Raw genomic sequence first — 144,179 nt, 5'->3', positions numbered from 1 at the left:
TGTTCCCTATATCTTGCAGGTAGAAGGTCAAATTAATCAAAACAAATCCGGTTGTTATCTTTTTAAGTGGCTACTTGCCAGCATGAGGAGTAACAAGAGTTGTGATTTACTGCCCTAACAAACAGCATACCCAGCGTGGTGTAGTGGATAGAGTGATGGACTCAGGAGATCTGGGTTCGAATCCTCACTCAGCCACGGAAATTAACTGGGGGAGTGGAACTTGTCAAACCACTCCTTAAATATCTCACTTTGCTTGAAAGCCTGTTAGGGTCACTACAAGTCGGTTCTGACTTAACAGCATGGAACAACAGCACCCTTGCAAAACAAATAGAAATTTCTGTAAGAAAATATTGAAAGCAGATACAAAGCTTAAGTAATTTAGTAGAGCAGTAAAATTGGTTGATAGTTGATGAGTTGATAAGAACTGGTAAAAAAGAATATAAATAGTCTGAGAGTATTAGCAGAGGGAGTACATGTACTGGGGAAAGAATCTGCTGGGGAGTAAGAATTTATTTTGTAAAACCTGTGCTAATGGCTCAGTTGTTTATATTTATGGAGCTGGAGGTTGGGAGTTTGATTCCCCACTGGGCCTCCTGCGAGTAGAGCTAGCCTGTGTAGCCTTGGGCAAGCTGCACAGTCCCAGGATGCCTCCAAAAGAAGGGAATGGGATGGCGCCTTCAGGAACAATAGAAAAATGATGTGTGTGCATTTAGGTGTGTGCAAGAGATGTGTGACAGATAACGTAGAGATGCAATGATGGATTTAAAGACCAGTTTATGTATTTCAGTAGCAGCTGCAGTTGTGTATACCATAGCAGGCAATAATAATAATAATAATAATAATAATAATAATAATAATAATAATAATAATAATAATAATAATAATAATAATAATAATAATAATAATAATAGTAATAATAGTAATAACAGTAACAGTAACAGTAACAGTAACAGTAACAGTAATAGTAATAGTAATAATAATAAAGAGATACAAATATAACAAAGACAAGTGTGCTTCTGAGCACTTCTAAATTGTGAATCTTGAAGCCAGGAGAACAGAATTGACCCCAAAACTGGAGTTTCAGAGTCAAAGCCTTCAACCTGTCAACCTTATTTATGTATTCAGATTGGCAACCTACATGCCTAGGCAAACAGAGCTTTGGTCACTGAACCTCTCAAAGGATAAAATATATTTTAACATCTTGTGACAGCACTCAACATTCCAAAGTATACCAGCTAAGCAAACGCTTACCTGTTACTAAACAGGGGTTGGGTTAGCGAGCCTTACTATTTGTCTCTTTTATTTTCAAGCCACTGCTGGCTCAAGAGGGGCCTGAGATAGAAAATTCCAAATAATATTTGCCCTTATTCTGCCATCTGTAATGGAATGTGAAGCAGGCTAGGTAGCTCTGTGAGTTGGGCGCCCGGCTGCGGAACCAAAGGTTGAGAATATGACTTCCCAATGTGTCTCGGGCAGAAAAAGCCAGCCTGTGTACCCTTGGGCAAGCTGCAGAGTCCCAGAAGTGCCCTTAGAAGAAAATGGGAAACCCGCTTTTGAGTACTCTCTACCTAGAAAATCCTAGAAAGCTTTGCCATGAGTCAGAGTGGACTTGACAGCACATTATTGTTATTAATTGCACATGCAACCTGCTTTCCTCACCACTAACTCATACCAGAGCTTGTTGATTAAGGCGAGTCCCTTCAGATATGTTACTCCAAGCAGTATTAATATCCAGAGGTACAGTGGAGCTGTAGATAGCAGAAAGTCTACACACTGTTCCAGTAACTGCCTTCTGCCTGCAATTAGTTTGGCTGCCAATTCTGGACTTCTTTGTTCAACGCGTATCAGATGAGAACAAACATCTCTTATGCTTGCTTCTGTGTTGGAGAATGCAGATTATGTGTGGGAAACATAGGGCCTTCCAGCTTGTGACCAGATGCCCTAGCCAAAACACAACCAAAGGTGAGAGATGATTAGAATTAGAGTCCAGCAGCATCTGGAGGACCACCTCTTCCCCATCCCTGTTCTAGATTAGGATATAGATTTTTTGACAGGGATCCATGATGAAGTTTCACCTCTGATGCACTGTGGCTGTCTGAATATCTGATATTTAGTATGTGCACCCATATGTGTCATATAGTCAGCCTGGTGTCTGTAAAGATTCCTTGGGTTAGAGCGGATCCGCTTTGCAGGAGTCACTTCCTTTGCATGGGAGATGCTGGGCCTCCTGTGCTATATTGGGCTGGCGCATGCAACTGGCAGTTCCTTCCTCACTCTATAAGCTGTCTAAGGAAATGTCCTTGATCTTTTTCTTTCCAGACTCCTCTTCCAGACAGCGAATCAGTCTTGGTGTCTGACCACAGCCTCAAGCAGGTAATAAATACCGCCTTGTGTCCCTCATTTAGACAAATAACGGTGCAAAAATAAAGATCATCACTACTTCCTTTAATATATATATGGATCTGATTTATTGCAACATCAGTTTTGTCTGTATTATTTGTGTCTCTGAACAAGCCTGGAATTTGATACAGGGCAGAAAAGCATCAGCATCTTAAGAATTGCTGCTTCTTAAAGTGGTTTGCCCCCCCAACCCCTTTTCAAACCTCTCTAAGGAAGGATGGATTTATAGGGGAGGAAAGAGGGAAGTGAGATTTAAGCCTCCTCTCTTGCATGGAGGAACCAATCCACCTTGAGCCCCACACAATTATTCTAGAATAAAAACTAAATAAACCTTCAGCTGGATGCAGTGCTTTCAGTAGTGTATAGTTTAACTCTTAGAGATGATGTAGGGCATACTGCGTGCCAGAGGGAGGTACATAGATCTCAGATCTGATTTCTTCCTCACTTCTTTGCAAGGGAAGGCCTCTCCTTTAAGCTTCCACATCCTCCTCCTTCAGTTCACAGCAGGGAGGATGATCATACCTTTCTTAAAGGAAGCCAAATTGCTCACAGTGAGATCCCGTATAGGCAGTGAATGATTGAAAATGCCACATACTTGCTGGGTATTTATTATGAATGAAAAGGTAAATGGTGCTGGGGGGGAAGCATTGGGCTATTCCCTAATGAATTCCATTGACCACAAGAATGGAGCAGAATTACTGTACTTTGGAGTACACATTGTTGGATGGTGAGTGATCCATCGGCTCTGAGTGCACTGTCATCCTGGCAAAGGAGAAGAAAGTCAAGTCATTAAAAAGAAATTAAATTGGTGTGGTTTTCGATTGGATGGTTTTCTTTAAAAATCTACTTTCATATGAATCACTGCTTTATAAATATCTGACATAAAATTAAAACGGATCTGATTGCAAACAGGCTTGTTAACCTTCATGTACCCCAGCATGGGACATTTTGGTCTCCCAGAGTTAGGATTTGATGAAGAATCCACACAGAATGACACCCTGCAATGTTGGCATTCTGTGACACTATCATCTATATATGCTCAAGCTTCAGCCAGTTGCTAGGGTCAATTGTTTGTTATTGTAACAAACAAACAAAACCCAGGACAAAAATTGTCATAAGAAATCTATTTGCATTTTGTTTCCGGGATACTTAATTTTTTTTAAAAAAATCCCAACCAATACAGTGTGTTAGGACACATTCTGACACGTACACACACAGCCCATGCTATTTTTTGAACAGTGATGTTGAGAAGCAGAAGTGATATATTCGGATTGTCAGAAAATTGGCCCCATTTTGGGTAATAGGGGGCACCGGATATCTCAGTGGGTTTAGGAAATAAGAGATTTATAACTTTACCCTTCTGCTAACCCTAACCCCAGGGCTAACCCTACAGCTAAATTCAATACACTGGAATTTTCATGGGGCAGAAAATATCCCACAATTTACTCAACACAAATATTTGGTTTTTATAACAATTTTGGTGCATGAGAGTTAAGGTTGCCAGGCTTATCATCTGATGGCTATATATCTTCTCTAGGATTGAGACACAATATTTTGCCTCAGTATAACAGCTGCTAGGAAGTCAGAACTGAGAGGGTCCTTTTGCATTTATGTCCAGCTTCCTTTCACATCTTGATAGTCAGAGTGGAATCGAGATGCTAGTCTAGGTAGTCCTTGGGACTGATCCAACTGGGCTTTTTTTCCAAACCTTCCCTGATTTTCTGTCAAACACTATAAAACTTAATATTTCTAACAGTTTTATCCTTGTACAGATGGTGATTTGTTGAACGAGGCATATCATCTTCTTCCCCTCTTCTCCTGCCCTGTGCAATGCAAAAATTAGTTTCGTGGGGAGCAGCTGCGGAGCAGTTGTGAAGTTCTCCTCATCCGATCCAGTAGCTCTTGAATGCTTCTTTCGCAGGCTTCCTCAAACAAAATCCAGAGAGCAGGGAGGCTCCTTGGTGTGCACTTAATCATCACTTACCCAGACCTAATCCGAGATCACAAGCACCATCTTCGGCTTTATAGGTGCGTATATGCCTGGCATCATGTAGTAAGAAAGCAACACATGTCTGCAGTTTATTTCTTGTCATCAGTGAGAATGGGTGTGTTGACATGTCAAGGAACATCACCAAAACAAAAATCCTGTCAACTGCTGCCTCTGCGTTAATGAGAAATGTTCTATTTTGTAGTTGAAAAACCAAACCAAAGCAACAACAGCAAAACATATAGACTCTCCCTTCCTAAAAGCCCTTGTATTTTTCATGGCTAACCTATATCATAAGTAACATGGGGCACTTTTTGTGCAAGGTACATACTCCTTACATTTCTGCCAGTGAATTTAAAAATCTGAACCGATGGGTGCAAGCTCTTGCAGTCTTGCCAAGTAGGGTGCCGGTTTTTAACATGGTGGGTTCCTATTTGCAGGAATGAAATAAGCAAAGCTTTAGATCCATAGGCTGTAGCAAGAAGTTAGGGACAGCATGTAAGCCGCAGAGTCTCGATGTGTGCTGTCTGTCCCTGGGCCGGGCTTGCCAATGAATTCAACTCAAAGTGAATTAGTTCAAAGTGCTCTGTACAGTGTCTTCAACAAGGAATGACTCGAGTGGCTGGGTGGGAGGCATTGCATCGCTCCACCTGGTGCCATAACTCCTACTGTGGCTGCCCTCATGCCGTCAAATTTCAGTGGGACAGTGATTGTGAGAAAAGCTGCAATTGGCCTTTGAAATGATCTATCTTTGGAGCTTCCCCAAGCCCTAATTAGTTTGTAAATGAGGCGCTCACACCCTTCTGGTCCCCTGTTATGAAGGCAATGTGTGGGTTCCTCCCACAGCTCAGGAACAATGCCTTTCAGCCCACAACTCCTCAAAGCCTCCATTTAATCCTCCTCCCTTCTCTTGTCACGTGGATATTGAGGAGCGTTCAGGAGTGCTTATCTTAAGAGTAAGGTGTGTGCCTGCCTTTCCTCAAACACAAGTTGTGGCTATGGTTTTATTCAACCTTGCTACTACTTCTGTGCTGCTGAATTTTGCCAGTGGCGTGGGGTGCATTGGGGGGCAGCAAACATAGAAAACCTCTTTGTAGTTCACACACCGTGAGTTACCCACTGAAATATAGAGGCCTGGGCTCAAAAATATAAATTCATCTTCTACTAGGGTATCAGGCTTCTACGAAGAACTGTCTCAGGGGCCATTTTCAGGTGGCTACAGTTTTATTAAAAGAGGTATAGTCATCTGTATTTCTTGGCCCATAGTCACACTGATGTGTCATTTGTTTATTTGAAAGATCGCCTTAAGCATGTTTTCTGCGTATTAGGCTCACAAAGCGGCTTGCAAAATTACCTAGTGAGAAAAATACAATGGTGATGAAAATGCTCTCACCCAGAGAGTGGTTAAAGAGTTTTAGTACCAAAGGCACAGTGGGATAAATATGTAGGTGTTCAGCATTCTTTTCAAGGCTAGAAATAGTGGGGTGATGTGTACCTCTCTCTCATCAGGCGGAAGTTCCAGAGGTGTGGGAGTGACATTGAAATAGCCGGATTCCTTGCACTTGCCAGCCTAGTAGGTTTTGCTCTTCATGCAGTGGTTCAACTGCAGTATTGCAGTCAAAAACTCTGCCCATGACTTCAGTTCAATCCTGATGGGCTCAGATAGCCAGCTCAGAGTTGACTCGGCCTTCCATCCTTCCGAGGTCGGTAAATTGAGTATCCAGCTTGCTGGGTGAGGGGAGAAATATGTAGCCTGTATAATTAAGCTGTAACCCGCCCAGAGAATGCTTTAAGTGCTATGGGGTGGTATATAAGCAACACATTTTGCTTTTGCTGGCAAGTCAGAGAGCAAGGCCATTGATGCTGATCTTAACGCTTGGCTTGTTCATAAAGATCTAAATAACCTTTCAGATGACATAGGTTGAAATCCTGCTGTTGTAAGCTGATGCCATGAAAGGCTGATGAAGTCAATGGCCACTACCGGTTTCTTTTTCTTTCTTTTTCTTCTTAAGCATTTCTCTGTCGAATCCTTTTCATTGTTAGGAAGCTGTTTGGGGCCTTGGGGCAAGAGGAGGTAGTCTTTGATTACGGAAAAATCACTGCCCCCAATAAAGTCATCCCAGCATTAGCGATCTTAGATAATTAAAGACTATCCCCAAACCTTGTGATTCCAAATGGCTTCAGCATTGTGAAAGGAGTCTCAAGACTTTCAAGAGGAGGGGTCTGAAATGATTTATTTCCAAAAAAGCCCACCAGCTGATGATTCTGCAGTATAATGCAACAGCCACTGTCTCAAACCCTATTGGGTGTAGACACCAAAAACCAGTCATTTGAACTGGGGGTGTAAAAAAGTATGTAGCCAGTAAAGAAGTATGTAACCCTATTGGGTGTAGACACCAAAAACCAGTCATTTGAACTGGGGGTGTAAAGAAGTATGCAGAATAGGTGTCTGTAATTGTTTGCTTTTCATTAGAATAACTAATTTGCAGAGCCTGAACACAGCATCTTGAAGCATATAGATTAAAAAACCACTTTTATAAAGAATAAAATTTGGTCTTCTCCCTTTTGTGTGCTTTGTGCCAGTAATTGATACTAAAATAATCACTTGTGCCTTTGGCTAAAACACTAAATAACTGTTACTGCTTATGAATATTTGTAAAATATAACTCATAATGCTTGGATATTTGGTATGACTGGCATATTTTCTCTGGTAAATAACTAACTCTCTCACTGTTATAGTATTATATTTGTGAGCCTTATCTGGTCCTTTTAGATCCTTTCAGTTAGATCTTTAACCCTGTCACTGAGACCTAGTAGTCCTATCTGTGACTGACCTATTACATGTTTGTACGTGCCCCTATCTTAATCTATGTCACTGTCTTAGTCTATGACATGGTTGTCCCTAACTGACAGACTTCTGACATCCGCCTTATATAGCAGCCAACTGACTCCAGTCACATTCCAATTGGTTAGAATTCTATGCTATGCAAATACAACATTCTGGTCTTTCATAGCAAACACAATTAAACAGACAGGTTCATATATACATTCTGTGTTGCATAACTATATATACTAACAACGAGTAGGTAGCCAGAGTAATCTATGCAGAATAGGTGTCTGCAGTGTGACCCTTGTACAGTCTTGCCCCGCATTACGATGAATCCACTTTACGACAATGGTCTAAATGGGGGAATTTTGCTTAGCGATGATCAGTTCCCTGCTTCGGGAACCAATTTCCGATTTATGACGATCAAAAACAGCTAATTGTTGGGTTTTCAAAATGGCCGCCAGGTGCTTAAAATGGCTCCCCGCTGTGCTTAGGGATGGATTCCTCGCCATACAGGCACCGAAAATGGCCGCCGTATGGAGGATCTTCGCTGGACAGTGAGTTTTCAGCCCATCGGAACGCACTGAACAGTTTTCAGTGCGTTTCAATGGGCTTTTTAATTTCGCTTTACGATGTTTTCGCTTAACAGCAATTTTCCTGGAATGGATTATCATCGTTAAGTGAGGCACCACTGTACCTAAGCTCCTGGAACCATTCTGGTATTCCCATTCTGTACCAGAACCCTACTGGTATTCACTTAAGGTTTATATAGCTTGCCACAGCTAATTGATGAGGTGCTGGGGCACTTCTCAGTCATGTGCCAGGTCACGTGCCCAGCCATGCCATTCTTCTCCTTTGTTCATGTCAGATGCAACCAAATGTTTCTTCCAGAGTGGAAGGATCAACTGACAGGGTGCTGCTGTTGTCCATGGGGTGTCCTCACATCTTTGAAGAGGCTCCTTCCATGTCCCACAATGTGCCCTTATTCTAGGATTCTGGCCATAGTTTCTGTACTACATTTGAGGCCAGCCCCATGTACAATGAATTATGGTAATCTAATTTGGATGTAATTAAGGCACCTGTCACTGTGACGGTGTCAGCCGTCTCTAGACTAAGGTCAGAGCTGCTAGTTTCAGCTTGTAGAAAACTACTCCTGGTAGCCAGCACCTTCAAGAACTGTCTATCCAGCCCTTGAGATTTTGGAGGTCAAACTCTCCATAAGGATTAGTGGATTTCCCCACTAAACCCACAGTACTGCTTCTGCTTTATCCAGATTACATTTCAGTTTGTTGGCCCTTGGCCAGGCCAACACTGCTTGCAGGTACTTATCCAGAGTTTCCAGTGCTCTCTCAGGTTGAGATGGTGGAAAGGGGAAGTAGAGCTGCGCAGGCTTGCTTGGTGCCTACCTTGTGATATTTTCAACATCAAAGCCTTTCCTGTTCTCCTGCATACTTTCAAAACTATTTTAGAACTTCGACACCTTTGGATTTTTTACTCTATTGCTATTTTTAATTTGGGTTTATCTTCTGCTCTCTTGGATTTCTATATTTGGATTTTTCAAAGATAATACATAGTTCAGAGAACTCTGGATAGTGGGCAGTCTGAAAGGTGCGATCCATGGATGGATGGATGGATGGATGGATGGATGGATGGATGGATGGATGGATGGATGGATGGATGGATGGATGGATGGATGGATGGATGGATGGATGGATGGATGGATGGATGGATGGATGGATGGATGGATGGATGGATGGATGGATGGATGGATGGATGGATGGATGGATGGATGTTGTGCGCATATTGATTATATCTGAGCCCAGATCTCCAAGTTACTTCTCCTTGATATGGATGTTTAGAAGAATAGGGAACCAGGGAGAACCCTGAGGAATCTTAATAATAGTATAGGATCACATATTATTCTCAAATAATTGAATTTTTTTGTTTTTGTTTTTGTTTTTTTTGCTGTATGTAGTTAGTTGGATTGGAGCTGCTGTTCTCTCCTGGTCACTGGCTGATGCCCCACAAATGGCCCAAATATAAAGAGGAAAAGGCTTCATATTCTGTTTACTTCTCTCCCCGCGCCCCCCCCAAAAACTTTCACTCTTGTGGTTGCTACCATCTCACCTGCCAGCCCACTGTCTAACTGGCAGAGGATGGGTGGGTCCCTCTGCACCAACATTTTTGTGATATATTATGCCATCTTCTGAAAATCTCCCCTGGTTTTAACTTAGCTGACAGCAGGCTTTCCCCTTTCAAGATGTAGCCAGGGTTTCTGGTGAAGGTGCCAAAGGTCCCAGCAACTCAAAATGTATTGCAGGATATTACTGCTTGAGGCAAAAGGACAGGTTCATCATCATCATCATCATCATCATTGGGACTGTGGGAACAATATCAAGAAATTTCACACAGTATTATAAGCAGTCGCAAATTCCAGAAATAACTTCGTCAGAGCTACACAATATGGCAATATTAGGGACAGCATACATCCTGCACTGATATTTAACAAATAGGTTATTGGTTAAAACTTAGGACTGTTAGATAAAACCAGTCAATGTTTTTATTATTTTGATTGATTGTGCCTAGTATTGTTGAATAATAATTATAATAATCAGATAACATCCTGCACACAAAAGTTAGAGATCTGTCAGAAAGCTCTATATAAGAAACGACCATTTGAAAATAAACAGTTGGAAAAGTAAACCACTACATGGACAACATCTGAGAAATATTGATGGAAGACATGACAGTAATTCAAAATAGACATGACTAAAACTGCGGACTATTAAGAAAGAAACCAAAGGCTTGATTTTTGCTGCACAAGAACAAGCACTCCAAACCAATGTGATGAAAGCTAAGATCCAAGGAATGAGTGCTAACTGCAAATGTTGATTGTGCCAAGAAATAGATGAAAATGTGTAGGAACACTTCATCTGTGTAGGTCTAAAGATTGCACAGATTACAAACTTCGACATGATAAGAGTGCCAAAATTAGTGCACTGGTCATTATGCAAAAACTATAATTTGCCAGCCTCCAGAAACCCATGGGAACATCAGGTAAAAAAGGTGTCAGAAAATGACAAAGTCAAGATCTTGTGGGATTTCCAGGTCCAAACTGATGTCTTGAACATTAGATTAGGCATCCTTCAATTTTGAGAGATTATGGTAACGTGCTCTGAACAGAGGACTTGGAACAGCATCTAGTGTGGCTGAGACGGCCAATTCAAGAGTGATAATCCCTTCCACACTGAAGACAAATACAATCTGTCCCCTGTGCAGCTCCCTGATTTTGCTGGTTTCGGGACTGCCTCTTTGCCTCGGCCTGCTGGACAAGGGTCTCTTCAATTTGGGAGAGGCCATGATACACCACCTGCCTCCAGGCTGAACACTCAGATGTCAGGGTTTCCCATCTGTTGAGATACATTCCTAAGGCCTTCAGATCCCGCTTGCAGATATCCTTGTATTGCAGCTGTGGTCTCCCTCTGGGGTGCTTTCCCTGCACTAATTCTCCATACAGGAGATTACAACTCTGTCACAACTATATCTGGTGTGCCTTGAACATAGCAGATATAGTTGTAATATAATGAAGAAATGCCTGGATAATTAACATTGCAATTCCAGGAGATGCCAGAGTAGAAGATAAAGAATTGGAAAAAATAACAAAATGCAGAGATCTGGCAATCGAAATATCTTGCTTGTAGTGGTCCCCATGGTCACTAGAGCTTTAGGCACAGTATCAAATAATTTCGCACAGTATTGTAAGTGGTTGCAGATTTGTATCTGTTATATAAAACCAGCCAATGTTTTCATAATTGTGATTGTGGCTGATATTTTTGAATAATAATATAACTGCAGAGCTGTAAGAAACACTGTGGATCATGGAGTCCAGCCCCTGTCAAGGAGGCACAAACTCTCAACCTCTGGCTATGCTGTGAGAGACCTAAGCCACAGAGCTATTCAGCACCAAGATAGCACCTTCTTGACAGTGCTAAGATGGCACCTTCCTTCTTCAGAAGCCTGTGTAGACTATTATTTGAATCTTATTTCATAACCAGAAAATGGGCAGGATTCTCTGCCGGAATGCAAAATCTGGTTGAGGGCAGGCCATGTGACACAAACATACCTTTGTCCTCAAACATGACACCACCACCACCTGTCCCCCAGCATCAGTTGTCTAGGCATCTGCCTAGCCACCACCATGGACTTGTTCTTTCTCTGTTACTAAGTCTGCTCACCTTAGATTCATTCCATCCAGGTAAGAGTTCTGATGTCTGGGCAACTGCGTGACTAGAGGGCTAGAAGATGGGGCAGAGCTTGATGATTATATTGCATCACCTCACTCTGGATCCCATGAACCTTCAGGGTGTATTGACGTGACTTCTACACCTACATATATTGATGGATTTTGCAGAGCCTGGAATGTCAGTACAAGAGTTTTACAATTAGTTAAGATTTTAGTTAGAGGCCCCCAAACCTGCTATACTTGGGATTTACATTCATGGGAAAGTTTTTTCATTCACTAAGCTACACATGAAGTTGTCAGTTAATTCTAAATGACACCACAGGAGAAAAACAGTGGTTAACACCATTCCTGCTGTTGACATTCTGTCATTTACTCCTTCCGATTGGGTTTTCACAGCTTACATCAACTTTCCTAACCCACTTTTTAGATGCCCTGAAATAAATATCAAAATTCTGTCTGAGGAGATCAGTCAGAGATGACAGGACTTATAGTCTGTCATAACTAGAAAATATGAGGTTGGGAAATGCTGTCTAAAGCAGAGGTCCCCAACCCCGGTCCGTGGCCCTGTGCTGGTCCATGGCCTGAGCCTAACCGGGCCGTGGAGAAAGACTTCCCGCCCCCCGTGCACGCACTCACCCCCGCACAGCTGATTTGTGCATGCTGCATGCTCCTGTGTGAGCGCCGTGCCATCATTTGTGCATGCGCACGAGTGAGCGAGCCTGCATAATCGCCACACCACTGTTTGTGCACGCACACACGCTCATTCGCACTCAATCATTCACACATGCCGACAATCTTGGGTGCCCCACCTTCCCTAGCCAGTCTGCGGGGTGAAAAAGGTTGGGGACCCCTAGTCTAAAGCATGGATTAGTCTATCCTGTTCATTTAAGCTTTGTCACTGTCTCCCCTTCTTTCTTCTTGACAAACATGAGCATACTTCTGTTCTTCACTTGCCCTTTGGACATTATGATCTGTCCGGATTTTAAAACAACTCCCTCCCGCATGAGGCCAGGCTGGCCCCATCATTGCTGTCCTTCCTCAAGCAGGCAAATACCTTTCTCTTCAAGGCAAGCTTTCCCTTTATGACTCGCTCCCTGGAGGGGATTTGTTTTAAAAAAAGAAATGGTTGTGCCTTACTGCTTTGAATGTGTCTGGTGTTGCTTTTGTTTACTCTCTTTTAGTGCGGCATTTGTTTGAACCTACTTTAGTATTTGTATACTTACTGTTTTTAGCCTTCAATATTGTCTTTTAACAATGTAAGCTGTTTTGGGTCCTCTTTAAGGAGAAAGACAGGTAAAAAATGGATGGATGGATGGATGGATGGATGGATGGATGGATGGATGGATGGATGGATGGATGGATGGATGGATGGATGGATGGATGGATGGATGGATGACTTTATTCTGGCTGAAGGACATTGATCCATGATTCTGCCAAGTGCAGCAGTAAATGGTTAGGAAAAAAAACAGTAAGTCAAGAGGGGAGAATTTTTAGTAAGAAACATTTTTGATGCTTCTTGAGCTGTGTCCTCTGCCTTCTCAGCCATTTAGAATCAATGTAACCAATGCATGGTTAAAAATGCGGTTCCAGTGTCACTAAAGAGGAAAAAAGAAAGAGAGAGGGAAGGAGGGGAAGTTTTGTATCCCTTACAGTCCTTCATGTAAAGTTTAGGGGTGAAAACTTCAGCTCACTATCGTTTTAGCTATTTTTTTTCTGTTTCCGATTCCTTTTCACTCCCCCAACACTTCTGTAGATGAGGCTTTGATGTTCTCTCCCTGTCTCCTGTTCTCTCACATATGAATTGCATTCTGGGCCTACCATACTCTCTTCCTGGATACTTCTATGCAGTAGTACCAATTTCCTATTGCAGCCAGGGAATTTGAAAGAAAAGATTCCTTGCAGATCCTGCTTTTGTTACCGTGATCAGCTTCCCTTCTCCTTTTCCTGGCTGTGGCTCAGATTCTTTCCGTACCTTTATTGCTTCTTGCAACTCAAACAAAACAGATCAACTAAAATTATTAAAGCTGGTAACTGTTGTGGGTGAGTGTTAAACTTAGTAAATCACTATATTAATTGCGTTTGGTGTTCATTGGATTAGAAGTTATTAGTAAGTAAATCACTATATTAATTGCATTTGGTGTTCATTGGGTTAGAAGCTATTAGATTGCCTTAAATTAATTAAAACAATTGCTTTATTTCATTTGTTGGGCTTCTGTTCTTCATGGCCATGTGAAGGTCTTTGGTTCTAATACGGGAAACCACCATGAATTAGGTTAATTTTTTTCCTTTGGCTGGCAGGCCTGCGTGCTGATTGACAAGATCACTTTTCTTGAGGTTATTCTCAACCTGCCCCATATAATTAGGCCATCGTGGTTCCAGTCTCTCTCTCTCTCTCAATCTCTCTGCCCTACTCCTGAAATAGGTGATTCTTTGTTTAATAGTCTACTTTTCGGGCCAACAAGAGCACATGAATTAACTCTGAATTCAGAAGAAGTACACTATACGCTGCGAATGTCAGACAGCTGAGACAGAGAGATAGTGTTTGTGAGATAAACAATGAGGCTCTTCTTCATGCAGACAAAGGCTATTGTAGATTCAGCACAATATATTGGAATAAGAAATCTCTAAATTCTTTGAAGTATCCTTTGCTAGATAAAAAATCACAGGGGACAGTCCACCCAAGCAAAGATTTGTTCATAGGGCCTCAACATACTTGTTATTACAAAAAGCCAACCCTACTATTAGGCAGAGTGTACCAGTCCTCTTAGGGGGCAGCTGTGGTTGTTAAGAGTCAACAGTGAGAACCCTTGCTATGGTCCTCTGTTAGAAGGTCAGTGAGTGCCCAATCAAGGTGTTGACTAACAGGGGTCATCTTAACCTATGAGTGGAAGGAAAAGGCTTTTCCTGCCCTCATCTGTCCTAGCTCTGGTACATGGAGAGCTAACCTGGAAGATGAAAGTAGTTTCTAACCATGGGGGGCTCTCTGTTTGTTCAGACAACCTGAACCTCACTCAGATACTCTATGCCAGTGGTTCCCGAACTTGGGGTCTCAGATGTTCTTGGACTACCATTCCTAGAAGTCCAGCTGACATAGCCAGCAGGCAGGGCTTCTGCGCCCTTTAATCCAATAACATCTGAGACTCTGGGATTTCTTTCTCTCTTGTAATTTGCCTCACCTAGCAAAATGTCTTTACCGTGTCTGTGATGTGTCACTGAAACTATGTATGTTTTAGGTTACAGCACAGACTATGTGTGAAGGGATTTTTTTTTCTTTTCTTGACTAGTGCTGAATAACAATCAGATTTTTTAATACCTTTTTAGTGTTGATTGAGGACGTTTGCCTCATGAAGATCATTTTATCTGCTGTGTTAGTATTTCAAAATACCTGAGTAAATCACCTGGTCAAATTCATAACCTGTTTCTCTTGATTTCCAATCAGGAAAATTAAATGTCCCTGCTTTCCTGAAATACTTGCTGGTTTACAAGTACAGAAATATGATACTTGAATTTCTGAAGTAAAAGCTGAAACAAAAATCTCTCTGATGGAAGTGGAACAATGAGGTTGCAGATGCAGTTGCCCATTGCGAGGGAGTCATGGCCTTCACAACTGTGTGGAGGACAAAAAAGAGAGATGGGACTGAGAAGAAATATTAGGAATACTATCAAAGCTGGAAAAAAAAATCTATTTTAAGGTTGTTAACACTTCAGTATTCTCAACTACAGTACGTGTTTTCCTCATAGGTGTGGAGAACAGAATGAGGAGAACTAAAAGGAGGGAAGGGAGTCCTTAAGTCTTGTCATCTGATTCTCTTCCGCAATTATCTTCCTTTTTAAAGATTAATGTTGCCCCCGCTAGGAAGGGGGGGGTACTGGAAATAAGTCCTATTGAAGGGAAAATACTCAAAAGAAAGACATTTTTGAGTGGGATTGAATGGTTTCAGGAGTGGTTAAACTCCCTCTTTTTGATCCACCTTCTCTTTTCTGCATCTGCACATTCCTGTACTCATGTTGCCTCAATAAGCGATAGTGTTGCTGAGATAACAAAGTCGTTTATTGCCTTTGTTGCAACAGACTTGATAGGACTCTCCTCCCTCCCTGTCTGGAAATTACTGCTGAATTGAGACTAATAGATGTGCTCTGTGGGATCTGTTAGGGTGTTGTCTACATTAACAAATAATGTGGAAACACTGTACCATTGGAATGGTCTGATTCTTATTTTCCATCGACTACATGACATGAAAGTCCATGTGAATCAGCCTGGTGTACCTCTCCCCCTGCCCAACCCCATTGTAGTATTTTCTTCCTTCGCTGTGGTTTCTGTTTTTTTCAGAATCAAGTGCCTTCACATCAGTTCAGGCAATGTGATCGCTTGAGCTGCGTCATTGAGAGTGACAGGGCAGCAGAGAAACTGGCTGCCATTAGAATCCTCTCCTCATGCTTGTTGCCTGGGTCTGCTTTCATTTGCCTTTCTTTCTTTCTTTTAAAAAATTTACGGGTGTGCTAATATAGTGCTGGGGAATCAGGGTGACCAAAGGGGGAAAAAAGAGGAGCAGATGTCTTAAGGCAGCACTGCTCTAACTTTTGCCTCCTGTAAATCTGGAGAGGCAGAGCTATCTTAAGAAGCTGGAAACAAACCTTTCTCCTGTTTCTCTGCTGATTTCTCACTCCCCCCTCCTTTTGGTGACCTAGGTGGTCTAGTGCTAGAAACTAAGTCTGGTACCAGTAAGCCTTTAAAATGGAAGGAAAAAAAAGACATGGGAAGGGAACAGAAGGGAAGGGAAAAGAAGGGGAAAAAGCAGATCCAGGCACTTGGTTTAGGGAAGAGAGGATTCAGAGGGTTAACAATCTGCAAACAAGGTTGATTTCCTGTCCTCTGTCTGATAACCTCTGTATGATTGGCTGAAGCAAATTAACCCAGGGAAATCGAACTTCCTGGGCATGACTTCACAGCATATCCATTCATATTTTTCCTGCTGTGTAGTTGCACCTTGAGTCCCTTAGGGCAGGGGTCCCCAACCTTTTTCACTCTGCATACTGGCTGGGGAAGGTGGGGCACCCCCCTGCTCATGCGCATGTGCGAACGAGTACGCCTGCACTTGTGCGCATGTGCATGCATGAATGGCAGTGCAGCACTTGTGTGGGCACGCTTGTGCGCATGCGCAAATGGCGCCATTGCCATTTGTGCATGCGCATCAGCACGTTCGTGCCCGCACAAAGTGCCATGCCACAGTTTGCACATGCGCACAAGTGCGCGTGCAGGAACAAACAGCCTTTGCAGGGTGAGTGCGTGCGGTGGGTGGGGCAGGAGGTCTGTCTTTGCGGCCCGAACCGGCTCAGGCCATGGACTGGCACCAGGCCGCGGACTGGGGGTTTGAGACCTCTGCCTTAGGGAAATGGGCAGAGCTCAGTGACAGAATACATTCTTTTTGTGACAGAGGCTAACACTAGAGAACACTGTGCTATTTATTTAACTCTTTATTTGAATGATGTCATGCCTTTCTCTCAGACTGGGACCCAAGGCTGCACACAACAAAATTAAAACCAATAGAGATAATGACCAAGTACAAATAAAAACATAGAGAAGATTATTACGTTCTACTGCAAATAAATTATTTATAGCAACAAAACACCACTGAATTAAGAACAACTGGAAAACATCAATTTAAAAAATGAACAATCGCACAGCAGAAGTCTATGAAAACCTCTTTCCTTAAACTCAACAGTTGCTGAAAGTATGCCAGGTTGAAAACTACTTTGTCTGCCGTCTCAAGAACTATCCGGATGGGGCCAGCGTAGCCTCATTTGGAAAGGAATCCCAGCGTCTGGAAGTCGATGCTGAGGAGTCTCATTTTCATGTCCCTGTCTGTATGCCTTCTTGATGGACAAGGAAGTGGTGCGGTTTGGTATCAGGCAGCTTTCCATGATCTTATGATACCCAGTTGGTTCAGAGACCATATTAGTCTAGCTTGTGGGCAGCAAAGTATGATCTGTGTGCCACATGTGGCCTCCAGGGGCTCAGTTGTGACTATCAGTGCCCCCAGGGCCCAGGAGTCAAATCCATGACTTAATTTAAAAATAAAACCTAAAAAGTCGTCTTATATACTCTCAAGGAGGCATAGGAAGCAATTATGCCTTGCTTTGGGTCCCTAGCAATCCCCCCTCAAATATCCCTTTCACGTTGTTGTGCTTTTTAAAGAAAATATTTTTGGCCACTTGAGGGCATGATAGAGACTTCTTAAAAAGGGTGTATTTTTTTAAAAAGGTACAGTATTCTGAAACAGGTCGTGTGTGGAAGTGGCCCTCCCAGCTCAAGGAGTCAGTTTGGGTGGTCCACTGAGGTCTGGAGGTTGTTCACCCCTTGGTGTCAGATGTGGGTCTAACAATAGAGTTTGAAGGCGCTATCCCCCCTCACCCCCATAACTCCTGAACTGCTCATATTTAACGGCAAGCTGCTTCTGATCATCCACCACTGGGAATGGAAGTCTCTGACTTTCTCTTCTTGAATGCATCTACTCCTCTTTTAAAACCATAAACATTGGTAAGCATCAGCCTATTTTATAGTATCATAATCCAATGATTTATCAATTTATATGTAAGGTATTGCTTTTTGGAGATCTCCCCAAAAGCACTGCTCCACTTTCACCTCATTCTGGGCTTCGGAATGTACTTACTTGATTCCCCAGATCTTGGGGGCTTCCGTGTGAATTCTGTGCTGTTCTTTCATGCCTCACTTGCAGGCAGTGCTGTTCTGGGAAGGAGCTGGTGGATGCGCTGCTTAATGCAGGACTTTCTGTGCAGACCCGCAGCCAGGCCCTTGGGCTTTGTCAAGTGCTAATGGATGAAGGGGTCCTCGTTCATGGTAAGATGACAACATATATGGCAGGATGCAAGAGGTGGTGCAGCCTAGTAGCGAGGGTGTTGGACTGGGACTTGGGGAAACCCAGGATGTAGCCTCCGCTGAGCTGTGAAACTCATTGGATAACCTCAGGCCAGTCCTCTCTGTCTGTCTCAGCCTGGCTTGCCTCCCTGGGTTGTTGTGGGGAGAAACTGTGGAGGGTCAAATTCACATATGTACCTCTGAGCTCATTGGAGGAAAGTGCATGGCACAGATGCCTATCTTCAGGTGCATTTGCATGTGTATGCACACATATATTGTACATCTTAGCAGGCATGCTACAGCTATCTGGCTGATATTAAGTATATCTGGGTCCAAACAGTACCTGGATAGGAGCTCACCTGAGGCTTCATCAACATGCCAGCTTGTTTCCCATGGAAGAAATGCAGGATTTATCATGAATGGACATGAAATAGAAACGGGAAATGGGGGGGGGGCTTGGGACTTGCCTTGTTTAGGAGGACATCCATGGCTTGCTAAGTGTCCCAGCTGCAGGTCACAAAGGAATGCTTACCCTGCAGCTGATGTCATAAACAGTGTCTGCCAGTGGAGGCTGAGACACAAATGCTGGCCACCAGTCTTGCTGACTCTGCCTAGAGTGATCTCGCATGGGTCCCAATAGGTAGGTTATGTCTGTTTATGTTTTTACAAGCAAGGAACTGAACCATCTGAGCAGCTTGTGTTCAGTCCATTCTATCTGCACTCTTTCTCCCCCTCTTCATGTATTAAGTTTGTTTTGGATCTGTAGCCATGGGCCCTTCAGTACCAGTGTGAAGAACATGGGCTTTTTGAGCAGACACATCACTCGATACCTGCATCCCTTTCTAGATTTCTTCCATTCTTTTTCCAAATGGAGTCTTTTCTCTGCTGGAAGACATTTTAAGTGCCTCCTGTGTTTGGCTAGGCAGTCATTATCCTGGTTTGTCATACTTAACAACCATGCTATTGAGATAGCTTTCTCCTTCCTGGACTAGGCAGCCATCTTGATAGCAAAGGGCTAGGCCATAGGACTGTTGTTGCTAGCCAACGGCAGGAGGAGCCCAAAATGCCTTGCAGGGATACAAGAGGAATGTAACACAACTGGAGAAGCACTGTCATGGTGAGGACAAAAAATGTCGAATAAAGTTTTCCACTTTGCCCTCTTAATCACATCTTGGGATTCCCTCCTCCACGCAGCTCGGCAAGAGACCTATTTCCAAGATCGAGAGGCCCAGTTCTTCCGCTTCGTTGCCCTGGATCCTCAGACAGAAGACCGAGATGGTGAGGAGCTGCTGGAGGCCCTGGCGTTGCTCACCCAGCTGGGCCCTATGGCCTTGCTCACCACCATCCTGCGCAAACCGTGAGTGTGGCAGATGAGGAAGGAATAGAGAAGTTTCAGGGCTTTGCCGTGGATCGGTTGGAGCTGAACCGGCAGCTCTCCAGCGGTGGTTGGATTATAGGTTCCGGAATAATTAATGCCGGATATGCTGGCTAGAGCTAGTGGGAGCTGATGGCCAACCACCTCTGGAAAGGCCGCACATCCCTCCTGAGAGAGGCAGAACAGTGAGATATACAGGTAGATGTATCTTTGTTTTGTTGATCATTTGACTGAGCCATTCCTTCCGCTTTTCTTTCTTTCCTGTCTACGATCAGTTGGAAGAAGCTTGGAAATTGATATATGGCTGATATGTTAAATGTAAATGTTAAAACTGCAGGGGAGGGGGAACAGTGAAAGCAAACCTCGAGTAGCAGCACCAATTTACGGTAGCACCACAGAAGTTAAAAACCTGCCAGAATAGGGAGGGAGGGGTTCATTACTGGCTTTAGTGAATTAGAGAAGGAATGGGGCAGATCTCCCCAGGAAGATTATTCCATAGTCTAGGCACCCCCACAGTAAAGAGTGCAATAATCCCTGCTGTCTCAACATCTGTTAAAAAGTAATTCTAATTATTCATGCTTATGGAGCTGAACTTCACAGTACCTGGCTGTGTTGTTGCTTAGTTGTCAAGTCATTTCCGACTCTCCGTGAACCCATGGACCAGAGCACGCCAGGCCCTCCTGTCTTCCACTTCCTCCTGGAGTTTGGTCAAATTCATGTGGGTAGCTTCGATGACACTCTCCAACCATCTCATCCTCTGTCATCCCCTTCTCCTCTTGCCTTCACACTTTCCCAACATCAGAGTCTTTTCCAGGGAGTCTTCTCTTCTCATGAGATGACCAAAGTATTGGAGCCTCAGCTTCACGATCTGTCCTTCCAGTGAGCACTTAGGGTTCATTTCCTTCAAAATGGATAGGTTTGTTCTCCTTGCAGTCCAAGGGACTCTCAAGAGCCTCTTCCAACACCACAATTCAAAAGCATCAATTCTTTGGCGGTCAGCTTTCTTTATGGTCCAGCTCTCACTTCCATACATCACTACTGGAAAAACCATAGCTTTGACTATGCGGACCTTCGTTGCCAAGGTGATGTCTCTGCTTTTTAAGATGCTGTCGAGGTTTGTCATTGCTTTCCTGCCAAGAAGCAGACATCTTTTAATTTCGTGGCTGCTGTCACCATCTGCAGTGATCATGGAGCCCAAGAAAGCAAAATCTGTCACTGCCTCCATATCGTCCCCTTCTATTTGCCAGGGGTTGATGGGACCCGTGGTCATGATCTTCATTTTTTTATGTTGAGCTTCAGACCATTTTTTGCACTCTCCTCTTTCACCCTCATTAAGAGGTTCTTTAATTCCTCCTCACTTTCTGCATCAGAGTGGTATCATCTGCATATCCGAGGTTGTTGATATTTCTTCCAGCAATCTTAATTCCAGTTTGGGATTCATCCAGTCCAGCCTTTCGCACAACGTATTCTGTATAGAAGTTAAATAAGTAGGGGGACAATATACAGCCTTGTCATACTCCTTTCCCAATTTTGAACCAATCAATTGTTCTATATCCAGTTCTAACTATTGCCTTCTGTCCCACACATAGATTTCTCAGGAGACAGACAAGGTGGTCAGGCACTCCCATTTTTTAAAGACTTGCCATAGTTTGCTGTGGTCCACACAAAGGCTTTTTTATTGTCAATGGAGCAAAAGTAGATGTTTTTCTGGAACTCTCTGGCTTTCTCCGTAATCCAGTTAGCAATTTGGTCTCTAGTTCCTCTGCCCCTTCGAAATCCAGCTTGTACTTCTGGGAGTTCTCGGTCCACATACTGCTGAAGTCTACCTTGGAGGATTTTGAGCATAACCTTGCTAGCGTGTGAAATGAGTGCAATTGTACGGTAGTTGGAGCATTCTTTGGCACTGCTCTTCTTTGGGATTGGGATGTAGACTGATCTTTTCCAATCCTCTGGCCACTGCTGAGTTTTCCAAACTTGTTGGCATATTGAGTTTAGCACCTTAACAGCATCACCTTTTAAGATTTTAAAGAGTTCGACTGGGATGCCATGACCTCCACTGGTCTTGTTGTTAGCCATGCTTTCTAGGGCCCACCCTGGCTGTACTCCCTGGTATTAGTAAAAGTGCTAGCTGCATTAGATAATTATTAACATGCATTGTTTGCTGTGTTCCTCATCGCCTCCCCATGGCTTGGAGAATAAAGAAAAGGTGTCCAGTTAGTTTATGTGATGTATTACAACTTAACAGGATTTGAGGGGAACATCCACATGCTGAGAATGGAAAGGGGAGTCTGTGGAATGAGAGGGAAACCTGGCATGCACTATAGAGACATCACATCACATACTTTGAACTTTCTTCTCCAGCCCTGGCCAGCGGACGGAGGAGGAGCTAGCTCTGATCTTTGAGGAGCTGCTGCACATCAAAGCGGTCGCCCATCTCTCCAGTTCGGTGAGTGACAAGGAGGCCCTGACTAGAGATGGGCATGAACTGGAAAACCAGTGGTTCGTGCTGGTTCCCAGTTCGTAGTTAACCACAAACCACCATGAACCTCCAGAAAAGCAAACTGGTTTGCAGTTTGTTTTTCCAGTTCATGCCTGGGGTGGGTGGGGGTTGGAACCTACCACCTCCTGCCCTCCCACCCCTCCTCCTGCTGCTGCTGCTGCTGCCACCTCTTCCTGCAGCCCTGCCTCTACCTGCACTGCCATCCGCAGAGGCAGCGGATCTGGCTTCCCTTCCCGGAGTCAGCCACTGCCTCTAAACATCTGTCCACCACCTACTGGATAAGTGGGCATGTGCGCAGAGCCGGCGGCTGGCCTGCTTCCTCTTGAGGATGGTGAGTCTTGCGAGGCACACCCACTGACTCTCTCCTCTGTATTGCAGGTGAAAAGAGAGCTGGCTGCTGTCCTGCTGTTTGAGTCCCATGCAAAGGCTGGAACCGTGTGTGAGTATTTGTCTGGGCAGTGCTTAGACACTTTTGGCTGCTCTCTCCTCTCTCATTTCTTACTAGAGTTGTGTGTATTTTTATTTTTGGACCACAGTTCCCAGAATTCCCCAGACAACATGGCCACAAATCCCTACATCCCCTGGTTATGCCCAGAGAAGAACTACAAATGCTCTTCCCATGTTATATGTTCCAGTTTTGCTCATTTCTTATGTTTATGTCTCACGATTTCTCTAAGGCAGTAGTCCCCGGCTTTGGGTAACTCAAGTGTTCTGGGACTGCAGTTCCCAGAAGCCTTCGCCATTTGCTGTGCTGGCCAAGGTTTCTGGGAGTTGCAGTTCAAGAGCAGCTGGGCTACCCAAGGTTGGGAACCACTGCTCTAAAGGCTTCAAAGCGCACACAAGGTTTTCCTCCCCATGTTTCTCCTGTTAGCAACCCTGTAGGTAGGTCAGGATGAGAGATAATGACTGGCCAGAGATTGCCAGTGAGCTTCAAGGGCTAAGTGGGGATTTGAACTTGCACTTCCTGAGTCCTATTCCAGGTCACTGGTGATTATGCATGCAGCAGATCAGAGATATGTAACTGGTGTGAATTGGCTTCTTTGGGATAATGATGGATTTTGTGTTCAGTGTCATCCCAGAGATCTGTGCAGGATAATAAGCTTCACACAGCACAGGCCTCAGTTCTGTAAAACCTGGAAGGAAAGTATCTTATTTTTTTTTAGCACCTTCTTACCCTCTCGTCTCTATCTTCCAATGGTAGTTGTGCCCATTGAACTGTCTGGCTCCACTGAAAAACTGTTCATCCAAGCCACTCCGACTTTCTCCTAAGTGCTTGTCTCTATGGCAGTGGTTTCCAACCTTGGATCCCTGGATGTTTTGGGGCTAAAACTCCCAGAAGCCTTCACCACTAGCTGTGCTGGCTAGGATTCCTGGGAGTTGTAGTCCAGGAGCACCTGGGTTACCCAAGATTGAGAACCATTGCTCTGTAACATTGCCTATTTTGGCCATTTTGTATTTGTTTTGTACTGTGCCTGACCCACAAGTTCGTGGCACCAATGTATAGAATTTATTCTTTGCAGTGTTCAGCCAAGGAGACAAGGCCACCTCTTGGTACATCATCTGGAAAGGATCAGTCAATGTTGTCACACATGACAAGGTGGGTACATTTCAGCTTTGTAGAGGGTTAGCTGAGGGGTTAGTCCAATTGTAAAGGTTTCTAAGAGTTTTTATAGTCTGAGGGAAATGTATTTCTTTACACATTTCTTGCCTTGTATGTCAGCTGTTGGGTAGGTTGTTTTGGTACACAATTCAGTGTACAAATGTGTCCCAAGATCTCAAATCTTGAAAACTCTTTGCTTATCACACGCCCCTTTTTCTTTTTTTATATAATATAAACAAACTGGCTGTCCTAACCATTCCTAACCCTATCATTTCCATTATTTTCTTTCCAATTCAACTGATTCATAGACAATCCAGGAAGAAATCAGGAGAAAGCCGTATGGTCCTCAAAACAATACAAATGCAGGAACAGGTGATCCCCTTATTGGACCATTAAGAAAATAAAGCAAAAAAAAAAAAAAGATCGTGCTTCAATGATAATTCATCTTCCTCAGGCTGTGCACCATCTTCTTGTGGGTGGTTCCATTATTATAGGCTCTTATTACAGTCCCGTAGTCTCGTGGCCAATGTAGAGGCCAGCTTTAGCTACTTGGGTGGAAATAGTTGCATTCTTCAAGGGGCCAGTGGGGTGAGGGTGGGGCTCCAGCCCCCTCCTGAAACAGTATTTTGAAATTTATCACTCACTTCTTAAACAAAAGGAAATCAAGCACTCTGAACCCCCATCATTCCAAATAGTGCTAAGTTGTCCTATAAACAATTATTTTATTCTTTGTACTCATAAACCTCCACCTTGGTGCAGATTTGATTCTGTACATCATGCCATAAATATGTTATCTGATGCTCATGATGTTGCCCACCAGCATCTGCTGCATAAGGCAACTACTTCACCCTGTCTAATGGCAGGGCTGGCCTTTCTCGTCACGGATATGGATCTCAGTGGATGCAGCATGGATACAGATGCACAGACACTCTTAGTAATACAGGAATAGGTTGGGTGGGCAAAATGGTCAGCCTTCTTTTCTGGCATGTGCACATCTTTTGTACGTTATTGTGGCTTATTTTGTTACAGCAGCAAAATCAAGAAGACCTAAGAGGAAATTAATATGTTCTATGATAATAAACCAACATGAATTTGACCAAACTCCAGGAGGCAGTGAAAGACAGGAGGGCCTGGCATGCTCTGGTCCATGGGGTCACGAAGAGTCAGACATGACTTAACGACTAAACAACAACAACAATGATAATAAAATAAGAGCAAGGTGGACTGTTCATTTTACTTCGTGCCTTTTTACCATACTCTTAAAGAACTCTAGCATCATTTGATTCAAACTGTGCACATTTTATTTTGGAATGGCACATTTTATGTTTGAGAAAAGCTTTGATATTTTTAGAGAACTGGTCTCCTCTAGCTGGAAATCCTGGACATCAAACAATCAAAATAAGTAGGTTCCTTTCTGAAAATCTGCGTCAGATTTGTACAGAGCTTGGAAATCATGTATTAGATTTAATGGGTTAACTTCCAAGAAGAACACATCTAATTATTTTAAAAATGAAATTTTGAAAGTGACAAAATATAGAAGACGTTGCTTTCAGATTATTATCCTTTAGATGTATCAGTTGTAACAATTTTAGTATTAATGCATTACGTTTAAGATATGATTTCCAAGCTCTAGATTTATGTTCTCAGTGAGTAGCTTTGATGAAATATCTCTCCCCATCTGCAGCAGATAATGCAGTTATCCCCCTGGTTCCCTTTGCCTCCTGTCCATTAATAAAGCATAATGCTACCACAATCCCCTTCGCAGCCCTACCCCTAGATTTCGTTACAAAGTCGTTGCAGAAGGAATATGTCAGAACAGCAACTGATCAGCACTGTATGGTTGACACAGAATGTTCTTATCTCCCTGTAACAAAATGGATATAACTGCAATACTAGCATATAAAGAAAGAAAGAAAGAAAGAAAGAAAGAAAGAAAGAAAGAAAGAAAGAAAGAAAGAAAGAAAGAAAGAAAGAAATGTGGTGGCTCCTTAAACATGGTTATATCTTAATGTGATCTTTTCTGGACAAGTCCTCTTTCTCAGACCATGAAAGCTCACATTAAAATAGAGAGGTTAATCTTTAAGATGCCACAACATTGTTGCCTTTTTTATTTTATCTTTTTCTTTTCTTTTTGGCCTGATATGCTGGCGCAGACTAACACGAATGCCTCTTCAGAATCTACAGCTCTAATTTTCAGGGCTGACGTAACTCACAGTCTTGTAATCAGCCATGTCCTCCTACAATATGGATATGAAAGTGATTAATTACCCAGGTAATCTATAAATGTTTACAATCTCAGGGAGGGCCACAATTTTAATAATTCTAAATATGACCTTGCATTAGGAGGAACACAAACCGCTGGATTTGCTGCTACTGTTTAGAGAGAATGGCAGGGAGAGAAAGTCTACTACCTAACCACAGCTACAGCTATTATTTTAAAATTAAGGTAGGGGTCATTTCCTATTTGAGGAATCTGGAACAATAGACTTGAAATGAGCCAGGAATTTCCTTCTCCAGAGAGAGGGTGTGTCATTCATTTCTGTGACTCAATTTTCTGGCTGAAAAACAAACGCGACACACTGCAGGAGCAGGTTGGTTGTTTAAAAAGGGATTGGATAGTGGCTCCATATTTTCTCCTAGTATCTCAACTTCTACAAGAGCTTGGAGCTGACCTTTTAAAAAACAAGCAAGCTGGGCATCTGAGCATTGTGGCTACTGAGGAGGTTGTTGCCTTGCTTTGCTTCCTGTGGACCCCAATGCCTGTTTTTATAAGTACAATAATGATTGTGGCTTGCACACTACAACCTATGTTCCGCTGCTTAAAGATTGCCGAAAGAAAGAAAAATATACTACTATCTAGAAGCTGTTGGAAGCAAGTGTTATAAAATCCATACCAAATCCAGTATTTAAATTGTGCAAATTTAAGAACAGGTTTGTAGAACGATGGCCATTATTTGTAAGTCATTGAGACAGCAAGATTAGTGATATAGTTTAGCCACCTAAGTTACTTACTGAATCATAATGAACATCTCCCTCCTCCCATTATAATGGGATAGGTAGGAAAAGCTTTGCCAAACGAATTTAATAGGGTGGATGGGATTGTAGTAAACTGCTGGGTAGCTCAGTGATTTAGGTATTTGGCTGCGGAGTCAGAGGTTGGAGGTTTGATTCCTCATTGTACCTCCCTGACCGGGTCTGGACTTGATGACCCGTAGGATCCCTTCCAGCTCTGCAGTTCTAAGATGATGACCATGGTCATATAGAATAACAATATAAAATTAAATTAAAGCATTGCTGAGACTGTATTATCATAGAGTCAGAGAAAAATGAAATTGGAAGGGGCCTAGAAGGCCATCAGGTCCAATCCCCTGCTCAATGCAGGAATACAATCAAAGCATATCTGCCAGGTGATTATCCAAGTTTTTTTTTAATGCCTCCAGTGTGGGAGCACTCACCAACTCCTGAGGTAACTGGTTCCACTGTCGTACTGCTCTAACAGTTAGGAAGTTTTTTTTCTGATATTCAGCCAAAATCTTACTTCCTGTAACCTTTGAGCCCATTATTATGTGTCTGGGATGATTGAGAACAGATCCTGCCCCTCCTCTGTAATGACAGCCTTTCAAATATTTGAAAAGTGCCATCATATCACCCCTCAGTCTTCTTTTCTCAAGGCTAAACATGGCCAGTTATCACGTATATGATGACAATACAATATTCTTTGAGCTTTACAAATTTATACACCCCACTCGTCTTATATTATAACTCTGAGAGGTCTGCTGACTTAGCAAGGCTGCCATCCAGAACATTGCCAAGTCCGAGACTGGCAGCTGGACACTCGAGAACAGTGCTTCCTGAGATCAATGTAAATCTGTTTTGCTGACTGGCTGAATGTGTGTCTGTATCTGTGCATGTTAAAATGAAAACAAATACACTAATGACACAACACTGTAGCAGACATCTAGAATCCCAGTGAGATCTGTTTGCTGACTAATGGTCGCAGGTGAAGTATGGTTCTTGGACAAAATCAAAGGGATGACGTGCTAGTCTTCTTCCTCATCTTGTGATTTTCCCCACCAGCTTTCCAGGTTGTAATTTGCTTGTTTTTTCCCCCGACATATGCTTTCCCCCACAACCAGATTCTAGAACTCAAAATAAGTCTATTGGTATGAGTCTCTGATGGGAGGCCAACATTGTAAGGAGAAGGAATGGCTGAGAGGCCTTAGCTTTCAAGTGACAATACTGAGCAACTCCCACATGTGGAATGTGCGGCCTCTCTTACAGAACAATAACAGCTTAATATTGTTGCTCTCTTTTCCAGGGCTTGGTGGCCACCCTTCATGAGGGCGATGACTTTGGGCAGCTGGCGCTGGTGAACGATGCCCCCCGGGCAGCCACCATCATCCTCCGTGAAGACCACTGCCACTTTCTACGGGTGGACAAACGGGACTTCAACCGTATCTTAAAGGTGGGCTTCGAGGGAAAGCATTCAGGCTTCTGTGGGCAGACCAGATTAAAGAATCAAGAAGCCAACTTAGAATGAAACACAAGTTCCAGTTTATAAGAGGAACTCGGCTGTGGATAAAGATGGCTACTAAGGTTGCTACCCTAGCTTGCTACGTGCTAAGGAGAGAGCTGGGAGAAGAGATGTAAGCAGAGGAGGAGGAAGGAAATGGGTTTCTAAGAACATCAGTCTTTGCCACAGGGAAGTAGGGTAGACAAATAGGAAGCTCAGATTACTGCTACCATTCAACCTTCTCTGTTATATCCCCTCTAGACACAAAGAGGTTCTGTGCAAACCATTCTTGAGCCTGTTCTTGAAGTCTTTCACAGCTGGGATCCAATGGTTGTTGTGGGTTTTTCGGGCTGTTTGGCCGTGTTCTGGAGGTTCCAAAAAAAAACCCCACAACAACCTATATTCTTGAGCCATTCATCACTTCTAACAGGCCTGGGAATCAGTTGTGTTGCAGACTGGCAAGATGGTGTGAATGTTCAAGAAGATTTTGATATGGCACAGAAGGCATATCTCAGATTTCAGTGGCCTTGAGGACGCTGAAGGATGGAAAGCCAGATAGAACAACACATGAAGTTCCGAATCTCATCTCCAGATTTCTGGAGCCACGTGCCTGGGCATTTTCCTTTTTTCTCTTTCCCAGGCTTGTTGCTCCTGTCTCCCTCCTTCAGCTATGCTGTTCCTTCTCAAATTCTTTGAAGAACCAGCTTAAACTTTCCTTAGGAGTTGTTCTCTGGCCCTTAATGACGCTGTCCCATTTGCTCATGTCTGGCTGCGATTTATATATCAACTGATGGGCAGCAGGCAGCAGGTATTACCATTTGTAATCGATCACTGCAGGTTAACAACAGGAACCACAACACATTACTTTCCCACTTTCTAAGTGAAATTATTGAGATAGTAGCCTGTTTTGACACTGAAAAGAAGTTCCTGAGCCGAGCATACACTCAAAGGCAGCATTGGTCCTTAATTCGATGCACTTGTACTCCCAGACATTTCAAGCTTTCAATTTTCACCATCTAGTCGTCTTTTAAAAAGGAGATTCTGTAAGCTTGACATCTGCCCACTCGTTTTCTACAACACCCATTTCAATTTTCTATCTGCTGCCCTTTGTAAGTAACCTAGGGAGCCCTTGCAGCAGGTCCCAGTTGGGACAGCCTCTAGCAGCTGACCCCTTGACTGCATTCACGCACCTCGATTGGGCCCCAAATTCCACCTCGCAATATGTAGTTGTACAGCATGCCGCTCCCCACCAAGCTTCCCCTCTTTAACCTTCTAAAATGAGTCTTATGGAGTGCCTCAGCTAATCCTGGGACCTGCACTGCCAAGAGACAGCTAAAGAAGCTGTATGAGATGAGCTTCTTGATGCCAAAAGGAGATGATGCTATGACCAAGCTTGAGAACGTGTGTGTGTGTGTGTGAGCAGCTGTTGTTCAGTCTGCACAGGTTCCCCTTGACATTTAGTCCAGTCGTGTCCGACTCTAGGGTGTGATGCTCATCCCCGTTTCCAAGCCGTCGAACCAGCGTTTGTCCATAGACGGTTCCCGTGATCACGTGGCCACCACGACTAGACATGGAACGCCATTACCTTCCCACCGAGGTCGTACCTATTAATCTACTTGCATTTTTACATGCTTTTGAACTGCTAGGTTGGCAGGAGCTGGAACAAGCTACGGGAGCTCACTCCGTCGTGTGGCTTCGATCTTATGACTGCTGGTCTTCTGACCTTGAAGCACAGAGGCTTCTGCAGTTTAATCCACAGTGCCACCATGTCCCTTAAAGTCTGCACAGCGTAGACTGATATTGCCTACTTCACCAGCTTTTGCTTTCTCTCTTAGGATGTTGAAGCCAATACCCTGCGACTGAAGGAGCACGGGAAGGTGGTGCTTGTTTTGGAGAAGAATTTGCAAGGCAGTAGCTCCAGTCACCTTCCTGGAACTCCAGGGAGCAGTAGGTACAGCGGTCTATCAACTGCCTATCCCTGCTCCCTCTTAGAGACTAGCCTAGCTTCCCTCCCTGGCCTCCACAAGCCCTTCCTTCTCATTGTTTTGTGTCTTTCATGTGAGGGAGAAAAGAGCACTGAGGATTTGTGTTTCTTTGCAGAAGTCCTCCTGAAAGGGGCTTGTTAACACCGCATTGCAACAGTGATCATGTGTTTTTTTTAGAAGGTGTGTGAAATAGAATCCAAGCAAAAATGTCTCATTTGTCTTCTACAGTTTCAAGAAGATAATGGCAATAAGTTTCAGTGAGGTTGCCTGTGGAAACAAGCTTGGCTTAAAATAATAGAGTTGTTCTTCTGTATACAGTGGTGCCTCGCAAGACGAATTTAATTCGTTCCGCGGTTAATGTTGTCTTGTGAAAAATTCATCTTGCGAAACGCGTTTTCCCATAGGAATGCATTGAAATCTAATTAATGTGTTCCTATGGGCAAAAGAAGTCAGAACAAAGTCAAATTTGGTTTACAAAGGGTTTATTAAGTGCTCTTGAAAGCCATACATATAGTGCAGATGATTTCAAACGTTTCAATCAAAAAACTTTAACTTTTAAATCATCATAGAAAAACATTTAAAAATCAGCAAACATGAGGCAGGAACAAAAAAACAGAAAACATTCATCTTGCGAAGCACAGCCATAAGAACATTCGTCTTGTGAGTCATCAACCCCATCGCCAAAACCATTCATCTTCCAAGCTTTTCGTCCTGCGAGGCATTTGTCTTGCGAGGCATCATTGTACTTATTTGACTCACATATACACTCCATTATGTGCAATGTATTAAGACTAGAACAGCTATGATGCAATGCAGCCGTCAGCACAGAATGCTTCTGTAAGATCTTCTGTAGCTGCTTGGGTGGCAACGGCAAACTTCAGCCCTATTATTATAGAGTGATTGTGATCAGTGTAATATGGGAATTGGTCAGAGTGGCTGTCGAAATCAGCTGATGTTTCAAGGGAGGGCTTCGGAACTTGCTCAGTCAAGTTGAATGCTGTGGTGGATGATTAGGCACATCTGGTGGGTGTGTCTTACATTTGTCAGTCATTCAGTGTGACGCCATGCCTCCTTCTCTCCTTTAGGTACTCAGTAATGGCTGGGACACCTGAAAAAATACTGGATTATCTGCTGGAAGTCATGCGTCCAGATTCCACACTGCATGATCCAATAGGTAAGTTTGAGGTCCACTTATTAACACAGAGGAAAACAAGCGCATAACTTTCTGGCATGAAGAGAAAAACTCCAAGGCCATTTTCAACTCAAGGAAGTCATTTGGAGCTGAGAAGCTGGAGCAGCAATAGAACTGGAACAAGCGTGGTCAGAAGTAATGGCGTTACAGTGGATAACCTTGTTGAGTAACAAGAGATACCGTTTTTAGTATTCAATATTCTTGTGAGAGCAGTGTAGTCATAAAAACATTTGTTTTATGAATACTCATTATTATATAAAAGTTTTGGGGAAATTTGGGGGTGTGGTCATTTTAATTGATTTCATGATAAACAATAAAAATTACAGTAGTTTATTGATAACAGGTTACTTTATTCATTGCTGGTGAAGAATGAATAATATCTTCCTTATTAAAACTAGTATGAAAAAGTAATACTGTACATAGGTGTTTCCCCCCTCCCTTTTAAAGGAATATTCCCCCTCTTCAGAGCAGGGATATGTCTCGGGACAGGCCAGTGCCCTATTCAAGCTGTGTGTCCCTGGGATGCCAAGGATCTCCAGGCCGTTAAGTGCCTTGCCCAACTTTTTTTTTTAATGGAAGAGGCCATTTTATGTTCCTCTCCCTTGGTGCTGGTGTTGCTTCCTACTCCCATGAAAGGAACAGGGGGATAACCTCTAGCACCTGCGACCAATGTATCTGTGGGATTTAGAATCATGTCCAAGAGTGTGACTGCAGACATTCTCTGCTTTTCCTTCCTGGTTTTAGGTCAGGATGTCATCTCATGTCTTGTGCCTCACAATGACTTCTCTGCTCTCTCTGCAGACACCTTCCTTGGAGATTTCCTCCTGACACACGATTTGTTCATGCCAACACCACAGCTCTGCAGAACTCTCCTTCAACAATATCCTTCATTGGATGTATCTTCCCTGAACTCCACATTAAGGGGAAAAAGTGTGTGTGTGTGGGGGGGGTTTATTGCACGGCCAATATAGCAGGCAAGGGATGCTTCAAGTCCATGGTGCCTCTGGACTGTTGAACATCAAAGGGTGAAGTTGGGGGGGGGGGACAATGTACAGGGCCTGGTTTGGCCCCAGAACATCTTTGAGCTAGGGAGACGTCAGATCTTTGTTCCCAGCGTTCATCTGCAGTTACTTTAGTTTTGAAAAGTTCAATCTGGCCTTGTCACGGCTATCTAGATACACATTTTAACTAAGGCTTAGTTACTTATTTAGCAGGTTTAATCAATTTTCAGTTGGCTGGATAGCTCAGTGGTTTGAACATCTGGCTACAGAGCCAGAATTTGGGACTTCCATTCCCCCAGTTGTGCCTCCTGAGAGTAGAGCCAGACTGTGTGTCCTTGGGCAAGCTGCACAGTCCCAGGACGCCCCCCCAAGAAGAAGGGAATGGGACACCACTTCAGAGTATTCTCTACCTGGAAAACCCTGAAAAGGCTCGCCGTCAGTCAAAATTAACTTGATTCCAGGATTATTTATTATAATCAAAACATGCCCGCGATTAAACAAGCAGAAGATGCTTTTAAAAGAAAAATTTATTCATCATCATCATCATCACCTTTGTCTTAGAACGGCAGAGCAGGAGGGGATCATCGAGTCCAGCCCCTGTCAAGAAGGCACAGTGAGGAATCGAACTCTCAACCTCAGGCTCCATAGCCAGAGAGACCTAAAGCGCTTTACAATAACAGCACATTTGTTTCAGAGACAGTGCACTCCAAGTCACATCCTCATCCGAGTTGGTATTTATGCCCGTAATTAAAAGCACAAGATTTTTTGGCAGACGAATGTCCAGTACAAGTGCTTACAAAAGCAGGAGGTGGCAAGTATTCGATTGAAGAGAGATGTTGCCCCTGTTCTTATACAACAGTGGAAAGGAAGACCTCTTTTTCCTAATGTGATGCTTTGCAAGAACACACATGTGCGTAATAGCGGGTAGAACTCTGCTCAGTTAGTTTCTAGCTGCCTTGCCCATGGGCAGGAGCTGGCATCCCCATTGTGTCCCCTTTGTGAGGGACCCGCTGAGTCCACCTGGAGCATAAAGGCTGGCTGGGCTGCCCATTCTGCTGGTCATAGGGTCTTGGACAAGCTGCACAATCCCAGAGCATCACCAGAAGGAGGTACAAGTAAACCCCTTCTAGGTACTCTGTGCCTAAAAAACCCTGGCAGGGTTGCCATAAATCAAAATCTTACTTCTCTACCAGGTACAGTGGTGCCTCACTAGACAGTTACCCCACATGACAGTTTTTTCGCTAGACACTGACTTTTTGCGATCGCTATAGTGATTCGCAAAACAGTGATTCCTATGGGGGAATTTCGCTGGACAATGTTTGGTCGCTGCTTCGCAAACGTATTTTTGCTAGACGACAATTTTGGCAGCTCCCTCTGCGCTTGCAAAACAGGTGTTTACGGGACTTAAGCTTCGCAAGACAGCGATTTAAACAGCTGATCGGCGGTTCGCAAAGCGGCTTTCCTATGGCCGATCTTCACTAGACAACGACGATTGTTCCCCATTGGAATGCATTAAATAAATTTCAATGCATTCCAATGGGGAAATGCTTTTCGCTAGACAATGATTTCGCTAAGCAGTGATTTCAGTGGAACGGATTATCATCGTTTAGCGAGGCACCACTGTACTTGGATGTAGCATTGCCACCTCAATGAACTAATCCACTCCTCGCCGTTCTTTCCTAGTTGCATGTACCAAATAGTGTCTGGTGACTGGAGCTACAATCTGAATTTCCCATAAAGCTCCTGATATAATAGCTGGCTGGGCAATGTTGGAAATGAATCCTTGCCTGTATATGCACATGGAGCCTGTGTCTGAAGGGCCGCTTTGCCCACAGCTTGGTCTCGTTGTCTCCTTGACTCCCACTCACTTTCCATTCAGAGCCTTCAGAAGGCACCGAACAGGACAAGGCTGCTTACATCCTGGGCAAGAGGCAGAAGATTCTGTGGCTGGTGAACCAATGGGTGCTGCTCTGTGGGCGCCTGTTGCAAGCAGAACCCAGCGTGATGACCTTCTTGCAGGTAATAGCATTTGGGGTAGTAAGCAAACCATATAGAAGCAGCAGCCAAGGTGCAACAGAATCCACCCCCACCGAGAGTCCAAAAATGTAAGCAGCTGGGTCAGTTTGCCTGAAGAAATGAGGAGCAGATCTTTTGTAAATGTCATGGCTCTTAATTGCACCTGAAAGACTAAACCACTTTCAAATCCTTGGCATTTCAATAGGGACAGATGGCAATGATATACTAGTCTTAGCAAAATCCATTTCTCTCCCAGGTGCTGTGAACTACTGAATAGGTCATTTATAAAGGGCTTTTGAAGTTAACCCAAGGGCCATGTGAAATCAGGCCAAAGACTATACATTGTTCTAGGAATTGCAAGCTCCCTACTCCTTCTCTTAAGGGCTCAGCTCCAACACTGACAACATGGCAGCAGGGGACGGAATGACAGCTATTGTCCGTATCTACAGAGGTATTAAGCCATACTGTGGGGTTACAACAGGGGGGGCACTCTTTATTGATGTTGCTTGTGGTGCTGACAGCAGTTTGGTACCTCTAGATTCACAAAGGATGAAGCATTCAGTTGCTGCCTGCCTGCAAAGCCTGTGGGCTGTAAGGTCGAAAGATCAGCAGTTCGAATCCATGCGACGGAGTGAGCGCCCGTCGCTTCTATCAGCTCCTGCCAACCTAGCAGTTCGAAAGCATGTAAAAATGCGAGTAGATAAATAGGTACCACCTCGGTGGGAAGGTAACAGCATTCCGTGTCTAGTCACACTGGCCATGTGACCACGGAAACTCTTCGGACAAACGCTGGCTCTATGGCTTGGAAACAGGGATGAGCACTGCCCCCTAGACTGGACACGACTGGACTAAATGTCAAGGGGAACCTTTACTTCTTCTTCGTGGTCTTCTGTGAATGCACACATAAAGGGTTAAGTCAGCGCCAGCGTCGGTTCCTTCGGAATTTTCTAGAGCTCTGTAAATGAAACATAGTTTAACATTAGTCATACTGCGCATGCTCCGCCCGCCCAAGCCCCAGTTCCATTTCTCCGCCGTGTGAAATGGTTCCTCTCGGCTTAGCTCTGCTAAAGTTTTCGCCTTTTGAACTGTTTTTTCTCGTTTATTGTCTTTCTGGCTTGATTCGGATCGTCTACGGACATTGCTTTCTCTCTACGGACTCAGTTTGGTATTTTTCCCCCCATTCCCCCTCACCATTCTTCCCGCCCTTTTTACCGGCCGTTTTTCCCGGTCCCTGTGGTCCTTGCCTATGCCCCCTCCACCATCCGGACCTTTTCGCCGGTGCGTTGTGTGCTCGGGGAAAATCCCCTTTCAAGACGGGCACGACACGTGTCTTTTTTGTCTGGGTGAATCACACTCTCCCCAGACTTGTAGACACTGCCAAGCTTTTACTAAGGCCGCCCTGAAAGCCAGGCAGCAGCGGCTAAAGCTTCACCTGTGGGACTCCACCTTATCAGCTTCCAAGCCATCGGCCATGGAGCTCCCATCTACCGCTTCGGCGCCTGAACCCCAGCCTGTTTCTATCCAACCTGAGGCGGAGGTTTCGGGAGCAGCTCCTGCTAAACCGCCGAAGAAAGTGCCGAAGAAATCGTCGACTTCTAAACCTGGGTCTGTCAAGCCTGCAAAGAAGGCTAAACAGCCCTCCAAGAATAAGTTTTCCACTGACTACTTGGACGCTGTCGGGACTTCTCTTCCTTCGCCCATCTTGGAGGATACGTCCCGCGATGTCGAGTCGGTGTCGGAGGCAGCGGCTTCGCTCCCTCCACGACAGCCGGAGCCAGTGTTACCCCTTGGCGTTCAGTCTCCGACGCCAAGTCAGCTTGTTCTCGCAACTGCAAGCTTGGGGTTAGCCCATTACAGCCCTGTTTCCACCGGGCGGGCTTCTGTGGCTCATTCCATCTCTCTGTCGCCGTCGAGAGCAGGCTTGCCGCCGAAGAAGAGAACGGAGAAAATGAAGCATATTTCTAAAGATCGACATCGAGCCGCTCATAAGGAGCACGGGGCTCGTCATCAGAAGTCTCGTCGCCGACGTCGGTCTCCCTCGGAGGACTCCTCATCCTCCAGTTCCCCAAGTAGGAAGCATAAGCGACGTCGAAGGCGCGACTCCTCCTCGTCCTCTTCCTCGACGTCCTCCGATCGACGTCACAGACGTCGGCGCGTTAAGTACATCTACCTGTCTTCTTCTGATTCGACTCCTCCCCGTCGTCGTCGACACCGACATAAGCACGACGTCGACGCTATTCCTCAACCGGTACCCTTACCACCCAAACCGGTTGCTCCACCGGTTTTGACTCAGCCTACTGCTCCAAAGAATTTACCGACACCATCTGCTCCTGCTCCCGCGGTCGAGGTCGAACCTCGACCTCGTAAGAGGTTACGTGAGCCATCTTCCGATGACGATCAACCTTTCTCGTCTCAACAATCAGGGTCTGATGATGAGCTCCCTCAGCACCCTCAACCTGTTCCATTGCCTGTTGGGGAGACTGTAGAGTCGGATACTGGTGATCCCCATGATCCCTCCCCTTCTGAGGATTTTTCCTCTTATTCTCAGATGTTATCCAGGCTGGCAAAAACCCTTAAACTGCGGGTGGATGAACCTCCACCCCCAAAGGAAGATCTCATATTTGGGGATATTGTTAAGGAACGCACTCCCCCGCCTAGCCTTTCCTACTTACCTTCCTTGCTCAAAGTTATCAAGGAGCTATGGGATCACCCTTCATCCTCCATCCCTCTACCGAGGCGTACCGAGAATATGTACAAAATTGTTGGGGATGACACCAAGTTTCTCTTAAAACATCCCATCCCTAACTCTCTCATCGTTGAAACTAGTTGCTCCAAACCTACCGGACGTTCTCATGTCATCCCTACTAATAAGGAGGGTAAAAAGCTGGAGATGATTGGAAGACACATCTACTCTCTAGTCTCCTTCCTATTGCGAGTCGCTAATTATCAAATGGTTCTTGGTGCTTACCAAAAACAACTATGGCTTAAACTTCTCCCAGGACTCCAGTTACTGCCTGATGACGTGAGACAGGGCTGTCTTAACACCTTTGAAGAGGCCCAAACGGTGTCGAAGCATCAGAGGATCGCTACTCGCCATTCCGTGGAGGCCGCAGCTCGTATCCTTGTCTCCTCTGTTACCTTGCGCAGGCATGCCTGGCTTCGCTCAGCCTCCATCCTTGAGGATGTCAAGGCTAAGATTGAGGACTTGCCATTTGACGCCTCTGGCCTGTTTAGTGAAAAGACGGACAGTCACCTTGAGGAGTTGCACAAAGCGAAAAAGACTGCTAAGTCATACTTTATTCAGTCTCAACCTAGGTTTACCAAATATCACTGGAAAAGATCTCCCAGTCAGTTTGGCCAGTCCCACCAGTTCCGGCAGTACAAGACTCAGTCTCAACCTACCTCATCACAAAGCAATACCTCCGCTTCCACCTACCGTGCCCAGTCTTCCCGCCGTCGCCAATCCTACAAACCACCTGCTAAGAAACATAAGCAGTACCTTTGACTGTCCACAGTTGCCTCTGATGCCCTCTTTCTACACAAGACTTCATCCATACCTTCCCAATTGGTCCACAGTTACAACCGACTCCTGGGTCCTTGGTATCGTTCATTTCGGTTACCGTCTGGAGTTTACCGAATATCCACCTTTAGGTCACCTAAAATACACGTCCTTCGACCCTACCTTGCAAGCAGAAGTTCGATCCTTGCTAAAGAAACATGCCATCCAAAAAGTTCCAAAAAAGGACGTTTTCAACGGTTTTTACTCAAGGTATTTCGCCGTGCCCAAAAAAGGCGGCGGATTACGACCTATCATGGACCTCAGAACCCTGAACACTTACCTCCATCCTCGCAGATTTCGCATGGTCACCTTGGAATCCATCATTCACCTCCTAAAACAAAACGATTGGTTCACGGTCATAGACTTGAAGGATGCGTATTTTCACATTTCCATCCATCCCAGCCATCGCAAATTCCTCTGGTTCATCTTCATGGACACCGCTTACCAGTACCAGGCCCTTCCATTCGGCCTAGCCACGGCCCCCAGGACATTTACGAAGTGTATGGCCCCGGTGGCAGCTTACCTACGACTTCACGGGGTCCATGTCTTCCCATACATCGACGACTGGCTGGTTGTCTCCCCATCCAAGAGCAAGGCCCTACGAGACACAAGATTCACCCTTCATGTACTTCGCAATTTGGGGCTCCAAATAAACTACAAGAAATCTCACCTTGTTCCCTCTCAGACTGTAGACTACATAGGGGCGACCTTGGATGCCTTAAAGGGCCGCATATTTCTTCCTCAAGATCGCATATTGAAGATCCTAAAAGCAGTACGGAAATTCAAACCAGGTGCCAAAGTAACAGCCTTGCATGCCCAGCATCTTCTGGGTCTAATGTCTTCCACAACACCGGCCCTTGCACATGCCCGGCTCAAGCTCAGATCCTTGCAGTCATGGCTCCTGGCTCTTTTCGATCCTCTCGCCCATCATCAGTTACGCCGGTTGACTGTTACCCCAGAGTTAGCCCGTCAACTACGGTGGTGGACATTTCAACCGCATCTACAAGTGGGACGCCCATTTCGTCCTCTACAACTATCTGTTCAAGTCACCACAGATGCCAGCCCCTCAGGCTGGGGGGCACATTGCGGTCCTCATCGGGTTCACGCTCTTTGGTCCCCACGAGAACGCAACCTTCACATCAATCACTTGGAGATGATAGCCGTTATCAAAGCTCTCAAATCATTTTTCCCGCTGGTCCATGGTCGTGCTGTACAGGTAGTGACAGACAACACCACGACCATGTACTACCTCAACAAACAAGGCGGCACGCACTCTCAGTCACTCCTGTATCTAACAGTGACATTATGGGAATGGTGTTACCGTCACCACATATTCCTAGTGGCGGTCCATGTGTCAACGCAAAACAATGCCCTTGCGGACGAGCTCAGCCGTCGCACTGTTCAGATGCACGAATGGGAACTCAATCCGCAGATATTTCACAGCCTCTGTCGCCGTTGGGACATGCCGGTGATCGATCTGTTTGCCACCCATATCAATGCAAAATGCCCTCTTTTTGCCTCCAGGGCAGGACACGGCCCTCACTCACTAGGGGACGCCTTCATGATCCCTTGGACCGGGGGTCTTCTGTATCTCTTCCCTCCGTTCCCCCTGCTACAAAGAACTCTAGTGAAACTTCGGCAAGACGGCGCCGAGGCGATTCTCGTGGCACCTCATTGGCCCCGACAGCCGTGGTTTCCCACCTTGACGTCGATGGCAGTGGATTCAGTGAAACTCCCAATTTTTCCAGCCCTGCTCACTCAGGACCAAGGCAACATATTCCATCCCGAGTTGCAGACGCTCCATCTCACAGCGTGGAGGATATCCCCGAGATAAAAGAGGTCCTTGACAAGTCTAGGAAGGATTCCACTTCCTTGCTTTATAAATATAAATGGAACAACTTCCTCAAGTTCACACAGTGTCGAGGTCTCCCGTCTTCTCCAGTGGATCTATCCACCTTGTTGCTATTTCTACGTTACTTATTTGACTTCAAGTTGACTATTTCTACATTAAAAGTGTATATAGCTGCCATTGTTTCTTTTCAGCCTAGGGGCTCGCCGGCCTCTCGTTTGTTTTCACATCCTACAGTTAAAGCATTCCTTAAAGGACTTACGCATCTGCGCCCCCCTGTGAAACCTCCACTCCCTCAGTGGTCTCTCCATTTGGTGTTACAGTCCCTTATGAGACCCCCCTTTGAACCTCTAGCAACTTGCAACTTGAAACTGTTGTCTCTCAAAGTTTTATTTCTTGTTGCGATCACTTCTGCCCGTAGGGCCAGTGAGTTGGCCGCCCTCCGGGCTGATCAACCTTTTCTGCAATTTTTTTCCTGACAAGGTTGTGTTGCACACCGACATTTCCTTTTTACCTAAAGTCGTCTCTGATTTCCACTTGAGCCAGCCACTCGTACTACCTACGCTATTTGCTTCTCCAACTTCTGATTTAGAGCGCATGCTCCACACTCTAGATGTCAAAAGGGCACTCGCTTTTTATGTTTCAAGGACTAAGGACTTCCGCTCCTCCCCTAAGCTTTTTCTTTGCTATTTTGGACACAAGAAAGGACTCCCGGCCTCTCCATCGTCGCTTTCTCGGTGGCTTGTATCCACAATTTCCTTGGCATATCAACTCCACCATTTGGCTCCTCCTGAGCACTTACGTGCTCACTCCACGAGGGCTGTAGCCTCTTCTACTGGTCTTCTCCATGGCATTGATCTTCCTGATATCTGCCGGACTGCTACGTGGTCGCAGCCGTCTACCTTCATTACTCATTATCGGCTGGACTTGAGAGCAAAGAAAGAGACCAGATTTGGAAGAGCTGTGCTGGCGTCCGCCCTACAGTGACGTCCCTCCTTCCGGTGAGTTAGCTTGCTAGTCACCCTTTATGTGTGCATTCACAGAAGACCACGAAGAAGAAAGTGGGGTTACTTACCTGTAACCAGGGTTCTTCAAGTGGTCATTCTGTGAATTCACACATGCCCGCCCGGCCTCCCCACTTCCGTCACTGTCTCTTAGTAACTCACTCTGCTATAGTGGCGGAAAATGGAACTGGGGCTTGGGCGGGCGGAGCATGCGCAGTATGACTAATGTTAAACTATGTTTCATTTACAGAGCTCTAGAAAATTCCGAAGGAACCGACGCTGGCGCTGACTTAACCCTTTATGTGTGAATTCACAGAATGACCACTTGAAGAACCCTGGTTACAGGTAAGTAACCCCACTCTTTCATCAAACTACTTGGGTTATCCTGCATGTGGGTCGACCGCTAAAGTATTTTCATGAATCCCCAGCAAGTCCTTGCTTCTATCTTTTCCCATGTAAAAGGAGAAATGGTTAGCCAAGGGGGAAAATGTGGAAGAAGTGGTAGAGGAATAACAGGTTACGGTTAGAGATGGTTCTTATCTGAAGACTCCCATAAAATATAGAGAATGAGGGCCTGTCCAGACAAGAATATAGATTGCTGTTGGGTCACTGTCGGTGTGGTTTGGTGTAAACCAAATTAAAGCATCCACACATGTTTCTACTTAGTTTGATCCATCCTGCCCTTGGTCTGCATCCAAATGGAGCTGTGGGCAGCGTTGACAGCCCTGTGGCTGATGAGGTGGGTTGTGACGTTAAAAGGGAGGATGAAGAAACCCCCTTTTCATCTATTTTCATCATCTTTTAAAAAATATATTTCCATAAAAAAGGCAGCACAATTCTAATCCTGTGCTAGGTTGATGCAGTCCTTTTTTTTTTTGAGATGCCACTTGATTTAACAAGGAAAAGAAAAGAAAAGCCACTCTGACCCACTGAATGATTGCTGTGAGGAAAGGCCGGGGAGGGGGCTGTGAGGACTCCACGGGCTCCATCCCCCCCCCCCAACAAGGCAGTGCAGCCCAAGCAGAGCTCGGACTGAGGAGAAAGGTGGAGAAACATCTACGCAGCCTTTCCCCCTTGTGCTGCTGCTGTCCTCTGCTGCAGTTGCTTACTCTTGAGTAAACTGGGTAAACCTGCCTGCAAGCTAACAGGTGATCCAAAGGCCTGTGTGGACCTTTCTCATGGGAGAATAAATGTCTCCAGGGTGAACAAAAGGATCGCTCAGGTGAGAAATAGAAAGAGATCCCACTGAACCTTTTAAGCAGGATCCAGACTGCTCCAAATTCCCCTGTCCTGAGCCAAAGGCTCGGTGCAAGAAAAGCCTACTATGGAACCCCCTCTTCCTCCAGTTTCACGTGCCTGTAGCAACCGACAGAATAGCCTATTCTTCCCAGTCAGTTTTGGCTCTCTGCCAACATGTGAAAAACCATAATCTGGATTTCTTCCCTTTTAATTTCTCTTTTAGCCAGGAGGGCTAACGCTCGGCTCTTACAAGGACCCAGCCCAAACCAAAGCCTGATGTTTTTTGCTGATCAGTATTGGTTCTTCTCTTGCAGGGACTTTCTGAGTACGCCGCCCAGGATACCCGTTTGGCCCCCGTGCTCAGGGAACAGATGCAGGATCGGCGGAAGAACCGAGTGTGAGTTTTTGTACCCTGTTCCAAAGCCTGCGGGTGTATTGTTCGAGGACGATCTGGCTGCAACAGGGAAGACTGGGCAGGGTTACTTGTAGAAGGCTGAATTTCCTTACATTATTATTTTTATTTGCCACCAAATCACATCCAAACCTATTAGAGATTCTGGTGTATGTGAGATATTTAAGAAGTGATTTTACCAGTTTCCATGGCTGAGCAGAGATTTGAACCCATGTCTCATGAATCAATGTCCAACACTCTTATCTATGACACCAGACTGGCACTCTTTTATTTCCTTATTCATGTGTATAGTTTAGAGAGGCATGGGAAAAGCTGGGCTTATAGAATCATTTTTTTCCAAATGAGATCATCAAGATTCATCCACTGGAGTGGATCTTTCAAACTTGCATCTTGTTCCTCATCCACACCGTCCAGATTTTCTTTGCTTGGACAGAAGCAGCAGCAGCAGCAGAGAGAGAATTTCAGTTGTTGCTGTTGTCAAAGAGTTGGGAAACAACCTTTTAAAAGTCCCTGAGAAGCCGCCCAACTTCGCAAAGTGCTGCCCGAAGGTCCTAATCAGCCTCTTGCCTATTTCTAGTGTAATGTGCTGCAACAGCAAAGGCCCGAGTCCTTTGGAGATTGCATCATGGTAGCCAGGCATTGCGTGTGCACACAATGCTTCTCTCTTTTTTGCACGTGCTCATACATGCACAGGTTGGGGCCTTGATTATATGCTCCTTTGCCCAAGGGTGTGACAGATAGCTGGAAATCTGTAAAAAAAAAAAAAAAAAACACCACTAGCACAATTCCCTTTAGGCATATGGTATTTTGCAATGTCATAAGGACGTGGTAGCGCTGCGGGTTAAACTCCAGAAGCCTCTGTGCTGCAAGGTCAGAAGACCAGCAGTCGTAAGATCGAATCCATGCGATGGAGTGAGCTCCCGTCGCTTGTCCCAGCTCCCGACAACCTAACAGTTCAAAAGCATGTAAAAATGTGAGTAGATAAATAGGTACCACCTTGGTGGGAAGGTAACGGCGTTCCGTGTCTAGTCACGCTGGCCACGTGACCACGGAAACTGTCTTCGGACAAACGCTGGCTCTATGGCTTGCAAACAGGGGTGAGCACTACCCCCTACATAGAGTTGGACACAACTGGACTAAATGTCAAGGGGAACCTTTACCTTTACCCTATTTTGCAACAGGATTTTGCTCCCCCTCCAAAATCTTGTATTATGCTATAATAAATATTTATTATAGCATAAACTTGCATAGACAATAGTATATCTTGGTTGGAAACCATTCTTTGGTTTTGCTGCTATGGACTCGCAAGCGGTCTCTTTAGGAACCATAGATTATGTGTGTTTGGGGTAGTGAAACATTTTCCTTCCAGATACTTTGGTCTTAAACTGCCAGCCGCCCCAGCTGCTAAGGCAAATGCAAAGAGACAGAGAGCTGTAGTCCAACATATCTAGGGATACAAAGGTTCCCACCCTGATCTGTGCAGTGGGAAGTTGGGACTGGCTGCGTTTTCCCATGATGCTTTCACCATGCATCTTCCTAATAATCTATGCATGCAGAACATGCCACCCCAGTGGATACTCAGTAGTTTAGATATCCAGCTGCAGAGCCAGAGGTTGGGAGTTCCGTTCCCTGCTGTGCATCCCGGAAGAGTCAGCCTGTGTGACCTTGGGCAAACTGCACAGTCCCAGGGCGCCTCAGAAGAAGGGAATAGGAGACCACTTTGGAGGACTCTTTCCCTGGAAAGCCCTGAAGAGGTTCATCAGAATTGACTTGACAGCACATTGTGGTGGTGGTGATTATGATTATAGGGGATAATTACATTGCATTTTTTCTGACTTCTGCACATTAAATTGGAAAACAATGTGAAGTTAGTGAACCAGACCCAGATCAGTGTAGATTCTTTTTTAAAAAAAAAAAATCTGATGAGCACCAACCTTGTTGGGACATGAATCCCTGGAAGTTTCTGTCAAGGTATGGATTTGTGAGACCATTTATTTTTTGAAGAGTGAACTGGATCCCGATGTAAGGAGTGGAAAGGGTCTTCTGGAGAAGATCTGAACAAAAATTAGGCATAATGTGTGGGTAATCTCTTGGCCATTCATAGTCTGGATTATCTGGGTTATATTGTGGGGCTGTGATGTTTGGAAGATCCTGGGGTTATTCCTGATGTTTTCCTCTCTCCTTCCTTTTTGTAATCGGATAATCGTTACTCTGCTTCAGACCTGCATCCCATGGACGTTTGAGGTGTTCCCTGGAAAAGCAGAGTGAGCCCAAGTCAATATTATTATTGGAAGCTGATGGATCTTTCATTCCCTCCCTTGATAGGTTAGAAAATGGCAACAGCGGTGGATCACCAAAACTTCAGGTAAAAATAATTAATTGTAACTGGAGGTTCTGCAACACTTCACTCCCTTTCTGCCTGAGACGCTAAGTTGTTCAGTTTATGAGTCAAAGTTTTCTGTGTAGCAGTTTCTTGACTCTAGAACTCCACACTAAAGGAAGTCTTGCTGTTTACTGAATAATCAAGATGGTTTAGTGGTCCAGAATGGGGGAAACCTGTGGAACATCCAACAAGTGATAGACCGTTATATCCTCAAGGCTGTGTGTACTATTTGATTTTCACTCACACATGCACAATGGTGCTCCAAGGCATCCCAAATGATGTCTCTCTCTCTCTCTCTCTCTCTCTCTCTCTCTCTCTCTCTCTCTCTCTCTCTCTCACACACACACACACACACACACACACACACACACACACACACACACACACACACACACTTACACACTTGAAAGAGTGTCCATTTTTTCTCATTAATGGGAAGGGACAGTGAAAAACTCCCCCAGTAATTAGAAATCTTAATTTATAGACCATCGTATTAACTTACAGTATTTTCTCAGGCATTATTTGTATCTTTGCATGCCAACCTTTGAAAGTTGAGCAACTGAGAACTTGCATTGCCCTATTAAAAATTCGTTATTTTTTTTTTAAAAAAGCATCTCCTTCTTTCTTTCTCATTCCCAGGCACGCAGTGTGGTGGATTGGTTTGCCATCCAAGAGGAACCATTTCTGAACAGCAGCTACACCATCCGAGCCAAGGACAAGAGTAAATTTATAATTTTTTCCTAGCTCATGTACAAATTTGATCTGCCATCCCTTGGCTTTACATCAGTGGCTCATAACGTTGGGTCCTCAGATGTTCTTGGACTAAAACTCCCAGAAACCTTCAACACTAGCTGTGCTGGCCAGGATTGCTGGGATTTGTAGTACAAGAACATCTGAGGACGCAAGGTTGGGAAACACTGCTTTACATTCTTTAGTGAGGATGAATCTCAGAACACCAGGATATCATGACCAGCAATAGGAAGTTTAAGCCCTTTGGGCTAAGTCAGGTGGTCAGGAAAGCTCATCCTTCCAGATGTTCTTGAACTACAGCTCCCAGCATTCCTCACTATTTAATATGCCCGGGCATGGGCTGATGGCAGTTGTGACCAACCAAGATCTAGATGGATGTGCTTTTCCATCCCTTGTCTGGACTGCTGTAGACCCACTGAATCAACGGGACTTAAAATAGGTGTTGATTGAACAAGTCCCATTCATTCTGTGGGTCTGTTGGAGGGAGAACTAACAACTGGAGTTAGTTCCTTGACTGGTTATAACACAAAGCTGGGGAACCATGATTGGTTTGTTGGGTCATAAATTGCACAACTCTGCTTTAATTATTCCAAATGGTTTATTTAAAGCAGATTCTTCTGCTGCTCCTCAACAACAACAAAGGCTCCCCGAACAACGTGTATATAATTAGCTAAAGACAGTCCTTGCTTGCAGGCTTGTAGTCAGGACACAGAAGGAAAAGGGGAAATGGAAGGGGAGGACCAAGGAACTTTTCAAGGAACCATTGGTAATATAAGGGGACTAAGCGAGAGACTTTATATATTTATGCCAACTAACATGCTCTGCTCTCTTGCTCATATTCTTCCCTTTGCTTCTCTTCTTCCCCTTTCCTTCTCCAGTCCCCTATGACATCTATCGGCCTGACCATTCTTGCCTCACCACCTTGCTACCAGTGAATGCGACGGTGCAAAAAATTCTCGCCTCTTTGGCGGAGAGTCATGGCTGGAACAAAGACTGGCTCCTGATCAAGATCAATTCGTCAGGGGGTGAGTGCAGTGTGCCCCCTCCGTCCTTTCACCCGGGGAAGAGCAGGAGATGCAGGAGGCATGACAGCTCATGCAGTCCCTCCAAGGGCCATGGCAGAAGGGCACACATGGCCAGATAGTAGATTGAGTGATTTGTTTTAGTCCCAGTGGCCATAGAAGGATTCTTCCTGTGTTTGATCAGGGCAGCCTGTTGTGCTGGGATGGGCAGACGGATAACCACAGAATTTCCAGAGCCAGAGGGGCCCTTCTCTTTCTTCCTTCTCCTTCAAACAAGCACCCAGTGGTGCCTCACTTAACGACGATAATCCATTCCAGGAAAATCACTGTTAAGCAAAAACGTCGTAAAGTGAAATTTAAAAACCCATTAATGGGCTAAAAACTCACCGTCCAGCGAAGATCCTCCATACAGCAGCCATTTTTGGTGCCTGTATAGTGAGGAATCCGTCCCTAAGCACAGCGGGGAGCCATTTTAAGCACCCGGCGGCCATTTTGAAAACCCAACGATCAGCTGTTTTTGATAGTCGTAAAGCGAAAATCGGTTCCTGAAGCAGGGAACCGATCATCGCTAAGTGAAATTCCCCCATTTAGACCATCGTTTTGCAATTGCAATTGCGATCGCAAAAAGATCATCGTAAAGTGGATTCGTTGTAATGTGGGGTAATCGTTAAGCAGGGCACGACTGTACTCTGTGGGTGCCAACAGAATTGGGGGAGAATCAAAATGGTGAGTGCAAATAGCAGCAGCAGCATTTGCTGCCAGATGTGCCAGGTTTTGTTTTTACTTCTGTGGCTACGGGTTCTTTAGAGCAGTGTTCCTCAACCTTGGGCCTCCAGATGTTCTTGGACTACAACTCCCAGAAGCCTTCAACACCACCTCTGCTGGCCAGGGTTTCTGGGAGTTGAAGTCCAAGAACATCTGGAGGCCCAAGGTTGGGGACCACTGCTTTAGAGTGAATGGACTTGCCTTCACTACCTGGGAGCAAAGTGGCTGTCTTTGCTGCCCGAGGGAGGGGGTACGGTGGGGATGTTGCTACCACCTGTGCTACCAGCCCCAAGGGTGCCACCAAACACAGTGCTAGCCCTGAACCCGTAGCCTCTGTTTGGTTCTAGTGCCTGTCAGTATCAAACAGGTACTGCTAGTTTGTGGCAGAAGCGTGTGGCCCAGTGTGGGCACATAGTAATCAATAAAAAGCAATTTGAATTTATCTGCTTTAATAAGAAAAGCAAATTCCACAGTATTTGACTGTAGTCACAGTTTTAGCAAGCGGCTGATGTTGGCACTGTGGGACACATGCTGCTGCCCCCTTGTGGTCAAATGAGGACAAAATGATATCTCTTATTGATTTTTCTTTCTCTCTGGTAGATAAAGAGGTATTGCCTATGGAGGCCTTTGGTGTGTTTACATCACTGGGGGTGAATGAGAGACTCTTTGCTGTCAGTGTCCAGGAACTTCATATCTTGGTAAGTGTGTGTTCCTTGTAGATAAGTAGAAGACTTTTGAGGAACCTCTCATCCCTCAGTCTGTAGTCATAACTTGTGAAGTATCTCCTGCACAGACCTGAGAGTCTGTGCAGGAGATACTTCGGCTAACCAAGGGGTGGGTGGGGGGAGATGGGAGGAAGTTTTAAGGCAGTTCTGCTCCAACTGTGCTTCCTGCACATCTGGAGCAGAACTACCTTAAGAAAAAGGCTGAAGTGAAAACTTCCTCATCTCTCAGTGTTAATCTTTTTCCCCTCTTTAGTTGACTAACTGGCTTAGTGGTAGCCCAGTAATCTTTTAAAAGAAAAGAAATGGGGAAAAAAAACCAAACAGGAAGTTGAGTGGCAAACAAGCAGACCCAGGTAGAAGGTAGGGGGAGGAGAGGATTCAGATGGTTAACAAGCTGTGAACAAGACTTATTTCATTCCCCCCCCCCCCCCCCGCTGAATTCTGTGTAGTCTGCTGAAGGCAAATTTGTCCTGGGAAACCTGACTTCCTAGGTGCAACTTCACAATGGATCCATTTGCTTTTTTTTCCTGCTGTGTAGTCCCACCCTTATTTTTTTATTGGAAACTAACATTGGATTAGTCAATAAAAGATGGGGTTCCATACATTTGTTTGTCTGTCGGTTTGCCTGATTCTTAAAACAACAACAACTCTTGGAGTGCTCTTCCTCTCCTAGAATGGCTGGTGGTGACGGCTGAGGAAGGAGCCTTCTGGGAGAAGGTCTTTCCACAGGGCTGTCGTGTTGGCCCTGCTTGGCCAAAGAGGAGCCAAAGGGTTTTGGGAATCTGAGTTCTGTGATAAGGAAGATAGAGCTGTGGCTAATGGAAAACCTTTAGCTCTCTTTAGAAGCTGAAGCTTTCCAAAGTTCTTGGAAGTAGGGAGTGCACAACTAAAAAGTGGTGTAAACATGTGGCTCATGTATGGTTAGGACGATAGCACCTTTTGCCAATGATGAGCTGGGCTAACATTTCATACTAGGTGTTGGAGGGAGTTGTTAAGAGCGTCACACATATCTGGTGCCCTCAATTCTGTTGTGATCACCTTTTTTGCATAGACCCCTCACCCGGAGCAGTTGGGCCCCACTGTGGGGTCCTCAGAAAGCTTGGATTTCATCAGTTCCAAGGATCTGGCCAGTCACTTGACAGAGCATGACTGGAGCCTCTTCAAAAGCATCCATCAGGTAAGGAGACTCATTCATAGCCTACATCTGTGGAATGAATTAGCAAGACTGGAAGCCAAACTATATACTGTATTTTTCTGTTTATAAGATGACCCAATGTATAAGACACCCCCCTCTTTCTAACCCCCAAATTAGAAAATTTGTAAATTTGCATGATCATACCCCTTTGGCCCTGAAAGCCTATCATCACTGCTTCAGGATCAAAGAGTTGCGATCCTGCCACCCCTTCATGGCTGCATTACCCACTTCCTAAGCCCTGCGGGGCTTAGGAAGTGGGTAACGCAGCTGTGAAAGGGCGGCAAGCTGGCACCCCTTGGATCCTGCCACCCTTTCATAGCTGCTTTACCCTGTGGCTTCTGAAAAGGCAGGGAAAGTGGCTTCCTTCCGTCTATAAAACGACCCTCAATTGTTTGTCTATTTATGTAAGTAAAAAGTGTTGTTGTATACACGGAAAAATACAGTGCATCTTTGGAAGCTGAGATCTAAGTGTTTCAGAGAAGTAGTTCCAGCAGACCTTCATGACTAAAGCAGCCATACTTGGGAGCAAATTCTATGCTTGCCTTCCAAAAATTTATCATTAAAACACACTAATTTCCAAACTATGGGAGGCATGAAGAACCTCTACTGTGAGTCTTATGTGTTCTCAGCACTTCCTCGACAGCCTTGCGCAGCATTTGTAAACTCAAGCCTGTAGCTTCCTTTAGAGGGTCAATCTATCTCGTATTTGGTCTTCCTCTTTTCCTACTGCTTTCCACCTTTCTCAGCATTATTACACATTCCCATTCTGTCTTCTTACAATGCACTGTATATAGAATATAATTTTGATCTAGGCTTTTGGGTATATTGTTATTCCTACCAATAATTTTGCCATGATTTGTTCACACAGTGTTGGCACTGAGCAGAGATTTCTGGTGGTTGCCTCAAAAAGGCTTAAATGGATAATGCAGATCAGAGCAAAAATCTCTGACTTTCAGTTCACAAGTTTTAAGGTGGAGCTGAGCCAAAGCCTTGTATTTTTAAGGTTGGAGTTCAGCGGAGACACTCCCAGATCTTGTGTTTTTTAAGGTGGAACTGATCTACTACATTTTCGGCCCACGGAAGTTTCCAAGTGCAACCACAGCCAACCTGGAACGCTTCCTCCGTCGTTTCAATGAGCTGCAGTTCTGGGTTACCACTGAGGTCTGCTTGTGTCTGGATGTTGTCAAGAGAGCCCAGCTCCTCCGCAAATTCATCAAAATAGCTGCACAGTAAGTGTCTGGTAGACAAGATAGTATTTGGCCAGATTTAGGATACACTTCAAACTTGGGAGATATACTTTGGGATTTTTTCCTCCTTTTTCTTCTTAAAAGAAAAAACTAGAGTTTGGAAAATCGGATTTGTGGACAACAACTCCTGTAATCCCCACCACCACCATCGTCAGCGGAAGTTATAATCAGAAAACATCCATTTCCCAAGATCTAACTAGAATCATGACCAGCTAGCGCCAGTATAAAAAGAATGGCTTAAGATGGAGGAAGGCAATGGGGGGAAATGTGTCCATAAAATTAAGGACCTAGAGTACTTCAGAGCACTTGCTGTGGTCAGAATTTTTTTTTTCTTAGCTCCAGAATTTGCTCACAGTCCTTTCACGTGGAAGTCCATTCCTGGTTTTCCTGCAAGCTTTCTTAGTTTCTGCAACAGAGTTTAGAGGAAGTGGGAAAGTGTTTGACTTGCAAAATAATTGGGATGATCCCCTGCAAATAATCCAGAGGTATAGCTGTTGATGCTGATGTACCTTCTGCATCGATCCCTGCAGTAGGCACTGATCCAGATCACCTCTGTTCTTAAGAAAAATCAGAGTACTATATGAGCTAAGCCTATCTTGGGATTTGCAATGGGAACATCTGTGATTTAGACTCTTCCTTGTTCAAGACTCCCTCTTTGATCAGAGCCTCATGTATCCTTTTTTTGTTTCAGTCTGAAGGACCAAAAGAACTTGAACTCTTTCTTTGCTGTGATGTTTGGGCTGAGCCACTCTGCTATCAGCCGTCTCTCTAGAACCTGGGAGGTAGGTTTCTGCTGTACAAGAGAGAGAGAAACCAGACTGTTCTCTGGAGACCATTGTGGAGAAGAGTCTGCTGGATCTCCTCCTTTCCATTTCAATCCAAGAGGCCAAACCCGTACTTGCTTCGGCTGTAATTCTAGGTGTGGGATATGGAGGGGAAGATGCAGGGTCAGATGAGTGTCCTGTGGACCTTCAGAGCTGTTGGAGATGTTCTGGATAGACATTCTAAATATCTGATAGGGCCAGCTCTTTCATTAGGCAGAGTGATGCAATCCCTTCAGGTGACAAGGTACTAGCATCTAACAGTGGCAGCCCCTTTTGAGCCCCTTGACCTTACTATTCTGTTAGAGCAGTGGTTCCCAGCCTTGGGCCACAGATGTCCTTGGACTAAAACTCCCAGAAACCTTCATCACTAGCTGTGCTGGCCAAGATTTCTCGAAGATTACAGCGAAGAACATCTGGGGACCCAATGTTGGGAAGCACTGTCTTAGAGAACAGAGCTGTTTATTCCATACAGGTTGGCCTCATCTCCCTAAAGATGTAGGAGAGGACCCTCAGAATCAAGAGCCATTTGGGTTGCAGAATGGAGGAAGGTGCCATCTCCTCCTACAATTCAGGCAGCAAGATCTCTAGGTCAGCTCTTACAGTTAACAAAGTTGAGTTGAGTTAACAAGCTAGGAAGGGGTTAAAAACTAGACAAGGCTAGAGGAGGCATTAAGAAAGTCACATCCCTCAACTCCCTCAATTGGGACATAATTTGTGGGAGGGAGGGCTGCCGGCCTTGCCTATAAGGTCATAAAACCTGGGAACAGATGTCAAGTTCTAGAATGGTGATGTCTTTGTTCTATTGGTATTGGTATTTATTAGGAGATCCATACTTAATAGAATGAGTCAGCTCAAGCTGACATCACAATACAATGAACTACTCGCCTGTTTCATCACATCTTCAGACTGTGGCTTACCACATCCTAGAGGATGAGCCCTTAGAAGTTGAGTGAGGGCTATGATGGTGAACAGCTGGAAGAGAAGTTGAAACAAAGAGTTCACACAGCGATCACTGGATGAAGAAAACTGGCTCCAAAAATAGGCTCCAGAGGATCACTGTGGCTGGCTGCTAAAGAGTGGGGTTCCCTCCTTGTTACTTTTCAAGCAATGTGGATTACATCACATGGACTATTTTTTTTTATGATCATTAAACATATTAATAATTAACAAGATAAATCTGAAAAGATGGAGCTACTAATCCAGTTACCAAGGCTTCACTGTCAATACAGAGCCCAGTTCAACTATCCTGAGTCAGAAATCCTTGCCGTCAAATAGTTTTCAGGAGTTCTGGATTGGCTGTCGGTGAAATTGTTTTTGGGCACTTGCTTGTCAGTTATCTCTTCCTTTATCTCTTTGATGTTGTAGAAGCTTCCTCATAAGACGCGAAAGCTATATGGCACCATGGAACGGATGCTGGTGAGTAAAGAGTCCAGTTGTTCACCCATTTGAAGGTGCCAGAACATGGTTTTCTTAATCATGCTTAGAGAGGACCCACTGAAATTAATGAGTTTGTTGACTCTAACCCACCATATCAGAACTATTAAATTTTGTCCAGAAAGTCAGGTATGTACACATTACACATGGCTGTGGATGAGATGTGTGCTGTTTATTAAAAAGTATGTTGTTATGTGCCATAAAGTCACGTCTGACTTATGGTGGCCCTATGGATTAATGAACATCCAAAAGCAACCATTATTAGCAGTGCAGTTCTTTCAAACTAAACCCTGAACCTTTCTTTATTGAGCAAATCCATCTCGTTTGGTTTTCCTTTTTTCTTATTGTCTTCAACTTTCCCTAGCATCACCGTCCTTTCCAGTGAGCCTCTTCTTCTCATGTTATATCCAAAGTATATTTTACTTTATTTTAATTATTAACATCATTTAAATTTAATAAAAGTTAAATGCAAGAAATAAGATGGAGAAAGTCTGCCAGTCACAGTTATACTACAGACACTGGCACATACTGCAGAAACATAGCAGTCTACTGTAGTTTGTTGGAGTTGTTTCTGTTTCCTATTGATTTTTATCTTGTTTTTTTTTTTTCTCTCCACGCAGAGGTAATCTAGCACTGAATTAGTATATTAGTGTAGTGACAAGCTGATCTAGTGCGAAACTTGGATATTTGTACCCAGAACCCTTCCTCTCCATTTCTTCCCAGGATCCTTCTTGGAATCATCGGGTCTACCGGTTGGCCATGGCCAAACTGGCCCCACCAATGATCCCCTTTATGCCCCTCCTTCTTAAAGGTACGGTAACATGCTTCTTATTAAGCCACTGAAGGAGTGTTGTGTTGATGCCAGATGACCAGCCCCTGGCCAGCAAGGGCTTGTGGTCCTGTAGGTTTCTTTTGGACAGAGACCTTAGACACGTTGGCTGCCCCACTGCAAGACAGAATGGATGACCTGCCCCAGCCACAGGTGCCAAGAAGGGGCCAGAATGTGTTAGGGAAGAAAGCTGTGCATCATGAAACTTGCCTTTCACTGCCCCCTGCAAGGTAGCCTTGCTCTGAAGAAAGATTCCATCACTGATCTGATTGTCTGGCTTTGGGGAACTGCAGTCAACAAATGAGCCATATGATGGGGGTGGGGGGGAAAGGCATCTTCCCTTTTGCCTCAGGGAACCATGCAATGTAGTGTTTCTGTGCTCACCACATGTACTGAAGAAGATCTAGTTAATGGCCAAGATAACACTATTGAAGGAGGCCACTTGTGGTCAAAAACAGTCTAATGTGTTAGTGTTTTAAATTTGTTTGAACTTTATCTGTATTTCATATATGTCCATAATTTTAAATTGTGCAGCACTCTGATCTGAATAAAGAAAACCTCAGGCGACATAATGTCTCAGTCCAGCCTGATTGGTTTCATATAATAATCGATGAATAATTTCTCCTTCCTTTTGCAGACATGACCTTCATCCATGAGGGCAACTGCACATCAATGGAGAACCTTGTCAACTTTGAGAAGCTGGTGAGTGAAGGGATGTGGCGAAGGGAGAACAGGGCAACTTTTCCATGGAAAGAGCTAGAGATCATGATCTGTTAGAGATCATTGCCATTTTTATCTGTTGGTGAAAACACGTTCCCTTTAAATGTTGAGAAGTTTGGAGAAGCCTCAAGGGTCCTTCAGTCGTGCAGACTTTGATGGCCTTTTTTTCGTCCACAAATGGATTATGTGGGAGAAAAACAGAGAGGGATCAAATAAATGTAATTAAAACCCATATCTTTACACAGCGCATGATCGCCAAGGCTGTTCGTCTCGTGCATCGCTGTCGGAGTCACCCCAATCGTAAGTGCAGAAGAATTGGAAGGGGTGGGAGAGAAGTGTCAGTAAGAGTGAGGTGAAACCGTAGTTGTACAGCAGGTAACAACATCCACTTCCTCCAGAAGAGGCCATTATGCCTGACTGCTTCTTTTATATACCTTTGAACATGTATTACAATTTGTAACTCACTCCACTGCTGATGATCAGGACAGAGGGAGTGGTATTTTTAAAAGGCATATTTGGGAGGATTTAATGGCAGTTACGACTTCAGGACTGATCTGGGTCAGAAAAGAGGATGAACTGGAGGGACCATTTCTTCAAACGTTTCTTCATTTGTGCCTTTTGAACAAACTGACTTTGCAATAAAAACTTTAAAATTGTCTTTGATAAGATGCATTGGGTTGTGCTGTGTATTTTCAATTCTAGGGACTCGACAGTTTTAACATGGGTTACTACTATAAAAAGGATATGAATGAAAAATCCAGGAAAGGTTGAAACACACACAATGAAAAAAGCTCAAACATGTTGCTCATGTAATGGCAAATAAATCAGATTGTTGCAACAGGACATTCAAAGGTAAAATAAATAGGATGAGATGTGCAGGAAAATGGAGGGATGGGCAGAAAAACCTGGGTGACTGGTTCCAGTGCAGCCATCATCCTTACTTAGAGTTACTGTGTGCAAAGTCAGAATAGCCATGATCACATCTAAGATCCAATGGAAGAGAAATGAAAGGAACATGCTTTTCAAGGGTTCTCCTATTACGGTGAGACATCCTGGCTGTAGGCGGGCAGGTTATGGTAAAAGGGGTGGAACAGTGGAAAGCATTTGGAAGAATGAATGTTCGTTGTAAAAAAAAGGGAAGATTTGGTAGTAGAATAACTTTCCATTTTTTTTCCTTTCTTTTCCCTCTTTCAGTTCCACTTTCCCCCTTGCGGAGTCGTCCTCAGCACCTTCTGGAAGAAGCACGGGCCATGCGTACCTCTACATGTAAGCAGATAATCATTCATTCCTAACGCCTGCTTTTTTCAACATAGAGGGCTGTCGTGCTAACTGTTTCTTTAGGAGCAAGGCAAGCAGAGCAGTGCTATAATCCTTACAGCGCCCCCCTCCTTTAAGCAATAGGAAGAGGGAGGAAGAAGACTTCTTGCTAAATTCCTGGTTGTCTCTTCCATTTCCTTGATCTCCCTACCTGATCTCAGATTTGTCACTCAACAGAGATTTACTAGCCATAGTACTGTCCCCCCCCTCCTTGTTTGAGAGCAGGCAGGATTCAGCTAGTATCTTTTTTTTTAAAGGCACCAAATAATGGAAAGTCTCTGTATCGACGTTGACCTCAGACATTAACTGAAAAGTGCCATAATACTAAATTCCACCCCCTTAAACAAACTAGGGAAAGGGGCGGGAGGAACCTTGTCTGTTGGGAAATACATTTTGCGTTGGAAAATGTTGCCACCGGACATATCCAGACAAACCTTAACTTGCCTGGATGGCGGAAAGAAACCCAGGTACGTTGAGGACCGATCAGGTGCCTTTTAGGAAGCAAATGCCCCCCCCCCGGAAAAAAACCTTGAGATCTTTTCTTTCCGTAGTTGCGGCCTTTTGATAACTTTTCTAGCTTACTTAGCTGAGAAATCACATGATGGACCACTCCTTTGCCTAGTCAGCTTTTGGTGTCTTTCTTTGTGTTGAAATTATCATATTTTCCCATGTATAAGACGCCCCCACGTTTCTAACCCAAAATTAAGAAATCAATATTTTAAACATAGAACACATTTTTATTTAGCAATTAGGCAAAATTTACATACCTGTACTGTCATATTCTGCATCACACTTTAACTTTATTCGGCCTCTGGGCTCAGAGCACTCGGGCATTAGGAGTCCCTGTTGCATCTGAGCACTGTTGCAGTTGGCTTGTTCAGCATCAGCTGACTTCAGTTCCATAAGGCTCATGATTGGATGAAGCTAAACCTCCTGACTGTAGAAAGCTAAGCCTCAGTGATTGGAGGCAGCCTGTTTGCAGAGGCCAAGGTATGGGCCATTTTGTTCTCTCCTCAGCTTGCTTACTTACTTACTTACTTACTTACTTACTTACTTACTTACTTATTTATTTATTTATTTATTTATTTATTTATTTATTTATTGGACTTATATACCGCCCCATAGTGCTACAAGCACTCTCCGGGCGGTTTACAATTTAATTATACAGGCTACACATTGCCCCCCCCCCCATTCTTTGTATAAGACGACTCTCAATTTTTAGTCTAATGATTTTAGGAAAAAGAAGTGTCTTATGCATGGAAAAATACAATACATATTTCTTCCCATTATGTCCCCCCCCCCTGTTTTTGTTTTTTGGTTTTTTGGTCAAAAATGAAATAATATTAAAAAGAACCCAAAACTTTGTGCCACCTTAAAGACTGCCTGCTATATTTTAGCGTGAGCTTTTGTAGCCAAATCCACTTCCTCAGACATAAGGAACCGTTCTAGGGAAAAAGCGATATTTTATTAATATGCAGGCAGTGTCCCTTCTGGAAATGCTCAAAGGAGTGCACCATACTACTCTTCTCATATTTAGTTTTAAGAAGAAAGTACAAGGGGAAATTAAAATCCTGACTCCCCTTGCTGCTCTCAGAAATGGACTTGTACACCCAATGAGAACTCTTTTCAGTTCTAAAGATTTTATGTGATTGCTATGGCAACCTATCCCTTCAGAAACCCTACTCCACAACATTTTCCCATCATAATATCTAACAACATGTCTATGTGTTTTGTTTTGGGCTTGCTTTTTAATCACATAGATTGTTTTGCATCATGTGAGGCCTTTCTCTTGGTCCCGCACCGCTTCACAGGTGCGCTTGGTGGGGACATAAGAGAGGTCCTTTCTCTGTCGCTACTCCCAGACTGTGGAACTCCCTCCCACAGGAGGCCAGGCTGGGCCCATCTTTGCTCTCCTTCTGCAAGCAGGCAAAGACCTTTCTCTTCAGGCTTTCCCTCAGTGACTGGCTGCCTGAGTGGGATTTTTAAACGGATGGCTGTGCCTTATTGCTTTGAATGTCTTTTTAGTATAGCTTTGGTTCACCATTTCTTAAAGTGATATTTGCTTCATATTTTTAGTGTTTCTATACTTACTGTTTTTGGCTTTATTGTCTCTTAATGATGTAAGGAGCCACCTTGGGTCCTTTTTAAGGAAGAAGGGGTGTGTGTGTGTGTGTGTGTGTGTGTGTGTGTGTGTGTGTGTGTGTGTGTGTGTGTGTGTGTGTGTGTGTGTGTGTGTGTGTGTGTGTGTGTGTGTAAAATTTAAAAAAAAACTTGCATAAGACTGCAAATTTTTGCACACAATGACAGATTATTCATCCATCCCCACTTTTCACAGAATGTCTTGTGGAACCTCATGTTTTCCCTGACATCAGCTTGTTTCCTTTTCAGGCTCAGAGCAGTCCCTCAGTACCCGGAGCCCGGCTGCTACCTGGGTGTACCTCCAGCACCTGAGAGTGATCGACAATCAGAAGGAGCTTTTGCGGCTCTCTCGAGACCTTGAATCCTGATGCCATGAGGAGTTCAGGCTCCTGGACCCAAGATGTATATACTGCTCATCCCCGGGCAAGAATGATCAAGAGGGGCACCTTCTGGTGGGATAGCCCTCGCTTCAAATTTGGACAGCGGGGGGAAGGATCCCAGGCTGACAGGAGAGTTTCTTAACCTCTGCCTGGCACCCTTGATCTTAATTCTGGAGTGAGGAAAGTAGGTGCCATCTGTGCCTCGGCCAGAGGAAGGATGTGCCAGCTGCTACGCTGATGCTTTTGTAGCCTACAGAGTTTCTGGTGGGGAACTGCAGGCTGTCTTATGGAACAGTCGGTGCTGCCTTATGGTAGGAGCAAAAGCTCCTGCTTCTTATCAGTGTTCAACAGGAATGTGGATTTTTTCTTTCTTTAAAAAAATCCCAAACTTCTGAGCAAGACTGGTGTTTGTATGTTTGGTGGACTGCAACTTACCTGATTAGGATTTCTCTCCTCACACAGCCTGGTTCTTGCTGGTGAAGAGTGCTGTAGGTCCGGTGTGGAAACCATGTGCCTAGGGTCATCATTCCTAATCTACGTTGGTCCACCAAAGCAACGGAAATTACACCCAGGACTGGCTCAAGACATTTGGTTGCCTGAGGTCAAGGCCAAGAGGGCAACTCCTCTGTCCACCATGTACAGAAGCCTGCTGGACTGGCATATTTGGCTCTCAACATCAAGACTGGTGGCAGGGCTGAGTTCTTGGCCACACCTGAAGTGGCCCATGTGCTGAAAGGCCCCAGAATGTGGTGCTCCTCTTTCTCTTGTCTCCCCAAGCAGAGAGAAATGGTGGGAAGACCAGGAAGACCAACATTGCAGCTCTCAGTAGCTGCCAGCTGTCTCTCTTTCTCTCTCACACACACATGCACAAACAGGGATATATTTAAAAAAGTCAGGGCAATCGTTTGGGCCATAAGGAGGAGTGGAGGAAAACATGTTTATTTTTCAGTTTTAATATGAATCAAATTATATTTTTGGAACTAGAAGGAAAACCAGAATGCAATTCCTCTTCACTTTTCATGTTACTCTGACTTTTGAGATGCAGTTTTTCCAGTTTTAAAAAGTGTGCAATGTGTGTATATTAGGAAAACTTTGTACAGGGTTACATACTTTTGAGACAACAATGCCCTGGATTGTAAGTCTTAAGGAAAATTGTTTGAAGGAGAAAATTTTCTCTGGTCCAGTATTATAGTTCATATCCTGACATGTTTTTCTTTACAAAATGTTAAAGAGGTAGATTAAAATATTATCCCTCTTCCATCTATGTAGGTATCAGCAATGATGCATTGATTTCCCATTAAGAGTCCAGTTGTTTTCCTGTTATCATTCAGTGGTGGTTTACCCACACACCACCAAAAACCAGAGGATACAGAAGTTAGGATAAATGTTTTCTTATGTGCCTTGTGAAGAATTGAGCAATGATAATAAGCAAATGTTCTAGTTCTTTTCATCTTTATTTTTTGTGAGGAAATGTGTGCATCTTGACAATTGAGTTCAGTTTAGGGTTTCATTCTGTTTTGTTTTTAAATCAAAGAACTAAACTGGATTTAATTCTCATTCATCGGCATTGGATAAATTCAGGAGGTACAGCTGTTCCCAAGCTGAAGAGGACCTGCTGCACTTGCCTGCTGTGTAACATTTTAAATATGAGAAGCTTGTCAAAAGAATAAAAACAATAAGCAGCACCACAAGCTTACAATGGATTCAACAAAAGGTCTGGAGTAGAGATGGGGACAAATCAAAACAATGGTGATGATTAGTTTTGATCTGTTATTCGTCAAGGTTAACAAATCAACGAATATGAATATACAAATATTCTTTGACCAATCTGTTGATTTGTCTGCCCTTGAAATGGATATAACACTGGCCCCCGATGATCTAGAGACACCAGATTTGCTGGGAAGCTTCCTCAGATGCCTTTCTACAACTCCTGAAAGTTTGGTGAACATTGGATCATGGACCCCTGGGTTATATACTCACAAAGAGGACCCCCCGGGAAAGCTCTCCTCAGTTACTTGGAGACTCCAGAATCACAACGGAACTTCCTATGTCTTTCCCCAACACGTCCACCAACTTTGGTGAAGATTGGATATTGGAACTCCGAGTTATCCACCCACAAATTGGGTCCCCCCCAGGAGAGTTTACCACACCGCATAGAAGCCCATGACATTGAGGGAGTTATATTTATCCCCAGCAGAATGAGAGGTCCCTTTGGCAGAGACAGGCATGAGGCATCGAGTTTGTCGTCAGCTCAGCACAACATTACATTTGCCAGTGAAGTAGAGTTTGCCCTCAGGAGGACTGGAGGCAAGGAGGTATTTGGCAGCACAGCAGGCTTTTTGGCTCCGTTGGGCACTGAGGAAGTTGGCAGCAGGAAAACAGGCTTTTTTGGCCCCATCAGGGCACTGAGGTAAGTTGGCAGCAGCAAAGTAGAGTGTGTTGCCCCATCAGGCACTGAGGAAGTTGACAGCAGGAAAACAGGCTGTCGAAAACAGATCAGCTCTGCAATCTGAAGCCGGGCGATGGGGCGACAAAGATGCTCATTTAGAACTAGAAAGCTGGGGATTGCAATTTGGCTGCTGAGACTGCCCGGATATGATAAAGATAGCCCTCGGAGGTTTTGGGGGGCTTAGACAGGCCGACCGCCTTGGCATGGGTTGAAAACCAGATGAGCTCTGCCGTCTGAAGCCGGGCAATGGGATGATGCCTGGACAGGCTTTGGGTGGGGCTGAGACAGGCCCTCTTTGGCATGAGGGATGCCCGGACACTTAGGAGACTCACCTATCCATCCATGTCTAACTAGACTTGCTGTCAACCTTCAAAGAAAGATGCTTGTGTTGAAAACCAGACAAGCTCTGCCATCTGAAGCCAGGGCACTGAGGGAAAAGGCAGCAGGAAAACAGGGTTTTTGGCCCCATCGGGGCACTGAGACAAAAGGCAGCCACAGGAGACTCTGGTTTTCTTCCTCTGCAACATCATTTTTGCCCGCAAAGTTACTTAAGTTTGTCCCCAGGAGGCAACTGAGGTTGTCAAAGCAGCAGCAACAGCAGGAGAATAGGGTCTGACTGCAAGATGCTACTAACAGCGGTTAATCAGGGTGGCTGCTGGGCTTCTCGAGCGGAAGTTCAGCAGTTCGAATCCGTGCAATGGGGTGACCTGAACTCTTGCCCCTTGTTCCTGCTTCTACCTACCCACTGAGTTAAACTGCTGCTGAGCCACTAGGCTTGTTGATAGGAAGGCCTGCGGACTTTGGAGCACTATGTTGGTATGGGATGGCTGAACAGTCATTGGGTGAGGCAAAGCCTGGCCCTCTTGGCATGGGAATGCCCGGACAGGCTTGAGGGGGCAAAGGGAAAAGGAAGAAGCAGAAGCAAAAGGAAGGAAGCAAAAGGAAAGAAGACTGCCTTCTTCAGTGCAAAGGTAGTTCAGTTTGCCCCCAGGAGGCAACTGAGGTTGCACAACTGCAGCAGTAACAGTAGATGAATAAGGTGGTGCTTCTAATGTAATGGTGGTTAATCTATGGGGCTGCAGGGCTTTTTGAGCGGAAGATCAAATCCATGCTGAGCTCTCATAGTTTGTTCCAGGTTCTGCCTACCAGGGGCAGTAGGAAGCTGGAATGAACAGCCAGGAATTAGGAATGAAGCCTGAGTGGACTTTGGAGCACTAATGTAGCCCTTTGAATAAGCTGGCAGGAAAGAACTTGGCCTGATGAGCCAACTTCACCCAGCAGTTAAGATTTCGAAAGCCCTTGGCCCGATTCTTGGCACTGAATCAGTAGGCAAGCCCAAGGCAGCTGGAGAGGGATGCAGAATTTGGGGCCAACATGGCCCAAGGAGGCTGGAAATGATGCCCAGTGAGGTGGGGGGGGGATGCCCACACAGGTTGCACATAGCAGCAACATAGACTGTGGCACTGCGTGTTAAACTGCTGAACCACTCAGCTTGTTCATTAGAAGATCAGCACTGCAGTTTAAATCCATGTGACAGGGTGAGCTATGTCCTGTTGCTTTTCACCCAGCTTCTGCCAGCCTTCTGAAGCAGTAGAGAAGGCCAGGAGACCAGAATGAACAGGCATGAATAATTGGAATGAAGCCCAAGAAGGCTGGAATCATGAAATACATATAAATATGCATTTCCGAGATTTTTCAGAATAACTGAATCAGCGGATACTGATCCTGGCGATAGGGAGGGGCATGTCACACACAGCACATCTCAGGAGGAGGGAGCACATTGGTCAGGTTTGGGTAGGGCTGAGCCTGGCGCTCTTGGTATGGGGATGCCCAAGGAGGGTAGGACGCTGAAGTCAGCAAGCAGCATTTGAAAATCAAGCCTGAGAAAGTTGGAATGAGCACGCAGGCCTTCTGGAAGCGGAAGGAACTGCAGGACATGGAAAGTTGTCATGTAGCCAGCAATGTAGTCTTTTGGAGTGGACCCATTGGGCACTGAGGAAGTTGGCAGCAAGGTAAACAGTGGCACTGCGGGTTAAACTGCAGTGCTGCTGAGCCACTGGGCTTGTTACAGGCCATCTGTATTGTCCATCTTGGTATGGGTGACACCTGGACAGGCTTGGGGGGCAGAGCCCAGCTCTTGGGGAATTAGTAGCACCAACAGGAGAAAAGGGTCCAAGCCTGGTGCTACTAATGGCGGTTAATCTGTGGGGCCATGGGGCTGTTGGAAACAGATGCTCTGCTATCTGAAGCCATGCAATGAGGTGATGGGGCAATGCCCGGACATGCTTTGGATGGGTCTGAGACAGGCCTAGAAAACTCAACCCCTGTCACTCACCAGCAACGTCTAAGTAGACTTGCTGAAACCTTCAAACAAAGAAAGATGCTCATTTAAAACTAGAAAGCTGGGGATTGCAACTTGGCTGCTGAGACCGCAGCCAAGTTGATATAGCCCTCTGAGGTTTTAGGGGGCTGACACAGGCTGGCCCTCTTGGCATGTTCAGGATGCCAGGACCAGCTTTGGGTGTGCCAACTTCCAAGAGGCCTGGCTGGCCCTCTGGCCACATTTGGGGATGGGGATAGGATTTGAGTATGCTGGTGCTCTAGTCATGTCTGGGGGTGCCAGGACAGGATCTGAGTGTGCCAAGAGGGTTGGCTGGCCCTCTTGTCACATTCTGGGGCGCCAGGACAGGCTCTGGGTGTGCCAAGAGAGGGTTTAGGCTTGGATGCCAAGAGGGTCGGCCTGGGTCCGCCCCAACCAAAGGCTGTCTACATGTCACTCTATCACCATATCACCTGGCTTCAGATTGCAGAGCTGATGTGGTTTAACCTGTGCCAGGCAAGAGTTCTCTCCTCCCAGTCAGGGAGGCAGAAGGTGGAAAAAACAGCCCGCCAGGACTATGTAACCCAGCAGGCAGTTAGAGAGGCAGAGGGTGGAAAAAACAGCCCGCCGGGACTATGTAACCCAGCAGACAAGCAGGCAGGAGTTCAACAGTTCTTGGCCTGCTGGTCTGACTTGATCCAGCAGGCAGGCAGGTACAACTTGGTTGGAAATTGCCCCGAGGAGGCGATTGGAATCAGCAGCTGGAGTTCTGGGGCAGGTTTACAGACTGGCAGGAAGTAGGCAGGTCTTTATTTTTCAGGAGGACTGGAGGGTGGGCAGGCGGACACAGGCAGGCAGGTAGTGTGTTAAGGGAAAGACTGTCATTGGAACCCTACCGTTTTGGTTTCAGTGAGGGGAAGCCCAAAAGGGGAAGGTTCACCTTGATGAACAACAGTCTCTCCACAGTAACAGGATCCAAACATGAGTGGCATGGTCCGAGTATTTCTCCAAGATCGGAAAATGCGCTCACTCTGGACGCTGGTGGGGGAATGGAAAGAAAGTCCATGGCCACATTGGATAACTCCATCCATATGACTAGTTTCCTAGCCCAGTAATGGAGGGGATCTGACTGGTGGGGCTGAGGGCGCTCAGCCAGATATCCCTGCACCATTATCTCTGCCGAATCCTCAGCCAGCTGTCTTTCCTCTGAGGCAAATGCCAAGGTCACCACAGAGCTCCAGTAATGTTGGTGGTGAATGGAGCCTTCGCCAGATGAAGTCCTTCCCTGTAGTTCGGTCAAACCACCCTGACCCTTGTGGCCTGACATTCCGGTCGCCCCACACAAGCATTGCACTCCCAACGCCCTGCAGACCTCAGTGGAGAGCTCCATTCTCCACTCCTCGAGGTCTGAGGTGCATGCTGCCAAGCCCCCCTTGATTTGAGCATCACACAGGCAGGCCATGCGGTAAGCTCTGTCGCTGTAGACAGGATGGAGTCGCTTCTGCATGCCTGCCTGCAACCTCTTCACCAAACCCCTGGTTTGTGGGCGGAGGGAGGATCCTGGTGCCACAGCAGTCTCCAGGGACTGATCAAGGGCATGAATCAGGGGGATGGCCTGCCCCAGTCTTGCTGTATAACCACACAAGATGTCCGTGGTTTCCAGGAAGGGCTTGAGCACCTCCACCATCTGGGAGAGGGCCGGCCAATCCATGGCACTGATGCCCACCTCTCTCCTCCCCAGGCAGAATGGGCATGGAGGACATGTCCTCCAAAATGGCCTTCTGCTCCACCAGGTGGGACACCATGGCATAGGTGGAGTTCCACCTGGTGGCCAGGTCTGTCAGGAGAACATGGGTCTCTTGACCCAACTGCCTCTCACGCAGCCGGTGGGCAGCTTTCAGGCTGTGGGAGAAGTGGCCCACCAGTTGGCGGCATTGCTCCAGGACTGCCCGCATCTCCTGGGTGCCTGAGTCCCACTCGGGCTTGACGTGCCTGCCCAGGCCAAGGGCATCGTGCACCACAAGGTACGTATAATTCGTGCGCCATGCATACGTTGCTCTCAAAGCCCGCCACGTTCAATGCCACCAACATGTTCCACTCAGCACCTGTGACCATGTGGCCATGGGTCACCTCCCCCTCTGGTGCCCACTCCTGCAGCGCGTACAGGAACTAATTTGTGATGTTCCTCCCCATCACCTGAACTTCCATGTGCCTCGCCTGCAGCAGAATGGATCTGTAGCCTGAGGGCAGGGCAAGGGCCTCCCCCCTGCAGCTCTGTCGCTGATGCCCTGCCATTACTCAAGTCCTCTGGCTGCCACCTGTAAGCTGTGAGCAAGATGTAGCTGTGTTGACCTCCGCTCCACAGGTGTGCTGTGAAGTGCACCTTGCGTCCCCGTAGCCATGAAAAATGGTGATGGACCACCTTCCTCACAGAGTCATAGAGTGAGGGCAGCACTCTAGAACTAAGAGTTCTCTGTGAGGGGAGGTCGTACCAGGGGGCAGTCCCCTCCACCAGATGATACACAAATTTGAAATGAAATTAAGCCCTTCCTTCTGAAGTAGCCTAAGCTACCTGAAATCCCTCCCCAAATTCCCAGTAAAGTTGTTGATGATTGATGAATGATGATGGTGATGATGAAAAAGAAAAATATAAGTCTTTGCTTTGCTGCCACAAATTTGAAACCACAAGAGCACCAGCAAGCCAGCGAGCAGCAACTGTTCTCACTCCAGAGAACATGAACAGAAGTGAAGAACGGCCAGAAGGGAAAAGCTTATAGGAAGCGTCTGTAAAAGTAGATACGCCTTTCAGCAGCGCTATTGGCTGCCGGACATGCCAATCCAGGATCTCTGTCCTGATTCACCAGAGCTTCGAATTGGTGCCAGCAACTCAGAGAGGCCCCCCCAAAGGGGTAACAAATATAGACGAATATAAACAGATTGACAAATAAAACCGAGAAAATATTCGTCAAGCCATATTCGTCCTGATTTAGAATTTTACTAGTACAGATCTACATATATATGATGAATTGGCTATATTCGTCAGAAAAACTGATTCGTTTTTATATTCGTCCCCATCTCTAGTCTGGAGATTTAAGCAGTCCAAACCTTCTGATTACCTCCATTTATCTGTCAATTTTTTCTCTGACATTCAGTTTAAAAAAACATAAAAACAAAAACTTGAGGTGCTTCCCATGTTCCTGGAATTGTGTAAGTTCTAACCAAAGAAACAATTTGAGCAAAATTCTCACCCCTTCCCTAGTGGTAGTGAGATTCAGCCTCGCCCAGCATCTGGGTCTTAAATCTTAGTTTCACCAGCTGTGTTAAGAGGAAGAGTGTTTCCTGCTAACTTTCTGCTGGATGCTGTCCAGCTGTCATTCAAGTCAAGGTGGGGTTGTTGTTGTTTTGGCCTTCTTAGAATAATAATCTTAGATTTGCAGAGCTGGAAGGGACCCTATGGATCATTGAGTCCAGCCCTCGTCAAGGAGGCACAGTGTGGGAATCAAACTCCGAACCTCTGGCTCCTCAGCCAGAGACCTCAACCACTGAGCTATCGAGCAGTTTTGTTTCTTTCCAAGAGTAGCCGATATCATTGGGGGGCAGCATGCTGTTTTACGATGACCGTCATACTCTTCCTATCAAAGTGCCATCTGAAGCTTATGGAAATAGCTTAATGGAAAAAGCCGCACCACCCAACTGCTTTGCGCTATGTCCTGGGCTTCTCATTTTGGTGCACAGCTATTCATATGCTGCTGTCTCCCTACATATTTTGCATCTAAGCTCTACTGGGAGTAGGATCATTGTCGACCACTTACGGATATGTTGGGTTGCTGTAGAGCTTCATCTTAAGAGCATGAACTAAATCATTGGGCACTGCTTTAGATGAGACAAGGCAATTAGCAATAGGTGAATTATCCTTGCGTTTACTTGGAATCTGTTTGGAAGCCTTTTGGAAGAATTCTTGGTTTTCTGTGGTCCAAGACTAAAGAGGATACATGAATGTTGATGGTGCACAGCATATGTTCATTGTCACATTTCCCCATGGGGAAAGCTTCTCTTATTTTTCATACAAATCATCTGTTATGTCTTATTTCCCATTAATTAATTATAGCCCCATTAGCAGCACATTGCTGCTTTCAAGAAGCATGGGGCGAGGAGTCCGAGATATCCATTATTTAAACATCAAAAAGACAGTGGTCTGTTTCCACCAGATGGTTCGATAAAGGCAGGTGGATAGGAATGTATATGTAGATCTGCATTCATCAACTTGTCCTGGTCCGTCAAGTGAGAAACTGTGAGCTGATGGCTCCTGAGTGGGAGGCATGAGCAACCATTCATGGGTAGAAACACTACTTGGACTACCAGCCAGTGCAGGCTATCGTAAGGATAATGTAAAAGGTGGTAATGAGAGAGTGAGTATACGAGTCCCTTGTTGCAGTTGAGGCCATGTGTCCAACTGCAAAGATGCAGTGACACACTACTACCCTGTTGTGTTGGCTAGGAAACTTCTCAAGGAGCTCACATGGTAGCAAGGATGTTTCCAGTTCTGCTTGATCCAGTACCTGTAGCAGCAGATAATCTCTGTTAAGTCTTTACCCCGAGTGGAGAGACATGTATGAAAGTAGAAAGAAGTTTGACGTAACAAGGGGCAGAGCACTTCCTGGTAAAGGTTGGATTTAATCACTTTAATCTTCTGCAGGGTGTGTGTCTGAGAGAGAAAAAGTGAATGGTTCATCCACAGAGAGAGAGAGAGAGAGAGAGACAAAATGAAATCTCATCAATCCCTGCATGTGCTTGGACAGTTTCCAGCAGAGAGAGAGAGCTGGCAATCTCAAGTCTGACTTAGAAATGGTAATATGAAATAGGCCACCAGCACAATCCCTTGGGAGTTCCCTTTCTGGGTGCTGTGGAAGATGTTCAGCTCTCCTTTTTTTAAATGGGATTAGAGGACAAAGAAATGGGCTCAACAACTGCTTTAACATAGGCTGAAGGCTGATTTGCAGTGTTGACCAAATACGAGTTCGATACGAGTAAGGGGGCGAGCGCTCCAGTGCTGGAGGCATTTTAAAAAATATGGGACATCCATTGGTTAGATCTGCTTTGATCTAGATTCGTGCCCTGAGCGGGGTGGGGGGTTTGGTCTCGATGGCAGTATAGGCCCCTTCAAGTCAATTACCCTGTAATTCTATTACCATGCCTACTATGTGGTTTTGGGAGCAGAGAGGATGGCATCTTCTAAAGTGGGTCCGAGAACTGTTTTTGATGTCAGCCTTGGGAAAGGGAAGTCCAGTTCTTTAAGACACTTGCTGCTTTTCTTTTGCTTAGCAATTTGAAGACAAAATCACCCAACACTGGAGCAACATTGATACCATACTTAGTACAATACCAAGTGAAGTGTCTGATCTTGTGTATAGCCAGGTATTATGGGAGCAGTTTCAAATTTTGCAGCCTGAAGAAACTCAAAGCTCAGTGAGTTGGGGGTAGATGGCTCTGGAGCCAGAACTCGGGCATCCATTTTCCCATTGTGCTTCCCAAGAGGAAGCCCAACCTCTCTCTAGCCTAGGGCGAGCGGCACAGCTCCAGAGAGCTCTCAGAAGAAAGGAATGGGCAATGAGCACAGTATACCAAGAAAACTATGAACATGGAGGCTACGAGTTTGGACCAACTTGACAGCATGTCATTATTAATTAAACAACTCAGGATTGAGCTATTTAAGCATAACCTGACATCTTACTTGCCTGTTCAGGTGCCATGCTCTTCTTGTGGGGATTAAGAGGTGGAATGTCTAGTTTATGGGCAAACAGATTATGAAAAATAGTATCTTCTGTGATTGACATGTTTCCCCTCCAGTGACAGAATTACCTCAGAAAGGCATTCCTCAGCCATCAGACTTGCCAAGCAACCTTGTTTTTAACCTTCCAGTGACCAGTCACCAAGGGAGCATGACTAAATGCAAGATATGTAAACTGAAGGAAATGATGGCTACGACAAAGAGGCAACTTTCTCCTCTTGAGAAAGCACCCCCTTGAGATCCATGCGAAGCCGCGTTGACTAGCTTGGCCTTCAGAACAGTCTCTTTGGCATGACCATGCTTGATGCAGCACAGCATTTTCTAGATCTCCCTGGACATACTTGAAAAGGGACGACCCTTTTGGGTTTTCAATGCATAATGAGCACTCTGTTCCAAAACAGCTTTCCTGAAACAGTTAATTTTGTTTGAATGCCATATGGAGTGTATCTTTTTTTTAAAAAACAAACACTTCATAAAGTTCAGCAAATAAAATATTCTCTCCACTTACCTGGCTTTGCAAAAGGCTACAGTGTTGTCTTGAGATCAGGGATGGGTGACTGGGATCCTTGAGATGATGATAGACAGCAGCAACAATAATAATAGTGGCAAGGAAGGGAGTTGTTGAACATATACTCAGGGGACGACTGAGTAGGAGCAGAGTAAGTCTGGGGATTTCTGGGTGAGAAGATGGCAGCTGCCATTGATTTGGGAGATGTTAGGCCCTTTTGCCTGAGGAAAGTGTTCTTTCCCCCATCTCTCAATGGAATAATATTTTTCACAGGACAGAGCCTTCAGGCTAGTTTGATGGTAATAGCACAGGCTTTAGAAGGAACCCCCCTGTGTGTGTGTGTGTGTGTGTGTGTGTGTGTGTGTCTGTGTCTGTGTCTGTGTCTGTGTCTGTGTGTGTGTACACACTCTACTTGCAACAATAATTTGTTGTGCTCCTCATCAAGGCTTGTAACGAACACCCCTGCCCTCACCTGTCCGTCACAGCTGAACAGTGGAGTAGGAGCCAATGAGAGGATGGAAGGTGGAGCCAAGGGGGGAGGGGCTGGATATAGAGGGTGGTGTATGGAGGATGAGGGAAGATTCTGAGTGAGAGACAATGTGAAACTTAAAAGTGAACGTAGAGTGAGTTAGAGTTCTGTAAGAATGTTGAATGGTACAGAGAGTTATTAGAGATTTAAAGTCAAAGTAGAACTGATATAAATACAAGTGATTAGCAACCTGTGATGTACTTATCGAATATTAATCAGATGTTAACTTCCCTGACCTAATAAATGAGTTAAGTTTTAAAAGCACACATGTATCCTTGATTAAATGGTATTGAAGCAGCAATACCTGGTGGCAGCGAAGAAAGAAGAAGAATGAGAACCTCGTGAAGACCTGAGGGAATAGGGGCATCAGAGGGGATCACCACAAGGCTCATTGTCAATAATTCATCTTCAAGCAGGCCTTTCCATGCCACTCCCAACCCTTTCTATTACTTCTGTTGTTTGATTATTGAGTGGGCTTAGTCTTCATTGATTTTGGGGGGAGGTTCCTCTTAGTTAAATAAATACATACATATACATCTCTTTGTCTGTCTGTCTTTCTATCTGCAACTCTTGCTGTTTCCATGAGTCTACTGAGGAATTCTTTGGCTTTTCAGGGACCCTGTTTTAGCTACGGTCCTATTCATACACAACACACAGTAATGAATTTGCTGTTTGGACTATGTACATTACCAATAACAGTCCTTAGAAGAAAGAACTCCTTAAGCACTGTGCATATCTGATTTTCACAGCATGTGTTTACCCCCTTCAGTTGTCAAATTAGCCAGCTCTGTGTTGTGACTGAAAGACAGGCAGGTAGAAACTTCATTTGCAAGGATGGTTGATTTTCCCAACATGAAGGTCTGTCACTAGCGCATCTGAGGAAAACCAATAGATTTTCAATTCTAATAGAGAGCTGTCAGTAACATACATAGCTTGTCTTTGCCTACATCTGACTATCCCATTGCCTAGAGTGAGGAAAAACCTGGCCTCGTGCTGTACACATTTTTGTGACTATGAATACAATTCAAACCTGGCAAGAGAGGGAAAGTGTTTTGTATTCTCTCGTGCTCTCTACAGTGCGGCATGTATAGCAATCGGGTGGAGAGAGTGTAACCAAAGCTCTCCCTGGATGAGAGAACAGGCTGGCACTGGGTTCAGGTGATTAACAGGGGGACAATAACACCAGCAGAATTGCAACATGATGTCTAGAAGTACTACACACACAACACACCAGAAATAGATGTGCAAGAGTATATGAGGTATGAGAAGTCAAGCTCTGTTTGCTGTGCCCCACGGAACGAGTTTGCTTTGTTTACCAGGCAAGTCCACAGTGATGACCTCATCACTTGGCTGTGTTCCTTGTTCTTCCTCTCTTCCTTTTCGAGACGGTTTCCTTGCTAGAGAGAAGCTTGCCTCTTTGTCTGTGGTGTTGGTCTGGAAGAGAAACTGCCTGCACACTGAAGCCCATGGAGGGATTCCAAGGAGGAAATCCTCACCCAGAACTCCCTCCCAGCTCTAGCCACTCCCTCTGTGGCAGAGTGTTGTGGTTTCTCCTCCGGAAGAAGAGTGTTTGTCCACCTTGTCAGAAGGACAGAACAAGGCTGTGGCAGACATGGCCTCCTCCGTGGATGACACGATGGAGAAGCTCCAGGACGAAGTCTCCTGCTCTATCTGCCTGGAGTACCTCAGGGAGCCTGTGACGATAGACTGCGGCCACAACTTCTGCCGCGCTTGCATTGTTGACTACTGTGAGCGAGGATCTGGCTCTACAATGGGGGCGGCTCTCTGCCCGCAGTGCCGAGCTGGTTTCCTGCTCAGCAGCTCAAGGCCCAACAAGCAACTGGCCAATATCGTGGAAGGCATAGAGCAATTGGCTCTGCGGCCCGGCAGGGCCACCAGGGGCGAGGCTTTATGCGAGAAGCACGGCAAGAAGCTGCATCTCTTCTGCCAAGATGATGGTGAGCCCATCTGTCTGGTGTGTGACAAATCGCGAGAGCATCGTGCCCACACAGTCCTGCCCATCGAGGAGGCTGCTCATGACTACAAGGTGAGGAGGAGTGTCTGGATTCGTATGCTGCAGGGGAGTGACTGTGGGAAGCCATGCTTGTTTGTTTGTGTGTCTCCTGCATGTTGTTGTCCATGTGTATCTGGGCAGGCAACCGTGGTCTTCTAGGTTCCCCCTGCCCCCAATTCTCATCAATCCTGAGCAGCCCAGCCAAGGGTAAAGGTTCACGGGAGCTGAAGAACAAAAACATCTGTAAACTACCAGTCCTCCATCCCTGACATACACCATGAATATTCAAGGGTGTCTGATACACATATCAAAAGAGAAGTGCAATTTCGGAAAGCTCTTACATTTCCCTTTTCCATCTTTCTAAGCATTTTTCTTCCAGTCTAAATTAACACAACTTAATTGTTTACCTTACACCCTACTCTCTTTATTTTAAAACATGGTCTCAGAGCTGCTTGGGTGGGGTTCCTGATGGCCTTCCGTCACCACTTAGCTTCCCAATTTCTATATCACTAATATTGTGAGGCAACTTGCTAAACCACATTTTACTGACAATAACATATTGGTAAGGTTTATTTTTTGCTTTGCTTTGCTTTGTTTTTTTGCTCCTCTCAGAATTCTACAGATAATTCTTTGGATAACTCCCATATTCCTTTCAAATGTGTGCATGTTTTTTTTTAAAGACTGTTTTAAATAATGTTATCTGGAGAGTGTAGGGCTGCTTTTCGAACCATATTTGGTGGAAGCAAAAAGCCCACCTCTACACTCAGAATCTCCTCAGATAACCTCTGGTTTTTGCTTTATTTTCAAAAGGAATGTGGTCAGTTCAGTTACTTTAAGGTGTGGTAGTAGACCCTTATATAGCTGGTATGGGGGTGGCTGGCGCTGTGGTAGGGACGTGGTGGCGCTGTGGGCTAAACCGCAGAAGCCTTTGTATGCTGCAGGGTCAGAAGACCAAGCAGTCGTAAGATCGAATCCACGTGATGGAGTGAGCGCCCGTCGCTTGTCCCAGCTCCCGCCAACCTAGCGGTTCAAAAGCATGCAAATGCAAGTAGATAAATAGGGACCACCTCGGTGGGAAGGAAACAGCGTTCTGTGTCTAAGTCGCACTGGCCATGTGACCACGGAAGATTGTCTTCGGACAATGCTGGCTCTATGGCTTGGAAATGGGGATGAGCACCGCCCCCTAGAGTCGAACACGACTGGACAAAAATTGTCAAGGGGAACCTTTACCTTTACCTATGGGGGTGGGAATCAGAGGGGGGGCTCATGAGTTCCATGAGCCTCCTTCTGATTCCCCCCCATACCAGCTGTAAAACCCTCTGCTGACCCAAATTGTCTGAAGATGGTAGCTAAAAGGGATGTCACAAGAGGTGAGTTGGGCTCGTAACTCTATGGCCTCTCCATACCTTGAGCCTTGCCAGAAGCTTTTAAATACAGTTCCTAATTTTGATTCGCCCTCATCACTTTTCTAAATTGCACTAGCTAAGGTTTCAAGCACAACACCAAGAAAAGTTCTCCCCCCCCTTTAAGTTTCACATTCAACTTGAGGAAAATATATTGTAAAGTTAAAAGCATAGACATTTTGGTTGCCCCTAAGTTTAAACGACTGTTCAGTTTAGTAAATAAGCCATTCAACGTTAAAAGAAGAACTCTAAAAACAGAGCATGCTCTGAATGAGAAAGCAGATGTTTCTATGGATACAATATTTTAAAAACAAGTCCATCCATAAATATTACTTTATGACTAGAAATCCACACACTTAACTGCAACATTTTTGTTTGTCCAGCTGTTGAGCAATTTCCGTGAATCACTATAGTTTGAAATGAGGTGATTCGCCTTTGGAAGCTTACTAGCATTCTTTTTTCTTTGCCTTTAAAAACAACTTTGCATGCAGAAATGCAGCGGAAGTTTTCCTGATAGGGAAATAAAGAATATGGTAAACGAATCTCTTGTTTAATTCCTGCATGCAACCTGCCTTTAAATGTAGTGGAACTGAGCTGGAAGAAAAGTTTGGTACAGGATCAGTATCCACTTATTCCTTTATCGACAGTCTGAAAATATTAAAAGAAAAATCCTAGGAATAGTATATATTTCTAAAGGTGAAGGTACCAGAACTGGCCACCAGAGGGAGCCAGAGCCCATGCAAAGTGTTTGCTGTACAACTATACAGTATTTCTATGATGTCATCACCAGAACTGGCCAGTAGAAGGAGACCCTGCTATGTATAGCAGGGGTCCCCAACCTTTTTCAGACTCCGGACCGGTTGGGGTGGGTGGGGGCACCCCTCACTCGTTGGTAGGCATGTCATGCTTGCAGGTGGCTGTGTTGCACTTTGCGGAGGGCTGTGTCATGCTCGCGCGCATGTGCATGAGTGCAACACGCCCACCATGCATGCATGCGGGATGCCGGAGATCCGTGTCCGCAGCCCAGTTCAAGGAAGCTCATGGACCGGCACCGGGCTACGGACTGGGGGTTGGGGATTCCTGCTATACATATAGCTTTCACTATAATCTGCATTCTTCAGCATCCAATCCCCCCGCAGAGATGGGGGTCCTACCATACTATATATTTTTCTAGTGATTGCAATAGAGTGATTCAGGTAAGCATGTCAACTTTTCAGATCAAAGCTTTGTGTTTCTAAATTGCTGTCTGACATGTTAATACTTGCTGTTTCTTCAGAAAGTAAGAAAAAAGTGAACTTGTTTGGTTCCCCGCTCCCTCTCCTCACCCCAGATCTGAAAAGGGGGAAAAATTCCTGCGAAAGTATTGAAAAGTTCACCATGTTTGAAAATCAAACAGTGGCTTTATAGTGTCAGATAAGAAGGTTTTTCTTGTTTTCCTGCCATAATATTGTTAGCATTATTCCTTCTCATACTCCTAAGCTTTCTGAATGCCAACATCACAAACAGGTATTATATCAATACATGAATCTATAAAAAGATTTACTCTCCTGAGAGGGTGAAAAACTTTTATATTGAGATTGTCTGGCTAAATAGTTGATTGTGCATTATGAGCATGTTATTGTGTTGCTATCAAAAGGCCAAAAAAACAACAACAAAAAACAAACAAAAAACAAAAATGAAAAACAAATATCCCTTTAAAATATTTAGAAAAAAAATACAAAACCAAAAAATACTTCCCTTACTACTTCGATTGGTAAAACAATACCAAAAAACCCCTGAAATATTCCTCACAAAATATCTCCAAGAGATCCATAAAAATAACATTTGAAAGTGACTACAGTTACTCATCAAGCTAAGTAAATTAGGTGTCAGTAATATTCCTGGAAAATACCTTTGCAACTATACATTTATTTATTATACTATGCATTGCCCCAAAGGTAATTAGTTACAACAGGTTGTTTTCAGGGTGGGGAAATAGAAAGTATGTTTTTACTAAACCACTTAAGTGAGGAGAAAACCTTTTAAAAACGGTCAGATAAGTAAGCAAGTAACAACATAGCAGAATCACTACCCAAAGACAACCAACCTCTCCTTTTAAATATCCATCTAGATCTTTAAAGAAACCACACCCACTTACTAACAAGAGGGAACTGCTATTTAATTCTAGGTCTTGAAGAGACAGGTTTTCCATTTGACAAGATGACCCACAGTTATCTGCTTACCAACTTTGTATCCCCAGATGTTCTTGGATTAAAACCCCTGGAAGCCTTCGCCACTGGCTGGGATTCCTAGGAGTTGTAGTTGAAGAACACCTGGGTTACCCAAGGTTGGGAACCACTGATGTAATATGTTACTGTACTGCTCAAAGTTTTTTGCAAGGAAACACTTCCCCCGAATCAAATGTGTGGCACCAAGAGTTAGTCCCCCACAAAGGATGGGATTTAGAAAACAGTGTTTCTCACCTCAGAGTGCCTCTCTTCATTTCCCATCCAGGTAAAAGGGCAACGTAAACAATTCAAGCTTTCAGAAGATGCCTAGATTTAAAGGTATTAGGGAATAACAGCAATAATTTTTATAAAATTATCAAGGGGAAAAAAAATCACAATCTCCATTATTATTTTCCATGAGGGATATAATGCGGAAGCCTCCCATCAGCTATAGCTATGCAATGCCTAGATCCACTGTATAATATCTTGTATCAAAAAGAAGTTGCAGCTGATGATTTCTGTGCATCACGTTGTCGTTAAAGGCACAGAAGCAGACAGACGGAAGTTGTTGTTTTCTTCTGGCCAGTAAGTAATCCAACCATGTTAGCCATATCAAGATCAGAGTGGTAAAGCTTCTCACCTCAAACAAATGATTCATTCAAGGAAAAAGACAGACAACCTTATATATAGACAGAGAGTCTGTCCTGCATCTCTAAGACCAGGAGGGCAGCCACATGGAAGAGCCAGGGAGACCTTCCTTGAGACTATAGCTTTGTAAGACTATTTGGTGGAAGGGGCCATACAGACCACAGAGTAAGACTCTGGGCCTCAGTGCAGTGCAATGTCCTGCAAGGAAGGAAAACACACACACACACACACACACACACACACACACACACACACACACACACACACACACACACACACACACGAAAGCTGGAGGCTCAAGAGGAGAAGAAAACAGCTTTGTGGAAGGTAAGCTGCCTCATCAAAACATCATCACAGGGTACCACCATGAGCCAGCAGGGATGCTGATTAACAGGGAGCTGTGGGCTCTTCAAAACTAAGAAGATATTGAGACTAAGGCTGGCCCTTCTGTTGGTTCAGTGAAAGAATAACTTCAGGCACAGATTTGGGAGGCAGCTTTGACAGCCCTTCCCATTCCTCTAGATTTCTCTAGCTCTGTGTTTCCCATACCGTCTCTCCTGCACTCCTTAAACTAGCTAGCTGTTCTCAGGAGTGGTGGAGGACCCAAAATTCAATTGCCAATTGTTGTGTGTGCCGTAGAGGATGGTGTGTATCCTTTTGTTCCTGGCCTGAGGCAGCAAGATGTCTTAGGCAGACTTCTGGTTCAGACCTTAGAGCTTGATCCTCTTACTGGGTTTGGAAGAGCATAATCATCACCACTCATCTTAATTAGGTTATGGTTACACATTGAAATACTTGGATATGGCATGCTTAAAATTGATTTAAAAATATCTTTTTACATGATATACAGCTCAGCACACTTTTTGGGGGGGAGGCTGGAAAGCATGTTTTCTTCTGTTCAAGAAGCAAGGTATTTCAAACAGCCATTGAGGATTTTTTAAAATTGATTGTGAATGTGCTTTATTTTGAATAATTCTGGCATGTGTGTTCATCTGTGTCAGAGTAAATTGTTGTCAAGTATTGGATGTCAGGAATACGTGTTTTGGACTGCAGGTAATCTTGCAGTTCAATCTGTTTGTCTTCTATCTGGAACTCTGATAAACAGTCAACTCACTGAGAGTTCCTTGATAAAGGAACACCCATCTGTGGATGGCTTGCAAGAAATGGAGAGGGGGGAGAAAGAAATGCAGGAAATTGGAGACAAGTCAGGAGGCAGATACAGTGGAATGTAGTGTGAGGGTGCACATCCCTGTGTATGTCTAAAGGTGACAGTGGTGTGTGTGTGTGTGTGTGTGTGAACTCTTCAGATGTAGCTGACAACCACTTGAAGGATTGTGCACAGCAAACTCATTGAATCTGAGGCTTTGTCTTGGGCTCGCCCAACCCTTCTGCTGGCTGCATCTTAAAGCCACTGGGGACTGCTGCTGGTGGCGGTGTTATTTTTTAATATTTGTTATATTTAGTTGTGGGGGTGGGCAACTTCAGAAAGCCAGTTGAACACTCTCAGGACTCATGGGGTGAGCCAGGTTGTTAGGAGAGGATCAGCGTGGGACTGTGACCTCGTCTAGATCGCTGGCAAACCACGACTGGAAAGGTCATGTTGACCCTGATTCAGTAGCCAGAAAACAATTAGATCATCTTGCCTTTATCTGGAGCCAAGGCCTTGCATGAAGGCAAAACATTGACAACGCACCTGCTCGTTAGCATTGCTCATTAACGCACAGATGTATGAAGCTTACTAGATGTTAGTATTGTTTTACTTTGTACTATAAAATAAACCTCTCACTTGGGTGAGGAGAGCTTTTGGTTCATGACACTTGTCTCCGTGTCTTGATTGCTGGATCCTGGCCTAGGATCCCTCATCAGCTGGTGACCCCGACGTGATACGGCAGCTCCCATCAGCCGAGCCGACATTCTTCTGATGTAGGCCCAGCTCCCATCACCCTGCTTCCCTCGACTGGAATAGTCTTCGTGCACCCAGCCCACGGGCTCCCCGGGTAAGTATGGGTTGCTTATCTACTAAAGAGCAGCATCAGAATGCTGAAGAGTTAATTGTGAGGCAAAATGACGGATGGCAAGTATCAGGCAAAGAATTAAAGGAACAGGAGCAACACGCTCGAGAGCTAAGTAGGCTCGTTCAGCAGAATTGCAAGAGACAAGTGTCAGATAAAGAAATATTGGAATTGTTAAGTGAGATAGATCAGAGTTGTACTTGGTATCCTATGCATGGAAGTTTGAAGTTAGAAGTTTGGCAAAGGATAGGGAAAGAATTGCAGTCAGAGCCAAGAGCAAGTATTACATGTTTGTTAACTTGGAAAGTTATTTATGAGGCACTCTCTGTATTTCATGGAAACTACAATTTGCTTTTAAAAGGAGCAGAGGAAAAACCTTCATCTCCGCAGTTTGTGTTAGCCCCCCCCGCTGCTTCTACAGCGCTGCCTCCACCGGCCCCCCTTGCTGCTGCTTCTTCAGCATTGCCTCCACCAAATTTAGATCCTTTACCGTCTGCTCCTGTAGAGGAAAAAACTGAAACTTTAAGTGAGAGTTCTCGAGAGGGTTGTGTAGTATCTGGCATACGAGAGACCCCAGTGAGTCAACGTAACATTCTTTTTGCTCCAGAAGGTGAAAGTAATTTGTTTAAACAACTCCCTCAAATTCTTCTTCCCCTCCCTTCGGCCTCCCTGCTAATTGCGGAACCGCCTGGGATGCCTCGCAGTCCTCCTGTGTTGGACCCTGCCTGTGTGATTTTAGCTCAGAGAGATGAGACAGCTGTTTCTGCTTGCTGTGACTTGCTCCCATCTCAAGGGGTCTGTGAACTGCAACTCAGTCTTACAGACAAAGGGACAGAGGCTCTCCCCAAATGCTCATCTGTCCAACAGCCAGTCCCTAGTGACTGGAGCAGGGGTCTCCTGCCACAAGAGGAAGGACTCATTTGCCCTAAGCAAATGAAAATTAATCTTGCATCAGCCACTGATGGTCTTCAAAAATCAGAGATAGCCAAAACAGGGGAAACAGCTGACTGCTTGCATCCTTTCTGGCCAGGTCTGGACGCACCAGCCACATTGCTGATGGGGTCACATTACAGCACAGAGAAATGGGATTCAGGGCACCCCCCAGGGCAGCCCCCAGGGGATTTGCCCAAGAGTTATTTCAGGTCATGTTTGCAAGGGAAGCTTGCTGTGTGTCTTCTGTGCAGGTAGTTTGCTACGTCTCTGAGTAAGGGGGCAGCTGTTACACCTCCAGAGGAGTTGATCTCATGGTTGCTAAATGCAGTTTGCTATATCTCCGAGTAAATGATTGCTTGTGTCAGGAACTGTTTATGTTCTTTTCTGTGGAATGCTGTTGTTAAGGAGCGCTTTCTTCTGTCTTATCAGCTGGCCAGATATTTAAGGGTAATAGGTTTAAAGGGTAGTAAGTATTGAATTTCAGAGAAACAATTCTTAGTTTAAAGCTCAGAAAATCCAAAAGCTTTGTCCCTATTTCTTACAGTAATAAGAGGCAAAATAAATTCAACAGATGTAAAAGTTTTCTTGAGATTACTGTCAAAGAGCCATTATTGCATAGGGTTAAAAATTTGCTCTGAGTCTATGGCTGTTCAAGTCTGTATAGGACAGCTCCATGATGACACCTAAGCATTTTTACAGGTAATTTTTATTATGAGGCCAGTCATTCATCAACAGGTAATTTAATTAGTGACCCAGCAGTAAAAATACTGGGACATGTATGGAAGCTAGTATTCACTTCATATTTATTATGACATGAAAGCATTGTTCCTTTCCAGCTATTTGTACAACTTCTATCATACCTTGCATTGCTTAGTAGTTTCCTAAATATCTCAGCGTGATGGGTCTAATCTCATCCACGGATTCAGTGCAGCCTGCTAGGACATGAAGTCTGTATTGTTTTCCCTGCTCTGTGAAGTAGAAAACTCTAGGTCATAGCCTGGCGTAAAGCCCAGACTTCTTATCAGCGATTCTGGGTGTTCTGCAAGAGAATGCTATTCATCTCGGACAGTCTAAGGGAGCATCATTTGTTAACGCTTACCAACTCCTGCACAATGCTTGACTTAACTCCTGTAAATATGCTTGTGCAACCTCAGAGGGAAATAAACAGAGCATAAAAATTTTGCATCTTTAACACATCTATTGCATGTCAGTTTTAGCATTGTATACACATGATCTCTCAACAGCTTCATCTGTGGATGGTCTGCCAATCTTAGCTATACCACGGCTGTCAATTACAGTTCTCTTCTTCATCCCTAACTAGAAGGATAGGATTACAATTAGTGAAAGATGCACTTATCAGACACTCCTTTGAACTTGTACTCCTGCGTTAAAGCAGTTACAGATTTGTGTTGCCAAAGCTTGTTCCAGATAGTGCCGTAATCAACTTTTGCTAATTTTTTTGTTGTCTGCAGGTAATGTTGAATTCTCCAAAGGACAAGCGCCTGCTTCTCTGTGTTTTCTGTCAATTAACCATTTGTTTTCTTCCCAGCATCTTGTATTCTCTTCACAGACAGTTCATCTTCTCGAGGTTTTGTTACGTGACAGCTTTTGAATTTTTTTTCTATGACTTTAATTGTTACTTGCTTTAAGACATGTGATCCAACACTGTATTTGAATATCTTGTGTGTTCAATAAGGACTCACCCTGAAGCATAGGATTTCTTTTTAAGTCTACAGGACAGAAATTGTGGAAAGCGCACATTTAACATTTAATTCTCCAGATATTTCTATGCAACAGTTCTGTGTACCTTAACATTTTCTGCCTTTTTCCTTGTAGCAGTCTGCTGTGTTCATGCACTCCTAGCAATGGAAACAAGGTGATGCTTATGACTCACTGATTGCGCAGAGATGGATTTTGCAATGGTTCTGCTGATGGTAAAACATAGAGCTTATTAGCTAATTCTGGTTATGTATCTTTCCATATTTAGGTCCTATAGGGGTATATAAGCTAAGCCCAGTAGATAGGTTGAAGAAATGCTGTAGTGTTTATACATAGCTGTTCACACACCACACTCACGTTTTTGTGTTTAAAGCTTTAAGGAGTTATACTATATGTGACAATGTTTGAATACCTCCCTAATTAGAACATTCCACATTGGGAGATATCTATCTAAATTTTCTTTTCATGCCAGCTAACTGTACAATTACAAGATCAGGTTTTATCTGTGTTCACATGTTTCTGAAAGATCCAAGTTTACAGGACCGCAAACAACAACTCAAAGAGCAAAGTTGGCTGCTGCTATCTTAGTCTTTCTTAATTCACTAGACAAGAATTCAATCTCATTGTAAATAGTCTTTAATATTGCTAATCAAATTGAACTTACATATCTATCCCAATCCACATGGTTTAGAGCCAACTCACTTATGGCCCATGGATACTTTTGGTATTAAGTCAGCCTTAACACAATTAAAAGAAAAGGGGGAATTATCCCTGGATTATCCCTGGACTATCCCTGGGCCTGGGTCTCAAGGATGGGTCTCATGAATAAAGAATCCATGGTCTCATGTATAAAGAATTCACTCTTGCATCAATTCTCTTCACTTCCTTCTAAGAATCATTTCAATAGTTACTGCATTAATAATTGTTCATACTCAAAGTTTTAAAGGTCTCCTTATCTATATATCATCATTCTTATTTACAGTCACAGACCTACAAAGTCCAATAAAGACCTACAAAGTCCAATAAAGGCCTCCACGTTATTTTAAAGTTCATCAATGCTTTGTCCTTTATCATTTTATTAAATCCTTTGTTTCTTTTTCTTCCAAACTAACCACTTGTGTTCATAGTCACTCTAGCTGTCCAACCCTTAGTTCGCTGTCGGAAGCCTCCAGGTCCAGGTTGGCTGATTACGTGACGGTTGACACTCCAGACGGTCCTTTGAGGGTGCCAGCTCGGTGCAACCACATCATGTTGTGGCCTCGACATCTGACCACTCCAATCCCAGACTTCAGCTCACGCCAGAACAGTCCCAGGATGACACCAAGGGAACAGAGATGGCAACAGCAGGAGCCTCAGCCGCCACCTGTGACTTGGGGTGCCCTTAAGACTCTCTCAGCAGAGGCCGCAGGACTTTTGCAATTTACTCAGATGGAACCTACACCCGAGAATTTCCTGGTCGCCATTATCACCATTCTTAATTATAACTCTGCTCTTACTATTGTAATGTATTTTATTTGTATCTTTCCAATTATGTTGTGTGCACCAACACATGCATTGCTTTTACACGATCGCTTACAATATAACATTTGGGTTCGTCTTGCTGAGGAGGTTAACACTACTGACTTCTGTCTTTCTCAAGTACCTGACATACATGGCTTATTAAGTACTTGTCTTGTTCCAGTCTGTAAAGCCCCTGGTAATATTGGTACTGACTCAGGATTAAGTAAATTCATGAATGAGTCACAGATACAATATTCCTCTCTACCGAATTGGGGACCTATTCAACAACAGCTGCCTGCAGAAGCATTTCAGGTACTTACACCTCATGTTGCTAATGCTATTAATAATACATGTGCTCGCATAGTGAATTGTACTGTAGCTAAAGTTCCAGGAGGTTGTGTAGATCTTGGTAAACCTCGTTGGAATTGTACTGCTTATCAAAATGTTTCTTTTAATTATGCTCATGTGAAACTTCCTAAAGGCTGGTTCTTCACATGTGGAACAAGAACCTTTAATTACATTCCAGCAAATCTCACAGAGGGTACACAATGCTGTTTGAGTAGACTTGTGCCAGTTCTCCCTCAAAAGGCAGATTTCTTTAACATTACTCGCAGCACAAGGGACACATCAGTTCTCTCTGCAGACTGTGATGGCAATGTAACTTTATACTCTAAAGCTGAATATTCTGCTCTTATTTTAAGCTTTGTAGGCTTACCAGCTATGGTAAAAGTAAATGCTCGCAACACTGCACGAATTGCCTGCTTATTAGCAAAAACCATTAATACTACTTCCACTGCTATCAGTTTATTGGCAACTGAACAGCAAGAACTGCGACAAGCTATTTTGGACAATCGGGCTGCTATTGATTATCTATTATTACAACAGCATTTGGGCTGTGAAGCCATAAAGGAAATGTGTTGCTTTAATCTAACAGACAACAGTAATAGAATTCAACAACAGATCAACACTCTAAAAAGTTATGCAGCCTCTATCAAAGAGCAAATCGGTCCAGCATGGTGGGATGCTCTCTGGAGCTGGTTACCTGTGGGCTGGATTCGAAAGGTAGTGCAATGGCTTATCATGTTTGGTTTCATTTTAATTGCCTTTTGCTGCTTCTTGCAATGCCTGCCAAATTTACTAAATCTTTTCATGTCTTCATGCTCCAAAACAAAACCATTATCACCTCGACAGGTTTATTATCAACGGCTAAAGAAAAGGGGGAGATGTGACCTCGTCTAGATCGCTGGCAAACCACGACTGGAAAGGTCATGTTGACCCTGATTCAGTAGCCAGAAAACAATTAGATCATCTTGCCTTTATCTGGAGCCAAGGCCTTGCATGAAGGCAAAACATTGACAACGCACCTGCTCGTTAGCATTGCTCATTAACGCACAGATGTATGAAGCTTACTAGATGTTAGTATTGTTTTACTTTGTACTATAAAATAAACCTCTCACTTGGGTGAGGAGAGCTTTTGGTTCATGACACTTGTCTCCGTGTCTTGATTGCTGGATCCTGGCCTAGGATCCCTCATCATGGGACTGAGCAAAATAAACTGTGAAAAACCCAAACAAAAGGTGGATGAAAGTCCACCTCCATTTTGTGGACTTGGGGTTTTCTGGGGGGTGGGTGTATGCAATAAAATGCATACTTATGCATTTTGTTGCATAAGTACCACTCCCGGAGGCACTGAGAAGCATCAAGTGACTTTTAAAAAGGATTTATTTTCAACAGGAGAACATGGAGGGGGGGGGGAAGCTGTGGGGAATTGCACACGGCTCCCGAATTTTTCTTTGGCCACCCCTAGTTAAGAGAGATGGCAGAGGTTCGGTGGTTTAATTTTCCATACTAGAACTGCTCTTCTGCCTTTCAGACAACAAAAACTTGATGTGCAGAAGTTATAAACAAGGGAAGCTTTTCTCTGGTATGAGGATATGAGCTGGAGAAAACCCTGCTTTCTGAACGTCTCGGTGTGTAATGCTGCTTTGTTAAAAGGCACAGCAGCACACCCACAGGTGTGATGGGTGGGATCCTGATTCCCTGTGACGCGAAGCAGGGCATAAGTATCATCTTTGGTGGCACATGTTGTCTCCCACGTGTCTTTTACAATCTGGGATGTGATTGAATCACCAGGAAGTTAATTCCACTGGGTGGAAAAAAACCCACGGTTGCCCCATCTGCTGATTTGAGCTTTCTCGAGTTACTTTGAGTCTCCATGTCTGAGGGACAGATAGTGGGGTCTTGACGTGGTGATAGGAGGAGCTGTTTTGCCTTGTCTCGGAAGCCCTTTGCCCCCATGTTGAGAGTTGGGTCCTGCTTTCGTTTGGCCAGTTCTGTAAAGAAAACACTGAAGAGGGGAAGGGAAACAGCCTCAAGAGGCTTGTTGGGTTCTCAGCTTCTGAGGTGTGTGGGTATAGGAATTGCAGGGCAGAAGAGGAAGTTTGACTAATTAGATTAGATTAGAGGCTGGAAATTTCTTCCCTTTGAAAGCAGCAGAACAATCTTGGTCTTGTAAGGGGAAGTTTAGGGTTTCCGGGGTTTTTTTTGGGGGGGGTCTTTTTATGTGCTATCTATTATTTCTCAGCAATCTGAAAAAGCAATTTGAGGTTGTTCTTTTTCCTTTCTTAAGAGCGATGAATGTGGGGTGAAGGATTTCTCAATCCTTGGGAAACAGGCAAGCGGAGCAGCCAGGATGGTTCTATTCAGCAGCACCTTTAATTCAGCTCCCATTCTGGCAGCATGTAGTTTTAAACCATCCCAGACTCATGGCGCAGTGATTAAACTACTGGACTACAGCCAAAACTGTGCTCTCATGACTCGGGGTTCTATCCCAGGTAACCGGCTCAAGGTTGACTCAGCCTTCTATCCTTCTGAGGTCAGTAAAATGAGTACCCACCTTGCTGGGGGGGGGGGGGCTCAATGTGTAGCCTGCATAATTAACTTGTAAACCACCCAGAGAGTGCTTTAAGTGCTGTGGGGTGCTATATATGCAGCATGCTTTGCTTTAATAGCAGTTTTGTATTCTGAAATCCAGAGGTTTATCTTCCCAACATAGGAACCTTCATTTCTGTAGTCTAAACTGTAATTAAACCAGCCTTTCTACACACGCACGCATGCACACACGCGTACACACACACACACACACACACACACCTGGTGTAGAAAACTACTCCTTCCCTTTGAAAACCTTATCCCTGAACAAATAACATGCATCCATGTGACACCTGGGCCAGGCCGATCATTAGGCAGTATAAAACAGAACGGAAGCAGCGAGTCCTCTGCGGTTCTTCCTGCATTCCCAGACCTTTGCTTCTGTCAGAGGACAGAGCTGCCACGTGACCTATTCTCCACCCACCAGGCAAACCTGCTGCTTTCGGGATATTGCCTCATCACCAGATCTGAAGTACGATCTGAATGCCTGTCCAGCTGGCATATGTAAACTGCATGGAGAGCAGGCATCATCTTGAACTTCTCCTCAGACAGCAAAATGCCTTGGGCTGGGCTTCAAATGTGTGCTCACATCTACCGTGTCATATGCTACTCCACACTTTGCATTGATTTATTGCCATCCACATGGTACAGAAAGAGGATAGATAGCTTTTATATCAGTCATTCTGTGAAGTGAAGCCAGACTGATGATGACTAAGGAAATATTTTCTGAGGAAACAGCTGTGTTAATCTGTTGCAATAAAAGCAATACTGTACAGTCTTGGGAGACCCTACAGACCAACAAGTTATTATGACATATAGAACTGTAGTAAACTTCCTCAGATGCAAAGAGTGTCATCATACATTGCAAGAACATGAACATAGTGGCTGAAATCCTGTTGCACAGTTATGCAAATGGTCTAGCATTTGAAGGTGAACAGCTGTAAGTTAAGAAATCTCAGTAGACCTTATCTGTTGTATGTGGAGTCATGCAGCTTGGTGTGCAATAGATAACATCTATGAAGATTTCTTAACTAGTGCCAGTACTCCCTATTTGTGTAACAGCATAACAGACTTCCACCACTGTGGTAGGAACGGTGATACAGTGTGGTTGGAAAGGAATAAAATGCAGAACGTACACACTGTGACAATTGCTTAAATGTTAACATGAACATTTACAAATCAGTGTTGGTGACAACCCAGACATATTAGAATTGGTAGTCTTATCACTAAGTGGTGTATGATAAAAACCCTTTATCTACATTCGGTCTAGAAACAGTAAAACTCAACTTATTCATCCGTTTTAATTCAGTTGTTTCCCATTACATTTTCCCTTTGAATTTCCCTTGTCACTGATATTTAGGTTGATCTCCTGGGGGACTGATAGTATGTTTTTGAATAGGTGGTAGAGATCACACAGTTTACTCCAGACAAAATACAGAAAAGGGCTGTTAACAGAAGGTGAAAGTTGAGTAAGTGAATGATCCTCTGATGTTGTGGTTGATAGGTCCAGGTCCTACAACCTGTTACCTGAATAGGTTAGAGGAGAGAGGTGGCAGAATTGGTCTGTTTTGGAATCTGGTCCCCATGCTTGTGGTGCTGTTATATTGCTGATGAGCAACTGTTTTACATTAGAGAGCTGTGTATAAGCCAGGACAGGACTTGTGAGGAAGAACCATCCTCATCCGAGATGGGTTGTACATCTTTGGTCATAGATTAGAATGGTTTTTAGCCAGGAGTTGTAGGCAGCCATAAGCAGTGTTGTGACAATTAATTTTTTTAAGATACAGAATTTAGTAGGTTATTCCTTTTTAGCTCCCTTGTCATTTCAAATGTGTAGTCTAAGAAACACTCAAGATCAATGCTTCTTAGGCTCAGTCCAATGAGCCAGAGGAGGTGAGATAGTTTTGTCGGGCTTGCCTATAGACAGTGGGTCTTACAATACATTTTGGGTGGAGCTGAGCACTTGTTGATGGCACTTGTGTGGTCATGACCAGCGGGTTTCAGATATTTGGTGGCGATTGAATGTTTATTTTACAGTCGCACAGCGGTATCTGAAAAGTGAATTACTGCAGGGACTGCTCTAGAACTAGCCAGCACAACGTAACAGAGGGGTGGGGATGAAAGGTAAAATTTTAGTGGAATTTGTCAGATATCTCTTTTTATATAAGTCCAAACGATTTACTACATGGCCAGTGTATTTCAGATAGAGGAGAGGCTTCTGGGGAGAACAGCCAATAGCCTTGTTCTAAGAGATGAAATCCCCATAAATAGGCTCCTCCCTTGCTCTTGGCCTCAGCCCAGTTGTAATTCACCATTTTCCGTGAAAGTGTTTGCATGCTGGAATGCCTGAATTGAAGACGCATGTTGCCCCCACAGGTGAAGTAATTCTGAGAGAGCACAACGCTAAGGCAGTTGGGTGGCAAGAGTATCACTTACTGGCTCATAGCTTCCCTTGTTTGATAATCCTTCATACGCTAGCTGTCATGAGCCTGATGCCCAGCCCTGTTTTTTGTTGGTGTTTCCCACAGGAGAAAGTGGATGTCCATCGAGCACTCATAGTGTCAGGCTTTGAAAGGCGCCGCCAGGCATTGGCTGAGGAGGAGATGCTGCTTTTGAACCAGCTAGAGGCAGAAAAGCAGGCAACTCTGAATAAGCTGCAAGCAAATGGGTATTTTCTGCTTGGCCAATGCACGGAGCTGCAGAACCTAATCTCAGAAATGGAGTGGAAATGCCAGCAGCCAGCAGCCTCCTTGCTTAAGGTAATATTTCTTACCATGGCCACCTGAGAAGAGGGAGCTGGTCATCTATAAGGCCCATGGATGTGATCTCTCTCCTACTTCTGTCTTCATGGCCATGGTTGCTGTTATTGTAACAAGATGAGAGTAATATCTTTGTTTGTTTTCATTAACTGAACCACCCCTCCCTACTAAACCAGGTAGAAGCCATGTGTGGTATACCCTAGAAATATGTACTACCCACCCCGGATCTACACACATCCATCAGCATGAGAATTGTGTGGTGCATATTTTGTGTGCCACACATTGTGTTCCAGACCTAAGCCTCTTAACATGTGGACTGAAATGGGCCTCCTCATAGATTCCTAATTGAAAAGGAGGTTAAAAAAAGCTCCTGTGCGTTCAACAGATGGATATTTCTTCCTCCATTCTAATAGATCAGGGTCACATACACCGTTCTCCTCTCTTTTCTGCACATCATCTTCTCAATAATCCTTTTAAGCAGATTATGTGCCTTCCTCCCCTGAAAATTACAGTAGCTACTTTTTTACTTTCCAGCTAAGAACAGATTGAAAGTTAATATTTTCTTACACTAAGCAACAGGAGTTCATTCATTATGTAATGAATTTAAAAGATCGTATCATTTTTGTTTAATATTAGAATAAATAGCAACATTTGTTCTAAACTAATTCAATTAAACATATGTGCACACCCCCTTCATTAATGAAAGCTTTAGACCCATCAACCACAGTAAGCTTGCGTAGGTGGAAGGAACTACAGAAATGTGTTAAAAGAATGTGTATTCTCTGTTCTTTATCAGTTATGCAAATGATGCAATTGCATGTCTAATTTGCATCATTCAGTTTTGCCATGTGGAATGGCTCCATAAATGTTGTTCTTTTATTATTCTTATTAATCAGGAGATGGGTCCAGGCTTTACGCTGTGCATTCCAGTTTTTGAAATTGTCTGCAATCTCAGCAGGCAGTGGGACTCCTTAGGCTTCGTAACAATAAGGTTTAGAAAACTGTGGAGCTCTTTTAACAGAAAGAGGAGGAAGGCCAATTACTAACAGAGGACAGGGAAAAGGCTGAACTTCTCAACACCTTCTCCTCCTCATTTTTCTCCAAAAAGGAAAATAGCGCTCAACCTGAGGGGTGAAGAGCAGGTGATATAGTGGGGGAAATGCAGCACAGAATAGGTAGAGAAGGAGTGGAGGAATACCTGGCTACTCTAAATGAATTCAAGTCTCAAGGGCCAGGTGAATTACATCTAAGGATATTAAACGACCTGGCAGAAGTAATTTCAGAACCATTGGCAATACTATTTGAGAATTCTTGGAGAACAGGTGAAGTCCCCACAGACTGGAAGAGGGCAAATGTTGTCCCTATCTTCAAAAAGGGAAAAGAAGAAGACCCAAATAATTATTGCCCAGTCAGCCTGACATAAATTCCTGGAAAAATTCTAGAGGAGATAATTAAACAGACAGTTTGTTATTACTTAGAAAACAATGTTGTCATCACTAAAAATCAACACGGGTTCCTCAAAAACAAGTCATGCCAGACTAATATGATCTCTCTTTTTTTGATACAGTTACAGGCTTGATAGATGAAGGGAACGCTGTGGATGTAGCATATCTTGATTTCAGTAAGGCCTTTCACAAAGTTTCCCATGATATTATTGCAAGGAAGCTAGTAAAATGTGGGCTAGACAGTGTTACTGTTCGGTGGATTTGTAATTGTTTGACTGACCGAACCCAAAGGGTGCTCACCAATAGCTTCTCTTCATCCTGGAGAAAGGGTGCCTCAAGGTTCTGTTCTGGGCCCTGTGGTATTCAACATCTTTATCAATGACTTGGATGAAGGAATAGAGAGTATGCTAATTAAATTTGCAGATAATACCAAATTGGGAGGAGTTGCTAATTCCCCAGAGGACAGGATTAAAATTCAAAATGACTTTGACAGATTAGAGTCCTGGGCCAAAACTAACAAAATGAATTTCAACAGGGAGAAATGTAAGGTCCTACACCTAGGCAGAAAAAAAATGAACTGCACAGATACAGGATGGAAGACACCTGGCTGGACAACAGTACCTCTGAAAGGGATCTAGGAGTCTTGGTAGATCACAAACTGAACATGAGTCAGCAGTGTGATGCGGCTGCCAAGAAAGCCGATGCAATTCTTGGTTGCATCAATAGGAGTATAGTGTCTAGATCAAGGGAAGTGATAGAACCACTCTATTCTGCTTTGGTCAGACCTCACCTGGAGTATTGTGTCCAGTTCTGGGCACCTCAGTTCAAGAAGGATGTTGACAACCTGGAACATGTCCAGAGGAGGGCGACCAAAATGATCAAAAGTCTGGAAGTCATGTCCTATGAGGAGAGGCTTAGGGAGCTGGGAATGTTTAGCCTTACAAAAAGAAGGTTAAGAGGGGACAGGATAGCCATATTTAAATATTTGAAGGGATATCATGTCAAGGAAGGGGCAGGTTTGTTTCCCATGGCTCCAGACACTAGGACAAGGAACAATGGCTTCAAACTACAGGCAAAGAGATTCCACCTGAATCTCAGGAAGAACTTCCTGACGGTCAGAGCTGGCCGGCAGTGGCATAGGCTGCCTCGGAGTGTGGTGGAGTCTCTTTCTTTGGAGGTTTTTAAGCACAGGCTGGATGGCCATCTGTTGGGAGTACTTTGATGGAGTTCCTGCATGGCAGGGAGTTACTACATCTCATTTGGCTAGTTTGTTCTTCAGAATTATGATGACTAAAAAGTTATTAAAAAACACAACCCAGGTTATTTTGTATTAAAGACTATAATCTGCTCTTGGTGTGAGAGAGAAAATAGTGCTAGGTTGTCAACGTGTATAGATTCTTTGAGCAATGTTTAAAGACTATTTGTGCATACCTGAACATTTACATTGTTTCTGTTTTCTCCTTGTAGGATGTGAAAAACACCTTGACCAGGTCAGTGTCTGAAATCTTAATTGCGGCCCGCCAAAACCAGTGCATATTTTCTGGGGTTTTCATGTGCACATGCACAGGTTTACAATTTAGCCTCTTTCATGACTCTGAGGTTTCATGACTGGGAATGTGCAAGATAAAACTTTTCTTACTTGTTTCATTTTAGTTTTTTGGGGGGATGGCTCTTTCATTTTTCATATTTTCTGTGCACTGAGCCTTTCATTTTACATGAAAGGGAACGCCTCTTTGGGGTTGTTCATTTCAGGCTTCCTCATTCATGTTTCCTTGCATTCCAAAAGCTGCAATGAACCTTTAAAATTACTCTGGAACAAAAATCAACTCTGAAAGGCAGAGAGGCAAGGCAAGAGAGAATCAATCTATTTCAAAAGCAGGCAATAGTACATGAGAAAGGAAACTAATAATCAGACCTATGCAAATTTATATTATCACATTCACACAGCCAGCATATTCGCAAAGCCCACTCCCTGGTCTACCACTTCAGAAGCAACTAAATAGCCCCTGAACCTACTAAAATATATGCCTTTAACAGGATAAATGCAGTCAATTAAAAAAAAACAGTCAAACAGGGAAAGCACCCACACCCACTCTCACACAAGGAAAAAAAATAGCAAAGTACAACACACACTCAGCCCTCTCTCCCCAAAATTCAAGAAAAGCAAGCAAAGAAGCAAATAAAGGCAAAAATACTACCATGGCCCTCCTAAATCAAAATTAGTAGAATATGCAGAGATTTTTCTACAATCTGAAGCCTTCTCTTCTTTGAGTCCAGCAGGAACAGGAGGCAGGAAGCAAACATAATCCAAAGGAAAGGGGAGGGAGGGGACTCAAAGAAATCAGGAGAAAATTTTAAAAAAATAATCTCAAGGAGTCATGCTGGCGCAGGCAGGCTGTCTAGTGGCAGTAGCAAAAATAACCCAAAGAAATGAATAAAAAGAATCCCTCCAGCAAAACTAAGAAAAAAGGGCAATGAAAGAAATGGACCCAATATGGGGACACCATAGGCAGGCTGGAGAAACTTCAAGGGCCAGGATCCAGGAGCTCATCACACACAGCCATCCCACAAGGAACGACTGAACAAAAGAGCAAGGCCTTTCTGGCTTCCTGGTTCTTTTACATATTCAGAATTTCTATCCCCCTGCCACATGCTCTGATTGGCTGCTGAAAGCATCCCTTGAAATGCAAATGAAAAATTTCATAGGCGATTTGACAGATAAAGAGTGAAATAAAGATCATGCAAAAGAGGAAACATAAAACTTTCATGCTTCTCATAAACATGAATAATGTATGTAATTTAGAGGTTCTCCTTTAACAATGAGTGAAAGAACATGAAAATGGAAAAGCAAAAGACCATTTTGTGTTGGGGGTCTTCCATTAAAACATGAAAGGCCCAGTCCTATTTATAACATGACTATGTTTGGCTTTCTGTGGAATAACTGGTGACATGTTCTCCCTAGGAGTGAGGGAGTATACCTCCAGGAACCACAACCAATCTCAATGGACTTACAGGACTCGTATGATGTTCCTGGGCTGGTTGAGTCACTTCAAAGATACAGAGGTAAATATGTGGCCAAAAAAGAGAGAAGGGTGGGCAATGTGTAGCCTGAAGTTTGCAGGGGCCCAGATATAACCTTCCAGGACAACAAATTCCATCTACATTTTCATACCCTTTTTCTCCCCCAACGTTGTATGTGTATATACAGACATACATACATATATGTACTGTATCTATATTACACACACACACACACACACACACACACACACACACACACACACACACACACACACACACACACACACACACACACACACGACCACGACCACGACCACGACCACAACCACAACCATGACGACGACCCTGCCTTGATACTAGAGGGTTGCATCCACTCTCACCCTTCCCACATATATATGGGAACTAATCATGTAAATGTTTAAACAGATGCCAAAGTGAACTCCCCAATTAATTAGAGGCAGGCATTGTTCAAGACATTTTGCTGCCTGAAACAAAGGTAAGAGGGGCCTTCCCTACTCAGGCCACAGTTCCAACTGCAAATTGAACAAGGGGAAATCTAGTGTCAGCCATGGGAACAGGGCCATTTTTTGTGCTGTTTCTGAGAGAAGGAGGGTAGCTTAGTGGGCCAGATTGGCAAATTTAGCTTCTTTGGTTTTCTGGCTCTGGGCAACTGCTCTGGTAGGTGCCTCATGGTAGGGCCAGCCTCGTTTGATGGAACTTACTGTATAACAAGCAAAAAGCAGAGGAGTCCTGAAGACGTTGCCCTTACGCCTCCCCAAAAGCCGAGCCATCCACTTCCTCTTTCCCTTTGGATCTGGTGAGAGAGAACCTTAACGGTAGCCTTTCATTCCATCTTGTAGCCTCAGTCTGTAGAACTGTGGGTTGTTTTCATCCTTCTGGCAGTGAGAATTACAGGCAACCAAAGCTATGTGAGCTTCGGCTGAAAATTGTGACAATGGAACTTTTTAAAGCAATGTCTTTGCTCCCCAGCTCACCATCTGCCTAAGTCACACAGGGTGCCCAGAAGTCAACCACTCACCTGACTGTATCAAACCAAAACTGGGATTAATGTCTGCAAAGGAGTGGTTTCACAAGCAATGCTTTTCTGGATTGTCACGTTTTATCAGACATTTGATCACAGTCTTGCTCTTTTGCGTTAGGCAGAACTTTCCTGACCACACACAGCAGGTTATAACAGATTATTGTTACTATAAAAAATGATATCAGCTGCTTCCAGGTTCAGGTTTTATAGAATTTGCCTGCCATCAAGTCAATTCAGAGTTATGGCGACCCTTTCCAGAGTTTTTCAGGTAGAGAATACTCAGAAGTGGTCGATCGCTCCTTTCTTCTGGGGAAGGAACCCTGGGACTGCGCAGGTTGCATGCAATAATGTGGGACCATAACAGTGCCTGTTTTTGCTTACAGTACCTATAACCCTGGATCCTGACACTGCCAATCCTTACCTCCTCCTTTCGGACGACCTACGGAGTGTTCAGGTCGGAGATCGAAGGCAAGACGTGCCCAAGAGCTTGTCCCGCTTTGAGACGTGCACCTGCTTAATGGGTCGAGAGCGGCTCACGTCTGGCAGACACTACTGGGAAGTCTGCGTGGAGGGCAAGACAAGCTGGACACTCGGAGTGTGTGAAGAGTCTGTGAGCCGTGAAGGGATCTTCACACCCTCTCCGGCTACGGGGTTCTGGACTGTGTGGCTGCGGAATGGAGACGAGTATGCAGCTCTCACTTCCCCACTCACAGAACTAGCGCTGAGGTCCAATCCTGGGACCATTGCCATTTTCCTGGACTACGATGCAGGAGAAATCTCCTTCTACAATGCTGACAATGGGTCTCACATCTTCACCTTCAGGGACTCCTTCTCAGGACCCCTCCGACCTTACTTCTACCCTGGAGTCCGGGCAGGAGGCAACGATGGTCCGCTCACCATCAAAACAGCCGAGCATGAGGAAGATCTCGCCCTGTTCAGCAAAGAGACTTTTTCCAGTCACTGACAATGGAACTCACTGCCACTAGATGGAGACAAAGTTGCACCAAAGACCTAAGGCACTTTCCCACAAATGAGAAAATCATGGAGAGAAAGATTTGGAAGTTTGCTCTTTTCATGCATGTAAGATCTAAATGATGGCCAGATTTGATGCTGACAAGGAGCTTTCTACATGAATTGGCTGGTGAATATGGAAAAGTTACTTTTTTTAATGGATTGTTCTCTCACCAATCTAATACTCCAACCACTGCATCATACTAGAATTTGAATGTATTTGATGTATATTCCTCATTTTAGCAGGACACTGTACTGTAAATTCACAGTACAAATACATTGAATCGTGGAGTGCAATGGTGGCGCTACTAAATACAACAGTAGCAACTGCGTCAGTGTTTATAGAAACTCAGCCCTGGAGAAAAGGGTGTCTATCAGGACTTTAATACCCAGGGAGGAGTGGTTTAATCATAGCCAGTGTGGTGTTGTGGTTAGACTGTTTGGCTAGAACTTGAGGGATCCAGGTTCTCATTCTCACTAAGTGATAAAACATAATCCCTGACCTTGGTCAGGCCAATCTGACCTACTTTGCAAGGGTGTTGTGTAACCACAAAGTGAGATGAAGAGTCATGTGTGCGGCTTGGAGCTCATTGGAGGAAAGGCAGAATATGGATGAACCAAGTAAAAAACAAACCCACCAATCTTCTCCCTAAAATTATTAAGCAGTGAAAGGGGGGGGGGCTCTCATAGACACCAATTGGGACCTTTTTTCTTCTGCGCTCAATAGCTGGACAATTTCGGAATGTAGATAACAGACAAAAGTTAACCTCCAATTTCCACAGAAAGTAGCCCCAATGAAAATCCTAAAATAATTATTTATGACACATTTTGTATTACTTTTAATTTGATCCTTAGATGGGGATCACTTTTATTTTTAAAGGAGCAAGAACTTTAAGGCAATAGTTCCTAACTTTGGATCTGTGGATATTCTTCAACCAAAACTCCCATAAACCAGTCGTTGTGCTGGCCAGGATTTCTAGGAGTTGTAGGTCCAAGGACATCTATGCACCCAAGGTTAGGAACCACTGCTTTAGGGCAATACAGTTGACCTCTGATGACATCTCTGGGCATTATGATCCCTAAAGATCATTAGCCAAGGTCATTGTGACCTATGGTGACATTATTAGGAGTCTACAGCAATAGGCTAGATGGGAAAGAACTCTAGAAGTGACGGTTAATATAGTTTTTCAGAACATCTAAAGCTAACTATATACCAGTGAACCCTCCTTCTCTAATGGAATTGGCAACAATAATGCCGGAGAGCTGTACAACTTCATAGGGAAAACTTTTCCAAAAAATGTAGCTGTGTTAGTCTGTTCCAGCATGTTGGCAAAATTAAAGAGAAAAAAGATTTTAAAAAATAGACAGGGATGACAAAATACTTAAAAATACTACAAAATCTTTCATCCCTCTCCCCCCTTTTCTCTTGTCTTCTTGAATTTGGCTAATGTAGGCAAACGAGTAAATCCATGGTACCAGATGAACTCCAAGGGAGTTCAATGGTATTCTTCAAAATCTCTGAAGACAGATGGTCCTGTTTTTTTGTCTCCATCATTGCTAGGGTCCCAGCTCTATAACCTGTACTAAGTAAATTTTGTTTATATGATAATCATCTTGGAACTACAGAGCTGGAAGGAACCTTAGAAGTCATCAAGTCCAGCTTCTATCAAGGAGGCAGACAGGAGAATCAAACTCCCAACTTCTGGCTCCCCAGCCAGATACCTGAGCCACTGAACTGGTACGGAAGTGTTTTCCAAGAACATGAAATCCGGGGGGGGGGGGGAATATGGGGTGCGGGGGAGGAATGATGACAGCCAGCTTCCTCCTTGCAGCTTTATTGATGGAAGAACCTGCTCAGGCAGTCCTGTAAGTTATTGTCCTTTGATGTCCATGGGGGTTTATCATGGGATGCTGTGAATTTCTTGGATTCAGAATGTGAAGGATGGAGATGTGTCAGAGACTTAAGGTCAAGAAATGTAGAGATTGTGAGAGCAGGTTGTTCAAAGTAATATAAAGAAGTGCAGGAAGAAGAAGAACCAGAAGGACAAGGATGAGGAAAAGCTAGCGTGGGCAACCTGCAATCCGTGGGTGACATGTGGTTAATTGTTTTTGGCAGTCACTTACCTCTGTCTTTCTCTCTCTTGTCATGCACGGACACACACATACTAAGAGAGTTGCAGTAGGAACAGCAATATTATTTTTTTTAATTCGCAAACAAGGTGCACATGGAGCATGTACCTTATTTTTATGGGGAGCAGAGCTCTTGGAAACTTCAAGAAAGTATGAAAACAAGGTCTTGTTTACATTTTAAGATTAGTGGTTTTGCCACTACCACTTAGAGAAACAAAAATCCCAAATCAGTAGCTTTTCTTGAGATACACCCCCAATGGGTTTTAGGGAGTCTAATGAATCCCACCTTGGCTGCAAAATGTTGACCACTTCTGGTTTAAGCATACCTAACGGACTAGAAGGGTTTCAGTCTCAAAACACTAAATCATATTGGATTATGTTTTATATAACCATTGCCTAATAGGAAATTCCAGATCACCAAGCAGGATGCAATTTTCACTAGAAACTCTAGCATCACAGAGGATATTAACTATTTCTGCGGCACTTGGCAAGGATAACTGTTGTGTTACAAAATTGTTACTATTTTCCCCCTGCCACTCCAGTTATTTTCAAGTCACAGTTTTCTCCTGTTCGTCTTTACTATGCTTCACTTTCACAAGGATAGGTTTATATCACCTCTGTGAGAATTAAGCCCAAGTGAGCTCCATTTGCACAAAGCAAATGAGGTAGAATGAGATGGGATATGAACCCACAAAAATACTTATTTGCTGGGCCACCGTGAGCATTCAGTGGCAATAATCTATGGCATCAGAGGGATGAGATAGAGTGGGTGGCTGGGAGATAGGCAGCTGGGCATTCCAGTTCAGGGGTGTTGTGAATCCACTCCAGATTTTAGATGGAACATTACAAAGGGTATCCAGGGTGTTGAACCTCATCTCAGGAGTAGAGTCAGCACCTTGCATAACTCTTGTAAAGTACAGGCTAAAACCCAAAATGGGTCCACAGCACCTCTGGAATGAGAGTGCCCAGCTGCCCCTGGATTGATGAGCTGTTGCTGATGAACACAGGAAAGCAAATGAGTTAACCTGGGGAGACCGAATGGGCTGGAATTTGGTTGTGAAGATCTAAGTTCAAGTTCTTGGATTGCTATGAGGGTAGTCACTTTCACTGTCTTTCTCACTCTCCCTCAGTCAAGCCCATCTCATGGACTGGCGGTAAAGGTAAAATCTTTAAAGATTTAGGAAGGAAGGGGGATGTGTATCACTTGAGCTTCTTTGGGGGAGATGTAATATAAATGTAATACTAGTAAGGGGGATGGGAATACATGGACACATCTCTCAGAGTATAAAAAGGCAATGAATTGTGGGAGAATCTTCAGTGTGCATAGTGCTGGACAGGTAGTCAGCGCAGACCTAAAACTGCTTGAGGCAAAAAGCAAGGTAACATTCTCTATCCCATGTATGGGGGGGGGGGCTCTCTGCATTAGTGAGGGGGCAGTGTCCTCCACTGAATCAGAAGGGAGGAAGCAGATGCCATGCTGTCTTCTGAATACACACAACTCTGTCCTCAGCATGTTTCTCTACTACACCAGCTTCCTTCCAAAGGAAGTTGCTTCACTTTGTCTATCATTAGGGTTGGCCCTATGGTTAATTTTATACGGCAGAAATTACATCAGGATGAGAGTTGTGCATGCAACATTTCCTCAGATGACCTAGTCTGTTAGCAGACTCACGGAACCATGTTTTTTCAGTGACGCTTCTGCGGGTGGCAATTAATGTCTTTTGTGTTCTGGTGACCAACATCTTGCTCAAGTTCTTCATCCTGTATGTGAAAAGTGCAACAGCTGCTGCCCAGACAGAGTTTCAGGTGCCTTTTTGTGGCAGCCAGTTCATCATCATTGGAAAACTGTTTGGGAACCTGTAAAGATTGTACTGGCAAATTTGACTAAAATGATTTACCAGTAGAGATTTTTCTTCGCCATTTTCAGTGGCGTACAAGGGATGTGTAATTATCTGTTTGTTTGATTTTTATAAGAACTTTTTTTAAATTCTTGTCTCTTTCTACAAATTCTGCAAAAATAACTTGAAAAACTTCAAGTGTGTCAAAAAGCAAAATGGTCAGTTTCCCCAACCCAGATAGAAAGATTTGCTTCACTCCTCAAAATTAGGCTTTGAGCCACTGTGTATTCAAGTGTGTTTGTGGTTCTAAATTATGTTTGCTATTTCTCCCCTCCACCCCTTGGAAAGATACTTTTAGTTTTTAGCAGCTACATGTCACAAAGGTAGTGCATGATCCTCTCCATATTGAAAATGGCTCCCTGCGCCTCTGGAGTTCTCCAATGAAGATGAGTGGGAATGTCATTCAGAGTTTTTGAACTGAACTCCCCAAAACCTACAAGTTTGCTGTAAAAGTGATGGTAAGTTCTTTAGATTTAAAAAATCAAGATACAGGAGGAACTGTGCTTGCTGGAGCCACTCATCCCTAAGAGAAGTCAGCCATTCTATCCTTCTTGTTACCTGCCTCTAAATACAACGGATGGCTCCTCTTTATTACACCTCTTGCAGCTGTTGTGGTTAGATGCAAGGGGATGTCCATGGCTCTACTCATTTGTGCCTGCCTATGGAGGTGAAAGTGGAGTTGGGGGGCTTCAAAGCATCGAAATCTAGACAAGCTCTGGACTCAAGGGCTGACCCTTAACTTTAGCAGTACCCCTGGTACCACATTGCCATCTTTTAACAATCTAGCCATCTAGTGACTTGAAAATGTGTGGGCTGCCACAGTTAGTTGGCTTGCTTTTGATAACAGTGGTGGGTTGCCACAGTTGTTGTTGCTGCTATTTGGCTTATCTGATGGAGATATGGCTAGACAGGCACTGATCCTGACCCCCCCCCCCGTGTGTGTGTGTGTGTGTGTGTGTGTGTGTGTGTGTGTGTGTGTGTGTGTGTGTGTGTGTGTGTGTGTGTGTGTGTGTGTGTGTGTGTGTGTGTGTGTGTGAGAGAGAGAGAGAGAGAGAGAGAGAGAGAGAGAGAGAGAGAGAGAGAGAGAGAGAAAGAAACAGGACTTTTTCCAAACTTAACCCTGCAGCCTGTTGCAGATATTAGTTTATATTAGCTTCCAGTATTTTCCCCTCCCTTTTTGGACAATGGAGTTCCTTCTGGGACCAACCCCAACCCCCCATGTATGCTGGCTCTGTAGTGAAGACTGTCTCTGTGTGAGTTTTATGATGGACACGATGGGCTCTCACTTAGGATCAAGCCACTGCCCATGTGTTGGGAGAAGGTAAGGACAGGCCAACTAGTGCCCTTCCAAGGTTTCAAATCACAAGGGAGAGAGCTGTTGACAGTGGTATGGATTGCCTCTCCTCCTTTGGAGGTTTTCAAATGGAGGTTGGATGGCTGTCTCTCAGGGATGCTTCACGTGTGCATTTTCCCATTCAGCAAAGGTTGAACCTGGTGGTCCTTGAGGTCCCTTCCAGCTCTACAGTTCTAGGTCTATGCAAGGGATGTGGGAGGAAAGGTTAAATTCTCCCACCATCCCCACTTTGTTCTAGACAGGGAGCTCTGGAATCACAAAATCACAGAAGTGTAGAGCAGTTCTCTTGAAGGCAGGCTTCCTTGTGCATTCCAAAATGGAATATGCAAACTTTTAGAATCAAATGTGTTCCAGTGCTTTCCAAAGCCTTGGCGCAGCCCCTGAGGGCCTTCTTAGTGGCAGCTCCCTGGCTTTGGAATGTACTACTTTGAGAAGGCAGGTTGTCCTCTTTCCTCTTGTCCTTCTGTCCTCAGGTAAAGACTTTCCTTTTTAAGGAGAGCTTTTAAATAATAAGTGGGGTTCTATGGAATTCAGTATTTATTAAGCTTAGAGATTTTTAAATGTCTTTAAAATATCTTTAAATTGCCTTTAATCTTGATTTTAATGTTGATTCATGTTTACTTGTTTTAATATAATTTTTCTATAGTATCCTGTTTCTCTGAAAATAAGACCTAACCTGAAAATAAGCCCTAGTATGATTTTTCAAGATGCTCTTAATATAAGCCCTACCCCAAAAATAAACCCCAGTTAAGTGAAATCCCGCCCTCCGCTGTACCATTGTGCCACATGGTGCAGCAACCAGAGGATGACATGACTGTAAAATAAAATATCTCCTGAAAATAAGCCCTAATACGTTTTTTGGAGCAAAAATTAATATAAGATCCTGTCTTGTTTTTGGGGAAACGTGGTATTTTAAACCTGTTAGAATTGTTTTTATTTTTAATTATTGTGAACCGTCTTGGTTCTCCTATGGGGAGAAAACAAGCAAGCAAGTGAACGAACAAATAAAGAAAGAAATTTGAGCAACTCTTTTCCAAGTAATTTGTACAAATGTGTTCCGGTTTTGTAATGCAAACACTTGTACAGTTACTCCCTATTGACCATGCTATTACACTTGTCATTGAAAGTATCCAGAGGGCACCAGACTGCTTACCTCTACACTAGACAGAGAGAGAGAGAGAGAGAGAGAGAGAGAGAGAGAGAGTGTTTTTCTCATATGTTTTGGTTCCTTTTGCAGGAGCACAGTTTGGTGAATAATTGATCTACTCTACCTTTATTCATGTACATTCTTTGAACAGTAGACATGCAATGAAAAAGGTCTCCAGTTAACTTTATTGTCATCCTTTTTCAATACTTAATGTAAAGAGTAAAGGATATTGTTCTGAGCCTGCAGTATAGCACTGCACAAGATCACTTTGTACAAGCAGGTAGAATGGTCATAAAAGGAAGTTACTTTGGAAGTATTTTAGAGCAGAGCTGGGAAACATGGTCTCCCAAGTATGTTTGGTCTGCGGTTCCCGTTGACCCTACCAATGATGAAGGATGAGGAGAGCTCCAGTCTAGCAATGCCTGGAAGGTCAAAACTTTCTCATTCTTGGTGGATGGGGGAGGCAGGGAGAAGGTAAACCTATGAAAGGTGAAGACAAGAAAGGTAGAGAACCTCCCATCCAACATTCTCAGCCTTGTGCCTGATGCCCCTGAGAGTATATCTAACTTAGTGATGGGGATCATGTATTCCATAAGAACCTAAAAAGAGCCCTGCTGGATCAGGCCAAGGGCCCATCTAGTCCAGCTTCCCGTATCTCACAATAGCCCCACCAGATGCCTCTGGGAGCACATGAGAGAACTAAATACCGGTCTCCTGGTACCCCTCCCCTGCATCTGGCATTTGGAGGTACCTTCCATTTAAGTTTGGAGATTATACATCTGCATCATAGCTTGTAACCTGCGATGGACTTTTCCTCAAAAAATCTCTCAAATCCCCTTTTAAAGGCATCGTGGCCAGAGGCCATCACCACATCCTGTGGCAAGGGGTTTCACAGACTAACAACACAGCGGGTAAAGAAATATTTTCTTTTGTCTGTTCTCACTCTCCCAACACTCAGTTGGAGTGGATGTCCCCTGATTCTAGTATTGTGTGAGATGGAAAAGAGCTTCCCTCTCTCCACTTTATCCATCCTCTGCATAATTTTAGAATTCTCAATCATGTCCCCAATCAGGCATCTTTTCTCTAGACTAAAGAGCCCCGAACGCTGTAGCCTTTCCTCATAAGGAAGGTGCCCCAGCCCAGTAATGATTTTGGTCGCTCTCTTCTACACCTTTTCTGGTTCCACTATGTCTTTTTTGAGGTATGGCGACCAGAACTGTACGCAATACTCCAGGTACAGCCTTACCAGCATTTTGTATGATAGCATTATAATATTGGCTGTTTTATTTGCAATCCCAGATGTTGTTTGACTGCAACTCTTATTCTGAGCCTCCTCACCTGTGATGACACAGATCCATTTCTTGTCAAATGAGAAAGGGAAGTTTCATGGATTTTTCATGAGACAAGCAACAAGCAGCGGACTTCTATGTACTTCCATTGGGCTGGCTGCCATCTTTGTGACGGCCTATTTTGTCTTGAGATTGCCCTTCAGAACCAGGTGTTTTGTGACATGTGAAAAAACCTAACCGCCAAGGGATTCAAAGAGCTCCTCAAACCTATGCCCTAAAGCTAAGATTCCAGTTTCTGGCAACATAAAAGAGAAGAGGTGGTTTTGGCCAATCGTGTCATCTCCACCAAGAGCCAGTTGGAGGGAAAGTGAACAGACTTTTAGAGCCAGGACTTCTTCTAGTTCTTGACTGTTGTGTAGCTGACAATTACTACTCACAGAATGGAGAATGGAGGGACTCAAACCACTGTTTCTAATCACATCAAAATTACTAATATGTATGGCTGGGAAACAGTATCAAATGCTGTCTACATATTATTTTGATCATAGAATGACCACACATCACACACATCCATATTCATATGCACTGAACTTTAAGCACTCCAGATTTTCTTTCAGTAACATCCCCTTAAGACAGGGGTGTCCAACCTCTCACCTTCCCTGGGCCACATTAGAAGATGCAAACTTCTTAGCAGATTAACAAACCTGGTTATTTCCTATAGGAAGCACAAGTGCCAGATCCTTTTGAACAGTGTGCAAGCTCTTCAGTCTCTCTCTCTCTCTGTGCACAGCGATGACCTCACTGGTGACATCACAATACAAAGGGATTTCCCCCTCCTTTACAACACAGGCCTCCATGAAATGCATAAGACTGGGGAAGGGTTTTTAAACCATACTATAACTGTCAAAATCTGGGAAAGTTGTTATTATTTTAAATTATAGCTCTCAAATGCCCTGCCAGCTTGACTGATGACCATAATGTTCAGGGGATTCTGGAAACAGTAGCTGAAAAAGTAACTGTTCCAAACTCTGAAAACTATGAGGAGAAGGAAGCAAATAAAGGAGAATTGATCAAAGAACTGATCTCAAGAAGTGAAATCCCAAGTGCATCTTAAGGCCCATGCAGGTTTATATGGGTATGGTCAGTCCTTCAGCAAAAGTGGTGATTATGGTGCCCCCTGGGGTTCTATCTATCTATCTATCTATCTATCTATCTATCTATCTATCTATCTATCTATCTATCTATCTATCTATCTATCTATCTATCTATCTATCTATCTATCTATCTATCTATCTATCTATCTATCTATCTATCTATCTATCTATCTATCTATCTATCTATCTATCTATTCATTTATTCATTTATTCATTTATTCATTTATTCATTTATTCATTTATTCATTTATTCATTTATTTAACTTATATGCTGCCCACACTACCCGAAGGTCTCTGGGCGGCTTACAACATTTAAAGTACAAAGGCAAAATAAAAGGGCAAAATAATTAAAATGCAATTAAAAATATATACTCTAAAAATTGCCATTAGACCCACAGCTGATATTATTTCAATATCAGGATAAACAAACAACTAACTAACTAACTAACTAACTAACTAACTAACTAACTAACTAACTAACTAACTAACTAAATAAATAAATAAATAAATAAATAAATAAATAAATAAATTCTTACGTTTATATCCCCAGTTTCCAGCCAAATCTGGCACCCAAGGGAAAGAAGTAAAGGAAGCTCAATGGCTACTGTGGCAAACACCAGGAGTCTGCCAATTAAAGGGAAAATCCATCATTTATTGCATCAAAAGGTGATCACATGCTTTCCCCATAATATTGTCTGTAACAGAAGATGCACATTGCAAAAGTCTTATTGTTGAAGCAGTTTCCCAAAAGACTGTGTGTCAGCTTTACGTTCTTCTAAGTAAATCATCATGTGAATAAATCTGGTCCCTTCTACCTTCAATCTGCTATTTTTCCTTGCTCAAATGCTAAAGGATGTCAAGCCGGCAGGTAGAAGAAAATCCTGGCTGTGCCTGTGAGAAAGCCAAGAAATAGCAAGACACAGCATAAGCGTGAAGAGAAGAGGTTTCTAGACCCATGGGGGTTGGCTTGGAAATGAGTTCTTTGCATTCCATAATATTTTTTAAAACACACAAGAGACGGATATCTACTGTATGCTGTTTTCACCCGGATATATCCTGGCCTCTCAGCTTCTGGTCCAGTTTTGCACTTGAAAAAAAGGAGGAAGAGAACGACAGGAAGAAGGAAGGTGCCAGCCATGGTAGTGCACCCTCCATACCAATTAGACAGTGTGGAGGTAAGCATGCTCAGGAAACAGCTGACTTAACTGGAACATTGTCCTCTTGGTTATGCCTTCAGTCTAAGATACCTTTCACTTGCATTTCATCAGTGAAAACAGGATTAAAGGGTGTCATCTGATTACCTGGTACTTTACATAAAGATTTCTACCAGCCATTTAAATCACGATTAATGTCAAGGCAAGAAAGAGATGGCGAAGGAGGGATTGGCACAGGACAGCAGGGAGAGGAATTGGTTTACGCTGAAGGTGGGCCAGCAGAAGATACAGTACTTGAAATTTGTTTGTGTCAATCTTATTGGGAAAGCAGTGAGAGACCAGGCAAGATCCTATTTATTTATTTATTTATTAAATTTATACCCCGCCCCTCTAGACCATGTCTACTCGGGGCGGCTTACAACATAAAATAAATCAATATAAAAATATATAATCATAAAAATACAATTGCAATATTAATTAAGACAATTAATTTAAGAAAGGAGTACCAAGATGGGATAGAATAAGAAAAGGAGAGAGAGAGAGAGAGAGAGAAAAGACTTAGCTGACTGGAGGGAAGGCCTGCTTAAATAGCCAAGTTTTTAAGTGGCTTTTAAAAACACCCAGCGAGGGTGCCAGCCGAATTTCTGTTGGAAGGGTGTTCCACAGCCAAGGGGCCACCGCCGAGAAGGCCCGGTTTCTAGTTTTTTCCTCCCGAGCCTCTCTCGGCGTCAGACCCCTCAGCCGTCCCTGCTGGTAATGACGGGTGATTCGGGTAGATCTGGGTGGAAGAAGACGATCTGCCAAATATTGAGGTCCCAAACCATTTAGGGCTTTATAAGTGATCATTAGCACTTTGAAGTCAACGCGGAAATGGATGGGCAACCAGTGCAAAGCAGCCAGGGTGGGGGAGATATGTTGGTGTTTTCTCACCCCACTAAGGAGCCTGGCTGCCGCATTCTGCACCATCTGAAGTTTCCGCGTCAGCCTCGAAGGCCTGGCATACGGCTTTAAACAACAGAAGAGCGAAAGTTAGATTCTGCTGTTCAAAGATGAAAACAACAAAGGATATGCTGCCCCTTTGGAAATAAATTGACAGTTCTATACATTTTACTCAGTTTTATATAGTAAAGGCAGAGAACCTGATGACATAGAAACATTTTTTCTCATCTTGATCTACTTTTCCTTGATTGGCTACAGTAAGAGTTTCCTGCTTCATCTTTGATTACAGATGAAATAAGGGCAGTGATTATGAACATAAATGCTGATAAACTTCCAGGACCAGATGGGTTGTCTCTTGAATGGCATAAAACTTTTCAGACTTTTTAATTCCAAACATGCACCAAGTTTACAATGAGATGAATTAAAAGGGGGCCCTTCCGTACAGTATTTATAAGTACAGTAAAGCATTTCTTGATATCTAAGTACAGTCCAGCAGCACTGAGTGCTTCAGAGTCTTCTGCACTTCTGGAAATGCTGCTTCAATCAGTACAAGAAAAGAAACCTAGATTATTTCATTGTAACAACATCAGCACTGTCTGAGAATGAGAGGAATTATAGAGCATGAGTCCCAGCCTCATGAGATTTCTCATCCTCATTGTGTAAAAGTAATTGTTCTTGGAAAAATACCCAAGAACCATAAATCCCTGTTCCTGGAAGCCTCCCAGAACATGGATCTCAAATAGGTCTCATATAGGCTTCTTGCAGTGTTTTCTGCACTTCTCATGAGCAGGGCTGGATTAAGACCTTTAGATACTCTAAACACAAAGACTATAGTACCCTCTACAAATATAACAGGCAGCAGGTCCTGCAGCTTGACAGAAAACCATACAACACACATTGTTGTTGTTGTCATTAAGTCATGTCTGACTCTTTGTGCGCATGTAAATATGGTAATTTACTCATATAACATATGGCAAACAAAAGAGAACCATGTATCATGCGCAAAATCATACGTACTATCAAATTACCGGCTTCTGGCCAAATCTTGTGCTTTCACGCTTTGATTTATGTAGACAGATTTTGTCAGAATCTGTAAACTGAAAAGCTCAAAGAAGAGTTTAAAATCCCCCTGGGGGTATTTTTAACAGTGGCTTTGTTTGTTTGTTTGTTTGTTTGTTTTTGTCTTGCACACATAGTACGGGGACCATAGGTGTAAAAAAACCCAGCAGCTCCTTTTATACTGATTCCCTCCCAATCTCCCAAAACACAGAAGTAAGGAAACCCAAATAAACGGTGATGATCATGAAGACTGATCATTTCACTTAAAACATGAGTCTTCTTGCCAAATGAATCTTTATATTTTTTTTAGTTTTTACTGGTTCATAGTCAATTGCTATAGGGCAGGGAGGTGATTTTCTTGGGACTCTTGAGGAAGGGAGAGAGCTCAGAGATTTGGATGGATTGATGTGGTTTGTTAAGGAGGGTGTATCATTTTCACCCATGGTCCATGGTAAATCCGGCACTAAAAAAACCTCAGTGGCGCCCCCTTCCCTTGTTGATGCCCTAAGCATGGGCTTAGTTTGCTTCTGGAGCTGCTTCTAAATGAATATCTTTTCCAGAGCTTGAAAGGTTAGAACAAAAGTTTTAAATGCTAAAGAGTTTTACTCAGAGGAGCCAAAACCTAATTTAGTTTAGATTAAAATCAGTTTGTGTAGTTTTTAATTAAGTTGAAGACTTATCAGTTAAAGGAAGTAATAGCATACATTGTTGTCCCCAGTGGCATGTTATTTTCATTTCGATCACTTAAGAGATCTTCCTTAGTTTGGCACTTCTGAGATGCTTTTATGTGCAAAACTTGTAATTCTATTGCTGGCCAGCAATGGTGGGATTGAAGCCCATTGCACCCGGAAAGGGTCAGACTGGAGAACACTACTCTAAAGAAAGGACCTAGCCTTGACACTCACCTGTATTTTTTCTTTCCACCCATCTCCACCAGCATTTGTTTTAGCCAGCTGGCCTTCAAACTCACCATTTCCAAACTGCTCACCCCTCCCCACACCAAGAACACCACCCCAGCCACCTCAGTCCTATGCATCTCCACACCACACCCTTTCCAACCGTATTGATGGCTGCAGCACAATTTCTCCTTAGGCAAAGTAATACCACAACACACACTCTAAGAAATTATATTCCTCCTTTTGTTCGGCCTCCTCAGATCCCAAGGGAGGTAGGATGAATTGTGCCAAGCCAGTTCATCTAGTGTGCAGCTCAGGCTCTTTGTCTAACGAATTAGGACACTTTTAATTTCAGTTTGAGCTTTTAGCTTATGGGGACCGAAGCAAATTGAGCCACCATTCTGATTGAGTCTGACCCTTCTGGAAGCAAAAATCAAAATATTAACCTGACAAATTAAAAACAAGAATTCGTTTGTTTCAAACTCTGAATTTTTTCAACATCTGAATGCTTCTGATTTCATGCACCCCTTCCCCACATCACATTTTGGCAGACAGCAAGGAAATATAGCTGGGAATGTCAGATTTTCGCAGTTCCCAGACCCATTAAAATTACTGGACCCTGGTGGTTTCAAGATGAATGTAGTTACATTTATCTTAGAACTGCAGAGCTGGAAGGCACCCTGAGGATCACTGAGTCCAGCTCCTGTCAAGGTGGCACAGTGGAGAATTGAACCCCCAACCTCTGGCTCCACAGCCAGAGACCTCCACCACTGAGCTATCCAGCAGTTTCTTAAATTATAGGTGCCTCAGCTGTCAAGAATCTCGGGGACCATCAATAGCCCCAATGTTGTTTAATATCTATGCTAAGCTGCTGAGGGAGGTCATAAGGAGATTCAGAGTAAGGTGTCATCAGTACACTGATGACACACAACTCTAGCCCTCCTTTTCAACCTCTCCAAGGGATGCCATTCAGATGCTTGACCACCACCTGGCTTTGGTCTTTGAATGGACCAGGGCTAACAGCCTCAAACTGAACCCAGACAAGATAGAGAACTTGCTTCTGGGGGGGGGGCACTCATATAGGTTGGGTATAGGCCGGTTCCACAGCTAGAGACCTCAACCTCTGAGCTATCCAGCAATTTCAGACTTCACTCCAGAGTAATCAGCACACTACAGCACAGCTTCTTGTTGTGTCATGTGTGGTTTTCCAGAGGGCAAAAACTTATTGTATGCTGGTGTACATCTTCAGCTGCTTGATTGTGAAGGGTGTGGCATATGATTTCAATATGAGTCGTATTTTTCATATACTCACACTCATTCTCTTTAACATCTCCACATGTGGCTTGGTAATGATGAGGACAGCTAAACCCATCATTTTGTTGAATGACTCAGAGTTACAAATCAGGATGATGTCCTAAGATATCTGAGTTTATGTTCCAACCGCCTGGCTGTTAGAAATGGCAAGGTTCAGACTATTCATGCCAGCTGCAAACATGAATAACCAGGAGACTCTGCAACAGCCTCTACAGGATGCTGCCTTTCCACTGCCTGAATCAGAATCCCTGTGCTAAACTCTAGCTGCAACTCACTCTGGAACAAAGGTTACACATTGGGTGAAACGACACGACACATTCATCCCTTTTGAAACAGGGGGTGTGCTTCAAGTGATGAAGAATATCTGTCAGATGGTTTTCCTCACTTATGTGTTATATTTAGCATGGAAGGTAAACATGGGTTTCATTTGCAAGTCTAACTGCTGAGGCTCTTGTCTCTGAGGACGTCACATAATGGGAAGGAAAACGGGTCCATCACAGAGAATAAGCATTCCTCTTAATGTCTTGTTTCACCCTCAGCATGGTAAATGGTCTGTGATGTACAGCAATGTTCTCCAACCTTGGGCGTCCAGATCTTCTTGAGCTACAACTCCCAGAAGCCTTCACCAACACCTCTGCTGGCCAGGATTTCTGGGAGTTGAAGTCCAAGAACATCTGGAGGCCCAAGTTTGGGGACCACTGATATACAGCACACAGCAGAAAAGAACCAACTAGAAAAACTGCTTCAGTGCTTTGCTCCTATCTATTTCTCTCCTGTCCCACACTCAGCTGATATAATTAGGTGGTTCTCTCCCCAATCGGGCTGTACACTAATTATCTGTATAGCTGAAGAGAGAGGAAACTCAGTCCAGACGCATGCTTTCTCTCCTGTATGATTGCTGCTCCACTGTGAGGATTCCACTTACACAATGCTAGCAGCTGGATCTCATTCTGCAACCCATGGTATTCATCCCTTCCTGAATTTACTTTGATACTGAAGGCACCAGTCTTCCATCACAGGGTAGGCAAGGAGTCTTGCCTTTAAAACAGCCCTACAAGCTTAGTCCGTATCGTAGCTGCCTCTATATTGCACCTGAGGACTAAGGACTGAAGCTGAAACAGTGTTTGGCTTGTTTGCATCCCAGTTAATTTCTGGTTGATTAGTGAAGGGGGTGGAGGATAAATTTGCTCAGGTTTATAGTTTATTGTGAACCCACTGAATTTTGTAACTTAATGCCCAAAGCAAAAACTCAGTTCTACTTTATAAATTGCACTTCCTTGAATTTTGCTATGGTGTTCTTTGATTTTATATATATATATTTGTTCAGAGAGTGTGCCTAAAAGCTGCACTCATGAGGAAAAAGCAGTATTAGAAATGCATTAGGAAAATTGACCACAAAAAATATGTGTATTAGGAAAAATAGCCTACAAAAGTACATTAGACAAAGTGCACTAAAATGTGTATGAAGTTTTATCCTAACTTGAAAAAGAAAATCAGATTTTGGGATGCACCAAATTTAAGGTTGGGAAAATTCTCAGCGTTTCAGGGGAACTGATTAGAAAAATGGGAAACTAAGTGAAGTTAATGCTGGCCATTTCCCCATACCTGAACACAAGTTTCATTACTCCCAGGGCATTCCTTGATCATAACTCTTCCTCTGTTATTTCAGAATTTATGGCTCATGGTAACAATCTGAGTCCTGTACTTGCAAAGATTATCCAGAGGAAACTACCAACAGCAATATCATGAAGCAACTCTTGTTCTAGAGGCAGGCGCTTATTGCCACAAACAGGAATTTCCTGCCTGATGTCTCCTTTAGTTAGATTTACACCACAGTGCAACACACAGACTCATGTTTCTTGCAGAGGCGTCATCTGTGCACATACCTCCTCCCAACCTTTGTACCATGCTATCTCTCTCAAAACCTGACAGCTCCTCCTTGCATTGCTTCACCTGAACCACCCGGATGGTGTCAGATGCATATAATCGTGCAGTGATGAAAGCCTGTTCAGTTTGGTTGAATCTACTGCCTGCTGTGTGTGTGCTGCTTTGAGAGTCCACCATGCATCACACTTACACAAAGAAGACTTGGATGTTTATCCTCCTGATTGGGACCATCTGCTGGAGCCTGGCCTCTGGATGTAAGTTCTTAGACACAGAAGTGTCAAGATTGTTTGGAAGTCCTTTTCAGAAAGGGAGGCAGGGAGACAGAGGAAGAAAGATGGGTGTATTATGGTTTGTTCCTGCAGTATGCTGTAGTAGAACTTGTGAAGGAGTGAAGTCTAGATTTCTTTATTACCATCATAATATCTCCTCCCTCCAAGGAGTTTCGTCCTCCCCATTTTTATCCTCCCAAGAACCTTGCAAGGTAGATCGATGTGAAAGGGAGTGACTGGACCAAGGGCACTCAGGAATGTTCATAGTGGGGACTACCGCCTCCATCTCTCCAAGTCTTATTCCTGGTATGACCCTGTAGTCCAGGGTGGCCAACTTGTGTTCCACATAGATGTTGCTGAACTGCAACTCCCATCAGCCCCAGAATCTATAGCCAATAGATATTGGATTCCAACAACATCTCTTGGGCCTCAAGATAGTCCAGCTGTGCTCTAAGAGCTCCTAGATGGGGAAACTTAGTCCGTGATTCTATACGCAATGCCTTGAAATACAGTTAATCTAAGTGCATATAATGAGGCTTATTTCAGAGTAAATTGCATATAGGACCATTAGTTGCCATTTAAAACACACTTTCCAGGGAGGGAGCCACAGGGAAGGTGGTGGGCTTTGCTTAGATGTAAACTGATGCCAAGGATTATGCTATTAGAGCTTGTTCCCAGATGTGTGTATTCACATCACTTGTCTGCTATATGTTAGGGTGTTGCTAAGTTATGAGCCAGCATGGCATAGTGGTTAGAGTGTTGGACCAGAACAGGGGCCCCAAGATTTGAACCATCTCATATCTGTGTAGCTCACTGGGTGAGCCATTGTCCTTCAGCCTGATTTAATTAAGATGGAAGACTGAGAGTCAGGTACACTGCCTTGAGCTCCTTAATGTGAGATGGATGTCTTAATGTACAAATATCTCATTTCTGTTGTAAAACACTGCATAGAATGACAGAACAATAATTATTCTATTTCTGAGTTGAGATGAGTGATTGATGCAAGTCATCACTTTAGACTGCAATTATCAAACACATTGTCATGTAGGTGTGACCATTTCTTAGAGTTGATTCAGGTATGCTTGTAACACATAAAAATCTTCTGGTTTGGCTAGGAAAAAAAATTGTATGTCCCACCCACTCCCCAAGACATATACAAGCATGCACATACAGCCCCCCCCTCCAAGCAGTATGTAAGTTCCATAAAATGCTTTGAGAAGTCACACTCCTAAGTAGCTATATTATGCATACTACTGGAAATGATCTCAGGTTATGAAGAAAACACTCAAGAAATATGTGGTTTGGGCTTTTAACCACAACACTGTAAGTAAATCATGGAGACCAGTAAAACAAGTACAGAGTTTCTTGTAAGAAATACAGTGGTGCCTCGCTTAACAATTGCCCCACTCTATGATGAAATCGCTTGACGATTAGGTTTTTGCAATCTCCTTTGCATTTTTTTTGTTTAACGATGATCTGTTCCCTGCTTCGGGAACCGATTTTCGCTTTACGACGATCAAAAACAGCTGATCGTCGGGTTTCAGAATGGCTGCCGGCTGCTTAAAATGGCTCCCCGCTGTGTTTTTGGACGGATTCCTCACTTTACAGGCAGCGAAAATGGCCACCCCATGGAGGATCTTCGCTGGACGGTGAGTTTTCAGCCCATTGGAACGCATTGAGGGGTTTTCAATACGTTTAAATGGGCTTTTTTATTTCACTTTACAACAATTTCTCTCTACAGCAATTTCGCTGGAACGAATTAACGTTGTTAAGCGAGGCACCACTGTACTTTTTTGGAGTGTTTGTGGAAACGTCTGCCTAAATGTTGAGCAAAAGTGCAACTATACAGTTCAAGAGCCCACTGATCTGGCCAGCTTCCTCCAGCATGATCAGCTGGAGAAGCAATCTTGCTATCAGTGTGAGAATTAGCATGTGATTGGCAGCCTGTTTCACTGAGGTGGGAGCACCTATGTATGTATGCAGTGTATACATTGCTTATGAAAAGCAACAACTGTGCCTGCAGAATGCTAGTACTCCAGAGAAGATATTTCTTTTAAAAATTGCAAACCCACTTCATTATAAATAATCATGTGCTGTCAAGTCACTTCTGAGTTATGGGGATCCTTTTCATGATGTTTTAGCTAGACAGTACACAGAAGTGGTTGGCCATTTCCTTCTTCTGGGGTTATCCTGGGACTGTGCAGCTTGCCCAAGGCCACCCAGGCTGGCTCTACTCACAGGAGGCACAGAATCAAACTCCCAACCTCTGGATCCGCAGCCAAATACCTCAAACTACTGAGCTTTCAGTCAATATAATACTTCATTACACTTATATTTAAATATTAATATCCTCGGTATAAGGCTATATAAATATAATCCAATCAACGTTGTATCCAAATGCTTGCTGTACAAACTGGAACTGATCTACATGAAGGTGTTATGTTGGTGTCTTAGGTAGATATACTTTCAGGCTTTTGTATATGCCTGGACATGAAACAGCTGTTTATATGGGTGGATAGGGAATAACAGTTCAGGGTGGCCATTCCGAGTTCTCCTCAGGGCACAAGAACTGGAAATTTCAGGAGAGGACTCGGCTTGCTTTGGGGCCCCAGATTTCAAATGCCTTTGGCTTTGGTGTTTCCTTCTTCTGCTAGAGCAATTAGTACCAAACATTTTCTTCCCCCACACCTGCAAATTTCAGCATTTTGAACTCCAAAATCACTGGAACAAACGTTTACGATTTGCAGGGGTGTGCAAATCAAACTCTGTGTGGTAGGGAGTCGGGTTCGCCAAATCTGGAGAGCCTGATTGTATATTATGCTAATTAGGCTGCTCAATTTGCATAATAACCCCAATATGCCAGTTGAGTTGGATTTGCATATTATTCAAATCACACACATTAATTGTTGCAATGATTTTCTACCCATGTATTTTAACCTTGGCATTATTTATATAGTAAAGATGGATTTGAAGGAGCCACTGTAGAGTAATGGAATCTTGAATTTTCCAAGTGTTCTTGGACTAAAACTCCCAGAAGCCTTCACCACTAGGTGTGCTAGCCAGGAGTTCTGGAAATTATAGTCCAAGAATACCAGGGTTGGGAAGCACTGATGTAACAGTCAGAATGGTGGACTTGGGACAGGGAGATGCAAGTTCAAATCTCTACTTAGTGACAAAGTTTACTTGATATCCTTGGGACGGTCAAAACTTTTCAGACAAATCTACTTTATAGGATTGTTTTTAAGATAAAATGGGAAGAGGAGGACTATGTGAAACAGTTATAAATAGCAACTTTCAATATAATTCTTTGCTACCTGATTCTGGCAACTGTGTCCCAAATGACATCTCTTCTGGTGACTTGCTTGCTTGATATTCCCATATACATTTTATGCAGTTAAAAAGGAACCTTTCCTGCATTATAGCTTTAAAAGAGGTAGCTGTGTTAGTCTGTGCAAGCCTATCAGGCAATATCCAAACAAACAAAACAAAAAAGACAAAAACATGTGACACCTTAAAGATTATATTATATTGTTACTGCAAAATCGGAAGATGTGTCCAGTGTGCCGTGCTTAGGTCAAACTTTAATGGATGAGTTTCAATTGTTGAGACCCGAGGATGTGGACAAGGTGCTTGGATCTGTCCGTTCTACCACCGCACTGCTCGACCTTTGTCCATCTTGGCTAATTGGAAGTTCTGCCAGGGGGGTTCGCACCTGGGTCCAGGAGGCCGTGAATGCCTCTTTGAGAGAGGGAGTGGTCCCTACCGCCTTGAAAGAGGCGGTAATTTGACCACTCCTTAAAAAGCCTGACCTGGACCCAAGGCTGGTGGTCAACTACCGACCAGTGGTGAACCTCCCTTATTTGGGCAAGGTGTTGGAGCAGGTTGTGGCCGGGCAACTCCAGGCGCTGCTGGATGAAACAGATTTTCTGGATCCATTTCAATCGGGTTTCAGGCCGGGTTTTGGTACAGAGACTGCCTTGGTCGCCCTGTACGATGACCTTTGCCGGGAGAGAGACAGGGGGAGTGTGACCCTGTTGATACTCCTGGACCTCTCAGCGGCTTTCGACACCATCGACCATGGTGTCCTTCTGGATAGGCTGGCTGGGTTGGGAGTTGGGGGCACTGTTTTACGGTGGTTCCGCTCCTTCCTGGCTGACCGTGTCCAGAGGGTGGTGCTGGGGGACAGTTGCTCTGCCCCATGGCGGTTATGTCATGGGGTTCCTCAGGGCTCGATACTGTCCCCCATGCTGTTTAATATCTACATGAAACCGCTGGGAGAGGTCATCAGGAGGTTTGGGCTGAGGAGTCAGCAATATGCTGACGACACTCAGCTCTACCTCTCATTTTCCACCAATCTAGGTGAGGCAGTTTCTGTGCTGAACTCGTGTCTGGACCTGATAATGGACTGGATGAGGGTTAATAAATTGAAACTCAATCCAGACAAGATGGAAGTGCTGTTAGTGGGTGCTTCGCCGGACAGGTTGGAGGGCCATTTCCCTGCCCTGAATGGGGTTACACTCCCCCTAAGGGACAGGGTCCGCATCCTGGGGTTGCTCCTGGACCCCAGTCTAACTTTGGAAGCCCAGGTGGACTCGGTGGCCAGAGGCGCCTTCCTTCAGCTGCAGAAATTATACCAGCTACGGCCCTACCTGGACGAGCGGAGTCTCATGACAATTACACACGCACTGGTAACATCTCTTATAGATTATTGCAATGCGCTCTACGTGGGACTGCCTTTGAAGACGGTCCGGCGACTGCAACTGGTCCAGAATCGACCTGCGCGGCTGGTGAGTGGTGGAGCTGCTAGAGATCACATCAAGCCGATTCTGTTCAATTTATATTGGTTACCAGTTGCTGCCCGGGCCCAATTCGAAGTGCTTGTTTTGACATATAAAGCCCTAAACAGCTTGGGCCCTGGATACTTGAAGGACCGCCTCCTTCCATATGAGCCTACCCAGCAGTTAAGATCTAGCCAGGGGGCCCTTTTGAAAGAGCCATGCCTCAAAGAGGTAAGAGGGATGGCTTGTAGACAAAGGGCCTTCTCGGCAGCTGCCCCCAGACTATGGAATGCCCTCCCAACTGAAATTCGTCTGGCACCGATGCTGATGACATTTCGGCGCCAGGTCAAAACCTTCCTGTTCCAGAAGGCTTTTAATTGAAATAACAACTGTGGGTCCTGATGATGGCAATTTTAATTGTATTTTAATTGTATTTTAATTGTATTTTAATCATTTTATTGTATTGAATTTCAATTATTGTAAGCCGCCCAGAGACCTCTGGGTAGAGTGGGCGGCATATAAATTAATTAATTAATTAATTAATTAATTAATTAATTAATTAATTAATTAATTAATTAATTAATTAAATAAATAAATAAATAAATAAATAAATAAATAAATAAATAAATAAATAAATAAATAAAGTGAGCTTTCATGGACACGTCTGCTTCATCAGACATATGGAAACATGAATGAAAAACTGAATAAAATATTGGTATTTCATCTAGTATTTAATTTCCCCCCCATATGTCTGACAAGGTGGACTTCTTCACCAAAGTTCACATTAAAATATAATAGTCTTTAAGGCGCCTGAAAGTTTATGTCTTTCTTTTGTTTTGGTTTGGTTTATTTGGATTTTGCCTAATATGCTTGCACAGACTAGCACACCTCTGGGCTTTGAATTTCATGGTTAAAATAGGTGTCCTGACGAGTACAGGCACATGATGCAAATCACATAAAATTAGAGTCTTTCATGCCCTGCATAAATCCTGCAATTTGTAACCAGAAGATTCTCACCTTTCTGAGAGAACCAAAGGACGCTAAAAGAAGTTGGATTACTAAGGGTCTGAAGACAGGCCCATTACCTTTTCATCTCAGGCAAACACGTTTTTCATGTTTGTGCATTCTTTCCAAACCCTACAAAACTTCTTTCAGCTCTGTGCCTTAAATGCTTTTCATTAGTGCTTTGATCTTAAGCCAAAGGTTTATAAACTTTCTTAGAGACATAAAGGAAGTTAAAAGAAGGGTGATTGCTAAGGGCATGGATGCACAATATTCTTTCCTCTCTGGCAAGCATGTTGTTTTAGGTTTATGGATTGTTTCAGAACTCTGCAAAATCTATTTGATCAGAAATGACAGGAAAACCAGGGGCGGAGGGAAGGGGTAGCATGGAAATGAAGCCTATCTTGAAACCATCTTGAACTGATTTTCCAAAACATCTTGTGTCGGCCTCCTGCCTTTGGGAACACAAAGGGCAGGAATGTCGCATTATGATTTCCATGGATGTTTTGTGGCAAATCTGAACATTGAAAACACTGATAGTAAAAACTAAAACTCGCCTTTCCCATATACTCATAAGAAGGTCTGGGAACTCCATGGACTCTGTGAAGATCTTTATCTCTTATCATGAAGACTTAACTGAAGACTTATCTCTTATTATGAACAACTGAAGATTCCCATGTCAGAACCCACTCTGACTAAGCTTATGAACTGCAATATATAAGCAAGTGTGTGGTCAGCCATTTGCCTTGGAGGAATAATATGTCTGCAGATCTCCTGTCTTTAGAACAAGAGAAAACTTGTGTGAGAATTTCTCTTGCATCATTCCACTTTTCTGGGGCAGATGGAATAAAGGAGACCACAGCTTTTAGTTTAAAAGACCCGAGCAGAGCTGTTAGTGACAGGATCTTTTGCAGGTTATTAATTTCTGGAGGTCTCCATAAGTCAGAAGCAACCTGATGGAGCAAAATGATAAGACTCTGCAATTTTTGATTATGTTCTGGGCGGGGTGGCCGAAGAAGGGTTTCCCAGTGGTCTTCTATCTGGGCAGAGCCCAAGTATGGGTGGGGTACATTTTACTTCCAATCTGGGTGAGTGGATGGGTTGAAACCTAGGCACCCACAAGAAGAAATGGGATTGTGTTTATGAAAACCCATTTCTGCCTGTTTGTTTGTTTGTGTAATTTATATACTGCCCCACTAGTGTCGGAGCCTTATTCCGGGTAGTTTACAAGCAGTTAAAATCAACTCAACAAAATGCTAAATTGCAAACGATAATAAAAAATAACCTAGAAACTTAAATAATCCATGGTGCCGAACCAATTTTCAAACTGCAATGGAACAGGAAGCAAGGCTACCTATTGTCCAAATCTTTGCAGATATGCTGGAGCCAATCAGAAAGAGTGTTAGAGTAGAACAAGCAACATTCTGAATGCAATGTTTCCATGCCAGTTCCATTCAGTCTGGATTAAGATTGTTCGAATGTTCAGCCTGATGTCCAGATACTGCCCCTGCCCCAGGTTTCATCCCAGAATGACAGGGCAAGGGCATCTGGATGTAGGCAAATATGGAACTACGAAATTACTTCTATACCTTCAAAGCTTGGTAAGAATCCAGATGTCTATTTTCAAGAGTTTAGGTCTCTGAAAATGACACTGAACCATGGATTATTGGCCCAGACCTTGCCTAGAACAGAGACAGGGGCTGAACCCTTGTTTCTCAGTGTACTAAATTGTGCTAGGGCAATCTGCCAAGATTGCCAGTTTTATGGGGAACAAAACTTGAAATGTTTAACTGTGTTGAAATGTTTAAAGGGGATATACAAAGTACAGCCCTAGAAATGTGGTTATAACATGAAGTCTTGAACAGTAATGAACTGCTGGGTAGCTCAGCAGTTGCGATCTCTGGCTGTGGTGCCAGAGGCTGGGAGTTCAATTCCCCACTGTGCCTTCTTGGCAGGAGCCAGACTTGAGGATCCATAGAGACCCTTGCAGTTCTAAGAGAATGATGATAATGATAATGATGATTACTACTACTTCAGGACAAAGAGATTTAATCTTGAAAATGAGAAAAAGAAAGAAAGAAAGAAACCCATTGTTTGCTCCCTTCCCCCTTAGGGAATCTTAGTTGGACAGCACTCTATGGTTCTTCCTATCCCCGCTCCCCCAGAGGCTTAGTCCATTTCTCCAGAGAATCTTCCAGCCAACAAGCCCCAGCTAACTCTTCTTGGGTGTCATCCCACTTGCCTTTCTTAGGCTGCTCTTCCTGCCCAAAGTTCACTGATCTTCTCACTTTCATCTGGGTTAGGCCTTTTGCTCTGGTCTCACTTCATCCTTTATCTGGTGAGAACTTCCTGAACTGTCACTGGAAGCTAAACATTACTCAAATGAGGTTATCATACCTTTGATATATCATGAGAAGAGGAAATAATATTAATGAATATTAAAGGAAGAGGAAATAATATTAATGAATATTAAATAAAAAATTGGTGGTAGGAGAAGAGGAAGACCTGTATTAGATAGGTTGATTTGGTGAAGGAAACCAAAGCCTTTAACTTGTGAGCAAGACTATTAACAATGCAACCTTTTTGAGGTCATAAGTTGGAAGCCACTTGACAGCACATGACAGGAAAGGTCCACAGGAGTTTCTCGAATATATGTAAAATGTTGGTCTTAGATAGGCTCCATGGGTCAAATATAATCAGGGTAAAACATGGGAATGAGTGATGGCACTTACATTTGCTGTTCTTTCTCAGTGCCTCCAGAAGAGAACAGATCCATATGTGCATGCTCATAACTTCCTGATGCAGTAGATCAGAGTATAGCTGGTGCAGGGAGCACTAGACTGGCATGCTAGCTAGGCCCTTTAAATAAATACCAAGTGGTTGTGGAGGGTAAAGGCAAGGTATGAATGGAAAGGAGATGGAGTGACATGCCATGTTGCTGAGGAAGCCATCCATCTCTATGTCAGAATGTTATTAAGAAACCAGGAGCAGGACCATTAAGAAGGCATCCAGTAAGAGAGTCACCTAGGAATAGAAGCACATTAAAAATGAGTCTAGCCCAGATCAAGAAAGACATGGTGAAAACGTTCTTCCTTTTTTTTTCTTTTCCCCCCCTAAGAATTACAAGTTCTTCCAGCTTTGCACTAATGGAAATACACCTGGCACTTTTCTGAAAACATTCATTAAATGGACCATATTTTTAATTAATCAGAAGGGATGCTGAGGGCCAACCCTCTTATTGAAGTGGGTATGATCAGCCTGGAGAAAAAAATGACAAAGCGTGTTACGGTGGCTATCATCTTATAGCTGAAGGATTGTCACACAGATCATGTAAATTTGGGTTGTGTTGCCCCAGAGTGTGAGAAGTGAACCAATAAGTTCTAATTATGAGAGAAGGGGATTTCAGCCAAACATTAGGAAGACTTGGTAGTATGAGCTTTTTGATGGTGCATTGGTAACCATTTGTAAATATTTTTTTAAAACGTTTGTAAACCATTTGGGCCACACAGCCACAGAAAACAGCCCAAATCCTGTTCATGTAAAATTATATAGCAAAAGCGGATGATGATATTAGCTGATAGTTGTAACACTTAATTTTAACTAATTAAAAGCTTCGCAACCACTCACCCATTCTAGCAGGGATGGAGACTCAAGTCTTGAAACTCACCATCAAGTCGGACTTAAAGTGCACTGTTGACTCATTTTTTTTTCAATGACTCGGACTCGACTTGCAACTTGGAACTCATCTGCCCCTTTTTTCTGGGTTAAAAAAAAACTTATTTTTTTTAATAAGGACTCAAACTTGGGGCTTAGGACTTGAGACTTGGTACCAAAGACTTGGACTCAGACCCGAAGACTTTTCAGCCCTACATTATAGGATCTAAGGCTCCCTTTTGCCCTGAGGAGGACTTTGGGGCCTTGAGATGGGAGAAAAGTGCCTTTAAAAGTTAAAAAAAAATCCACCTTCCAAGGCTCCCAAAGTCTTCCCCAAGACAAAAAGGAGTTCTGGGTAGCCTCCGAACCTAAAACAGGGGGTAGGTGGGAATCATTTAAATAGTTTAAAGTAAATGTTTCTGACCCCATCTTTTGCCATGTAACTTTATGTGCACAGGATTTTGCCCGCTGAAAACGGGAGCCTTGGACCTTTGCTACTCTGCAGGCAAATACCCCAGTCCACTGTGGTATAGTTCAACCCCATGCAAAACGAATAGATGCAGCACTACTTGTTTTGCAAGTAATGAAAGGTGCAGAATCATTATTGGATGCCTAAAGCCAAACCCTGTTGATAAAATCAATTACCTAGCTGGCGTGGCACCCAATGTCACAGGGAGAGAGGTGGCAGCTAATATGGAAAGACTCAAAACATCTGCATCAAATGCACATTTACCCTTTGGCTACCATCCTGTCCTTCTCAGATTACGAACAAGGAAAAGCTTTTTCAGAACATCTATGACTTTTAAAGGAACAGCAGAGAATGCCAGGACTATGACGTGGGAAGAAAGAACTGCCCACCTCTTATAATTCATGGAACATCAGGGAAGTCTAGCCCCTGGCCACACAAGGAACTTGGTTACTTGGAAGTCACATAATAAGTTACAGACTGGAGCTCGCAGAGCTAAAGTGAACCAAAGCACACAGCTTTTGTGCTGACACAGTCCTTTGTGGGTGAGGGGAGAATGGGCAACTTCACACCTATGTCAGGGTACTTTATGTCCCTCAATGTGTATCATGAAAGACTTCATGCCTAGGGCCCCAAAGTTCTTGAAGTTGCCCGTTCTTGGGTGAAAATTATCTGATATATTTTCTAGTTGGACTGGGGTTTTTCCAACATGAACAAAGAAGAAGCAACACTGTTATTACATACAGAGAGAGCCGCTTCCTCATACAGCCCTCCCAGGGATTGTTACATACAATCCGCATCAGGACAGGATCTTCCCACAGCTTCAAAGGGTGGAGATCTTTGCCAACTGGAGGATTGAAATTTTTGGCCAAGGTGTATTCATACCTATGGTCTTATTAATAATCTGCAGGGTGTAAGCAGCTGTTTCAGTAGTGATTAATTTTAAGCACATTGCTTGGGATTGTAATGTGAGCATATAACTGGAGGCTCTCACTCACTGGTTTTGATTTCCCCAGGGTTGTCTGACCAGCCTGGACATCTTTGCATGTTTCATCCAAAGACTCCAGGCTTCCGTGCTACTTTTCCACAGAGCAAACATAAAGCTTAAAAACAACTAGTAACAAATATTATTTGTAGCTAATTTATTTTCCCAGTAACAACAACAATCTAAGAACTGCAGAGCTGGAAGGGACCCTATCGATAATCAAATCCAGTCTTTCCCAGGGAGGCACAGTGGGGAATTGAACTCCCCACCTCTGGCTTCATAGCCAGATACCTAAGCCACTGAACTGTCCAGCAGTTCAGGTGGATCGCTCAATGGTTTGGTGGGGAGTTTGATTCCCCACTGTGCCTCCTTGACAGGGACTGGACTCAATGACCCATATTCTGTTGTGGGTGCTGGGTTGAAAAGGAAGTGCCTTTTGCAGCACTGGCTAACACCTTGCAGCAGTGACATTTTTAAAAGTAACTAAAGGGAACTTCATTACTGTAGTTACTTTTAAGAAATAGGAAAGTAAGATGTTGATATTTTTAAAAATGCCACTTTGATGTTAACTAGCTACTTTTTGTATTGGAAGGATAACTGTAACACATTTTAAAGCTCTGGGCAAAACTTAATCTGGACAGGTAATGCCCCATATACATTGAGCAGCCCTTACTTTGCATTTAGAGGACCATATATGCATTATTATAGCTCCCTGCGAGTACCCCTAACACTTGATGGTGCTGCATGCCTTATCTTCTATCCATTCATAGATTCACATTTTTTTCTGTGATTCACTACTAATCCACAGATTTTCACTCTTTCACCATTAATTTCAGCTTTGTATGGTCCTCCTGATTCCTGTCAAGGGCGATGTAATGAGAAATACAACCAAAAGGATGTTTGTCATTGCAATGATAAATGTGAAATATATCAGAACTGCTGTGAAGACTATCACATCTACTGTGGACAGGGTGAGTGAAAATGTGAGTGTGCAAGTGCGCATCTGCACATGTTTGTGTGTGCATGCACATGGGCACCCTTGTGTGCACATGTGTACATAATAGTCTTGAACTAGGAACATTCACTTGATTCAAACAAATTTTGAATTCCATGGAAAATTAACATGATTTGGGCCAATTTGTGTAAGGTTCAGACTGAATTGGAACGGCTAGATTCAGTTCAAAGGCAAAGCCGGATTTACAGATTGATTAAAATCTGAAGCAGAAAACATTATGGGTGTGGCAGTCTTGCTAAGCACCTGCATCTTATCATTTGGAAAGTTTACCTACAAAAATAGAATGACAGTATACTTAGCAAGTATTTCCACAGAAATGAAGAGGATAATTTTGTACCACCATGGGACTAAACTATTCTTACTTGATTCAAGGGTTTGGGGACCCATGAATCAAGCAGACAGGGTTCTTGTGATCACAGACAGAGTTCTTTTGAAGAGATGGACTCTACTCAAACACAGATGTTCCTTTCATACACCTAAAGAATCTTAGGATAGTATGGTCTCCTTCTGTGTATGCTGGTAACAGTAATTTTGCATGTAAGGGGTAGTGCATCCTCTCCGTGTTTTAGTCCAATGTCCAAACTTCACATGAGCTATCCAAGGTTCTGAACCTTATCCCCAAAATTAGAGTTTCCACATTCCATTGGTCACCATGAAATAATTCCCACCTTTTCTTGTAGGTAATACAGATGAAAAAGAAAACAACACAGTGCACAATGGTGAGTACTTGTAATTATTTTTATGTGAGGTATGGAAGAAATTCAACTCTAAAGTGTAGCTTTTGGAAGAAAATGCATTCATATTCTTATTTTTTAAAAGCAAATCTCAGAGAGTACAAAAAGGAACAGAAAGAATTCAGTAGTGATCACGTATGGCATTGAGATATGCCAAAACCAGACCAACGTATTTCTAGTGTATATGATAGTTCAATGAAGCCTTTCTCAGTTTGTTTGGTTACTCTTGAAGAATGGTTTTTGCTAGGACTGTGCTTGAATCCCTTGATCTCCTTTTGTAGCTTATTCAGGGCTTTGGGATGAATTCTGATTTAGTTCAGAGTGATTTTTGCCCCACTTAGTTAATTTATGTCCCGAATCAAAATGAATCTGGAAGCATCCCATTGACTTGTGTTGGAAAACCAAAATAGATGGAGGGAGGGAGGAAAGGAAGTGACTTGTACCCAGTGTGATTTAATTTGATTCACCCACCAACTATATACATTCTACGTCAGTGTAGAATAGATAGCTAGATAGCTGGCTTAGGCGTCTGGCTGCAGAGGCAGAAGCTGAGAGTTTCATCCCCCAATGTGCCTCCTGGGCAAAGAGCCAGCCTGGGTAGCCTTGGGCAAGCTGTACAGTCCTGGAGCATCCCCAGGAGAAGGGAATGGGAAACCATTTCTGAGTACTCTCAACCTAGAAAACCCTTAAAAAGGGTCACCATAGTAAGTCAGAATTGACTTGATAGCATGATGTTGATGATTATACCTATCACAGAAATTGGTATGAGTCAGGCCAATTCAGCTAGTAATATGGGATTTGTTCAGAGCTGTTGCACAGCCTTACTTTCTCCTACTTTGGCCCACCCTGGTCACAGGATGACTTAGATAGGATGTTGTCTGTCACACTCATCTTACAGACCAATTCTATCATGTCTTTCTGCTAAAACAATTTCTCCCTTTGCAGGGGGATTCTCCACCAGCGATGATGCCATCACAGATGAAGAATTGATACAAGCATCTGAACAGCTTTACCAACATGACCGCAACAGAGCACAAGAGTCTGACATCATTCTTAACAAGCAGCAATTGGCTTCAAATACTAAGGACCACGAGGATCAGTCGCCCAAACCGTATGTAGTGGATCTCGTGTACAATTAAATGTTTGCTTTAGGAAAGATAAGTAGTGAAGCAGACAATGGGAAATCTATTTAACATTCAGGTTCTTAAATTTTATGTGGAAATGCTTATTAAAATGTGCACGTGGGTATTTAAAAAAAAGAAGATTTCAGTTAATTAACTGCAGAGGAATATTTGATTCACAATTTTATTTATTAATTTATTTATTTACTGCCCCTCTGGCTAGCAAGACCTCTCTGGCCAGTTCAAATGATGATTTTATCCTCATTTAAGCCTTTTCTTAGGGGGCAAAGTCTGAGTTGCATCCCAAATCAAAGATTTTTAAACATGAGCTGCCAGACTTCCTGTTTTCTTAAATGCCAGTGACTAAACACTGACAAAATACTGACGTGTGCACATGTAATAAATATTGTGTGCTGAAACAAAGCTGGAGATTTTCTAGCAAATTAACTTAGTCAGATGAATTATATGAAGGTTTACATAATAATTAATTAAAGTGACAGTGCTAAGCGCCCCCTCCATACAGTACCTTTCTTTACAGTTGCAATTTTTAAAAAACAGCTCTGCTTTTTCACAAAAACAACTAAAACAGTCGATTTTCGTGTTACTTTGGAGGGGGGGAACCCATATAGAATGATATCACTGTTTATGGTGCAACACACATTTAGAGCCATGTATACCTCATGTAATTGTAAACATAACTAAAACCAGTGACATTGCAAAAGTAGTGATATTATTCTTCTTTATAGTAGAAGTATAATGTGACTTATTTATACATTTAAATAAAAAAGGGTGGGAAGGTGGTGCAATCCTTGCAAAAATCCAAAAACCAGGGTAGACAATGTCTTTACTGAATTACTAAAATATTTAAAACAAGTGAGCTTTCGAATTCAACAGGACCCTGCTTTAATGGCCAGCCTGCTGGGCTCAAAGTCTCAACTGTTTTAAATGAGTTAGTTCTCTAAAATGGTATTGCTTTGTTTGTTAGTCAGAAAAAGGATAAATTACAGATATCTTGTTATTTGTACTTGATTAGAAACTTATTGATGTTTGTGTATGTTTTGCATAACCTCTCACCACGAATTGTGGCTAATTAATAGATTGCTGGGTTGCATCTTGATTGCGCAATTTTGTGTTCATGACCAGGCACAATCCAATTAGCTCCAATTAGCCATAGCCAATGATGCAATCCTTATGTGAACATCATAAGGGTTCTGGTTGTTATTTCCAGGTACTATCCAATAAAGGTGTGTATGTGTGTGGGGGGGGGGATCTGTATTTGGTGCTCCCTGTCAAAACCTGGAAAAGTGGCTTCTTTGAATTACAACTCTCACTAGTGATTCTGAATAAGGGATTATTGGAATTAAAGTCCATAATAAGAACTCTTCTCACCTCTGCTGGTAGCTGAGGTGTACAGCACGTGTTGCTATAAATCAAATCCTTTACTGATCAGTCTCTGAGTTAAAGTGGATCTTGAAAACAAATGCATGGAATTTCCAATCAGTCAGAATCCCCTGTGATTCGGCAGCAGTTAGAAGTGTGAGTTGGGTCTCCCCCTGAGCTCAGTGTCAGGCAAAAATCTCATATATTATATACTGTAGCTATCTCTCACGGGCACTTAGAGGTCCCTGGAGCCAGTCTGTGGTGTGTTCTAGAGCCAGCCCAGGTACCTCCTGGTCAGTTGTGCAAGCCACAGGGTAGGCTGCTGATAACAGATAAGATGACCTGATTTAACTGATTTAACTGTTTGGGCAGTTAGGGTCGTGGTTGTGTTAGAGAGAAGAGTAATAGAGAGATAGAGAAAGAGATAGGAATCGGACAAGCCTTGGAAAGTTTATGTGGTTAAGACTGGAAAGAGTTAAAAGTGCTAAGAAATAAAGAGTTGAATATATAAATACCTTGATTAAAGTGAATCTGCATAAGCAAGCATAAATGTAATCAAAGCAACATTTATTGAATGAATAATAAAATACCATTCATGATTTTCTTTATATGATTTACCTACAAACCCATAAACAAACATTGTTATATTGGACAACACTGATCTAATAGTCATATTTGGTACCGAGAGGAACATATCCTCTGGTGGCAGCGAAAAAGGGTGAGAAGTACATGCCTGAAAGGGAATCTGGGTGTGTAGAAAAACAAACAGGGGAACTGGGGTGTGTGGCTTATTCACAGTTGAGTGTGGGATGCATCCAGCAGTGGTAGGAAAGCATGGGCAGCCTGTGGAGAGCAAGGTCACCTTTAAAGATAGTGAATTGTTTTTATTTTATTTTATTGTGCAGATTGTTCCAATATGTCAATGAGGAGAAGCTCTTCTCTCAGCCAACATATGCAAGTTTCATTAAGCTGCTGGACAATTATCACAAAAGGGTTGGGACGGGTGAAGAATTCACCAAGGATCAACTGAAGGAGCAGGATACTTTCCTCAAGGAGATAATGAAGACAGAGATCATGAAGGAGCTATACAGATTCCTTCACAGCAAGAGTGAGTTGTCTAGCCCTCAATATGAAGGCCCATGCCATTTTATGTACATAACTGGAAAGCAGATCCCACTGTTTCATTCCTTGCTAAAGAAGAAATATAAATGATAAAAATGGTGCTGTCACAACTGTTTCAGTGTGAAGAAAGAGGGATCAACACAAGTTTCATTCCCCTCCCCTTACTTTTTGTAACAACAAATCCAGAGCTTGGAAAAGTTGTGGTTTTTTTGGGGAACTTCAGGAGCCAGAAATATCATTTAAACAGCCTGGTCATTTCCAAGCTCTGATGGAATTGTTGGGTTACCTTGTGTAGATAGCAGGCCATCGTTTAAGGAAAAACCAAAGGAAACTCTTTATATAACGCATCTCTTACTAATGTTTGTGGTAAGATGTGGTGGTGGCCAAGCATCTTGAAGACAAGGGTGGGATGTTAGCTCTCCCAATGTTTGATAATAATTCCCTCCAGCTCCATTGTGGTTCTGGGTGTGGCCGCCACTGGTGGGACGTAGGTCAGGTGACTAGCTGTGGTAGTGACCAGGTTGGATGTCACAATTGGGAAGCCTGGCAACCACCCAGTCACCTAAGAGCTGCCAGCTGAAAGGCAGGGGCATGAGGAGTAGATGGGACAGAAGATCTTGCAGTGGCCAGAGCAGGAAAAGGAGCAAACGGGAGAAGGAAAGGTGGTAAGCGGGCATGCAGCTAATTCAGACCTTGCTGCAACTGATACACCATCTTCTCTAGGCACAAGGAGGTGCCACCCAGGCGGGAGGGTACAAGTCTTTCCTTCTACCTTGCCAGTGTGAGAGAGAGCTTAATATTGGGGGAGTAGACTCCATAAAGGCACAGAGAGAGGGGGAGTCAGAGCTTTGCAGCTGCTGGTACAGCCAGCCAGCACTACCTAGTAGAGCCCCCATGATGAGGAATTATGGGAGTCGAAGTCCAGTGATATCTAATGTGTCACACATTATTTATTTATTATTATTTATTAATTTCATTTATATACCACCCTATTAGTGTTTAATGATGACAAAACATATAGAATAGAAATGAACATTAAAATCAAGTCATGAATCAAATAAAAACAAATACCACTGATCATAAAAGAGACATATATTCTTTAAATGCAGGAACAGGACAGGAGGCGTAAGATCAGGTTGTGTTTCACAGAAAGGTCTTCAGAAGCCTTTTGAAGGTTAGGAGAGAAGGGGCCAGGCATGCCCCTACTGGCTGCTGGTTCCAAACTGTGGGTGCCACCGCGAAGAAGGCTCCGCCCCATTGTGGCTGATTTCCTGACGTGCCTCAGAGTGGCCACCCAGGGGAGCAACACCTGGGAGGATTTGGTAGGGTGGGTATCCTTCGGGGAAAGACACTCTGATTTTTTCTCTCCTGCAGAGAATATCAGTCCCGTCATCACCGCGTGTTATTCAGAGATACCCTGTGGGAATGTGGGAATCTACCACATAGCAGCAGCTTCCATGTTCATGAGAACCTTGTGTGAAGATGGCCGGTCATTCCCTGTTCTCAAAGGATCCTAGGAATGGTGGTTTTAAAATAAGTGAAGAAACCTCTAAGAGAAAAACCTTAGAACTCCCTCAAAATGATGATTTCCAAGCTTTTTTTTTGGGGGGGGGGAGTGCAGAACAGTGGCCAGTTTTGCACATTTCCAATACACTTCCTTATACACCACATCTACACAGTTGTCATCCCTTGTTTCATGATACTCTGATATATAAGGAGCTCTCTGTGATGTCTCGTTTCTGTTCTTTCTGGCAAGGGATTACTTATTTCTCTTCACTCCTCCATTACCAGATCGTTATGATACGGAGGCGGAGTTTGTTGCTGACCTGAAGGAGATGTGGTTTGGCCTTTACTCCAGGAGCAAGGATGACAGCGACTCCAGTGGCTTTGAGCATGTCTTCACAGGTACCTTTATAAAAGCAGGCAAATAAGCTAATGCTGCTTCCCCTCCTAGTTTGCCACTCAAGAAACAATACTTGGGTTCTATTATGCATTTGGATCTGAGATGAGCTTTGGCTCTATTCATCAATGGGTAGCTTAATGCAATGCTTCTGCATGAAGAGTTTTAATCATTATTGACTGGACATTATTTCTTCACCAATTGATTCCTGAGAAACTAGATGACATCCATCCCAAAAAGTTTCACACCACTGTGAGCCATAGGGGGAAAAACATATGTTGATGGGACAATGGTGGGAAAGCAAAGAAGAGACACTGGGTGTGGAGAGCTGATGTTATGCATAATCACGCATGCACGCACCAGATCAATTGCCTTGTGAGATAACAATCTGAGATAACAAGCTCACACCTGGATTTATGTTTGCAATGGAAAATTTTAAAACCCTGCAATAACTCTACAGTAAAGAGAATTTCAGGGGATCTATCTCCCTCTTTCCACTGGTGGCCTTCCTACAATACATATATCGGAGATTATATGATTTACTGTATATACATCTATAATAGACACATTCATCACTATTTAGGTGAAGTTAAAAAAGGAAAAGTATCTGGATTCCATAATTGGATTCGTTTCTATCTTCTGGAGAAGAAAGGCATCATTAACTACCTCAGCTACAACTATGATGGACCAGTGAGTATAAATCAGGTCATCTTAGAGGGTATTGTTATGTTTACAAAAAAAAACTGTTAAAAGACTTGGCAGACAGATTAAAATAAGATCTACCAACTTCTGAAGAAGCTGCTAAATTGCTTAGCCCAAGGTTGTGCTATTCCTATCAGGAGAACACAGAAGAGGAGAAAAATCTGAAATGTAAGAATACAAACATTAGCATTAAAAATATAACAATAAAATAATAATTAAAACAATGTTAAATATGAAGCTGGCTGGGTAGCTCAGAGGTTTAGGTATCTGGCTGCAGAGCCAAAGGTAGGGAGTTTGATTATCCAGTGTGCCTTCTGGGAGAACAGCCAGCCTGTGTGGCCTTGGGCAAGTTGCACAGATCGAGTACATCCTTAGAAGAAGAAAAACCATAAACTGGAATCTACTTGATGGTACACAACAACAACAACAACAACAACAACAACAACAACAACAACAACAACAACAACAGTAGTAGTAGTAGTAGTAGTAATAGTAATACTGTAGTAATAGTAATAGTAGTAATAGTAGTAATAGTAGTAATAATAATAAAATTATTATTATTATTAAATATGAAAGTAGCTGCTTTCCATTGGGAGAAAGGGAAGACAGAATATAAAAATAGAATAATAAATAAATTTATAAATTAGAAGATGGATAGAGGGAGGGAGGGGTCTTCTATAAGACCAACCTGGTGGTCTTTGAATAGTGTGGAAGGATTCTCCAGATGTTTTCTTAAGTCTAGAAGGTAAAGAAGTCAATGGAGCAGAGTCAGGAGTCTGGTGTTAAAGCCACAGAGTCTGTGTGAAATCAGTGCCCTTCAGATGGAGTGGAGAGGAGTTTGCAGACATTAGGAAACATGCCACCAAAGAAATGATCCTGTTCCATATATTGAAAACATTACCTTGCCATCATAAGTTAGCTGGGAGCAGGCTCAGGGAATGTGAGGTCCTGTTTGTCATTTGAGGAGACTCTTCTTTTCTCACAGAAGAATCACAGCAGCATCATGGGAACTCATATGATCAGGGTGGGAACTAGATCAATGATCCACAACAGCTATTGATGGCCAAACTAGTGCTTCCCAACCTCAGGTAACTCAGGTGTTCTTGGACTGCAACTCCCAGAAGCCTTCACCACCAACTGTGCTGGCTGAGGTTTCTGGGAGTTGCAGTCCAAGAACACTTGGGTTACCAGTTGGGAACCACTGGACTAGATGATGCTGGGATCATCTGCTCCCCCAAGCAAAGAGTGAGAAACTGGGAGGAAGATCTAAATCATGAGGAAATTCCCTCCCATCTATGAGTGATGAAGGATGTTGGGTATTCCCTTCACACCAGCCTTGAAGGGTGGGGCTTGAGAGCGGGCAGGAAGATCATCTGGAGACCTCCAAGGGGCCAAATGAGAAACCTCTGTGGCCCCAATTAGGCTTAGAAGCTAAAGTTCCCCTACAATGGTGTAAAGTTTTTCTGTGCTTTTGAGACCCATCAGTGAATAGTTTTCTTCTCGGCTTCATTTCTGGAAATATCTGAAACACAACCTTTTACATCTTTTCTGGAACTTCCCCTTTCCTCCCTCTTCAGTGGACATCATATCCAGATGTGCTGGGAATGCAATTCAACTGGGACGGGTTTTTCAAGGAAGTTGGGACATCGTTCATTGGAAGCAGTCCGGAATTTGAATTTGGCCTCTATTCGCTGTGTTTCATTGCTAGGCCTGGAAAAGTGTAAGTATAAAGCCATAGGGAAAAGTTTTTTTCACTGTACCTGAAAGCAAAGGATACCATGCTGATTAGCAGTAGGCTGAAGGCCCACACGCAGTCTGAGAATCCATTTCTGAACTAAAGGGTAACTATTTTCCTCCCAAATCATAGCCAAGTTCCACCCAGTCCTGACTTGGCAAATGTGTGGGCCTCCAGATGTTGCTGGAGTACAGCTATCAGCAAACCTAGTGAGGATAGTCAGCAGTGACAGATGATGGGGGTTATGGTCAAGAAACATTTGGAGGGCCATGTGTTCCCCATCCTCGACCTAGTCTAGCAACAACCAGCCAGATGTTTCTGGAGAAGTCCTTAGCCTTTGCATGAAATCAGCAGTTCTCTTGCAGTTTTCACCTATATCATCTGATATATGGAGATATGCTGCCTCTGAGCATGGAGGCTCCATTTACTCTTATGCTTCACAGCCGTGGAGAGACCTACACCTATCCTCTATTGACATTCTTTGAGAAATTCATGCAGTGTAATAACACTTATATTTCTTGCTGTGCAAAGTGATAGAAAACCATGGAGTTTCCCTACACCTCTCAGAAAGAGTTGAAGAGCCAAAACTCCTTTGTCACTTCACTCCACTGATGGGCCAGTGGAAGGTACAGGTGGGACAGCTTGTGGACTGAGTGGTGGGGGACCTTTCCCCAAATTTTAGGGAGCACCCCCACCCTTTTGCAAGCGTTATATTGCAAGAGGTTAAATTTGTTGTGAGGATTTTGGAGAGAGCACAAAGGCAGGAAACTCAGGAGCATAAAGATGTTATTAAGAACAAATTACATGAGCTGGTGTTCTGTTTGCAGGTGCTAAACAATGTTGGTTTAAAGAATGTTCAGTTAAACCCACTTTTTCTGAGACGTTTCAAGCCATGAGCTGGACCACTGATGGGAAACATTTCTCTTTGGCAGACCATAGGTTTCTGAATTTCACGACCAGCATGATAGAAGGCACATTGGCTTTGAGATTTTGAAAGCTGTAGTCCTAAAAGGAAAAAAAAAATCCTTTCCTTCATAATTCTTACAAATATTTGGTGTCTAAACTGGTGAAATGCAAGGGCTTATATTGCTATCTTGTGAATGATCAACAGGGCTTATCACTCTGGGGACCATTAAGAAATGAAACACCAAAATTTAACTGTTAATTAACGTTGGCTGAAATCCTGTTACTTAGTGTAGTAAGTGACAATTAAAGTAAGCCTCTTGAATCAGTGGAATTTATAGAGGAGTTCATTCACCAAATTCCTACTGATTCAATGAGCCTATTCTAGTTTTCACTCACTATGCTATTATTCATTTAAGCAGAATGCAATAAGAAAAGATCACACAAGGCCCCTTGAAGAAGCCTAAGATTCCCAGTTTGAATGCAGTTCTAGAAAAGAGGGGAAAAGACACAGGTTTTCTGTTGGTTTGTTTACCCCCTCTTCCACTGTTTTGCATTACTACAGTAGGACCCTCCCTATATGTGGGATCAGCATCTGCTGATTCATTTATCCACTGCCTGAAGATACTAAATAGAGATGCGATACTCATATTCATCACCCGGGGGAAATGAATACAAATAACACCGCCACAAATGGTCACGCTCTTTGGACCCACCTCCCAGAATGGACTGGCCCACTGACCACTAGAGGCATGGCGTCTATGGCCATCGTTGTTCGTGCCGTACCAATTGCAAAAGTAGCCTGGCCGGCCCTTCCCTGCCTCCCTGCGCTGCTGACCACACAGCAGCTGAGCGGGGAGACTTATGATCCTGCCTCTTCGGTGGAGCGGTCAGCAGCACAGAAGGTGGAGAAGTGCTGGCCGGGCTACTTCTGCAATTGGTACGGTGCCAACCATAACAGCTGTGAGTGCCGTACTGCGAGTGGTAAGTGGACCAGCTGGTTCTTGGGGGGGGGGAAGTCTGAAGGGTCCAGACACCTATGGTGGCGATCTTCATATTCGCCTCCTCCAGGAGATGAATACAAATATCCCATCTCTAATACTAAAATTGAAAATATTTAAGAGCTCCAAATATATTTGCCAGAAATGGCCACTAGAGAGAGTGAGAGACCATGCAACGTATGGCATGCAATACTTCCCTGTGTTTTGGCCTTTGCCAGGAGGGCTTTGAAGTGATCCCCTCGCAGATACTGCAGTCCTACTGTACTCACGTCGATACTCTGTTTCAGCATTCATGAGGCCAGTGCCATACCCACTAATCTATTTTTAAGGAGGAAAACTGTGTTGGTGGCAACATGGCCACCCATTGGATGCAGTTTTCATTTTCCCAGCATGGAGCTATTCTAAACAATGTACCGCAGAACTAGGAAGTAGAATCCGTGCCCTCCAGATTTTTGGGACCCCAGATTCACACAGTTCCTTATGATTAGCCATGCAAGCTGGGCTTCTGGGAACTGAAATCCTAAACTTTGGAAGAGCCTTGTTTTCCCCCCCTGCTGCTGAATTAACAAGATCAATTGTCCCCATTTTTGGTTCTTCAGGTGTCGTCTGAAAATTGGAGGCTATGGTCTAGGGATCCAGACCTACACTTGGGATAAATCCACCTATGGCAATGGCAAAAAGTACATAGCAACAGCTTATGTGGTGTCCCCATGAGGCTGCAAGATCCCACGTATGGCAACACCCTCATGAATGAATCGATGCAACCCACACAGCAACAGTGCCTCTTTCTTCACCAACAGGTGCTGTGCAATACTGTAGCATCTCTGCTCTTTCGATTCTGTATGAATGCAAATTGGCCCAGTTTCTGTGGAACATGCAGAATCTCTTGAAGCCTAAACCATCAGGAGGCTTGGGAAAGCTAGAAAGATCGTATATCCTTAACCTGAATAATTTCTTGCCATAGGTGACATGAAACATTGCCTAAATCCCAACTGAATTCTGGTAAAATGCCTGAGGAATATCAGTGGAAGAAAAAAAATTAAAAGAGAGAGAGAGAGAGAAACAAATAGGTAGCTCTGACTATTCCTAGATTGCAAGTGACTTTCACCTGAAGAAAAAATTGTCATTAAATGGAAGTTCCCACTAACAGACTAAGAAATTCAACAGGAAGCCAAAATCTCTTCAGCGAGCAAATGATGAGCAAAATTTCTCTGGAAGGTTTTATAAACCTCTGTTCACAATTTGAGAAGGAATGGCTTTCCAGACCTGGAAGAAATAAAAAGACATGGAAGAAGAGTCTCGGATTTCAGCACAGCCGTGACACATGTACTGAAGCGACCAAGCGCTATACTTGATTCTCTTCCTGGGTACTCCTTGGTACCATTTGGTTTGGGGAAGGCCTGTTCAGATGTACCTGCCAAGTCCCACCATGTAGACATCTCTGAAATTCTTGAGCTGCTGAAAGATAATGTGGTTAAATCTGTGCCTAAGGGAACATAGGTCCAAAATCAAGGTGAGCTGTGGACCAAGTGGCTGCTCATAGACCAAGCTGCCTCTTCCCAGATCTTCATCTATAAGATGGAAAAAAAATTATATCCTACCTCCATGGAGTGAATCCGAGTGAAAGAGAGGATGAAGAGTTCCAACTCCAGTCCTCTGAAGATGCCGGCCACAGAGACTGATGAAACATTGGGAAGAACAACCTTCAGAACACGACCAGAGAGCCCGAAAAACCCACAACGACCAGAGGATGAAGAACTTGACCTAACAAAAAGGCAATACGCACAATTTTCAATAATGACATCATGCTTCCCTGTGCTATCAGTAAATACATCTCTGCTTGACAGCTCAGTCTGGACATTGTGATGTCTTTATTTAAACCAATCCATTATGCCTCTCAAAAGTGCTGTACCCTGCTAAGCAAATCCATATATTTATGTACGTCTGTAGATTACTGAAAGCATCAGAGTTGCAGTATCCTATTAAAATATATTTCCTTCCCCCAAACACCTCTCTTTCAATCTCTGATCTAAACTTGTAGAAAAATTCATATTAGAATGCAGTGGGGGAAAGATAATAAAGCCCGGAGTTGACTGATGCCAGAGGCTTTTCTGATTGTCCCCTAATTCTATGGACACAGACTTTCAGTCAGTTTTCTGACACCCATTTTCATTTTAATGCCAGAATATCCTAGGAAGCCATGAGTCCGCCTATGTCACTCTTAATGGGAGACTGCCTTGTATGGCAGGACTTCTTAAGCCACTCCAAGGGAGGCCAAGAAATCCTCTACTAGGAGTAGGGCTTTCTTTACAGTGACTCCACTGTGATGGGACGAACTGCCGGTGGAACTGCGACTGCCCCCCCTCCCCTCTTAGAAAAAGATGGTTGAAAACGTTGCTTTACAGAAAAGCCTTTCCCCCCCCTGTTTTGTAACCCTGCATGACCTGTTCTGGCTGCTCTATATGGTTACATGCCTGTGCTGTTTTTTATTGGATATTTCTGCCACTGGATGTTTTGACTATTATTTTGTTGTTTTTAATTCACATTTACTGTTTCTGTTGATTGTAAACCGCCCAGGGTAGTGCTGTTGCACTAATGGAGCAGTATACTAAATGAACGAACAAACAAACGAACGAACGAACGAACGAGCCAGCCAGCCAGCCAGCCAGCCAACCAACCAGCCAGCCAACCAACCAGCCAACCAACCAACCAACCAACCAACCAACCAACCAACCAACCAACCAACCAACCAACCAACCAACCAACCAACCAACCAACCAACCAACCAACCAACCAACAAACAAACAAACAAACAAACAAACAAACAAATAAATAAATAAATAAATAAATAAATAAATAAATAAATAAATAAGCAAGCAAGCAAGCAAGCAAGCAAGCAAGCAAGCAAGCAAGCAAGCAAAAGCAAAGGCTGAACTAGACATGTCAGGACCAGAAGCAGCCTGACTTCTAGGTTTTTCTGGTCCTTCTGCATGTGACAAAGAAGTGGTGGTATTCAATGTGATGCATCACCGACATTAAGTACAAACATTCACTCTTTTGATATTGGAAGAATATTCTATATCAGCATTACAGATCACCTGGACCTAGAACTATTCTCTTGGCATTCTAAATGACAGGTTGCAGCCACATGGAGGTGCTCGGGGAATGCAATTCCCACCCATGTCATTTATCTGAATTGGTCCATGTCCCTGGGATTCTGCTTCTAGTAGTAGAAGACTCTGATATTCAATGGGCTGGGGACCGCAGAAATGTAGCACGTTGAGTGCCAGGTCTTTCCCTAACCTCATTCCATTGTCACAGTTACCACTCCTCGCCTCTTCTTTGGTCAAATCTTCTCTCCACTCTCCTGATGCCAGGGTTGGACATGTTTCTTTCCAAAACTCAGACTCCAAGAATCTTTCAGACAACATGGCCAATGACCACACTGGCTGGAAGGCATGGATGTTCTGGGAATTACAATCTATAAAAGGAACTTTTTCATGCTTTGAAAGAAGTCATTGTCATTGGTGAACAGAGGAGAGTTGCTGGGTCTTGGGATAACAGCTAAAGCCTCCCCCCGTGTGTGTGCGTGTGTGCGTGTGCATGTGCGCACATGCTTTTCTGGGTCTTCAGGCAAGTCTCAGAGGGTGTCGAGTGTTGCTAAGAGAAGGAGACAATCTGATTTTTGTTGGTTAGAAAGCCTTAATGCCTGGGCACCAAGGCTCACTGGCTTAATGCAAAGTTCCTGCACACAATGGATGAAATCCTGCTGCACAACTCCACATGCACAATTGTCATGATGTGAGCAGCAGCACATCACCCCTGGTTGTGTGTGTATGTGTACGAGAGAGAGAGAGAGAGAGAGAGAGAGAGAGAGAGAGAGAATGAGAATGTTGAGAATCATTGTTGATGAATTTAAAGGCTCATGTACGAATTCCAGTCACGGCAAGGTACCAAGAAAGGTAAGAGTGCTTCTGAACATACCTAAGAGGATTAGCAGCACCCTGCCCTCTGTGACTTCAGGACCAAAGCCAGGGACCTGGAGAACGGATCCCATAACCTGAGTCTTGGGGCCATTGCCTGAGACCTGGCAGACTCATATGCGCTTCACCACACCTGAGGATAACGGGCTCGTGCAGTGGGTGCCAGATGGGGAATATGGTGCAGGCAGCTGGGTCCTCTGACAGAGGGGAATAGTCAGGAGGCTACTGCTGTGGTCACCCAGCATCTGCGGTCTCCCGCCCTGCCCGATGGAGTTGCCAGCCCTGAAGATGAGCCCACAACATCATTTGGAGACGGTCAGGGTGGCCAACTCGTTTCGCAGCCCCAAGGATCGCCTGCCTTTCCCTCGTGCCTCTCTTCCGCCTTCCATGCCTGCTCCGTCCAGCGTGAGAGAGAGGAGCAACAGCAGCCACATCAGCAGCCTCCGGTCCCAGGGCGAAGAGACGCAGCTTGAACAGAGGCCTGGCGAACCGCTGAGCTTCCCGCCGGAGCCGCTGGGAGCGGCCTGACAGATGGCTCAGCAGCGGCGAGAGTTCCTCAGCAGAGAGGCGGGCCTGCCTCCACCATCTGCCGGGGGTCACAGGTGACACCCAAACATTGCAGTTGTGGCTGGAAGTTGGAAGGGCGGCAGCGGGGGGGGGGGGGGCTGAAGAGACAAAAGTCACTCAGATACCAAAAAAAAAAGAAGAGAGAGAGAGAGAGAGAGAGAGGAAATGCCCGGGCTTGATTTATAGAAATGCATTTGCTTACTGAAGCCTATGCTTGGCTCCACAGGGCCTCAAAAAGACAGAGATTGTTTATTCTCCGTGACTCTCCAGCCACGTTACAGCTGTGGCCTGCACTGACTTCCCTAGCGGAAGGGAAAGAGGAGGACCACAGACACACACACCCCCATGGCACATTCGCTGGCAGGAACGCCTGCGTTGGAGAGCCGGCCAAGTGGGACCGAGCTTCCCACGCACAGCAGAGTTCACCAGTGTTTGGACTCGGTCCCACGGCTGTTTGCCTTGCGGGATTTGGCCTCTGTTATATTGCTCTCTCTGAGCGGCATCTCTCTCTCTTTGTGTGTGTGTGCAAAGTTGGGGGGTCCCAGCCCCCAAGCAAGCATAATTTGGCGGCTCATTTGAGGTGCTTCCCTGGTATCTTCTAAAGCTTTCTCGGTGGACTTGAATGAATCTCAAAGCTAACATTCATTTAACGACAATGACGGCATAATTGAGAATTGTTTGCAGAAGGATTTTCAGCCTCTCTGATTCCAGATCCAAACACATCCTTCACTCTTTTAGGAAACCTAGAGAGCTTTCTCCTTGAATCAGGGGATTTGCAATATAGTTCGCACATCAGTGAATGGTATATTCCTCACATCTGCTGAATACACAGGATATAATTAAAGATTAAGGAGTTTTATTTGGAACTAACAAATGTACCCATCTCATGCCAGGCTAAAAACCAGTTAATTTTCCTCCACAATTCCCTGTCTGTCTTTTCCCCCAACCTTATGTTTTTCCTATAAAAGTCTTTCATCTCTCTCCAGTCCAGTACTCACTTATTGCAGTATCCATCCCAGTATTCACTGCCATTTATGCAGGAACGGAGCTGCCTGTTTAAAAGTTTGAGGTTATTGATTTCATAATTACATTTGCTGCCACTATTTGTCATCTAATAATTTCTGATGCATGGCAATCCTATAAATTTACAACCCCCTAATCTGCTGAGAGTTTTACAAGTCTGTGGCTTCCTTTACTGAGTCAATCCATCTCATTTGAAGTCTTCCTCTGTTCCTACTACCCCCCTTTTAAGGATTATCATCTTTTCCAGTAAGTAATCTTTTTACAATACAGCCTAAGTACGATAGTCTCAGTTATTGTCATTTTAGCTTCTAATAAGAATTCAGATTTGATTTGCTCTAACAATAATCATTGTGTGACACCAAGTCAATTCTGACTTATTGAGACTTTTTCCGGAGTTTTTTAGGTAGAGGGAAGTGGTTTACCATTCCCCTCTTCTGGGGGTTGCCTCAGACTGTGAAGCTTTCCCAAGGCTACATAGGCTGCCTTTTCTTCCAGGAGGCATCCAGTTCTCAACCTCTGGCTCCACAGCCAGATAATTAACTCCCAGAGCTGTCAGGCTAGTTCTAGAAACCTCGTTGTCTTTTTTGGTGGTCCATGAAATTCTCTTCCAACACTACATTTCAGATGAATTAATCTGTTTCCCATCAGCTTTCTTCATTGTCTAGTTTTCCCACCTATACTGTACATAGTAAATGGGAATATCATGGTATATAGTATCTTGGATTTAGTCTCCAGCAATGCATCCTTACGTGTATGAATCATTTTAGTTCCTTCATAGCCATCATTCCAAGACTCAGGCTTCTGATTCCTTGGTGGCAGACTCCATTTGGACAAGTGATTGAAACAAGGTATAAATCTTCCCAAAAAAGATTGCATGCCCTAGCCCTGTGCCGGAAAGATACGGGCCAGCTCTTAAAGAGGAAGGGTGGATCATTTTAAGTAGAAACATGAGTGGATGAGATCTTTTTTCCCCTGAAAGACAGTGCTATCAGGAAACCATGTATCACAACTATATGCCAGTGTGGACAGGGCCAAAGTCTGCTTTATTTCTGTATTGGCCATCTGTGGACAATACTCTCCCCCGTTTGCCTGATGTATGTATTTTCAAGAAACTTTTTTTTTTTTTTTTGCTTCACAGATTTCCACAATTTGCAGCCCTGTTTCATCTCTAAAATCTCTAAAATTCTCCACTCCAATATTCCGGTTAGCTTTCTTTAAAACTACCTCAATATGTTAATGTGTATGTCCACAAGAGGGCACCATTACATCCTTGCAACTATTGCAATTGAAACAACAGCATTTTCAGCCTATATTTTTGTAAATTTTGATTGAGCCATGACATATTATTGTGCCATCTTTTTGGGGAAACTGGTTGCAATACACATTGTTGTATGATATAATAAAAGAAAGAGTTAACAGAAAAGTAGAGGACAACAGACAAACTATTACGTTTGTAGCTGGGAGAGGGGACCTCACGTTCCCAGTCTAATTTATATGGTACACTTAATGGAAAGTGGCGAGCCCAACTGATATATTTCAAAATACAACTAGCGGCAATTTTGTGTTTCTAGTTTGTACAGTTTTGAAGAGTTTTCAAGGGCAACCAACAAACAAGCTTACACAGTTCCAAGAATTTTTTGTGGGATAAACTGTCATGGACTGTATCCCACTTTGTCTGACACTTATGATGTAGTGAGAAACATTTCACAAAAGCTGATGCCAGATAAAATAGATTAGGCTTTAAGATGCCACATCTTGTTGCTTCTGATGCAACAGCTATCTCCTCGCCCCAAATCTGGAGATGTCGTAATCCTTGGGAGGGGGACTTAATCCATATCCTATAATCTCTTCCTTTCCTAAAAGGCCACATTTTGTACCAAGGCCAAATATCTGTACTTTATAATGAGTCAGTGTTTGCACAACTGTGAGGCTGCCATTGCTGTAATGCAGTGTGACTGTAGGTGGAGTGGACATGCTAAGCAGCACAACCTACTGTAGCTCTACATCAATAAAATCCATCATGCAGTGCACCTGTGAGCAGAAAGACAAATGTTTGCCTTTGTTTAGGACTGATCTGAATGACCAAGTAACGAGACAAATGAGCAATAAGGAAATAAGATGCGAGCCCATATGGATTATGTCAATGGCTACAGTGTTGATGGAATTCTTCCAAAGGGGTTTGTGTGCAGGAATTGTTTACAATCTCTCTTCTGATTACATGAGTGTGAATATAATGTTGTAATAGTTGTCCCAGTTAGAATGCCAGGCATAAAGCACTGTTTCCAAACAGGCAACAGTTGTGTTGGTCTGTTGTGATAGAACAACGGAGTCCCATGACACCTTAAAGACAAATAGATTTATTATAATGTAACTCTCAAGAACGGTCTTCTTGAGTACGGGGTTGAGATCTCAGAGGTGCAATTTCACCTTGCATTTGAATTCAAAGTCTCCCCACCCCACCCACCTCTTGTGTACAGAGACAACTGGCCCAAAACCCTTTGAAGGGATATGGCTCACAGACAGAACCCAATTTTATAAGCAAACACCTTCATCGGATGCTAGAAAGGTGCTGCCTGATTAGCCAGTGGATACTGGCTATGGTTCACAGCTACAACCCATGAATCAGATCTGGGTTTTGTAGCTAATATCTCAGAACCCTAAAAGTCCAGTCAAATTTTGTGCCAAGGCATAAAGTAGCCTTTCCATCCTGGCACCCTCTCGATACATTAGACTGCAATTTTCACGGCCATGCTCACTAGGGATTCTGGGAGTTGTAGTCTAGTACATTTGGAGGGCATTGCACGCAGAAAGGTAACCGAAAGGTATCATCATGCGGTGCCGAGTAAAGTGAAGATGTTTCTTATTCTCCCACCTCCACCACTCAAAGAAAAACAGACTCCAGGGCCCTCCTGGAAACAAAGATGAGCTGCTACGCCAGTGTGTAAACACACTCTTAGCATTTGCTTTATTTGATGTTAAAATATGGACACCTACAAATTAATCTTACTGGGTTTGGAGAGGAAGGACCATAGTACTCAGTGGCAGAGCAAGGATTTGGAAACATTACTTTTTTTGGACTACAAGTCCCAGAAAGCTTTAGCTAGTATGGCCAGATTTTGACCTGAAGTAGGTTCAATCCCTAGCCCTTCTGAGAAAAAAATAATAATAACTTTCTGCTGATGATATGAAGGACCCTGTGCTTAAAACCATACCAGGTGGCTACTGGTCAAAGTAGGTGGTACTCTACAAAAGGGAAAACAGACAGAGCTGGTATAAAATAGCAGCTTACTTTCATTATAGATCCTTCATACTGCCTTAACAATTAGGGAGAAGATATATAGATTTACCTTATTATTTACTTTTATTTTCTGCTCATCTGTGTTTTATCTTTTGGGCAGAAGAAGAGAAAACTATTTCTCTCTCTGTCTCTCTCTCTCTCTCTCTGTGTGTGTGTGTGTGTGTGTGTGTGTGTGTGTGTGTGTGTGTGTGTGTGTGTGTGAGAGAGAGAGAGAGAGAGAGAGAGAGAGAGAGAGAAGTTAAGCTGGGGGACTCCAACACAAGTGTGGATGTCGGAATATTAAACAAAAACTTGAATACATAACAAAGACTTGTGCAGTGGCCTGGGAAGAGAGGGAGGAGCAGAGGCTGGCGAGCTGATTGTAAGACATCTGTTGCCCACAGAGGGATGATGATGACAACAACATGGGGACTCCCCCAGGCCTGCATCTGACAGGGGGAGCTTGATCTCTCCAAGGGGCTGCCGGAGCCTCACACCCCACCTGAGTGCGGCAAAGTTGGGGAATTTAAAAAGGTGGTGATGCCAGCCCAGCCCCCCCCCTCCGGGGCTTTGTGGGTTCCCGGGGAGTCATGTTCGGTTAATGACTTTGGAACGGAGCATCTGGGTGACGGTTGGGCCGCAGTCCCTGTAGGTTGCTTTCTGTGCATTTTCCGAAAGAGCAGAAGGGGCTGCTAATGAGACAATGGCTTGGCACAAGGGCAGTATTCTTTTCAAAGTTATTCCATGTACCGAAGCACTTTCACCCATTTAGGACAGGATTCTTTTTCAAAGCAGACTCCTGCTGTTAGTGTTAACCTCTAGGAGAAGGGGGCAGTGTTTGAAGAAACTCTAAAGGAAGCAGTCTGCGAATGTGTTTGTGAACACTTTTAAAAATCAAAGAAACAAATATTCCCCCCCCCCCCATGAAACACTTTAAGCTTAGTTTGAGACAGAGGTGACTTAAGACTCACCCGATCTACTTTCTTAAGGACAAAGCTGGGGAATTCCAGAATCTACGTATACTGAAAAAGCATGAAAAAGTGGGCAAACATACACACAAACACAAAAACTGCAATCTTTTGATGAGACAATCCCCTTCCCCAGGAAAAGTGCAGAAATTAAGTAGGATGGGGAGAAGGGAGGCAGACTGCATCTTAAGTTCTTGGCAAGGCTATATAGTTTCTTGTTTTGTTTTGGAAGTAAATGAAGGAGGTAAACTATGGACAAAGCAATGTGTAGCTGGACAAGTGATACAGCAGAGCTAAACCGAGTCTATGCTATAGATTCACCCATGAAAGGCAGAGAATGTGTCTATCATTTGCCATTATGCAGAATACACATTTTGGATTAGTTGCCCTTGTCACAAAATGATCACATTGAGTAGCCACCTGGGAGCACTTTCTGGGGTCATTTTCTGAGACAGCAACTTGAGGGATTTAGTCGAAGAGGTCTAGCATCAATGTGTAGATGCACTATGTCCTCTTGTACCAGCTTTTTCTCGTCCTTGGTAGTTCTGAGTCTTCTACTTCCATGTTAACCCCAGGACCCCTTCTTTGACTTCCCCGTGTCTTCATTGACCTGCCAAGATTGCCAAATTTCTGGCATCGAAAGGCTGGGGCTCACTGGAAGTAGTAGTAAAGTCAAAAGTGCAGGCTCTCCTGTTGACAGTCCTCAGAGCCATGCTTATGGGCAGTTCATGCACCAAGCATGAGGGGAGGGGGAGATAGATGGGGGGAAGCTTTGTCCAATATTTCTATGTGAGAGGGTTCTTCCAGGTATAACTGCCTATGACT

At 43.8% G+C, this 144,179-nt stretch overlaps 3 protein-coding genes across 5 annotated transcripts in view; all 3 read left to right on the top strand.

The window, feature by feature from the left end:
• RAPGEF3 (Rap guanine nucleotide exchange factor 3) overlaps positions 1-59,994 on the top strand; it is an 84,938-nt gene extending 24,944 nt beyond the window's left edge. For 2 of the 3 annotated variants that reach the window (XM_020779016.3, XM_020779022.3), the window contains exons 3-28: positions 2,320-2,373; positions 4,322-4,428; positions 18,195-18,316; positions 19,529-19,691; positions 22,071-22,155; positions 22,588-22,648; positions 23,730-23,806; positions 28,128-28,274; positions 30,158-30,273; positions 31,393-31,481; positions 32,301-32,379; positions 34,369-34,519; positions 42,482-42,564; positions 44,800-44,944; positions 45,602-45,683; positions 46,591-46,737; positions 48,100-48,197; positions 49,276-49,401; positions 50,467-50,648; positions 51,358-51,448; positions 52,856-52,906; positions 53,648-53,735; positions 54,391-54,455; positions 54,719-54,773; positions 55,668-55,739; positions 58,179-59,994. In XM_020779016.3, coding sequence (XP_020634675.3) covers positions 2,320-2,373; positions 4,322-4,428; positions 18,195-18,316; positions 19,529-19,691; positions 22,071-22,155; positions 22,588-22,648; positions 23,730-23,806; positions 28,128-28,274; positions 30,158-30,273; positions 31,393-31,481; positions 32,301-32,379; positions 34,369-34,519; positions 42,482-42,564; positions 44,800-44,944; positions 45,602-45,683; positions 46,591-46,737; positions 48,100-48,197; positions 49,276-49,401; positions 50,467-50,648; positions 51,358-51,448; positions 52,856-52,906; positions 53,648-53,735; positions 54,391-54,455; positions 54,719-54,773; positions 55,668-55,739; positions 58,179-58,297 — 2,655 coding nt within the window. In that variant the 3' untranslated portion in view covers positions 58,298-59,994. The remainder of the gene's footprint in view (positions 1-2,319; positions 2,374-4,321; positions 4,429-18,194; positions 18,317-19,528; positions 19,692-22,070; positions 22,156-22,587; positions 22,649-23,729; positions 23,807-28,127; positions 28,275-30,157; positions 30,274-31,392; positions 31,482-32,300; positions 32,380-34,368; positions 34,520-42,481; positions 42,565-44,799; positions 44,945-45,601; positions 45,684-46,590; positions 46,738-48,099; positions 48,198-49,275; positions 49,402-50,466; positions 50,649-51,357; positions 51,449-52,855; positions 52,907-53,647; positions 53,736-54,390; positions 54,456-54,718; positions 54,774-55,667; positions 55,740-58,178) is intronic. The other variant, XM_072991248.2, reaches the window with a different exon arrangement.
• Positions 59,995-71,231: 11,237 nt separating this feature from the next.
• On the top strand, positions 71,232-96,003 carry LOC110071300 (E3 ubiquitin-protein ligase TRIM58). The gene is made up of 7 exons (XM_078386433.1): positions 71,232-71,979; positions 73,968-73,988; positions 76,457-76,502; positions 87,799-88,029; positions 90,942-90,964; positions 92,437-92,537; positions 93,921-96,003. The coding sequence occupies exons 1-7, from the start codon at positions 71,516-71,518 to the stop codon at positions 94,499-94,501; spliced, it is 1,467 nt and encodes a 488-aa protein (XP_078242559.1). The 5' UTR covers positions 71,232-71,515; the 3' UTR covers positions 94,502-96,003.
• Positions 96,004-103,838: 7,835 nt separating this feature from the next.
• On the top strand, positions 103,839-136,408 carry ENDOU (endonuclease, poly(U) specific). Its single transcript, XM_020779390.3, has 9 exons — positions 103,839-111,023; positions 122,760-122,894; positions 123,619-123,657; positions 124,618-124,783; positions 127,079-127,281; positions 129,087-129,200; positions 129,779-129,885; positions 131,475-131,617; positions 134,136-136,408. The coding sequence occupies exons 1-9, from the start codon at positions 110,945-110,947 to the stop codon at positions 134,248-134,250; spliced, it is 1,101 nt and encodes a 366-aa protein (XP_020635049.3). The 5' UTR covers positions 103,839-110,944; the 3' UTR covers positions 134,251-136,408.
• Positions 136,409-144,179: the final 7,771 nt, after the last annotated feature.

Source organism: Pogona vitticeps, chromosome 2 (genome assembly GCF_051106095.1).
Source record: "Pogona vitticeps strain Pit_001003342236 chromosome 2, PviZW2.1, whole genome shotgun sequence".
Lineage (NCBI taxonomy): Eukaryota > Metazoa > Chordata > Lepidosauria > Squamata > Agamidae > Pogona > Pogona vitticeps.
Note: the sequence above shows the minus strand (reverse complement) of the source record. Positions and strands in the feature narration are given on the sequence as shown.

Bases quoted from the DNA above. Each gene is read 5' to 3' on its own strand.
- LOC110071300 (XM_078386433.1), top strand. From the start codon at position 71,516: ATGGCCTCCTCCGTGGATGACACGATGGAGAAGCTCCAGGACGAAGTC. The intron at 71,980-73,967 runs GCAGGGGAGTGA...CTTTATCGACAG, and splicing joins AGTGTCTGGATTCGTATGCT to TCTGAAAATATTAAAAGAAA. The intron at 73,989-76,456 runs ATCCTAGGAATA...ACACACACACAC, and splicing joins CTGAAAATATTAAAAGAAAA to ACGAAAGCTGGAGGCTCAAG.
- ENDOU (XM_020779390.3), top strand. From the start codon at position 110,945: ATGCATCACACTTACACAAAGAAGACTTGGATGTTTATCCTCCTGATT. The intron at 122,895-123,618 runs GTGAGTGAAAAT...CTTTTCTTGTAG, and splicing joins TCACATCTACTGTGGACAGG to GTAATACAGATGAAAAAGAA. The intron at 129,886-131,474 runs GTGAGTATAAAT...CTCCCTCTTCAG, and splicing joins GCTACAACTATGATGGACCA to TGGACATCATATCCAGATGT.